Genomic DNA, 144,179 nt, shown 5'->3' on the forward strand with positions numbered 1-144,179 from the left:
ATTGCTAATGCTAGCTGCTGAACTCTGCACAATGTATCTGGGCTCTATTGTTGAGGTCAAGGTAAATGAGCAACCCCAGCAAGTAAAATCTGAGCTCCAAAGAACCTCTTTTTCTACATTGCATACCTGGACTTTTGTTGGGGATAAGAACTTGGATGGATGATGAAGACCAACAGATGAACCTCTCCCTTAATTCTTTGGGAAGTGAACCATGACAAATTAAAAATGGCCATGTAAAGTCTGGAGGAGAAGTCTTGCAGGACTAGGTCAGTGTCGAGAGTTTTCTACAGTGATAAACTATGTTTTTGAGCTGCTCTTTGGACAAGAGAAGTTGGCCATCATAAGATGCATCCCAAATGAGGAAATTGATTCCAGACAGATTCTTCCTCCTTCTGTTATGACTTTATAAGTCCAGGCCTGTATGAATTATTTAATGCAAATACCAGATCTAGGGTAGCACTGGCTCGGCTGAATTAGGTGTGGGCAAAAAGTGGGCAGAGTGGCACGAAAAGAAAAAAAGAAAAGAAAAAAAAAACACACACCAGCCACACACACTGAATTCCAGTTGCTGGAACACCAAGAGAAGATGCCACTGAGATGCAGAACTTGAAAGAGGATAAAAGAGCGTCTGTGTGCATAAATAAACCAACCCCCGGGGCAGAGTGACTCCACAGCTGAAACATAAAGCACATTAAAGCAGATTAAACACTCAGGCAGCTGCCTGGCATCTCACAGTGCAGACACTTTTAATAACCCTATCATGTCACAAGATCATTATCACAATCACTGCTTCCTGCTACAAAACACATTGCGTTATTGTGAGTCAAGAGGTTGTGTTCAGAAATGCTGATTCTACAGACTCTATCCCACACCTGCAGATTCAAAAAGAAGAGCTGCGTACACACACTTCACTATACCTTCTGAGATACCATGCTTTGGTCAAAATTTGAACATAGCACACCAGCAAAGAAATGTATCCAAGGGGTTGGGGATTTTGCCTCATCCATGCAGATTTGGCATCGGGTTCAGTTGGTCATGCAAATTCACTGCAATGTCCAACAGACGGCTGCTTGTTTGAGACTTCGGTGTGAGCTATAATATTGACAATGGGTATTGGACGATAGATAATTGACAGTAGATAATAATATTGCTAAATTGACTGCACCTTAAGAAAGTAAAATTATGTTACAATGGAAAAAGTGAATTCGGAATACCATACCAGCATACTACTATTACAGACTACTATCTTTATATAGCAGAAATAGCTAGATTAACATGCTAGTATGCTATTCCAAATTCAGCCTGTTTTTTTTAGACATGTACCATTGAAATACCATGATATTCTTTGAAGTACAGTGCCCTAATAATACCATAAAGTATGAATATGATAAACTTTCATTACCATAGTAATAACATGTATTTGCATTAGATCTCAAGAAAAAAAAAAACTGATCATGGTACTATCATTGAATTAGCAATGGCAGACAGAGCTCAAGGAAATATTATTTATGAGTTCCGCTGAGAGTTATAGGTTTAAGGGTGAACCTATACTTGCTTTTTTTCTAAAAACCATATGTTTCTATACGAATCACATCATAGGAATTAATAAGAAATCGCCATCTCACAAAATAATTGTTTTCTCATGAGATTTGTTGGTGAGGGCTTTTTGGATGAGTCTTTTGTTTGGATCACTCTTTCATGTCTCCGTGCAAATATTCAACACTGAATTTACTCGAAATCAGTTTTCACGAGGTTACATTTTGGTTGAGGCGCTGTTTATTGAGACCGCTGCATTAAGAGAGCCAGTGGACTAGGTTTTGAGACCATTAGCATTACAGCATTCGTAGTTTCACTGATGGTTGAAAACTTTGCTTCCCCTTCTCTTTCCCTCCTTTTGGCTTTGTGGTGGGGTTCAGCCGGACATTACACACATCTGTGAGAAGTTATTGTGTTTGGCTGTGCTGCGTGCGGCGGCCAAATCACTTTCACAACAGACAGCTAGACATGAAAGGACATGAAAAGCAAGAGCGCTACCAGACTCCCGCTTGCAGAGCGCGTGTCTCAAATGAGTCGCAGGTGAGTCACAGTCACACAGTTCAGGGGGTCTGTGGAGTTTACAGCTGGACCCTGTGTGTGTGTGTTCTATCCAAAAAAGCAGTCCTTTTATTTCTAGTGACCAACACCCAGAAGAAAGACTTGGCATCTAAACATTCTTGATTGTAGTGGGTTTTCATTAGAAATGACTACAGAACTGTTTACAGCACCTGGGATTCACATTCATCCTCTGCTGAGCATCTGTAACCGGCCAGCTTATCCGTGATTCTCACCAAATCTTGGACTTGCATCAACAAAGTTGGATGGATGGATGGATGGATATAGTGCTTTACTATGTACTACTGTACACCCAAAGCGCTTTACAATCATATCAGGGGTCTAAATATATATTTTTAGATTAACATTTTTAATTGATTTTCGCTGTTCCCTTTCAAGGGAACTTCGAGCTGCGTCAAACGCTGCGGGAACGCCCCTGCGTTGTGCGTCATGAAGCACGTATGGAATCAGCCCAATGGAGAGATGAAACGTCATAGGCGGGTGACGTCATCGACCAGGAAACTATAAAGCACCCCAAAAACACAAGCGCATTAGCTTCTGTGCTTTCAGTCACGCTACATGTGAATCTGTCCCTGTGTGATATTGTCTGTCTTTACATACCCTGCACCACACAAACAATTTATCCTTATATTGAGAGATATGGCGGACGAACAACAGTTTAGGAAGTGTGTTCCTCCCTGCTCGCGTTATTTAACGAGCGGGGATACACATGATCTTTGTGTTGTTTGTTTGGGAGTTCAGCATGCCCAGTCTGCTCTCGAGGGGGCAGACTGTGAGCATTGCGAGCGTCTGCCGTTAAGGACGCTCCGCTCCCGCCGAGCGCTCTTTGAGGAGAGCGGTTCGGTGCTCGCTCCCCGCGGTTCGGGTCCCGCTTCTGCCGAGGCAGAGCGGCGGCGCTTATCGTGGGGATCGCAGATGGATCTCACAGCGGGGTTTGAGACGGGCTCTGCCTTATCTCTCCCTTCACCTGTGAGATCCAGTGCCTCAGTCCCGGGTTCGGAAGCACGCGCTGCGGTTTCTTCCGCTCGGGCTGAGGCACCAATGCTGCAGCTATCCAGTTCTGAGGAGCTGGATGTTGTCAGTGTTGAGGGAGATGTGGAGGATTCGCCACCCCACACTCCCGAAAGTGATGAGCTTATGGAGGTTTTAACAAGAGCTGTTGAAAAACTCAATATTGAATGGCCAGTGACTAGACAGGAGTCTGTTTCTAAATCAAAGTTGGATGAGAGATTTTTGCCGTCACGTGTGCAGCCTCCACGCCGGTGCCTGCCGTTTTTCCATGATCTCCACACCGAGGTGTCGAAATCATGGAGAAAACCGGTGTCATATAGAGTGTTTAGTCCCCAGACTTCAACATATGCTAATATAATGGGAGCCAAGGCTCATGGTTATGGTGCTTTGCCTCGTGTGGAAGAGACGCTTGCGAGCCATCTCTCCCCCGAAGCAGCATCATCTTTTAAGGCACCGGCATTACCCACCAAGCCTTTAAGAAACACCTCGGCTTTGGTGGGTAAAGCATATTCGGCAGCAGGTCAGGCTGCGTCATGCCTGCATACTATGTCAATCTTGCAGGCATACCAGGCTGATCTGCTAAGGGACGTGAGTGAGAGTGAGGAGGTCAGTACTGACGTAGTTCGCGAACTGCGTCAGGCTGCTGATTTATCCCTGCGTGCCACCAGAGAATCGGCCAAGCTAGTGGGTCGTTCTATGGCAGCTCTGGTGGCCGCAGAAAGACATTTGTGGTTAAATCAAACCAATATTAAAGAGAAAGAAAAAGCTTTTCTTTTAGATGCTCCTCTCTCTCCCCTGGGTTTGTTTGGTGATGCTGTAAATTCAGTTATCGATAAATTCCAGGAAGAAAAGAAACAAACTGCAGCTTTTAAAAAGTTTCTTCCCCTGAAAGTTCACGTCCCTGGGGCTGCTGGGCGGTAGCAGCCCCGGCCGTCTATGAGCTCATCACATAGAGCGCAGCAGAGGCAGAGTGTCGCGTCTCGTGCTCCCCCTGCTGGACAGTGGGCTCAGCCGCGACACTCTCAGCCGAAGCCTTCTAGCAATAGAACTGATCTGAGGACAGTTATATTGGCTAAGAAGGCTTCGGCTAAGAAGAAGTCCTGACGCCAAGGCGTTCAGGATACTGAGGGTGGTCCCCACCGAGGCGGAAAGGTGTTCACCTCTTTTTACGGTGCCCATTCCTCCTCGGTGCCCTCAGGGGCTCGTTCTGCCAACCCCGCCTTTATGCCGGGGCACAGACGATCCCAGCGAGCGCTTTCCCGAGGGACGCTCGCTCCCTCTGAGGAGGGTCTCAGAGTGGTCAAACCAGTTGTTCCCTGCCGGTGCGCCGTTACAGGGCGCTGCGTTTGCTGCTCAAGTTACACCAGAGGCCAGTCTCGAGAGACTGGTACCCTTAGTAGAATTTCTGGCAGAGTGGAAAAGCCTTCCAAAAATATCTCATTGGGTCCTGCAGACAGTAAAAAAGGGTTATGCTATCCAGTTCAGGTGTCGTCCACCAAAATTCAGAGGGGTTCTGCACACAGTGGTGGGCCCCGAGCAGGCTCTGGTATTGGAACAAGAGGTGAAAACGCTCCTTCAAAAGGAGGCTATAGAACGGGTTCCTCCTCCCAGTTTGGAGTCAGGTTATTACAGCCGATATTTCATCGTTCCAAAGAAGGATAGGGGTTGCGTCCAATTTTAGACCTGCGCATATTGAATCGCTCGGTAGGGAAGCTAAAATTCAAGATGCTCACTATCAAGCAGATCATGTCTCAAATCAGATCCGAGGACTGGTTTGTCACGATAGATCTAAAGGACGCGTACTTCCACGTTTCCATCCTTCCACAACACAGGAAGTTCCTGAGGTTCGCCTTCGGGGGCGAGGCGTACCAGTACAGGGTTCTTCCGTTTGGCCTAGCTTTATCTCCCCGCACTTTCACGAAATGCATGGATGCAGCACTAGTGCCTCTGAGGCTTCAGGGCATTCGTATTCTCAATTACATCGACGATTGGTTGATTTTAGCTCAGACGGAGCAGATGGCGGTTCGGCATCGAGATGTCGTCCTCGCTCATATCAGAAAGTTGGGGTTGAGGCTGAACGCAAAGAAAAGTGTATTATCTCCTTCCCAGAAGACCACTTTTCTGGGTGTCGTTTGGGATTCGGTCTCGATGCGGGCGCGACTCTCTCCGACCCGCATCGCTTCGATTCTCTCAGCTGTGAAACAAGTGAAGCTAGGCCAGCTACTCACTGTGAAGCAGTTTCAGAGACTGTTGGGTCTGATGGCAGCAGCGTCCAACGTTATACCTTGCGGCCTGTTGTACATGAGACCGCTACAGTGGTGGCTCAGGACCAAGGGATTCTCCCCGAGGGGAAATCCGCTCCGCACGTTCAAAGTCACGCGGCGCTGCCTTCGTGCTCTGGTCATGTGGAGAGAAACTTGGTTCCTATCCAAAGGTCCTGTGCTGGGGGCTCTTTGTCGTCGCATAACGCTAACGACAGATGCTTCCCTCACAGGGTGGGGGGCGGTCATGAGTGGTCGCCCAGCCCAAGGTCTGTGGCAGGATCATCATCTATCGTGGCACATAAATTGTCTAGAGATGTTGGCTGTGTTTCAGGCTCTGAAATACTTCCTAACAGACCTGAGAGGCCATCATGTGTTAGTTCAATCAGACAACACGTCGGTGGTCTCTTATATAAATCATCAGGGGGGCCTGCGGTCTCGCCGGCTTTACAAGTTGGCCCGTCAGATCCTCCTGTGGTCCCAAGGGAAGCTACTATCTCTGAGAGCAATGTATCTTCCTGGGTATTTGAATGTGGTAGCAGACTCCCTGTCGAGGCAGGGGCCGAGGCCAGGGGAATGGAGACTCCACCCCGAGGTGGTGGAGCTCCTTTGGTTGAGTTTCGGTCGCGCCGAGGTGGACCTATTCGCTTCCAAGGAGACCCCGCATTGTCATCGGTGGTTCTCCATCACTCATCCAGCCCCCCTGGGGTTGGATGCTATGGTGCAGCCGTGGCCGAGGTCACGTCTGTACGCCTTTCCCCCGATTGCTCTGTTACCAGGAGTTCTGGAGAGGGTCCGCCGGGACGGGGTCAGTCTACTACTAGTAGCCCCGTTCTGGCCGGCCCGAGTATGGTTTGCGGACCTGATTTCTCTCCTGGACGGTTCTCCTTTGGAGCTCCCGGTCAGGAGGGATCTACTCTCCCAGGCGGGCGGCACGATACTTCACCCCCGCCCAGAATTGTGGAAACTGTGGGCTTGGCCTCTGAGGGGGCCCAGCTCATAGACTCCGGTCTCTCAACCGAGGTTGTTGAGACCATTCTTCACTCCAGAGCTCCATCCACGAGGAAGCTTTATGCCTTGAAGTGGAAACTTTTCACTTCTTGGTGTGGAGAACACCTGCAGGACCCAGTTAACAGCCCAGTGGGTGCAGTGCTGGAATTCCTGCAGGAGCGCTTCTCCACAGGGTTATCCCCCTCCACACTAAAGGTGTATGTGGCGGCACTAGCTGCTTACCACGTCCCTTTCAGTGGAGTTTCTCTTGGGAGACACCCGCTTATAACTCGTTTCCTCCGTGGCACTTTGAGGCTGAGGCCAGCAGTTCGTACGAGGGTGCCGACTTGGGATCTGGCCATTGTATTAGAAGGTCTTTCCCTAGCTCCTTTTGAACCTATCGAAGAAGTTCCCGAGAAGTTTCTCACTTTTAAGACTATCTTTAGAATGAGCAAGTGGGTGGTCGAGGCTATCTCACTTGCTTATGAGTCGGCTGGCCAGCCTTCACCTTTGGTTGTCCGAGCTCACTCTACCAGGAGTATGGCTGCTTCTAAAGCTCTTTTGTCGGGGGTTTCCCTGAGTGATGTTTGTGATGCGGCTGGATGGTCTTCACCGCATACTTTTATTAAGTTCTATGACCTAGACTTAAGCTCTACCCCTGGGGCACAGGTGCTCTCGTCCTCTGTGCGCTAGTCTCACATGACGGTCATTTGGTCCTATGGCGACGTGGGTATTCGCGTTCCCGCAGCGTTTGACGCAGCTCGAAGTTCCCTTGAAAGGGAACGTCTCGGTTACGTATGTAACCCTAGTTCCCTGATAGGGAACGAGACGCTGCGTCGCTCCGCCATACTCCCGGCACTCCCGTTAGCGCTTCCTTCAAGCCTATCAGAAGCTAATGCGCTTGTGTTTTTGGGGTGCTTTATAGTTTCCTGGTCGATGACGTCACCCGCCTATGACGTTTCATCTCTCCATTGGGCTGATTCCATACGTGCTTCATGACGCACAACGCAGGGGCGTTCCCGCAGCGTTTGACGCAGCGTCTCGTTCCCTATCAGGGAACTAGGGTTACATACGTAACCGAGACGATTTCTCTCATTACCGCAACACCTTCTGCAATTTGCAACCTAATATTTTTTTTTATATTTCATTGAAACTTGACATATTTTCAAAATGATGTGGCAAGCCTGAAAGAACATAAATGCATAGATTATGCACAGCATAGATAATGTATAGATTAAACGGACTATTATTTTTACATTTTATATTTACATTAAATGAACACCTGTTGCAATAATGATTCATGGTTATGGAAATGAGGTTGACGATTTCAGTAATGATAATAAGACTTAGGCATGGTTCAAAACATTATAACATTTAATGTAGAAAACTAGCACAGTAATGGATTCAAATTTTATTTTGCAGTGGCTTCGGGTTACAATAAAGAGTTACGCGTGACAAATACGACAGGATGCACACAACCTGAACCTGAAGTGCAAATAATGATAGAGATTCAATTTTGAATATTTTTTAACTTATATATACGGTATATATATATATATATATATATATATATATATATATATATATATATATATATATATATATATATATATATATTTATTTATTGTGCAGTGAAACAGACAGCTTTCTTGGGTATCTGGAATCTGTCTTGAGGCGTTCTGGAAAAATAGCAACCACTGCCATTTCATGAAGCATCAGTGAGCCTTTATAATGGAAATAAAGTGGTCTAATAACCAGATGAGATACAAACAGTGGGGTTTATTCAAAAATAATTGTTTAGCAATCAACATTAAACCCCAGCGAAATCCAACCACAAAGCTAGAAATACAGCTTGCAAAAATGAGACAACCTCATCTGATTCTTGAGGTTTGGTCCTTTGCTACTTCTTTAGTTGTAGTTGAGTCCCCACAAATACCAACAGACAAGAAAAGAAATTTCAGGCTAATATCACTTCTGGATTAAAGCCCTGCAGTCAGACATGTTGTTCTTGCATACTAGTCAGTCTGATTTGGTTTCGACCACTAAGATGTTTTGGACTCTGTAATGCATCCTTACTTAAAAACACACATGAAATGTCTAGAGAAAACATGCTGTTTTAATACAAACAACTAAACCATGTCGTTGTCAAAATCCCTGAAAGGAGATAGAGGAGGGCTGAAGATGGCACTTGTGAAATATGTCCGGTTGAAATATGTGCAGAGTGAGCTTGTTTAGTTTGTAGTGTGCACTGTCCACTTTTGTTTATGAGTTCAGGGTCGAAGCGGTGACAAGGGAGGAAAAACATAAGAACACGTTCCTTTCGAGAGCCACCACGTCTCCAGCGCATTGTGAAATAAGGCCTTGTAAAGAGTCTACAAGAATGCCTAAAATGTGTGAATTACTAATTATTCACAGCAACTTTTAACAACAGCAGATCCACACAGTCAATAAAATAATAATAATAAATAAATAACAGTACAAGGATGTTTACGATCCTATTCACACCAGTCACTTCATGCGTCATTATCAAACAGATTGCTATTTACGCACAATGGCCACATATAAATGTGACACTAGAAATCTGTTCTACTATTTCCATCCATGATTTGGCCAGACAGCAAATCAATATTTATTTGATGAATTTATAGATAAATGAAACATTCAATTTATGAATTAAATTAAATATTGAATTAAATTAAATGCCAAATTAAATACAATTTTGAATAAAATGTCATTTTGAATTAAATTAGAATTAAATCTATTTTTTAATTAAATTTAATATAAAATTAAGTCAAAAAATTTATTTAATTTTGAATTAAATCAAAAATTAAATTACATATTGAATTACATTAAAACATAATTTTTTAATTAAATTGAATATATAATGTAAATAATTACATAAAAATAAACAATAATAAATTTAAATAAATAAATGAAATACTGAATTAAACTAGATTAAATAAACTTTTAGGATTAAATTAAATTTGTGAGCTTTTCTGAGGAATCCCAATAGAAATGCATTTGCTGGAATTGCCATAACCTAACGTTAAATTGCTTGCCAAACTCTTGGCCAACTTTTAGAAAGGCAGCGTTACCCATAACAGTATAGCCAAAAACAAACCAAATATTGCTAATTGGCTATTGAATATAAAACAAACATTTGTTGAACGATCATACACTGATGAATCATTCACAATAAAGCAAGATACATGTATCAAGCAAGTAAATAATGTTGATTTCATGAAGTCATTCTCCATATCCAGCACTTCTTTCTGTTTTATACCCATTCAACAGCATCTTGCGAGAAATACTACGAACACGAATCACATGTGAGCAAAGTTGTGATTAAAATGAATTATGAGATGCAAAAGGACCAGGGACAGCGCTATGATTTCCTCCGTCTCACACCTGCTCAAGTAAACACTGCATTTTTCACATCGATTCCGAAGCACAATCAAATATTTACACTACTGCTTACAGTCCACAAAATATTTTACAGCATTATAAGACTGACAGCTTTAATAATGCCTCAGCCGTTAATATTACAGCTTATTTCCTCCCTCCAGTCTGTAAAATCTGTAATCTTATATCGTACGTGTCCTTTTAGGGCTTCCCCCGGCTGTTTCCCAAATATAAACGGGCCCTTCATTAAACAAAAACACTGTGCGGGGACTGTAATTGAACTTATTTGAAATGTCCCCGAGCACTGAAGTACCATACGCGAGCTTTAACGGTCTCGGAGTATATCACACATCGCAGAAGGAGACCGTTTAAGATCGGCAATAAACGCAGGAACGACCCTGTAAATCTGTATGCTGCTGGTTTCACATTCAAACTCAAGGTGAAACACTACAGAGGCCTTCAATGTCAAATCAGAGTAAAAAGCAAAGCAGAGCGAGCGAGTGCATGTGGCAATGGAGCAACAGAAAAGCGATGGCAGTCAGATAACATTGTGTGAAACTATCGATGGCTCTCAGTGATTCGAGGGCCGTGTTGTGGTTGGCTCGGTCCGAGTCCTCGCCGATGACAGAAGAATGTCACATGAGAGCAGAGAAACTGCAGACTTCAACTTCCCTCTGACATACATGGGGAAAAATGTTTTGGCCCCAGGACAAATACAAGTAGAAGTGATTTTGGAAAAGAAGAAAAACAGAAATCTGTCACGGTCAAAGCAGTCAAGGCAAAGGACACAGCACCTCTTCCATTGGTGGCAACGTTTTTATTCTGAGTATACTTGAACATGAGGGTTATAAACAGTGGGATTTTTGTTGTAGAGAATTGTATTTTTACTTTTTTTTATTCTTTTTTTTTTTTTTTACAAATATACACACTGGTTGACTCCGGTGAATCAAGATTCACAAGAGTGTTACGCATTAAATCAGTGGTTCTCAACTGACGGGCCGCAGGACACGGAATCAATTAATAAAATGCAATTAAGCATATAATAATGTACCAAACTTAGGATCAATGCCATATTCAATTCTATGCGAAGAAAAACAATGATGCGAGGGCATACCTGTATACCTTAGTGTCGATCGTTCATCCAAAAAGCATTGAAAATATGTCTATCCAAATATTTCCAGTGCGCGCACACAACAACTAAAACTTACAATGAAACATGCTGTCTAGCCCAACTAAGGTCTCAAATTAGTAGCAAAACAAATATAAACTTTTTAAAAGGAAGGAGAAAACGCTTCCTATATCTTTTTTTAGTTGACGTCAAAAGCCTTGGCGTAATTTCAGTTGTCTTTTGATAGAAACAATTTAGCCAAATCAGGCAGATGACAACATGGTTACTTGAAATCAGTCAAAATCCTCAATCACCATAAACGAAACTATATGCGTAGTAAAAGAAAATACAACCCAGATTGCATTAAATACAGGTTACGTTTGATATTGTTTGGGTCGGCACTTAAATTCTGGCTCCTGAAGCAAAACCAGATGGGAACCACTGGATGAAAGTACAATTGAGGGGGACTGAAAATAAGCCCACAGATAAGTCCTCCTAAACCCTGACTGAGGCAGACTGACGGTCAGCCAAGAGGCAAGTGGAGGCAGCAGGATCTGACTGACCACTCAAAACACGCTTCACACCAGCAGACTATTCCAGAGATCAAAACCCACACAGTCCAGATCCACAGAGAACCGAAACGCCAGCTTCAAAAAAGCCACATTTTGAAAATATTCTGTTCCTGAGGTGACAGCATCTGAACTGGACGTTAAACAGGGCGGCTTTTTTCATCCCAGTTTGACTGAAGAACAAAAGTTGCTATATCTAATTTTGTATTTTCGAAGGAATAATATGAATTGATCTCATATTTCCACTGAACATCTGTCTTTTTGATATCCTAGAAAACACTTTCACCTCTATTAAGGTATCCTGTAAACAATTTCTGTCAGAAGCTGGAGACCCTTAATTCTTTCAAATACTGGTCCCAAATCAGTTTTGACATTTCAGGTTAAGGTTAGCTTGGACCGTCAAGATTGGGATACGTCTCGGTTCAGCAGCTGTCGCCCCAAGAAAAAAGGCAGTGAAAGTTAAGGTGCGGTCACATTAGCAAAAAAAAAAAGGGCCCTTTGTCTATCTTCAATAGTGTAGCGATTTATGAAGCGCAGCTCACACAGACGTCACTTTCAAACCAAGCAGCTTTCCGTTGGTGAATGCGCTGAATTTGCGTGACTAACTTGAATAGGAGCGGAACCTGCACGGGGAACTTTTTCACCCTCATGTGAAATCTCCTATCGAAATGACTGGATTTTTCACTTCCAGTGCAATACATGCCAACTAAACAGAGGGCATAAATGAAGAGATATTCATATATTAAAGGTTTGAATACCCTCACTGGTTGCTTTCCTGTTTTTTTGAAGACAAATAGGTCGGGAAAAACAGAGTTCTATGGCACTTTTAAGTACGAGGAAGTGAAAAACATGTATTTTAGTAGGCCTACATTATACTTAGTATAGATAAACAGGATTACAGTAGTTTAGCTGGGTTGAGTTAATGGTCTGGAGCTGGAGATGTTTTCAATCATTTCTCATTTTGACAGCCAATTAACTTTGATGTTTATGGTATGGAATACATTGATTTAATACACTTCACTTCTAGAATGCTTGTCTGATTACAGTGAAGTGATGAATCACGGAAAGATTTTGAGAAGAATGGCTTTTCAACGCAAGCCAACTCCACAATCATGTTGTTTTCAGGTGCATTAACAAAGACGTTTCCCGTGTACAGAGGAAATTATGCGTAAAGTAACAGCTAGTGGCATTGCTCACTGGAATTCACTTTCCATCCCAGATTTGGATGTTCTGTGGCTCCGTGTCTTTTAATTTCCTGTTTTTCTAAGCTAAGATAGAACATAATGATGGTAATCTGCTGATTGAGACCTAAATAACTTTGTACATGTTTACACTAAGCCAAAAACAATGCAAATACGGTTCAGTGGCCATTAATAACTCTCAGAAATCACGTGTCCGCTCGTAATTGAGCATTTCTAATACATTTCATAATCAATACAATATTGAATAAATTGAATATTGGCTAAGCACCAGGCATCCCTCCTTTTCAAAAAATAAATTAATACCGGTAAATGCTTAAATAGAAAAAAAAAGAAAAAAATCATAATTCGACTTGCTTTTCTTTTCACAGGCTTCCATAATTATCCTTGTCTCTTCTCAAAATCTTAATTATTCCATACATTTTTTTGGATTCGTGACCAGATTTCATTGAGGCACAAAGATTCAGCCAGGATCTCTTAAAGGGACGGAAGTTTCATTTGTCAGATCAGAATGACGATATTATGCATTTCTCTGCAGAGCAACCAGGGTCAGATCGCACATGTGATATTCCTTCACTTATTTTTATATGTATCCATTTACATCAAGGCACGTTGACAGGAAAGAAAGGCTGACAGAGCTCTGCCTCTGACATTAAAGTGAAACATGACACATCAGAGACCCGAAAGACAGCTCAACCAGGGGCAACATTTCTCATAAAAACTCGAGTGTCTCAAAATAACTGTAAACATTAGATGATTTTCTTTCCACCTTTTCGAGTTCTCCAGATGATATTAAAGTGTGGGAAAGAGCAACTGCCATAAATGCCTTTTCACCCTTCTGCATATCCACACACATACATTAATTATAGAACAGAAAAATTAACATTAAACATACAGCAAATCTTTAAATAACTTAAAAGATCTAAAATAAACAGGTAATGCACCAAAAAACAAAACACACACATGCAACAGCATTTTTTTTCTTCTTCTTCATATTCACAACCAGGACACATAACTTTGCGAGCTAGCTTTTAGGTCGGTACGAATTGGCAGTTGTTTAAAAAGCCCTAAATAAAAATGACAGGGCAGTTTGGCCACACGACCTGCTTGGCATCAAGTGCAAAGTACAGCAAGACCACACACACCGGGTAAAATTTGGCAGCAGTGCACGTTTGAATGCACTATGGGCGGATAAAAATCACCCTGTGATATCGAATACGGGCAAATGGAGGGAGGGATTGTTCTCACACAGCGGTCGGAAATGAAATCGATATTCCCGAGGCACAGAGGTGGACACCACTGGGGAAAACAAGAGACTTTTGCTATTGGGTCACTTGCTCATTTGTCCTTTTTTCCAGTAATGGGCTGCAGACCACAAACAAGGTTGGATTCTGACCCGACCCTGAGGGGTCCATTAAATATCTCAGCAGGGCAAACGTGACGAGGCCATAAAAGTCACATATAAACGGTTTGTAATACTGAGGAACTAGTCGCTGTAAATATGTTGAAGGACAAATAGGTTAATAAAGGCATCACACTGGTAAAGGGTGAAACTTTGGTTGGCAGTGTTGTGATTGGATCATTTTTTCGTTATTACGCTGGGACGTAGTTCTTCTCCATGGGCAAAGTGAAGACGAAGTGTCAAGGTCTGCCCACCCCGTCGCTCATGTGGAGAGAGTCCGACCTCAGAGGTCAAATGTTAAAGGTCGTTGCTCATTTATCATCTCCGACCTACTTTGACCTCAAGGGCTGTGAATGATCATGGCTTCGGTTTTGTACTTCCTGGGTCAGAGCCTCTCCCTCCATGTGCTGGGCTGTGGCGTGGGAGTCCGGATGAACGTTCATATGTTATGTGGTATGTGTTTTGGCATCGTAGAGGGGTGTGGTGTCTCTGTGCTGAGGTCACGAGAGACACTGTCCTCGTCCAATAAGAAGCCAGAGCAGCAGCAACTGGAGGATGACCACGGACACGATAGATGGAGTCAGACCTGATGCCCCACATTCCTCATTCTGCTCCTGTTATCATGCCGACAAGAGAAAGCCAATAAGTCTGGTAGGGAATTAATGGGATGATTGTGTAGGAATTACCGTAATGAAGAGAAGAAAAACCTTTTTTATGTCAAACTTGTAATAAATTGGGGTTCCGAAAGTAAAAGTCCCATTGAATTAAGAATTATCTCCATAGAGAATATGCAATATATTAAAAGTTTATAGCAATATATACAGTATAAACATTAGTGCTGTCAAATCATCTAACATAAAAGTTTGTTTACATAATGTGTATATATATTATTATATTTAGGTATATTATAATTGTGTGTGTGCGTGTCTGTGTGTTTATATATATATATTAATCGATTTGACAGCACTAAAAATATTAATACAAATATGATTACTTTTAATTAAAAGAAGTCATCTCGTAATTACGGTAATTGTAACAGTCACAATTAATCTATACTTTCTGTCACAATTACCCTATACTTTCGGATAAGTACAATTATTAAATATGCTGTAATATGTTGATGATAATTTATTCCTACGAATGAAGAGGTGTTGAATTAGTCAAGAATGAGTTACATTAGCAGTTTAAGAAGATGCAAGAAGCAACAGCTAAGCTAATTAGTTTGACCCGTGCAAAAATAAATGCATGAAAGAAAGAGATATTAATCTGAATTAGTCTGAAAAATAATAATAATAATAATAACAATAATGAGCGAGGCAAGAAAGTGTCATAAAGATGAAAAGACAGAAGTGTGCCGGCTGATAGCCTTATTTATTCGACAAAATGCCTGATCTGTTTTAGCAGCGGATTCACGTAACGCATCAAATTTGCACAGAAAGATGTCTTTGTTCTGAAAAGAAAGATGAAATTAAATTTACTATTTAAGTACTCATGGTACTCAAGGTGCAGAGCTAAACCACTGCTGTTTGAAATAGATTGTGGAAACTTTGTGAGTAAAATGAGATACTGTACGATGCAAAACTGAATGTACTTCTCAGTTGGCAGAGAATAAATAAACAAATAAATAATGCAGGAGAGAGAGAGAGTGAGAGAGAAAGAGAGATAGAGAGATGGACTGACCCGAGACAGCACATGAACACTGGCAGCAGTAACATGAGCAGAGAGGAGAGCAGAGGAGAGCCTGCATTTCTCCTACACATGGCCTCATCCTAACATATATTATACAGCCAAATACACAGCAGGAGAGAGAGAAAGAGAGGAAGAGTCATGCAGAAAAAAGTTTGACAGTCAGAAGTTTAGGCAACACACGAAGAAGTGCTTGAAGCGTTAATACTGTAAGGACATAGACAGAATCCAGAGCAGGAAGTGTGTGTTTAGATAAAGATGCACTACTTGCTCAAAAGTATGTGGACACCTGAACACCCCACATGTACTTGCTAAACGTTTAGATTCAATATCATGGGATAAAGTGTTCGGTGGGGTTCATGTCTTGGTTTTGTGCAGGTCTTCCACACTAGACTCTTCGTTTCTTAAAAAAAAAGCATAACTATACGCTTGACCTGTTAGTCACCCATCTTAAACACCCAAACCAGAAAAGTGGGTGTCCACATTCTTTAGGCCATGAAATGTACGTTCTTGTGAGATTACAACATGTCAAACAAAGACAAGCTCTCCTAGATCTATCACACAGAGACTAATCAAAGTTGATTTACATTATATCTCAAAAATTATCATGCAGTGTCTCAGTGTGGTAGATATCAGGTAATGACTGAAATGAGAGCAGGTAAAACAAGCCATTTTAGAAGAATAGGGGACATGTGAGATCCAGACATAATGCACATCAAGTCGTGCTGAACGCTAGTTTGGTCTCAATCTGTTGTAGGATCTTGCCGGAAGAAGGTGTTTGGGTGACTTACATCAAAGTTGTTGTCAAAGCACTCTTTCGGACCTTTCCGATACCGTGGGTTCTGGGCTAACTTGCAGGGATCTGGACCCGGAGCTGTGAGCCCAAGTTCAGGAAAAATAACATGCTAATATTCTAAGTGAGATGAGATTCAACTCCACCCCTAAAACTAAATGTCAATGGGACATAAGCAGATCATACGAATTCATTCGAATAAGTCACCAATTCACCAAAATGGATTTAAGACACCCCTGCTGAAAATAAAAACAGTTTATAAAGGCTGGTCCATCCTGGTTTTTATGCAGGTCTGGTATTGGTGGTCTAGCTGGTTTTTTTTTTTACTGGTACAACTCTAAGTCTTGCTAGTTTAGCTAGCAATGTAGCCTGATGGAGACACCAGAATACAAGCGTCCCATTATTTAAACTCCAAATAAAACTTCACAAACCATTTGACCTTGATATAATAAGTATTTCCAAGTAAAATAAGGCATTTGATGAGATAAACATGTTGGGTAATGATTGGTCAACCATTTTCCCAGTTCACTGAAATCAGCTGTTGGGATGAAGCGATTAACTAAAATGAATTAGACACAAAGAGTTACTGGAAAAGCTACTTTCTAGTTAGTTTCTTAACTTCCTTCCCAACACTGACAGTGACCTAATGAGTTATCATCATCATTGTGTGTTTCAAAACCAAATGGTAAGTTTGTTTGTATGTGTATGAAGGATACAAGGCTTTTCTTCCTGGGAGAATGGATTTTCATCACATATCTGGCAACTCATCTGTGTGTCAGCAACAATAAGCACCAGATTTGTCTTCGGAAGCTTTTCAGCTATGAACTGCCTGAAAAAAAAAAAATATATATATAAACAACCTAATGGGCACAATTCACCTGTGATAAAAAACACTTTGATCATTAAGAATTGGGCCTCCAATCAATTAAAAACATGATATAATTACATAATAAAATATTCTATTGAATTTATTTATCGTTATACGATATGCCATCTACATAAATATTTCATTTATTTATTTAGTATTCAATCAATATTGTTTGAAAAATGCTCCCAAATGAAGATAATTTGCTTTGTTTGTAGGAGAATGCATGTACATGTCAGGAGGAATGAAAAAAATAAGAAAAAAAGGTTTTTGTTGCATAATATTATACTTATTAACATTTCATTGAATAATGAAATGCTTTTGTTCAATTTTCCCTCCATGATTAAGTTCAATTTTTCAAAATGGTCACCATTTCTTACCTAGAGCAGTTTAGACACTCAACAGTCCCCTTAAAAGTTGTCTCGTTGTTCTCAAAGAAATACTGCGTCTGCTCTTTAATGCAACTCTCTTTATGTGGTATTTCAGACAGGCCATCATCTTGTTCCACTGCGAACAAAACACAGTCGCAATTCAATTACAGTGAGCTACAATACTTTCAGTGTTCCTTTGAATTAATGTTGATTCAGTGCCTAAATAACCCCTGCTGAAGTGTCAGTGAGCCAATAAAAAAATAATAATACAAATTTCCCAAAGTACACAGAATGCAGTCAAAATTTACACCATGCTTCCCATTACATTTATTGTATTTTGACATTCTGAAACAGTCTAATAAATATGTGGTCACGCTTTGCACACAATTTCATCGTTAGCATTCATTAGCATTTGTAGTTTTGGCAGTAAACCAGAGGATAATACAAACAGGCCAACTGCCAAATTGCAATGGCTTAATCATTGTTTCACAGCATTTAATTACTAATGTCAGGCTCTTACCTGCCTCAAGGAAATTAGGAAATGTGATGCTGACAAACAACTGCTGCAATATTGACCTGAAAAAAAAAGAAAAAAAGAAATATTGATTCTGCTAAGAAATGTTTCAACTGCTTTTGTCTAAATAATAGCAAAGTCCCCTTAAGACAAGTCATTTCACTCGGCGGCCATCTTTGAAACGCCTCTCGGGCATGGAAGTGGAGCTACTAATTTGAATGGGGAAACATCAAATTCTCCAAAACTGTTCGCCAAGTTTACGATTAAATTTCATATTTGAAATCACCAATGAAATCTGACAACAACTATCTCATAAATTTTGTTTCTAAACGGTTGAAAAAGCAGTTGAAAAAGCTCTTGGATATTTCTAGGCAATTGGTTATTATGTGCTCTAAAAACATTTTCTAAACTTCGCAACACTACAAAACATAAAAGGAGAGATCTTCTTTTTCCACAAATGGAAGGTAATATGAGGGTTAGTAAATGATAACAGAATTTCGTTTTTGTATGAACTAAGAAAGTTAATTAGGGCAACATTTCAAAAACACTTCTTCACTCACCAGGCTGCTGCAGAAGCCCACCAACCAATGTTCAGGATGTCGGCTATGGTGGGCTAAAAGGGACAAACAACATGTTATTAAACCTACACAATAACTCCGGGGGCACCTAAAATGTCCTTGTGGCATACCATCCCGAATAAAATCAATAGATTAGCCGAGTCTCGCAGCATAAACTCTGGGATGTTGGCACCTTAAACTCTCATTCTCTCAGACATTCTTGTCTAACTTTGCAAGTTGCATATCCGGAGCTGAGAAGCACCAAAACATCCTGATTTTATTGGCAGGGGCCCCTATTACGACCCTGCCAGATAGAAAGGACCCCGTGCCAAACAATACGGGAGATATTAGACGAAAGCTCAGCAGATGCAAGCATAAATCCACAAACAAGGCTAAACGAATGTGCTCAGGGGACGATTAGCTGCCGCACACGCTGCTCTGATTAGCATGAGAGAGGAAGTGTCTCTTTGTGATGATTCATGGTTGACTCTGCGTGTTTTGAGAGACTTAGTCACCATGTAAGACAAGGTCGTAATCGTTCAAGTCACACAGATCAGAGAGAGTATCGTGAGGCTAACTTATCAGTGTGATATGGAACAATAACATGAAGTCCACTAACCTAACCGCATGACTAAACTTTATATTCAGAGGAAAATGTGCTACATAACCAAATCCTTATTTACAAGTGATAACTTGGCCAAAACCGTTTTAAGACAACACGCAAACCACTACGGGATAGACTTTCATTGTGAGTGAATTGCTGTAAACACATTTTTGTTTGGGTTTACAAACTGACTTTATTTTTGGTCATGAGGAACTGAAATGAATTCAAAGAAGAATGAAACTCACCACGTAGACTGATCTGAGACCAGCGGCAGCTTTAGATTCTCTGGTGGGTTCACAGAGGGCCTGGTAGTCATAGGTTTTGTTGAGTGAGTAGAGGGAGACATTCATCATATTTCTCATTAGGCTGGGGTCAATCATCCCGAAAAACGTTCCGATCTGAAAACACAGAAAATGCACAAATTTACTTAAAAATAGGGGTCATAACTGTACCATAGACTTCTGTGGGGTTTTTTTTTTCAGGGATAATTATAATTACTAAAGAGTAAAGCTGCGGCCACATTAACGACATTTCGGACAATTTTGCTGGCAAAAAGTTCCATTGTTTATTACCAAAAGTGTAGCATTGCCAAGCACACACTCACTTTCAAATCAAGCAGCCTTTTATTAGTCAACACTGCGTGACCACCTCGAACCTTTTGCAAAAATCGTGTGTGGGGAAATCTTTCGCCCTTACGCGGAATTCCCAATCGTGTGAATTCCTATTGAAATTACTGGATTTTGTCCACAAAATTTGCCGAACAGCGGCAAACGTGACCGCACATAACAAATCGTTGAATCCTTTTTCTAATTGGAGATATCTCCGGGACATCTCCAAAGGAAGGTTTTATCAGATTTATCTTATTTCTGGGGACAATTGCATGCCCCTCGTGAATCTTCATTTTAAAAAGAAACAGTCACAGACTTTGAAGATGTACCACTGATAAAGTATACAAAGCCTATTTTCGTTTTCAGTTAACATCATTTAAACCCACAATGAAATGTTTGTTTATTCGCCATTTGCTCTGCAGATGTCCTGAGATGAGCTACAAACAGTCCAAGGAATCAAGCTCTGAATACACACATACATCTGCTCCTGAAGAGTGAGTCGTCAACTATTAGCAGTTTTCTGCAGGACAAAGTGCGGCTTTCTGAATCTGATTCTTTGTCAGTGAAGCTTATTGTTTGGTTTGGTTTGGTAAGATAAGGCAATTTAAGGAAAGGTAAGGTAAGGTAAAATAAAATAAATCATGGAGGCAGATGGTATGTGTCCACTTTTTTCATGTTTTCCACACTGCTTGTTGGGAAAATTCTGCAGAATGTGTTCAATAGTGAATAATTCTGCCTTAGCAAAGTCATCATTTCACAACATTGTCCTATAGTTTAATAGATGGCATCAGGCATGTGTCACTATGGGGATGAAGATGTCTGTCTGTACTTATCTGTAGAATTAGTTCACGCTGTGAACTACATGCTGTGTGTTTAAAGAGTGTGTAGCCCACCGTACTCGTGGGGCCGATAGGATCTCTTCTAATCTTATTAGGAAAACCTACATCATTACCATCATTTAAACCATAGAAAGAGTTGTCTGAGAGCCCAGAAAATCTCTGAGGTGTGATAACGACCGCGAGTGTGTGAGGAATAAAAAAACAAAAAAACACGCCCCCGTTCTGGTTACTGTTACGAACACACACAGCTTAGCTTCCAGCTTCGTATTAGACGTAAAAATGTAAGAGCGCGTTCGTCCGAGACTATAAGTCAGTCCAAAGGTGATATAAATCCTAGAGTGTACAGAACGGCCGCCGCTCCCCGTGCAATAACAGCCGTAATGAATGTGCGGTCCTAGCCGACCCCTGGAGAGTCTGCCCACACGGAGGGGAGGAGACGGGATTTAGGGCACAATCGGTCCCCTTGGCTTCAGTCCTGCTGCCAAACACTCCGGCCGTGATTTATCCCGCACACACTTTGCTCTGATTGGTTTCCCTCACTGAGCCGAACTTTAAACATTTACTCTACTGCTGTTGCCGGCGGGGTGCAGGTGGGGTTGGGTGGGTGCTCTCCAGGGGTCAAAGAAGGGGAATGTGGAATGGAAGCAAAATTGGAGAAGTTCTGATTGGGTAAGAGAGAGAGGCCCACCATACTCATGTGCTCGTCCTGATTGGCCATGACAAGGAAGCCTCCATCGTCCAGAAGTACACAGTCCAGATACTTTGTGAGAAAAGAAAAACACAGTTTTAGAGTTATATACATTAATTTTCAAAAGATTGGAGTCAAGTTTCTTTTTTTTTTAAAGAAATTAATACTTTTATTGTGCAACAGTGTATTCACTTGATCAAAAGAGACATTTATATTATTACACAAAAATCACTAAAGAATCCTGAAAAAAGTTTCCACAAAAATATTAAGCTGCACAACACTGATAATAATAAGAAATGTTTCTTGAGCAGCAAATCAGCATATTAGAATGATTTCTGAAGGATCATGTGACACTGAAGACTGGAGTAAACGCACAGGAAATCACAGGAATAAACGACACTTTAAAACATATTAAAACAGAAAACAGTTGTTTTAAATTGTAACAATATCTCACATTACTGTTTTGCACTGTATTTTTGATCCAACCAATGTCAAACGGTATTGCATATAATATAGATAATATCATCTCTTCAGATCTAACAAATAAATATGATCTTACCGCATCATTTCTCCTGCACCCACAGATTTCACCAACACACTGTGCAGGAAGATTTACAAATAGACAAATTGAGTTGCACAAAAGTATAAATACAATATCGGTTATCAGTCAATATTCGAGATTTTATTTATTTATTGGTAGACATTGGACATAGTGGCTCATATTGGATATTTAATTGTGCATGTTCTTTTTCACATCTACGTTTAGATAAATAACACATAATAACACTGTTATTATCACTGTTAAATGTAAATGCAAATCTTAAAATTAATTTTACAATTTTACACTGAACATTTTATTGTTGTGATGTCTAAGTTCACCTATAGCATTTAGAAGGTTGATTTTAGTTTAAATGTTTGTCTAATTTATTTAGACAAAATAGCAAAAAAAATATAAAAAAATCTGCCATTTATGTACTTATCAGTATCAGAGAGAATTTTACTATCAGTGCATCCCTAATTTATGCAAATGCCAAACTGACACCAGGATAAATCAAAATGGCAATATTTCCAATCATCCTTCTAACTTGCACTACAGTTAACAGAAATACAGGTAGTTAACTCTTTGCACTCACTTTAGGCGTAATTGTAGTGTTCATGAAGCTTTCCATCCAGGTCTGTATATCCAGTTTTACACCGACAACTGAAACATATAACAAAAATTAGTTTACCGGTAGTTTTAAATTTTGCATCAGTTCACATTCTTAAATAAACAACAATTCAAACCATAAAGATTCATCCGATTATTACTAGTAATCAATTATTAATATATTATTAGCTCTACTGATAATGTTGATGCCAATATCTAGGGAGCAAGATGGCCAATGGCCAACGAGTTTTTATATATATTATATATATTTAAAATATTGTCAGATTACTTGACAAGGCTTTTATGTTGGTTTATCACTACATACTTTGTTGTATCTTTCTAAACCACTGGCTATCTACAGTATATCCCTATGGTAATTACTGAAAGTCAGACTCTCACCTGCTGGTTTCAGCATGAATTCATCAATTCTCAGGTCCATCGCTCTGCTTGCTAAAATTGAATCGTGAGTTTCTGATAAAGAGAGGACAGAAAATGTCCATTAATCCATAGGAAAAGTGGTATATGCCTGTATAATCATCACAAACACATACTTACTATTGATTGCGTATGATGTAAATATATAAACATCATTGTCTAGACTTCTCTTGTAGAAACTGGACTCATACGTTTCTGCCTCTTCTGTCCATTCTGGACCAGCACTGCGAAACACACACACACACACACACACACAGGGGCAATTTTAGTCCTATGGACCGGCCTGCTATTCTTAAACATAAAAAATATAACAGATATACCTCGCAGGATAGACTCTAGTGACACCGCCATCTGTCGCCACAAACTTAGCCTTGATTCTGTCATTCCTGACAATCACAAAAATAAATTAGACTGAAAGAAACGTACTCATGCCAATCAGTGTTTAAATATATGAACTTGACAGAAAAAATTAATTCTTCTCATGTGACTTTCTTTCTCTCTGTGGAACACAAACGGAGATGCTTAGCAGAATGTTCATGCTGCTCTTTTCCATACAGTAAATGCATACAGTGCACAAACTCCTAAAAGGACAAAATAGCACCAAAAAAGACTTTTTATGATGCTCTTTTGTCCATTTTGAAACTTGACAGCCCCTGATCACTATATGCTTTCACTGTATGAAAAAGAGCAGCGTGAACATAGTTCAAAACCTTTTGTTTTCCACAAAAAAAAAAAAACAATAGAAGGTCATACAGGTTTGGAACAACATCAGGAGAGTAAATGATGACGGAAATGTCTCTATCCTAAGTTTAGGTAAAATGAACGTGGCCTTGTTTTTTGCATTTTTTATAATTTGGTGCAACTCACAGTCCTTGTTCGCTCCAGTGTTTGGCCAGTTCAGCGGTGATGCCAGCGTCCAGCAGCATCCTATTTATTAGGTCCATATCACCTGAGGAACAGTACACAAATAAAAAGGCCTTAGTTGACATATCGCCATTCCTTCGCCCATCGTCCATCGCCCGAGTATCAAAATGACCCTCAAACTACAGGAGCAAAACCTAACGGAGGATCAATAGGCACAAAACAAAGCTTTACGTCATTATAAGCTTCACCTTTGACTTGATAAATGCATAAACACCTGTTGGTCATGAGTAAGAACAGGCTCCACATTCTGACCTTTGAGGCAACCGATGCCAAAGTCATAAAGAAGTAGAACTTCATAAAAAGAGAGCGAGACAGCGATGCAAAAACGAGGCGGTCAGACGCGTCGGGAAAGTAACACGCAGATTAATTTTCCGAGACGTGAAACACGATTGTATTCTTCGGCGGTATGAAACGGCAGTAAGTGTTCAAAGGTTTTTCAGTTTTTTTTGGTGTGGGTACCTTCAGAACATTAAAGTGTTTTATAACATCGCACTGCAGTTCATTACCGCAAAGTCTTTACGACAAAACACACACACACTTCAGAAAGAGCAGCTGGTGTACAACTTTATTCCGCCCCCCTTTGCACGCCGCATGCTTTTCATTAGGACCTGATTGAGAGCAGCGCAAGAACACAATTCAACTGATCCGCCTGTGTTTGACAGCGAGGAAATCGTGGACTTAAAATACCAGGCCTCTGTGACAAATAGCCCCAAAATTGAGCATTTACAGTGCTATGTTTTGCCGGTTACAACATTTTATTGTCTGTGCTCATGAGGAAGTTTCATTCTTTGACCGAAAAAAAAAGAAAGAAAACCAGACAACAACATTAAGTCAGAATCATTGTCTGTTGGTGAATGTGAGTGAATTTTTGTTCTGTTGTATTTCTTCATCTGAAATAGAGATCAACTTCTGGAGCACTAATAAACATTCATATATTATAAATCTAAATATTCAAGTTAGGTAGTTAAGTTAAGTTAATGTCCTTGACCCTACCAATGTACCAGCACACATCCTCTCTCTCTCTTTTTCTGTGACATGTCCTGCTTTTCCTCTTTCACACAGGGTAATTGGTGCCGAATTAGGGGGTGGGCTCGTAGGTATAAAGTATTACAGCCAAACCTACACATTCAACACATGTGCACCAAACCAAGTGATTACCGCAGCACCAACAGATCCTGGTGAGATCAAAGCGGCCTGTGGGGAGAAGGGTGAGGGGAGGAGGGTGTCTGTGTGTGGGGGCAAAGGGAGGAGGTTTACTTAGCATTAACACGGTCAACAAGAGAACAATACATATAATTAGACTGAAACTGAAACACACAAAACCTCGAATTTAATCAAGAAAAGGTGTATGAGAAGAGAACAGCTTTGGATGTCACGTTTTTAAACCAAAGTAGTTTGATTGTGAATAAAATATCTGTAATAAATAAAATGCGTAATTGAAAAATTAAGTAATAATATTTATAATACTGATAAAAACTATATCTACAAATAAATAAAAAAAGTATTAAATATGTAATGGTATTATTTAGTAATATAATATGATATTTTTTAATACTATAGTATTTTAAAAAATACTATTATAAAGTGCAACATGTTTGAATTATGAAACAAAATGAGTGAAATAAAAATAGTTGAAATATATACATTTATTAGCTAATAGCTAATAGTAGCTTTTAATTAAAGTTGGTCGTTCAAAAGACCTACATGTTTTAATGTAGATTATGACCCCTGAGCAGCCCCAATGAACTTTGAACTAGCGGTCTGAATCCCTGGCCTTCAAGCTATGGTACCACCACACTCCCCGTTACAGCTCAGTTCTGGATTTGAACCAGAAAGATACTCACACAGTGGGTTGTTGGGGGTCTTTGTGTCAATGTATTGATTGAAGTCGATGAGAAATTGTGTGTTGTTGTCACTCTGAGCTTTCAGATCTGTGCAGTAATCTCTAAAACACGAAGAGGAACATTTCTCAGAATCCTTTGGAGAATGACATGAAGGTAAGTAAACAGTCAGTCGCAGAACTATCCCTTTAAGAAACTTACCTGGGTGCTATTAAAGTATATCCATACTCTTCAAATTTGTCCACCTGCAGGCTTTCAGAAACTGAAAGAAAATATCAAAAATCTGTAAGAACAAAGATCATTTCGATGAGTTCTGTCATTGCAGCGCGGTAAAATAATACAATACAGATATACGGAATAAAAACAGACCCTTGAACTTACAGGTACATTCAAAATGACCTGACAGTGAAACACAACTCTACAGTCAGCTGGAAGCTGAACAACAGCTTGTAAAAATATGTCTCTGAGCTTCTGTCTAGTAAAGCAGTTATCTGCTGTGACACCCTGCTGTTCAGGCACACGACCTCGCATACGGGTGGTCCAGAGACAGAAAGTTAGCCTGTTACATTTGATCAAAATAAGCAGAAAATAATCAAATAAAATACAAGGAAATAAACAGAAATGGTGAAAGTCATCATAAAAGATCATCATTAAAACTGGTAAAAAATAGCTTTTTAATGTATAAAACTATGTTTCTGAGTATGTTTGTTTTTTTCTGAAACCAGATGATGGACTCAAACATGAGAGAGGTCAGACATTACATCCGGAGGGTTCAAACATGAAGGAAAAGACAAAAGGGAGAGAAAAACAGTACTTGCCAGTTTCTTCTGAAGGGTCAAATGCCGCAAAGAGGGAAAGGAGGGAGCGATTTACCGAGGAGAGGAGGAAAAGAGAGGCAGAGAAATAGGGTAAAACCACAGGGGTCAAAGGTCACCAATATTTTATTCACAGACCAAGCCTTGAATAAAAATATTGCATTCTGATCTAAGGCTTTCTGTTCATTGTAAAGGGAATGACAAGAAATGTTAATGAATTATGCATTCACATGAGCTAAGAGAGATGACAGATGGAGGGGGGTAAAATTTCACGCAGAAAATAATTACAAGTCACTTTAAAAGCTTGATTTATTTATTTTTTATATATATTTTGAGTGGCTAAACTGTCCAAATAATTATTGAGGCCACTGTATTTTCAATTGATTTGATAAAACTTTTCTTATTCAATCTCTCTGATGGTATCATGTATAAAAGGACAAAAAAGTGGTGAAATATGACAGTTTGTGCTGTCACAGGGAAAAGTCGAGGACGGCTGGCAGATGAGTTATTAGTACAGACTGTTATTGCGGAACAGTAACGTTAGAAGCCTTGAAGTTGCACAGTCCTGTTAAAGTTAAAAAGGGACACACACATACCACATCCGCACCTGGACATGAACACGTGGACCCAACACACATATACGGAGGAGAAGCTTCCTAAAGAGTGAGGCCTGTATTTTGTTAGACCGCCCCTTTATGAGGCTTTGAAAGCATCCAGATGATTCAGAGAGCGAAGGGGCGGAGATTAAAGTCCCGGTTCAGAGCACAAAGAGTCACACTCATGTCTTCTGCGGTTTCACCTTCTAAACCTCCAGGAAAACATCCACTAAACATCTCCTGATGCTCTCACACATACACATTGCACTTTATGACACTCACACTGTTGACAAACACAGTGAAGTTGCAAGGAGAGAACACATCTAAACTGCTTTACTCAGCTGGGAAACATTTACACATGCAAAGCAGACGTATGCGTGTTTGTGCATTATTTTCTATGGTGACTGTGATTTAGACACTGTAAGTGTAGAGCAGGTTAGAGATAGACCGATAAGGAAAAATAAAACAAAAATCTAGTTTAAAACATGTGCCAAATTCCCAGGAATGTACTCTTTATATATATATATATATATATATATATATATATATATATATATATATATATATATATTTAACTAAAGTGCACCACAGATTTTCTTAAAGAAATAATAATATTATCAGTAAAAAGTATTCCAAACCATTTAGTATATTTTTCTTTTAAAGAATTTCATCCCGTATTTTTTTCCTCATTTTAATATCAGGACAGTTGTATCACCCTGACTTTTTGTTTTTCACTTTAAAAAAGAATTTTAATGAAGAAAACGAAGACACTGTATGTATTTTTGAATACCCCCCAAAGCGTACTTGCATGTAAGGTCTTTCTGACCCCAATCTTAAAATTTGAAAAAGTTACATTAACTCGAGTGTCTTGGACTAAGTGCATACAATCAATAAAATGGGTTAAATTTGGATTCAAATCTTTATTGGCAATGAACAGCTCAGAAAATGTGAAAGGCGATTTCATCTGAGCCTGGATATCGTGACGAAAAACAATATCGGCCGATCTCTAGTGAGTATCACTGGACACAGTGAGAAGGAAATACAGAAGGAAAATACTTGCCGGAATTATTTGAGGGACTCCAAGCTATATACAGACAGGGAAAAGAGGAAAGGAGGAGAGATGGAGAGAAAAACACAGAGAGAGAGAGAATGAAAAGGGTTTGGGGAAGGCAAATTAAAGGAAAAAACATGAGGGGTTTCACAATATTTTATTCAACCCCAGAAGCTTTGAATAAGAATATTGCACAGGAACTGTGAGGGCTCTCCTCAATGGATGGGCCTTTGAGATTGGCTTTCCTCTCCCAAAAGCCACATGAGAGAGGACGAGAGGGTAAACACACGCACAGAGGTGCATCTGGAAGAAAAACAGTGTAATATGCTCAGGGTGAGTTGCTTTTGCCTTTAAGGGGGTCGTCGCCCCGCCAGGCGAAGCGCTCTCGAAGACAGACCACAACTGAGGAACCACGAGCTCTGAATATAAACCAGGAGCTCACACTACGGCTTCTCATCTCTGAGGCCGAGAGATTGGCATTCCACCGAGTTTGACAAAGGTGAGGTCCGGTGGGTACTTACATTTTGCTTGAGTGATGGTATCTCCAATAGTGGCCTTGATGTAGCTCACACTGTAATCGGGTAGAACTAAAGCAAGACTACAGAGAGAAGACACAGAAAATAAATGATGATGAAAAGCAGTAGTCTTCCTGACGTTGCAATTTATAGATTCAAACTCAAATGAAGGAGATTGTATCCTCATCCTATGCCTAAATTACTGTTTTCTCTCATCTGTGTCCTTCTGGAAGTAAAATGTCAAATATCTGTTGAATACAGTTCATTGTGACTTTGAACAGTGCCCTCTAGTGGCAATTCATATGTTCACAAACACACCTCCACAACACAAAAACATGTAACAAAGAACTTAGATTCTCAGACCTGTAGTCTGTCTCATTGACTGGAGCCCAAGTGTAGGTTCTGGTGCCCCTGTCTATGTAACGCTGCAATGAGAATAAAACAATGAACCGATGAAAGTGGTTCAATGAACCATTAATCCCTGTTTTATTACTAAATAACTAATGTTGTAGCCAATGGTTCTCAACTGGTCGGTAGCAAACCAAAAAAAACATTTTAAAGGGAGGAGAAAATGCTTTCCATATCTTTTTGTTGTTGAAAGGATGTGTGGCCAGTCAAACTCTGAACCATTTTAGTGCAATTTCATCTGTCATTTGTTAAAAGAAAAATATAATCTATTTAACATTAATACGACTAGGATAAACTTGGTTTTTACTGACAACAATGTGTTTTGTGCTGTGAATTACTACCAGAGATATTTTTTTAAACTAATAAAAAAATGTAATATTTGATTTTAAGGCCGTTTTTGTTTGCTTTTGTACAAGTGTTACAATTTGAAACCATTTTTATGTTGTTTCCATGTGTGTAAAATCTGGGTTCTGAAGAAAAAAAAACAGCTGAGAAGCACTGCTTGTTTAAAGTATGCACAATTACCTCATCTTGTGACTTTACAAGTGTGTGGAATCCCTTTTGACCCTTGAGACCATCTATCATGTTTCTTCTGATCTAAAGACAGACAGAAAGTCAGACAGACAGGTGTCACTGATTGCTGTAAATACGTCACTGCATCTTTAAAAGCCGACAACTAAAAAAAGGACATTGCTTTCATTTACTATTGTAATCTGTGGTCACTCTCAAGTGAGAAAATAAGTCATTTGGGCTGTGAAGTGAGAAAATGATATTTTTATATTCAACATATTGTTGTGAAATCACACAGGACTGAGAATTAACTTTGCAGTTTGTTGATGCTTCGACGATCACTTTGTTATGACTTCAACAGCTGTACAACAGAGCACAAGGGATGTTACAAAATCAAAATCACACCAGCTTTGAATCTGATTGTTGATATCAGATTTTTGAGCTTAAACTTTGGGACAGTTCACCCAAAAATTACAAGATTCTGTTATTATTTACTCATGTTAAGAAGATATTCCGAAAAAAAGAAGTTTTTTTGGTTGTTGTTGTTTTGTTCATGCAATTCAATTCAGTTGGGTCCACTGACTTTCAATGTATGGGCAAAAAATATCGTCTTTTCTGTCCTGCAGAAGAAAGAACGTCATACAGGTTTGCGCTCACCTCTACTTTCATTTCATCCTCTAGTTCAGCATCCAGGAAGTCCAACGTCACGGGTTCCTGAGACTTGAGATCCTGCAGACAAACAACAACAACTTTCAAAGTAATACCATAAATCAATACTGGTCAACACACCATATTTGTATGCAAAAATATTTACCAATGAGTCACTTTTTCCTCGGAGAAGTGCCTAATGAGGAACCGTTTCTCTCAACATTCCTACCTTGTTCCCAAGTGTTCACTAATCCCATGGATCACTGACTAAACATTTACTAATTGTCATGCACGTGTTTCGAATAAATGTCGTTTCATCTGTGAACTAAACAGAACGATTGTGTTTGGATTGCACAAATGATATTCATTACAAAGGGCAGCTCTGCGGATGTGGGTGGCCTGCATTATTTCAACATAACCTGTAGTGAAGGTTCTTCAGCCATGCACAACTGACCATACACATAATTATGGGCAGCAAGTTTGTCTAAGAAGAGAAAAATAAATATGAGTGAGAGCCGTACCTTTGGCCGAAGGTTGGGATGAAGTAGCACATAGCCGTTGGGGTCGATGGCGAAGTAATATCCATTTGGCCCGAGCTTTATAAAACAAAAGACAAGAGCGATGAAGCATTTGATAGGCTGTTTTTGTTATTGTGCCCAAGACTGCTAAATTACATTTGTTCTTATTGTATATTATTATTATTCATTATTATATATTATTGTACTTAAGCTATTTTAGTTTCATTAAAATAATTTTAAAAACATTAACATTTACATATTTCTTGAATATTAACAATGTGATAACTATTGGGTTATAAGTATTGACTAAAATTTAAAGTCATTGTTTCCATTTATTACATAAAAACAAATGTATTCACTAATTTCATTAACTGTTAACTCAAACAAAAGGTCAAATTCAGGCACAAAAGGTCTGATTTCCTTGCTTTCGTTGCGTATGTATGTCAATATTTAAGATTTATCCTTTATTTCAAAAGAGTTGGGAGAATTGTTTCACATGATATGACCTATTTAAATGTATTTGCCATTAAAAAAACCAACAAGATTTAGTAAACACAAGGAATGCAGCAGCACAGAGCATGACCCTGCTGCTACAGTTCAATGCAATGGTTGTGCAAGTTCTTCGATGTTGCAAACCATCAGTCGTAAATAAAGAAGTGCAGATTGCGCCCACACGCTCTCACGCCTTACAGTGAAACGAGGAGTCAGTCTCTTGATGTCGTCCAGAGACACGTCTATGGCCATCACCCCCAGAATCAACTGGCTCTGGCCCTGCAATTGATAACCAGGACTTTTGAAAACAGATGAATTAACAAAGACAAACATGAATTAAATGAGAACACGAATGTGCCACAAAATAGTACCTTAGTCTTGTCTCGACTGTTCCTGGTTTTATTGAACACTGGCAGAGTGCCTGTAATCACGAGGCCCAGTTCCTGCAACACAACCAAAAGTCATTTACCGGTAGTACTTGTGAATCAGTACCATTTAACAAATCAACTGATACAAATCTATAAGAGAGTTGACGTACCAGTGCATCCACGTAAACGTTGGTCCACTGCACGTTTTTTGCTTTCTTGTCTTCTTTCACCATGGGTCTGCCCAACACATCCAGGTACTCCTGTATGTAAAGTAGTCTGGTTACATTGAAATATGATGCTGGGTAGAAGTCACATTTATGCACTAGACAAGAGTGATGCTGTCATATACCTGGGTGTTAATCCTGATGGCTCCAATGGATGGAATCTCATAATAAAAACCTGCAGGAAATCTTAACATCTTAATACATGACTATATATATATATATATATATATATATATACACACACACACACACACATTTTAGGCAAAAAAAGTCTCTCAAATTTCATATTACATTTTTGTGTGTTTTACCTTTGTTATTGCAAGCCATCCATTGAATTGGTGTCTTATCATAGTTGTGCTGGCCCACAGAGAAGGTGAAGATTCGAACCTGAGAGAAGAGAGACACAAATGGTTATTGACATAATTATAGTGGAAAAGTAGGTGTATGCGTGTACATCTTAGCTGTACTTTGGGGACTATTAACAAAACCGTTTATTTTTCCTATGTTTTATGTCTCTTGATTTGTTTTATCTGTATTATATACTCTACATAAAGTATGTATTTTATGTTTTTTGATTATTTTATAAATAAACTCATAAATAAACTCATCCTGTACCGGGAAATCACTTTTTTCCATTCCACTGCGCTATTTTATTTTTCAATATATGACCGATCGTTTCGTGCATGAGTCATGACACGACGTTCTAAAAACACGGCACATTCAAGTTAAAATAAGTTCAACTTTTAAAAGACGCATCTCGAGACCTTGCGCTTTTTCCCCATTGTATCATTGTTCCACTACCCAGGTCTTTGTTTCCGTTTTTCAAAGCAAAACCGCTTTCTTTGTGAACCAGCACTAAGAAGCAGAAATGGGTAAATAAATTTACATTTATTCATTTAGCTGACGCTTTTATCCAAAGCGACTTACAATTGCTATATATGTCAGAGGTCGCACGCCTCTGGAGCAACAAGGGGTTAAGTGTCTTGCTCAGGGACACATTGGTGTCTCACAGTGGATTTGAACCCGGGTCTCTCACACCAAAGGCATGTGTCTTATCCACTGTGCCATCACCACCCCTATAAATAAATATGTCCGTCATGTCTAGACTTTATGCAAATATAGCTGTACCTTAATTCCAGGTAAGATAACCATCTCATGTGAAACTAAACAAGATACCACACATATTAGACAAGATAACACTCTGAGCAGAAAACAGAAACAACAAATAGCATTTCTAGCCCACAAATAGTTGTACATTTGTCAGAGTAGAAGTAAACTAAATGCCTGGTCTGAATAGAACATTTGAATATGAGTATAACTAAGTATATGATTTTAAAAGATGCAATAGACAAAAAAGCATTAATGGATCAATACAAGAATAATGTTTGAAAGGATTAACCATAAAAGAATAATCACAATAATCATACGCATATTTTTTATTTTTCTTATATGCCACATGTTTAACAAGATTTCATTTTAATATAAATGAGTAAGAATGAATACTTTTTAGTTCAATTTGTTTGGTTCTTTGTTCAATCTCAAACAATTATTTTATTTTTATTATTAAGAGGTTTTTCACAAAAGTTAACTGTAAACTGCAGTTAAAATGAAATGTCTTTAACTGGAAGTGTTCTGTTAACTCTGCTAAACTATAATTACTGAAGCTAAAACTGAAACTAAATATATAAAAACTAAATTCAAATGTGTTCACAAAATAAAAACTAAACTAAAACTAACAAAACCATTAATGAAACTAAACTGAAATTTATAGGAAATTTTTAAATGATATTAACATAAAAACTAATTTAAAAATGCAAAACTATAATAACCACGCTGTACACAAAACACTAGAAGTCTATGGAGTGCCCCAATTTATATAGCTGTGTGTGTGTGTGTGTGTGTGTGTGTGTGTGTGTGGATCCTCACCTTCTTGAGGGGGTTGTACTCTTCAAAGATCTCTGAAGCTCTGTCCTCCCCTCCGTCAGTGAATAGCATGATGATCTTATTACAGTTTGCTCTTGAAACATTCATCTATAAAAGGAACAAATCAATTTGCGAGTGCAAAGTTTCTGGACAGCATAACAATAACAGTCCAAGAAAAATGAGACAGTAAACCACTGTGAAGCCTCTAATATTCACAGCTGCTGTTAATAAAATCAAAATGTGAACATTTTATTAGTGGAGTTTTGTTGATTATAACTAGCACAGGCCACAAGATGGTGCAATAAACTAAAAACTTGTCTTTAAACATTGAACTTGTTATCTGGAAGGAAGTTCTGTAATGCAAAAAAAAAACTACGTAATCTTTGTATATCTCAAAATACACCATACATTATATTCAACTTGTGGGTCACACATATTTATTATTAAGATGATAAAAATCCACTTCAAAAGAAGAGTGATTGACAAAATAGTAGGCTATACGTTGTGGCGGTAAATATGTTACTTCTGAGGGGTAGAAACTGAGTAATATTTTGGCCCCATAATGTCTCTTGATTTACACATTTTAAGCTACATTATTCATTCTTACTGAGGAGAGCTGGTCAAACGCCTCCTTGAAGCCGATTTTATAGTCAGTGGTGCCGTTCGCAGTGATCTTCTGCACCGCCTCCTTCAGAATCTTCTTATTGCGGACGTTTGCTTGGACCAGGTTTTCAAAGCAGGCAACCGACTTGGCCGAATTGTTGAACTGAAACCATATGAAAGCATTGTGGTTAGTGGGCAAGTTATCAGTAAAAATCTAAGAAAACTGTGAGGTACAGTACATCTCACTCGCACACATGCAAGGACAGTTATGAAATCATTTTACATCATTCAGATTCCAGGCTTTGTTCAGTTCCTCTATACAAGTCCCATGGCTCAGTGCCAGCAATACACTTAGAGCACTGTTGCCTAATTTCATTAGCGTCAAGCTAACGTCACACAGCTGGAGTCAGGCCATAAAATACAAGCGCAAAGCTATTAAAGGAATAGAGGGAAAAAGTTAATTGAAAATATCCAAAACAACTCACTTACTTGAAAGCAGAACACAGAGTTTGTGATTTCTATTGCTGTCAGTAGTCTCACACCACAAAATAAAATAAACGATGCATTTCATAAATGAATTGCACAGCGTCTGAAGCAGGGGATGATGGGAAACATTAATAATTCTTTGGCGTGCCGCCTCAGCGGTGCCTAACTGAAATTAACTATGGCGTTATGGATGCTTGGCGGCTCGATGCCTCTGTTTCCCTCATATTTTCTATTCCTAGTCAGCAGGAATCTAGATTTTTTGGAGGAGCGTCAGAGGAGTTCATCATTCAAATAGACTCTCAGCAAAACACACACATCTCCTGTATACTCACAGAGACAATGTTGACGTAATCATCATCAGAGAGGGTTTCCAGCATCTCACTGACGGAAGTGCGAATGAGCTTCAACGTCAGGCCCGACACACTTCCACTCCTACAGAGAAGCACACCATAGTTAGAATACAGTTAGAACATGTTTATTACTATATAACACCTGAAAAAAAAGTGATAATGCAACCGAAATATCACATTTAGGCTTTTAACGGCTCCAGAACTGACATGCTGGATCAGGTTTTTATGGGTTAATAATCACTCTGTGATTCTAATGGGAGGTGTGTGGGCTTCAGTGTTTAGTCATTTAGCTAAACTACATTGACTGGCTAAAGCTGGTCTACACTAATGGGCTCAATGCCCGGACAGCACAACACCATCATCATTATAGCTGAGCAATAACAGAATAAACAACTCTACAAGGCCATATTTTCTAATACAACGAGGCTAATTACACTCTTAACCTAAAGACATTAAATGTGATAAAAAAAAAATAGCACATTAATCTCAAATGCTTGCTTATGATGAATTTGGAATATTTCTGGATCATATCCGTAACCTGACTTAATGCCAAGCATGAGTCTAATGTGCTTCTATATTTTGAATGCAAAAATTTAATGAATAAGTTGTGAATAACAGTTTGTTCCCATAATGCACCCATAGGTGCATTATGGGAACAAAAATGCATTTCTTTTTTTTTTTTTGCTTCAATGTTTGATATTCATAAACTGCTTAATTTAATAAAACAACTCTATTAAACAGCATGCCAAAGACCTCAATTTTTTTTTTCATGTTTATTACCCTCACTTTGCATTGGCTCAGCGCCACATTGTGTCATTCTTTAATCAGCCTCTCTCTCTAATGTTGATAAATGACTCTAATGCAGAACTAACATGAGCTCTTTAAGTGGATAGTGTGGAATCTGTCACACGCAATGAAAAATTACATTATGCTGATAAACCAATTACTCAAAGTGCACAACCGAATCAGGATTCAGCTCAGTGGCTTTGTGTCAGTGAGTGTATGAACTGTAACAGTAAATCACAGAGACTTCACTCACGCATCCACCAGGATCAACATGTCTTTAGGTGAAGCTGCACCCTGGATATACCTGCAAACACAAACAGGAGAAAAAACATCAGGCATAACAACTGAGAGAGAAAATGAACAAAATAGCACTTGTTATTGCAGACACATATGAAGATAAAAAAACCCCCACAGATTTACTCACCAGGGCCTTCGGCGTACATCATACAGGTCGATCTTGTTCGGTGTGTTCTTTGTGTCAACCCAAGGAGAAGCTATAGCAGAAGGGATACTGGGATTATTATCGTTTAGTCGTTCAATTAATCAATAATCAATTAACCAAACAATCAATGAGTGAGTGACTCAGTGAGTGAGTGAGTCAGTCAATCAGTGAATCAGTCAGTCCAATCAATCAATCAATCAATCAATCAATCAATCAATCAATCAATCAATCAATCAATCAATCAATCAATCAATCAATCAATCAATCAATCAATCAATCAATCCAATGATTTGAAAGAACAACCAAAGTATTTAATATTAACTATTTATTGTAATATACTTTACTTAACATTTAATTTAAATAATTCAAATTTAGGTTTAGTATTTATTAATAATTTAATAAAAAAAAAAAAAAATCGATAAATTAAAATGATTTTGATCCTAAAGAAAAAAGAAACGATAGCTAAGAGGTTAACAGAGGAACGGTTCATCACTATTTAACCTTCAAATTAAATAAATGTATTGTTCAGTGCACTTGTTTTTTATGTCCAGTTCGTGTATTCTTGCCCCGCTCATTGTTCACCGGCCCCTTAGCTCAATAGTCCATGGCTTTGTTCCAAATGCCTCCCTCACAAAGCACTATCAGCTATGAAATGTATTTGTTAACTGTAAATGCACCATACTGTATGGCTGCATATATAGTGTCAATGTGCTTTCCATAGTCTATGTGTTATGGTGAATGTCTGTAAATATTCGTATTCATTCCAGTGCTCTACCTGGGAAGTATCGAGCCAGGCCAGTTGCACTGCCAAACACCTGCCAGAGGAGGGACGGGTCATCTTCCTTGTTCTTCCTGAAGACCTCATCCAGAGCCGCAGTCCAGTTTAGCTCATTCAGGATTATATTGGCTGTTACAAACATAAATATACTGGATAAATCCCATTCGATGATTGTAACTTACAGATATGAAGCATCTCTAGGTCTCATGTGATTTAACTCAAGCTGGCATGTTTTCTGAGAGCTTTGTTCTAACAAACCCTCAAATGAATCCCAATTCAGCAATAAATCAATAAACTGGCTCTCAAAACTTCAGACACCATCATGTTAAGCTAAACTCGAAAGTGATAAACCACTTGGAGAAGCTGTGGTAGAGGAAACAACAAAGTGAACTATTAGCTAATGCAGTTCTAATGGAATTAGAGGAAAATTGGGCAGTTTTTCCAGAGAATGTCATAAATGGGCACTATGTCTGCTGTAAGTGAGAGTGATGTTAACATTTTAAAAATGAACATAAATGAGTGCTCTAGCAAAGATTATGACATCATTCCCCATGATGCCACATTGATGCCATGATACCATGATAACTCATTCTTTAAAAATAAAAGCCTTTGATATTTCTTCTGTTGGTTTAGTGATAATGATCCTAAATTATTATCATAATCATTACCGCTTTGGCTATCTAATTCTGAAGGAACTGGAGTGTTTGATCCCATGGGACATCTTTTATTAGCCCTAATGCCACCCACTTCCTCTTTCCATCAAGACTCCTCCCACTCTAGGTGTGTAAATCGATACAGGCTTCACTCGAAAGCAGTCCAGACCCTATCGATATTCTTTAAAAGGGTCCATCAGCAGCCAAATGCCACATTTCATCACCCTCTATTTCTATCACTCAGTCTTTCCTAGTACTCACTCTGGCTCTAAACAATTTGGAACCAGGTAAAAAAAATATTGTGGAAAAAAGTACGTACTCCGTTCATTGTACTCAGTTTATAGCCAAGCATCGTGTCCTCAGGCTCAAGTTATCTAAATCATTTTTTGTCCTAACCAGCCATTGGTTCAAAATCCTATTCCTCATAATTATACATTAAACATCAAATATCTTCTGATTGGCTGAGACCGTGTAGTGTTGTTCGGCATTTTTGCTTTCAGTGTGGACAGACAAATTATTTGTTGCTAGAAACTGACGTCATGCACGGTTAGGACACTTACGGTGAGAAAAACGGCACCACTTACACACGCACAGGGTTTTTGTCTGCTGGTCCAGATTTGGTGTTAGGGTTAGGCGCTATGGGGAGCGACATATTGTTGGCGGCATCTAGCTAGATGTGGTGGAAGTAGGACATGACAGTGAAATTACTGTGCCTACACCCTCCACCAGCCCTGTATACGGGAAGTTGCTTGATATAATGGCCCGCGCCACAGTCAGGTTGAATTTGAAGTGGTCGATTTGATAAGCTATTTCTGCGTTTACACATGCTCAGATACCAGTCACTCTGAAAGCGTTACCCATACTATATATATACATACATACATACATGGCAAGCCATTAACATACAAACTAGCGCCAAACTCTCTCACACTGGTCAAGGAAATAGCTCTGCACACACAATAAGCATTATAGTGGTGTTGTGGAGATGGTTGTGAGTGCTAATTTGCAGGATCAGTGCAGAATCAAAAAAGCCTGTAATCATCCCATGAAAGGATATCCCTTCTGCGCGCGCACACACACACACACACACACACACACACACACACACACACACACACAGAATAGTCCATGAAGGCCTCATAATTTACTGTTTCTAAAGGAAGTGCATTAGTGAATGAGAGTGTAGCTGATCACAAACATATATTTGTGTGTGTGTGTGTGGGATCAGATGTGGTTTCACACCCCTTCCTGTTGTTCATCCATCAGGCTGTCAGTCTTCAGGTTTAGACACAACACACATCCTTATTAGCTAACACCCATACAACCAGATCTCTATCTCTGTCTATCTCCATTTGGTTCTGTCTGGAAAGTAAGCACAAATAACTTTCCTCAAGATTAAACTCCCATTACAAAAATTTCATTTGAAATTGGAAGCGCTATGCTATGACTGTACAACTATACTTGGGCCCAAAATGAACACTGGCCCAGTAGCAAATGTGTGGTTAAAAATTGAAATAACATTTAGGCAGTGATTCTATTAGGAGCTGTGACCTAATAAATGGTTTAAATCAAAATACATGAATCCTGTAAGTAACTTGCATAAATCAAACCAAAACGAAAACATATGGCATGTCTTTTATAAAATAAAAGACAGATAATAAAATAAATAAAAAATAATAACTGGTTAAATAATAACACAAATGTATGTGACCAAAATGAAATTAGGTAAAAAAATCACAATGTGTCTAAAAAAATATAAAAAATTATAATAATTGGATTAAGAATAATAATTGTATTAGTAATATATATATATAGTTATATATATTGTATATAAGGTACTCATAACACTCCGAGGTATATACAACAGTAACAAACAATGGTATTGGTGGTCAGACTCAGGCCAGTATCACAATCTTATACCATCTCTGCCATGATAATTTTTTTAAATATTAGAATGTGAAACTGCAATAACAGACGCAGGTAGAAATTGTTTTTAAGAACAGCGGTCGACTATGCGCTAGTCTTTGTGTGTGTGAGAGAGAGAGAAAGAGAGAGAGAGAGAGAGAAATAGAGAGAGAGAGAGAGAGAGAGAGAGAGAGAGAGAGAGAGAGAGAGAGAGAGAGAGAGAGAGAGAGAGAGAGAGAGAGAGAGAGAGAGAGAGAGAGAGAGAGAGAGAGAGTGAATATGTGGAGGAAGATTTAACGACAACTTCCACTGGTTTAAATGAATCAGGGCAGATAGTCAACAGAAAAAACAATCTGAGCACTATGAGCACAGCCAGAGGGATCTGTGTGACATACACACGTCATCGTGCTCTCTCTCACACACACACTCTGAGCATGTCTATGTCCATCTTGAGATTGTGGTGACAGATGACACGCTGTGTTGAGGCAAAAAGTACAGATTCGTGTTTTAATAAGACACAAATACAGACAGCCCAGAGCCTCCAATAACACACACACACACATATAAAAATACACAAACACTTGAATAATCAGCCACATTATTACATAAACTATTATTAAAGGAGCTGTATGTAAGAAATGTATTTCAATTAATCATAAAATGGCCCTGATATATCACTAGACATTAAGAAATCATGTACATTTCAAATACTTATATCACTGACAACAGTTGTCCGGCCAGGATATTGTCATTTAAAAAGTGCAGTTGCAGCCCTCAACTGATGTTGATGTTGTCATGTTGTGTTTTGGTCTGATGCTCCACCCTCCACCTATCTACCAATCACGAAGTCAGTAGTGTTGCGGCATCCGGGTTGCCAGCTCTCCTCTAGTTACCACAGCTGCAGCTCGTCACGTTCCTGCTGGATCCTGCAGCCTATCTGGCAACCTTGAGTCAGGGGGGAGGGGGAGGGGATACACCACTCTACAGTAATTTGAAAGTGATTGCAGTACCAGTTTTGGCCACAATCTTACATACAGCTCCTTTAAATTTGATTTAATGATAAATAATGAATATTGCCTGAAAACTTCACCCAGTGGCTGTTGCTGGGAAGGGGGTTATGGGTAAGCACTAAGCAATGCTGCCGGACCAAGAAAATCAGGCGGAAAGCAAAAGGTACTGAGAGTAATTTGAAGTGAGTAAAAGTAGATAAAGAGAGACAGCGGGACAGAGCGAGATGAGTCATATGATGAACGCGGCTGCTTCAGTCCTCATCTAGAACACAAATATCACATCAAACTCATTTGCCTGTGAAACACTCACATGTTAACCCACAGTGAGTCGACCGCTGAGGACAACAGATTTCTGCCAACACAGAGAATATGATACATCTTGTGACTCTTAAGAAGGTGCTAGCCGTTTTACATTTAGTCATTTAGCATGTAAATGATATGTAATTGTAAATGTAATTTGTCATTTAAATGTAATTTAAATGTAATTTAGTGCTGCTGCTGTTTAGTGTGCTGTTTTGACCAATATAATAAAGTGTGGCAAATCACAGCCAACATACGCATTTGATGTTCAACATACAGCTATAAGGGACCAATGAGATGTATTGTGGGCGGGGTTAACTAGTGAAATGCAAAAAAATAAAAAGTATACTACACAAACTCCTGTGGACAAAATAACCTTTTTCTCTATGTATTGAATGTTTGACCTACTGTATTTGCCTAAATGTGCAGTATGTCTGCTCAAATGCCTAACCCTTTGTGGACCTCCTATAAGCCCACACTTTGGCTGATATAATAGTATACTAGTGTACTAAGCTTACTATTTCTTATGGAGCCCTTGAATGGACATGGTAATGAGAAAAAGTGAGATAGAAGAAAAATTGATATTTGAATGGTTTTGCATTCGCTTGCAAAAGTTTTGGGTTCCTCCTTGAAACTTTGAATTGTCTTGTGCTTTTAATTGTTCGAAAGTACAGTAAACCGTAATATTGTGAAATATTATTACAATTTAAAATAACTTTTTTCTATTTTAACATATTTTAAAATATAATTTATATCTGTGATTGCAAAGCTGAATTTTCAGCATCATTACAACAGTCTTCAGTGTCACGTGATCCTTCAGAAATCATTCTAATATGCTGATTTGCTGCTCAAGAAAAATTTCTTCTTATTATTATCAATGTTGAAAAAAGTTGTGCTGTGTGGAAACCGTGATCTTTTTTTCAAAAGAACAGCATTTATATGAAATAAAAATATTTTGAAACATTATAAATGTCTTCACTGCCACTTTTATTCAATATAAAGCGCGCTTGTTGAATAAAACTATTAGTAACACTTTAGTTTAGGGTCCAATTCTCACTATTAACTAGTTGCTTATTAGCGTGCATATTACTATATTGGCTGTTTATTAGTAGGCCTACTTATAAAGCACATATTAATGCCTTATTCTGAATGACCATATTCTACATCCTTAATCCTATACCCAATACCTAAACTTAACAACTACCTTACTGACTATTAATAAGCAGTAATTAGGAGTTTATTGAGGCAAAAGTCATAGGTAATAATTAATGAAATGTATAAAGTGTCAAAAACAGATCAAACTGACTAAAATGGACTATTATAATACATATCTTTGTGTGCATCTAATATCCATCCATCCATCTATCACAGGTTACAAGCTACTAATAATCTACTAGCTTTCTCAACACTGGTAGAAACCTGAAAACACTCATAATCAATAACCTTTTAAAGCAAAAGACAGAGAGTGAGAGTTATTCTCTTGCTGGAGGATATTAGGGGGTTGTGGGGTCACTCATGGGCCAGGCGTGCTAGAGCTGGACTGCTCTCTAAATTTAGTCTGTAGTTTTTCCCACAAGCCTCTGGCTGTCCACACCTGACACACAGCAATAAAGCTGAGCTGTCACTGAAATATTGATTTTATAAACAGATTTTAGTTACCGCGCAAAGATGTAAAAAAGAACATGTTTAGATGAGTGTGTGTGTGTGTGTGTGTTTGTGTATACTCACAGCCCTCATAAATATCTGTGGGAATGTGCACTGCTGTCGTATTGTATGAAACAAGGCGTTTGAAAGCAGGATCCTCTTTGAATTCTGGTCGGACCCGGTTTTGGTGCATTTCCGTGTCATTAATGTGAAACTAGGAACATAACAAAAAGCGAAATCTCTCAAATAAAAAAAACAATTCTTAAAAATTACATCTTAATATTTTTTAGCGCTTATCATAATATGTATTTTAAAAAATTAAATCTTACCTTGTCCTTGGCATTGTAGTAGATGGTCTCATTCACCTGTTTGATAAAAAGTGACAGAAGACAATGTAAGTGTTTTTATTTATCTTCTATATTTTTCAAAAGTTGAAATATTCATTAGAACAGTGTATCCTAAAATAAATGTATGCTTTACATATGTTTTTGTTCAGGTTCCCTTTCGAGGGAACTCTCGCTGCGTCCCACCTGACTCAGCGGGACTGCGCCTGAAGCACGTGTGCAACTAGTCCGTTTTTGATTGGTGCGGATCGGGTCCCGCTTCTGCCGAGGCAGAGCGGCGGCTTCATTCATTGGGTTCGCAAATGGAACTAGTGGAGGGGTTTGAGACGGCTGCGTCCCTTTCTCAGCCCTTACCCGCTGCTTCCTCTGCTCAATCTCGGGATACGGAAGTCCGCTCTGTGGCTTCTTCAGCCCCGAGTGAGAGTTTAATGTTGGGTTTGTCTAGTTAGACGTTCCTCAGCATTGATGCAGGAAATATTAATGATTAGCCAGTAGCATCCCCGCAGTACGAAGCGCTTATGGAGGTTGTGTCTCGGGCTGTGTCTATACTAAACATTGAAGCGATTAGAAAAAGCAAGTTAGATGAGCGCTTTTAGCAGTCACAGCCACAACCTCTACGTCGGGGCTTACCGTTCTTGTCACTTGTCACTGAGGTGACAAGATCGTGGAAAAAGCCATTCTCCTCCCGCATATCTAGTCCCACAGTCCATCATTATTCTTCGATTGTGGGGCTTAAAGGAGTGATTGATTATGATTTCACTTTTCTAACTTTAGTTAGTGTGTAATGTTGCTGTCTGAGCATAAACAACATCTGCAAAGTTACAACGCTCAAAGTTCAAAGGTATTTGAAGATATTTGCTTTCAAAGAAATTGTTTTTTAAGGATTACAACAAACGGCTGGTAGGGACTACACGACATTCCTCCCGGGATAGTGACATCACCAACCCTAAAATTTACATAAACCCGCCCCCGGGAACACGCAGTCCATGTTGAGAAGAGGAAGAGTTGTTGTAGTCGAGCACATTTGTGAGTCTGCTTAAGCTGTCGTATCCGTCTTTTCACATGCAATACAGTTCGTAACACAAATGCAATAGCATGTCACTCTGTATGCATCTTACAACAGTTCCCACACGAGCGATTTATAGATCATCAAGACAGAATACACTAATCAATGACTTGAAGATAGTTAACTCCACATCAGCTACATAAATTAACATACAACTAACCATTTAGAAACGTCATGTTGCATTCTACATCTTGTCACTTCTGCTTGAGTCTCTCCATCATTGTCCGACTCCAGTTAAAACATAAAAGGAAGAACGGTTCCTGACATTTTAGTGCTTTTAGTGCCCTGCGTGAGGTAACACGCACACACACACACACACACACACACAGGAGCTGTTGAAGCTCCGCCCTCTGTGCCTGGATCAACAGCTCATTTCCATTTAAAGGGACACACACGAAACGATGTGTTTTTACTGACCCTCAAAAAGGGACAAATTTAACATGCTGCACAAAATTATCTGTGGGGTATTTTAAGATAAAACTTAACTAAAACTAAAAATACACACTCTGGAGACAACAGAGACTTATTTTACATATTGTAAAAAGGGGCATTATTCCACCCCTTTAAGGAGAATGGCTATGGGACAATGCACAGGGTTGAAGAGACTTTGGCTGCTTATCTCTGCCCTGATGCTTCGTAGTCCCTGACCCACCAAGTCGTTCCGTACTACTTCTTCGCTGGTGGGCAAGGCATACATGACAGCGGGTCAGGCTTGTGCTTGTCTTCACACTGTGGGTATTTCACAAGCGTACCAGGTGGACCTGCTTAGTGACCTGGATGAGGCAGAAGAGGTGGGGTCCGATGCTATTAAAGAGCTGTGTCGGGCCACTGATTTACCTCTCCGTGCCATTAGGAAGACAACACGTGCCATCGCCCGCTCCATGGCAGCTAATGTGGCAACGCAGAGACAATTCTGGTTGAACCTCTCGGGTATCAAGGAGAGGTACAAGTCTTTCCTCCTTGATGCCCTGCTGGATCTGAGGAAAGTCCTTCTCGCTATGAAAGCTTTGGGAAAGAGGTCCTGAAGCAATGCGCAGGCCGCTGAGGGCGCCCCTTCCTGTGAGAGAGCGAATTACACCCGTTTCTTCGCGGAACCCTCAGGAAATTTGTTAACCCTGCCACCCACGACGCTTCAGGGCACGACGATTTCCAATGAACCCCGAAATTCATTGTCATGGGGGGGGGGGGGTTCATCCTCCCCGAGGAGGCCTGTAGAAATATCGGTTCGGTTTTTCCCTGCCGTACATTCGCTTCAGGGGACCGAAGTTATAGCCTACATATAAATACATCCGAGGTATACCTCGAGTAGACTTTCTGGCAGCTTGAAAAGCTATACCAAATGTGTTTCAGATGGTGCTGCGTCGATACAGAAATGATACAGAATCCAGTTTGGGCGTCAGCCACCCAGATTCAATGGGGTACAGACCACGATAGTGGGCTCAGAGCAGGCTCGGGTTATGGAACAGGAGGTGCTTTCTCTTCTGGCAAAGGGGGCCACAGAACGCATTCCTCCACCAGAGAGAAATACCGGGCTCTACAGCCGGTACTCTACGGGCTCTACGTCCCATTTTGGACCTGAGGCTTTTGAACCAGTCTCTGAGGAGATACAGGTTCAAGATGTTGACCATTTCTCTCATCGTGTCTCAAATCAGGTCTGCGGATTGGTTTGGCATGATCGATCTGAAATACGCATACTACCACATTTCCATCCTTCAACAACACAGGAAGTTCCTGAGGTTCACTTTCAGGGGCGAAGCATACCAATATCGTGTTCTTCCACTCTGCCTAGCATTATCCCCTCGCACATTCATGAAGTGTATGGATGGAGCTCTGGCTCCTCTGAGACTTCAGGGCATCCATACTTCATAGTCAACTTGTTAATATTAGCCCAGTCTCAGGAGATGGCGGACCAGCATCGAGATGTTCATCAATTGACTACATCAAGCGCTCGAGGTCGAGACTCCCTTACTTTGCCCCGTCACAGCTCTTAGAGTCTACATATGTAAGATTTATCAATGGAGAAATGCTGCTGGTATGCTTTGAGCCCCTTAATTATTACTATTATTAAATAAATAAAATTTTCCTTAAATGGTTCAAATTATTTTTTGAGACAGTTTCCATCTCTGTCAGTATGTTTTATCTGAATGTGTCTGACTGTGTATTTCCAAGTGTTTTTACATAGATCTATATTTGTGTTTTTCAGTACAGAGGTTTGCAAAGATAACAATATCCACAAAGATAGCAATATCCAAAACCCTTGTCGGGACATTTTTGGTTCCCATGAGGAAAACGGCTTATAAATCAATCAGAATATAGAATATAGAGTTTGTACAGTATAAAATTTAATATGTTTATGGAATGTTCTCATAAAACGTGTGTGTGTGTGGGCGCAATGGCACATAACAATGGTAAGTAAATTGTTAGGGACTGCATAACCAAGCATAGGAAGTGTCTATGAAGAGAGAGCGTTAAATAAGAAAAATAATATAACGAATGATAAGAGGCGTCTTCTCGTCTCTGCTTTTGAACTGTTGCCGCCGGGCCGCCGGTATTTTTTACCCAGTTGTATGAAAAACAGATTCAAATGGTCTTTCCTCAAGCAATTACATTTTTTTTTTACATTTTTTGGTAACTGATGGTTTGGTCATTCTTTTTTTAATTATATATTGTTTATGTTTATCTATACATATTGTGATCTCTGATGCCTGTGTGAACATATATATATAAAGTTACATAATGAAGACAGACTTCACTGCCAGTTCACTTCACTGTTCACACACACAGAGTTCCATTGCATGCTATGAAAGTCCCCTGTTGGAAAGTTATGGCTCGTTTCCACTGAGTGGTACGGTACGGTACAGTTCGGTTCGGTACGCAATTATTTGCGTTTCCACTGTCAAAAGTTGTGAATGGTACCAAAAAGCCGAACCGTACCGTACCACTTTTTGGGTACCCTTCCGTTGGGGTACCTAGCACAGTGGTACGGTACTAAAAGGTGGAGCTAGACTCACTGCAGAACGGTGATTGGTTGACAGAGTATCGTCACTTGCGCGTGCTACAAGGGCATTAGAAACATACAGTTGAAATATATACTACTGTTATTGTGTCACGAAATGTAGTTTTAAGAGTTTTTCAGGCGAGAAAGTAGTTTTTTAAAGCTCAAATCTGTGGTTTATTTATAAATTTATGATAATTTGAAGATCCATTACAAGCAACCGGACGCTCGGCGCTCGTGCACCCCGCCTGGAGCAGCCTTTCCCCGGCTAGTCATTCTGATGTTTTCCGCTGACTCTGACGTCTCTGTAGTGGTTAAACATGAGATATAATTCGTCTTGTACAGACCTAACAGGCGATCTTTGGTGTCGTGAATCTATAATTCGTTCCCTGGCCAATAGTTTTGGCAGAAGGCTAAGTGAAGTTTCATATAGCCTATTTGAGCGCTGAATTTGTATATTTGACTGAATTGTTTGCTTTATGTTATTAAAGCTTTACTGTATATCTTTTTGTACCTTTTACTTATACTTTTATAATGGCTTTTATTGATAAAACTGAAATTCAACAAAAATAGATAGTGTAACGATCGGAGAAAATGATAGACGCACTTAGCAGTTTCAATGCTCTATTTTATTCCCGAGCACCCGTGTGGCCGATGCTCTTGCCTCACAAAATCCAACAACAAAAACAACATTCTTCAGGGAAACCCCTTTCCCTTTTTTACCCCGCCCCCGCAAAACTGCGCAGGCTCGTTCTCCAGAAGAACAGCAGATGCCTTAAAGCCCCACACAACCAGAACACATAACACATGAAAGAAAATACATGCATCTACATATTGAACATAAACCGTCTTTAGACTTGCTACACTGCTCCCCCTTCACAAAGTTCCTCGACCTCGAGGGAACAAACAAAGTCCCTGAACCGTCTCGGCGGCCTTTTGACACGCTGAGGCCGCAGTTGCCCTTCCTGTGTAACTGAAACCGGGCTACCTGAATGTGAGGTTCGCAGCTCAAGAACTGGTGTGGCTGCATGTGGGTCTGCCATTGGAGAGCTGAATGATCAGTGCGTACAGTGAAAGGTAGCCCGCACAGGTAATACTTAAAGTGCCGGACTGCAAACAAACAGCATCGCAACAAGTTCCCTTCTGGTGACACAGTATCTGCGTTCGGCCTTGTTGAACACTTTACTGTAGTAAGCCACAACTCGCTCTCCCCCAACCCCCGCCTGAGAGAGAACCGCCCCCATACCCACATTGCTGGCGTCTGTGTCCAGAATGAAGGGCAGTGCGAGGTCAGGGGGAACCAATACAGGGGCTGTGACTAGAGCCTGTTTCAGGGCAGCAAAAGAGTTTTGACACTCCTCAGACCAAGCAAAGGACTTATCCTTCTTCAGCAGGCGGAAAAGTGGGTCCGCGATGCTGGAAAAACCCTGCACAAACCTCCTGTAATATGAGGCCAACCCTAAAAAAGCTGCCTTTGAGCTGCTGTGAAGTTGTAGGAGTGGGCCAGTTGCTTACCGCCTGCACCTTTTCTTCCATCGGGCCAATCCCCTGGCCCCCCAGCTTGTGCCCCAAAAACGTCACCTCCCTCCTAAACAAATTACATTTTTCTGGGTGCAGCTTCAAGCCAGACTCACTTATTCGAACAAGCACACGCCTGAGTGCCTCCAACGAGGTCTGAAATGATCGGCCATGGACCAGTATGTCATCCAGGTACACCAGACACTCTGACCGCGGAATACCCGATAACACCCTGTCCATTAACCTGGCAAAAGTGGCTGGTGCATTGCAGAGACCAAAGCAGAGCACCCTGAACTGCCATAGCCCCCTGCTCGTACAAAAAGCAGTTTTCGGTCTGGCATCGGGAGCAAGTGGTACCTGCCAATAACCAGTGCGCAGGTCCAGTGAAGTGAACCATGACGACCCGGTTCCGAGATCCAGTGACTCATCCACCCGAGGAATGGGGTAGGAGTCCTTCCTGGTGACCTCATTAAGGCGCCTATAGTCAACGCAAAACCTCCACTGCCCCCCCTTCTTAGGCACCATGACCACCGGTGCAGCCCATGCGCTTTCTGACGGCTCAATAATCCCCGCTTGCTGCATGTCTAACAAGGCCTTATCAGCAGCATCCTGACGGGCAAAAGGGAGCCTCCGGGGCCGCAGCCTAATGGGCATGGCATCCCCAGTCTCAATTTCGTGCTGCGCCAGGTGTGTTTGCCCCACATCTCCTTCCCCAAATGCAAAACAATGTTGGAAATCAATCAACAAATCCCAAAACTGCCCCCGCTGACTCTCATCCAAGCCCTCACAATTCTTCAGCCACAACTCCCTCAAAGCAACCAACCCCTCCCCCTCCTCGAGAGCAAGACATGGAATGCCGTTTTCCAGCCCATACCTGCTGGAGAGGCTCGAGGCTGGCTCTAAAGAGGACTGTGTGGCCACCCCGGGGAAGAGGTCAGCTGGGGTGTGGGATAAGGGGGTGGGGCAAACATCTACCTGTGGTGGCCTGGCGACAGCGCTGAGGTGGGTCCGCGAGTGTAGTGTGTGGTGCTCCAAACTAGGGTCCTCAGGTGCAGCTGCTGCATCCAGCAGACCTGTAAAAGACATATCAACATTCCTTTCAGTGGACATGGCAACCTCAGGACCCCCTTCAAAACGGAGCAGGCCATCTCTCAGGTCTAACTGGCAACCTGCACTTCTAAGGAAGTACAGACCAAGAATACAAGGGTCCTGGACTGCAGCCACCCACACTGAATGACGTAATGTCTTTCCCCCTACAGTCAGCCCCACCACACCCTTACCCTTCATTGGCGCCAGTTCACCTGTCACTGTGCGTAGTCGGACAGTGGTGGGTTCCAGACTGGCATTAGCAGGAACTACCTCTGGTCTTATAACTGTCACAGTTGATCCTGTATCCACCAATGCTAAACATGGAATCCCCTCCACCAAAATTGGCACATGACAAAAATCACTAACACATGTTCGTCCCACCACAATCACAGACTCCTTAGGGCCACATTCACCCTCCCCCAACAGTCCTTGATCATTTTCCCTCCGTCCATCCCTTGAGACTCCTGCTGGTGATGACTCATATTGGGGATGAGTGTTGGGGGTCCGCATGGCCCCGATCATGCGGACCCCGTCCCATTTCCCGGGTTACTGGCTAGCTTAGGACACTGACGAACTAAATGTCCCGTCTGCCCACAACCCCAACACATCCTTGGTCGTGTGCGAGGACGCTGATCAGGTTGCAGTGCCACTGCGCGAATTAATTCAGTAATCTCAGAAACCCAGGCTGGCCTTTCGCTTGTCCCCTCCCCCACGTCAGTAGACCTCACCGACACAGATTGGCGCTGGCTTTCATCCGGCATGCAAGTTACCCAAACAATCTCCCTCTCCAAAGCCATCTCCAAGGCATCCTGCAGGGTTTGAGGGTGGGCTAGTTGTGTCTGTCTACGGAGCTCCACAGGGGTAAGGGCCTGTATGAACTGGTCTCTCGCAAGCTCCCCTTAAACCGCCGGTGGCATGTGGGGATATGCTCGCCGAGTCAAATTTTCGATATCATTTGCCAGGACTCTCAGGTGCTCTCCTGACTGCCTGCGTCTATTACTCAGTTCAGAACGCAGGAGCCCTGGCTGCTCAAATTGCCCAAAACGCCGTCTCAGTGCCCCGACAAGCGCATTATAATTGTGTCTATCGTCAGGGTTCAGCAGTAACAAACAGTTAAGAGCATCATCTGTGAGACACATAGCCAATTCAAGAGCTTTGCGGTTCTCTGGCCAGTTTGCAGCACGAGCCAGCAGTTCGAACTGTGCATGAAAAGCTTCCCAATCAGCTTTACCTGAGAATTTGGTTTTTTTTACTGCCACCGTACTGTAGCCGCGGCAGCGTGGGCGCCGCCATATTCAGTCACGTCCGGAAGCAGCGCAGCTCCGTGGGCGCCGCCATGTTTGTTTACTTCGGCAACCAGCGCGGCTCCGTGGGCGCCACCATGTCTGTTCACGTCCGAAGACAGCGCGGTTCCGTGGGCGCCGCCATGTTTGTTTACATCGGCAACCAGCGTGGCTCCGTGGGCGCCCCCATGTCTGTTTACGTCCGAAGACAGCGCGGTTCCGTGGGCGCCACCATGTCTGTTTACGTCCGAAAGCAGCACGGTTCCGTGGGCGCCGCCATGTCTGTGTGCTGTACTCGTGAAACTTCGGCGGTGCTCGGCGGCACTCGGCTCCGGCAACGAAAAGCCAGCCTCTGCAGCCATCTTCCTAGTAGCCTCCCTCACACGAGCTTTGTGCGATTCCAGAAAGTCTTTCTCTGTTGCGAATTGATCGGAAGCCAACGCCGAAGCGCCTGACCATAGAGCCTCACGAAACATCCGGCTTGCTTCTGGCTCGGACTTAATCTTTTCTTTAGTCTGCTTCCGCATCGTGTTTCAGGGACGATACGAGAGCAATCTCATATACTAACTGGATTCAAACAGTTCACTTCTGACACCAGTGTAACGATCGGAGAAAATGATAGACGCACTTAGCAGTTTCAATGCTCTATTTTATTCCCGAGCACCCATGTGGCCGATGCTCTTGCCTCACAAAATCGTCTCTGGTTACTCACGTAACCGTAGTTCCCTGAGAGGAGGGAACGAGACATTACGTATGGGGAAATCCATTTTCCTCGAATCATGAAGTCTGATAGAATAACTCCTTTGCTTGCAAATAGCCAATGGCAGTCCCGCCATCACCTGATTGGCTGACACTGCTCAATATAGGTGACGGCGGGCGCCAAAAACCTCAGAATCTTAGCTGAACGAGAGTAAGGAACTGTAAGCCCTTCCCACACGGCAGGTTACGTAATGTCTCGTTCACTCCTCTCAGGGAACTACGGTTACGTGAGTAACCAGAGACGTTCCCTTATCGAGTCGGTCTCTCGACATTACGTATGGGGAACAATAAAACCCCCGCCGCGTGGGAAAAACCCCGCCCAGCTAGAACGAGCTGAGGATAGCACAAGCGCTAATCCCTATACAGCTCAGGAAACCGCCACCGGACCTGGTTGAAAACACCTCTTGGCACAGAGCCAAGTCGGCATCCGCACCAACGTGGCCCCTCCCACACAGTTAAGCAACGCTGAACTGAATGAATGGGGAATTGCAGCAAGGTGATTGGTGCTTAGGAATACACTGCCGGCTTATGAATGCGGGCATAATAATAAGGACACAATATAGAGAACAGATAGCTTTATATTGCTAATAACTCACGCTTAGTCGAAACCGCGGCTAGAGTGTGCGCCATTAGGGGCATGTCTAGCCTAGTCCAATGACAGCTCAGCTTTCTCTCCCTGTACTGACCGTACATGTGGTGTGAATGAAGGAATATTCAAGTTATAGAATCTCGCAAACGTATTACGAGAAGACCAGCCTGCCGCGAAACAAATGTCCTGGATATACATGCCTTTCGCCCACGCCCATGATGACGCCAAACTCCTAGTGGAGTGGGCGTGCACCCCTATAGGGCAAACGGCTCCCCGAGAAGTATAAGCCAGTCGCACAGCCTCCACTATCCAGTGTGATAGCCTCTGTTTCGACAACGCGCCGCCTTTCTTGGCACCCGCGTAGCAGACGAAGAGCTGCTCTGAAGTTCGAAAATGGCTAGTTCTGTTCACATAAGCACGCAGGGCACGCACGGGGCACAAAGCGTCCTTCTGAGACTGTGAAATACTGACCTCATCGGGGCAAAATGCTGGAATTGTAATCACCTGGGCTCTGAATGGTGTTATGGTGGTGAATGGTGTATCCGCGCTTGGGTAAAAGTCTGACCATGCAATCTTCCGGTCCAAACTGCATACATGCACTGTTCACTGACAGAGCCTGCAAGTCCCCCACCCGCTTACCGCAGGCTAGCGCGAGCAAAAGCGCCGTCTTGAATGAGAGAACTTTGATGTCACTAGACTCAGCTGGTTCGAAAGGCGGGTCAGACAGCGCACTAAGCACTAACGACAGGTCCCAAACCGGCATCTGACGAAGGCGGGGGGGGAAAAGCCGCCTCGCTCCCCGGAGGAAACCCGTTATCAAAGGGTGTTTCCCCACTGAATGGCCATCTACATTACGACAAGTAGCAATAGCGGCCACGTAAACTTTCAGTGTAGATGGCGAACTGCCAGCATCCAGACGTTCCTGTAGGAAGGTCAAAATAATGGAGATATCGCAATTCCTGGGGTCCTCCTTTTTGTCAACACACCAGTTAGCAAACACCCTCCACTTTAGAGCGTATAAGCGCCTCGTTGAAGGGGCTCTAGCCTCTGCTATTGTCTGTAGCACCCGCTGTGATACTCCGTGCTGATCTGCCACACGTGCAGGTCAGGCTTGATAACGGGAACACCCTTGATAACGGGAAATGGTTGGGCCATTTTGGCGCTACCAGAACCAACGCACATCTCTCCTCCCTGATCTTTTGCAGCACCAGCGGCATTAACTTGATCGGAGAAAAAGCATACTTCCGCCCCTTCGGCCAGCGGCTCGACAGTGCGTCTCCCTTTAGAGGGGCCGTCGTCAATGCAAAGAACAGCGGGCAGTGGGCGTTCTCCTGCGATGCAAAGAGATCGATCTCCGCTTTGCCAAACAGATTCCAGATCATGTTTACCATCTGCGGATGAAGCCTCCACTCTCCGTGCACAATGCCATCCCTGGACAGCATGTCCGCGCCGCAATTAAAACTGCCCGGCACATGCACTGCTCGAATCGACAGTAGTACTTTGTCCGTCCATAATAACAGCCGCCTCGCTAGCCCCTGCAGGGATCGCGAACGTAAACCTCCCTGGCGATTTATGTACGCCACCACCGCCGTGTTGTCCGTTCTGATGAGAACATGACGGTCTTTCACAAATGGGAGGAAACCACGCAGCGCTAGATGAACCGCTTCCATCTCCAAGCAGTTTATATGCCAGCGCGTCCGATCTCCTGTCCACGTACCGAATGCCGGTCTGCCATCGCAGAGGGCTCCCCAGCCTGACAGCGACGCATCCGTAGTGACCACTACGCGTCTGACCACTCTGCCCAAAGCAGCTCCCTGCTCGAACATGGTCGTGCCGAACCACGGTGCTAGAGTCTCCAGGCATGAACGCGTTATAACAAGGCGTTCCGTTCCCGCTCTCCATGCCCGCGTCTGTACGCGTCCCTGTAACCAGTGCTGAAGCGGTCTCATGTGTAATAAGCCCAGTCTGCAGACGGAGGCTGCAGCTGCCATTAGACCGAGTAGCCTCTGAAACGTTTTTAAGGGGATGGCTCTGCCTTGAACGAATAGGGCTAACGCACTCTGAATCGACTGGATTCTCGCCTCTGATAGCTTCGCGATCATAGTGCGTGAGTCCAGCACCATACCGAGGAATGTGATGGACTGGCACGGTTGAAGCGCGCTCTTCTGCATGTTCACAGACAGTCCCAAATCCGTCAGGTGGGCGAGGAGTCTGTGTCTGTGTTCCACAAGGACACTCTTCGAGCGCGCGATGACTAACCAGTCGTCGAGATAGTTCAGAATGCGCATTCCACTGAGCTTCAGGGGAGCAAGCGCTGCATTCATGCACATTGTAAATACACGGGGTGCCAGGGCCAGCCCGAACGGCAACACTTTGAACTGGTATGCCACACCCTCGAATGCAAACCGAAGGAAGCGCCTGTGATGCGGGGCTATCTGAATATGGAAGTATGCATCCTTTAGATCCACTGCAAGGAAGTAATCGTCGGGCTGAATGTGCGCGAGGATCTGCTTCACTGTTAACATTTTGACCGCGCGTTTCGCGAGCGCTTTGTTCAGTAATCTCAGATCCAAAATAGGGCGCATACCTCCGTCCTTCTTTGGTACAAGAAAATAACGGCTGTAGAAACCGGAGTTTTTCCGCTCTTCGGGAACTGTCTCTACTGCTTGTTTGGCCAGGAGAGAGGAGATTTCTTCCCGAAGTAACGGGGCGCTCTGTTCTGACACCTCTGTCAAAATCACACCGCCGAAGCGGGGTGGTCTGCGAGCGAATTGGAGCGTATAGCCGCGTTTTATCGTGTTTAACACCCACAGTGATGCCGTCGGTAGTGTCGACCACGCACCCAGGTGACTCGATAGGGGGGGCTTTAATGAATGCTGCGGCGGGGGCTGAGCGCCAGCCACCGGGGAAGCATTGGCCGCTACATGGAGGGCAGATGGCTCGTCCGCGGCTCTTTGCACGACAACATAAATAGCCACCTTCTCGGGTTTCCCCGAGCTTCCGCTCTGCGAAACGTCTCCCGGGGGAGAGGTTTCGCTTATGGCGCGGGTGTTGAGAGGAAGAAAGCTCTTTTGCTGAGACATGTAATGCACTTTGTTTATTGAAACAGAACACAGCGGTTTCAAAATCAACACATTCTCGTCGAACTCTGGGCGGGAACACACCCTCTTTGCAGCGGGTCCGACGAACACGTCCCGCGCTCTCTCCTCCCCGACACACGCATCAGGAATGCCGCTCTTTTTTGCCCGCCGGGCGTCCTTGGCTACTAGAGGCCGGCTTCGCACCGAAGCGGGGCTGCTTCCTGAACTGCCTCTGGCGGAAGGGGGGCTCTGGCTCGCGACGTTCTGCCGCGCTCGGGGGCGCGCGTCTGGTAGGTCCCGCAGGGCGCTGCGCAGAGGAAGATCTGGATCTCGCCGCCGGGGGGGCTTGAGACCGTTTCGGCAGCAGATGAGGCATCATTTTAGACTGCTTGACGGTCTCTGCGTACTTGTCGGATAACGACTCCACCGCAACACCGAAAAGGCCCGTGGGGCTTACCGGAGCGTCCAGGAACTGCCTTTTGTCAGTATCGCGCATCCCCGACAGCGTTAGCCACAGATGGCGATGCAGGGCCACAAGACTGCCCATATTGCGGCCGATTCCCTGAGCGACCTTCTTAGACGCTGACAGAGCGAGATATGCCGCCGTGCGCAGTTTCCTGAGCAACTCAGGGTCCGGGCTTCCCTCATCCAGGGACCCTAGGAGTCGCGTCTGGAAAACCTGCAGAATTGCCATCGTATGGAGGGCAGATGCTGCATGTCCAGCAGAAGTGTAAGCCTTCTCAGCCATGTGGGCAGTAGCGCGACATGGTCTGGAAGGCAGTTGGGCGGTCTTCCAGCCAGGAGAAGACGCCAGATGAGCCGCGATGGCATCCTCGACGGGAGGCAACCGAGCGTACCCTAATTTCTCAGCCCCTTCCACTGTAGTCAGCAGCTGGGTACCTTGTGCATGGGCTCGGGCTGAGTAAGGGGAGCGCCATGATCTGGTGAGCTCCTCGTGGACCTCAGAGAAAAAGGGGGCGGGTCTCCGCGGGGCTTCAGCTTGACGGCCCGCGCCGAGGAAGGAACCGTGCGCACTGTTGACGTTGACAGCAGCGCGGATTGATAGAAATGGATAGAAAATAGTGCCGATTAAAACTGAGGTATGAATTTTGACCGGCGTGTTTTTTGTGTGGTAAATTAATCAAGCTTTGAAACACAAATCATTTTTTCACGTAAAAACGCACAGTTTTGTGGCACCGGAAAATAACCGGGAGTACTTTATTGAAAAACTTCCAGCGGCCAGAACTCTGACCAGGGAGGTGACAACAGAGTGGGTCAGTGTGTATGCACTATAGTGCTGGTAAGGATTGCATACAACTTCATGTCTTAAATGGGCGAACTAACCCTTTAAAGCCCCACACAACCAGAACACATAACACATGAAAGAAAATACATGCATCTACATATTGAACATAAACCGTCTTTAGACTTGCTACAATAGTTTTGTCTTTTTTTTATTTATTACAAGATCATGTGTAATGTTGTTTATTGCAACATTTTGTACCGATGCAATATGCAATACATTGCCTGGAATATGTTTTTTTTTTTTTAATTTAAACGAAAAGAGGCAGGGTTGTGTTTTATATTTAGTTTTGTTATAAATATAACGTTACATACATGCAGTGAATATAATCAATAGGCTATGCGTTGCCCGAACCACATTTGTGTCCTTATAATGTTTAAAATGTATTTAAATTAAATCGAAAAGAAGCAGAGTGGTATTTTGTAACATATTTCGTTTTATTGTTGCCTAAAATGTACATAACCGGAGTAGCAGAGCGAGCTGAGTGGCGCTTTCAAGAACGCGCTGTTCCATCAGCAGAATTACTGGACACGCGTCCTCGGGAGTCATTCTCCTGAGTCGGACTTTGCGTGGCTACTTGGTATTGAGAAACGCGTAATGCCAGCGCTTGTTACTTGTGACAAACATGCCGAGAAGCAAGAACAAGATCTGCTGTCTGTCATCCATTGTTGTTTACTATGTCGCTTTCTGACGTCGATCGCTTCTTTCCGGCAAACACCACGCCTATCAAGTAAGGGTAGCCTACTCCTGGCAGTGGAAACGCTAGCCGGATCATGCTGTACCGACCCGACCCGTACTGTACTGTACCGTACCGTACCGTATGCCTCAGTGGAAACGAGCCATTAGTCATCGGTCAGAGATGCAGGTCCCCTCTTGGCATGTTTTTTTTTTTTTTTTTTTTTATAAAAAAATGCATATTTAAAGTTATATTATGAAAAAAGACCTTAAAAGAAAATTTTTCTTCAAAATGACCAGAAACACTAGTCCCCTCTTGGCCAGTGTAGAGCGATAGTCCCCTGTTAATATAGATGTGTGTGTGTGTGTGTGTCTTCTCCAAGGGTTGTTCTCCTCACAGTGTGAGGGCGCTGTCAGGACTAGCATTAGTGGGGCGTTAACAAGCGAGCTCACTATCTGACATACAGTTGCCTTGGAGACATAGAAGTGGATCATCACCGGCTGCCGCCACCTGTCCTACTTGCTTGTTAATCATGTGGCAGACACTCTTTTTAGGTTATAGTACACTGATTGCTGAGACATGCACGTACAGGTCACCTCTACATGGGATCAAACGCTTGACCTTGTAGGTTGTGTCTTTAACACGGTTGGCACCAGCATCCCATCAATAATTCAAAAGAAAAACTCTCTGTCTGTCAGCAGTAACACAGCAATTGTGTCCATAACAAACGCTTGAAGAGAAGCACCTGTCGTGACAGCTGCAGGCAGGATGGACTTTTGAACACAAAGGCGCACACATGTGTTTTGCCTAGAAATGGCCCCGAGTGTAACATCTTATGTATAATATGTTGGAAGTAATGTAAATTAGAAATGTGCAATATTAAAATTACTACAAAATTAATATTAAAATTAAAATACTATTGCGTGTAAATAAATAAAAAGGACAACATTAAAAACAAATAATTAATTTTAAGTGCTGCTTAGTATTACTTATGTACTATTATAGCATTAATATTTTTTAGTAAAATTAATATCGTATGTCCTTACAAAATAAAAACATGCAATCTCAAAATAAATAATTTATCTCAGATTCTTTTACTTTATTATTCAGGCTGGAGCGCAAATTTAAAATAATCAAGAGAGGTTTTATTCAATATAAACAGTATCTCACAAAAGTGAGTACACCCCTCACATTTTAGCAAACATTTTAGTATATCTACTCAAGGGACAATACTATAGAAATGAAACTTGTATATATTTTGAAGTAGTCAATGTGCTGCTTGTATAGCAGTACATATTTACTGTCCTCTGAAAATAACTCAACATACAGCCATTAATGTTAAAATAGCTTTAATTTTAACGTTTAATTAGCAGCCAGATACAATATATATATATATATATATATATATATATATGACTTTTTATGGCCTTAAATTTGATCTTATCTTTTTTAATACTTAAGGACCCACAGAAACCCTGATGAAAAAAAAAGTGTAAGTAAAAAAAAAAGCATTGTCCTAATGTGTGTGTGTGTGTGTGTGTGTGTGTGTGTGTGTGTGTGTGTGTGTGTGTGTGTGTAAATCCTAATCATTCAGTATCATATACTGTATATTACTGTACTATGTCGTACTGCCAAAATATTTTATGTATTAAGGTAATATATGCCTGGGACATGTCCACAAATCGGCTGTTAGTGGACTGAGACTGGCAGGGCTACCAAAAGGAAAGTCTAAACAGCTGGCAAAATTTTGCTCTATATCTGCTGTGATAGGCAGCCTCGCTGTGTGGCGTAAGAGATGCTTTATGTACCCTTGAATGTCAAAGCTGTGTTATCTCTGAGAATATTTGAACCCTTTCTGTAAGAAATTTGATTGGCGGATTCAAATAAAGAAATCAAATGTGTGTAAATCCTAATCATTCAGTATCATATACTGTATATTACTGTACTATGTGGTACTGCCAAAATATTTTATGCAGTATTAAGGTAATATATGGAGGTGATCGAATCAAAAGGCTCCACCAATAACACACTTTTCCTCACTATCTCTCAAAACGGACTGACGTCATAGGCAGGTCTTCTATAATCAGGATGCTGTTAGTTTACATTCAGATTAAAACCACTGCATAAACAAAATTTGGGGTTAAAACTGAGCTTTTTGTATGTTAAAAGTACGTCAAATAGTGAATCTCCCTCAGTCTGATTTAGAAATTAAATATTGCTGCGATACAAATCTGGATGACTCATTTGACCAGTAAATGACTGACAAATCTATAACAGACAACTAGACATCACATCCATTCCTCTGCAAATTAGAATTGATATTTCAGTCCGTGGGAACCTGAAATGCATCAATACAACAGACGCAAGGTCTGAGATCAGGATGCCAACTTTTAACAGCCCTATTGATTATCTCTTAATTGAGGTGATGGCATGTGTAAATATGTCAGGTAGGCCTATCTGTTGTTCTCTAATAAAGAACTGAATGAAAACATTCCCGGGCAAAAGTTTTGCAGCTTTATTTTTTTCCACCTGTGTGTATGTGTATGAGTGTTTATAAAATGTGTATGTGTGAAGCATTACGTCAAGGTCATCCTTCCACTGGTGTTCCATCTGCAGTTTCTCCGCAGCAGTCGCCAGCGCCTACAAACATAAGGAACAAGATGAAAGTTTCAAAGAATGGTATATGTACGTATATGCCCAAACATACACATATAACATATAAAATGTATAAACGTGATAGAGCATTAGCATATTAGAATGATTTCTGAAGTGGCAATGAAGACTGGAGTAATGGCTGCTGAAAGTTCAGCTCTGCATCACAGAAATAAATTACATTTTAAAATATATTACAATAGAAAACATGTATTTTTTATCAAATAAATGCAGCCTTGGTGAGCATAAGAGACAAACTTTTTAAAAAAATCTTATCGACTCTTTTGGTATATCGTATATATATAAAACACCATGACACCAAAACCTCATCGGTTCAAACATTATAATCATCTAGAATATATAGTTTCGCTTTATTGATTTTCTCAAATCTAATAAAAGAGCCTGACACTTTAGAACAATGCATTAACATGACAGAGTTCCAATATAAACGTGTAATGTATTTATCATTCAATCAACAATCAGAGTTAATTTGGGAAATGTAGCTCAGATTATCAAAGTGAGAAGACACATGACCTGCATCCAGCCTTTACTCCAGATTCTCTGCTTCTGAGAAAACCCCTCAGTGATGGCACACTAAATTTAGGCAGCATCTTAGGTCCAGTCAGGTCTCCTCAACTGATTAGGTTAATAACAGTATAACCTGGTCTGTACTAGAAACTCACGGTATGCCTAATTTCCCCTGGGAACTTTCACAACTCATTCCTGAAACTTGTCCTGGAGCCCTTTTCTTTATGTTTCCTTTTCTTTCTTTCTGTTTTACTTTTTATTGGCCTTGAAATTAGATTGAAGATTAGGGGTTCATAATGTCAAATCAATCTCGAAAACCAGGGGACCGAAAAACAAATTAAGAAATTCTCACTTGATCTGCCACAGATCACACTAGATGAGATGGAGAGATTTTGATCAAAGAAACAGGGGTGGGATTGTCATTTTGTGGCAGTTTATAATAAAGGCTAAAGCTTCAACTTCACTTCTTGGAACATGTCATGTGGTGCAACAACCACGCAGAAACATAAAACAGGAAAAATAACATAAAAGCCTCATGACTGTTTGTCAAGGTCAATAAATATTTTGAAATTATCAGATAATTTGACCTTTTTTATGACAGGCAATGCTACTTCAGGTTGCAAAAAATGTCATGTGGTGTGACTTCCCAGATACAATGATATTTATTGATTGATTCATGATATTTTGTAAAAAAAAAAAATAATAATAACAAAGTTATGTAACAGTTTAAATAGTTAAGAAGTGTGGGTTATAATATCTGTATATACTTAAATCTTGATAAGATAAATTAAAATAAGAAACATGATGTCGGTTAACAGTTTTAATTTGAACTTTTCTTTTCTTTCATTTTTTAAAGATTTTTCCTTGAATGCCACTAAAGCAGACAGCCAACATACTCAAATTTTGCATTATCTTAACAGACCTTTGAAGGCTTTTTATGCTGTAAGCACAAAATGTAGTGGATTTTCAAGGTCTCGTGATGTTAATCCAAACAAAAGATCCACCGGAGTATCGCCATTATAATAAGACTAAAAATAAACACTTTTTTTAATCACTTGATCCTCCAGGGGAAAAGAATGAAGAAATGTAACGCATGGCTAGATGATGAAACCTCTCCTCCCGCTTCAGACATCCCATAATAACCCATTGACCCCGGGGTCTACGCTCTCTGATGAGCTGTTGCCATAACAACCCCAGCAGTGTGGGTCTCAGTCTCATTAGGACTAGGGTGTGTGTTTGTATTAGTGCACACTATCCAGGGAGGATGGGTAGTCCGTGGTTCTCAAGTGAGACCACAATCTGCATGGCAAGAGCCTTGATTTTCAGCACACAGATCCTGCATCAGCATTCAAACACGTCTCATCTCAGATTGACCAGGGTTGTTGCCAAATTTCACTGGGTCTGGAGACTGGAACTATGTGGGTGTCTTCCCTGTAAGTAGGCTATAATATAAAGCCATGTACAGTAGTTGTCAATCCAATTCCCACTAGGAGGCTTTGGACTGATGGACAGACTGTTTTTTCCCCCTTCACCTTACTGGGCTATCCATCCCTAAGGTCTCTCTCTTTTGGAATAATTATAAAAAATAAAGTTTTATTTTTAATAAAACCTAATAAAACTTAAACTTAATATGTTAGACTATATTATGTTTTTTTTTGCCGCCCCCGAATTGCCGGTAATTCGAAGTGAAAGTAAAATGAGCACAGCCATATGGGCATTCATAAGAATTTTAAAAGCGAGTTGGAGAAGATGGGAAAACCCCAACATCCACTAACTACATTTTACTTTCGCTTCGAATTAGCGGCAATTCGGGGGCGGCAAAAATCCTTAATATAGCCTAACATATTAAGTTTAAGTTTTATTGGGTTTTATTAAAAAACTAAAATAAATCAACAAAGGATGAATGCACACACATTCATACATAAACAAAACTGGGGTATATGTGCCCTCTGGCTAACCTAATTACATGACTAATTAAAGCAATAATTAAATAATATATATGTGCATTCTCCTTTGATGAGGGCATTTTAACATTAAAGTAGTAAAACTCTACTATACCCAGCTTGTGTCTCTGTATGACAGCACTACATTCAGCATTTTAAAAAAGCATTGACAAGCTCTTGAAAAGTCGGCCAATTACCCTTGAATCCTGCCAGAGTGTTGAGGAATGATGGAAGAAATGGTGTGAAATGCTGCAGGCTGGATTTGTCAAGTCTCCCTGCTGTTCTGAATGCGTGTCACTTAGCTCAGTTAGTGTAACAGGATCTCTATTTTGTCTCATTTTTGTTTTTTTGTTTTCTTGTTTCAACAGCTGCTGATTATAATGTATACAGTATTCACTGCATATTCATCAAAGCATGAAAGGTAAATCATAAAAGACATTTCATTTTAATTTAATGCATGCATGTGTGTGTCTATCCTACTCTATTCATCACAACAAAGAAACAAAGATAGGGTGCGATAGCTTTATGAAACACAATGAAGCCGTGAATCCCATAAACACAACATCTGCATAATAAAAAACAATACATGCAGTATGTCCCTTACTAAATAATTACTGACCCTAAAATTTTGAACTGTACTGTTTACTAAACAGTACACTGCAGTTCAAAATTTTAGGGTCAGTAATTATTTTCTGTTTTAAAGAATTTAATATGTTTATTCAGTAGGATGCCTTTAATTGATCAAAAGTGGCAGTAAAGACATGTATAATGTTACATTAGATTTCTATTTCAAATAAATGGTGTTATTTTGAACATTTCATTTATATATATATATATTTTTTTTAAGTGTACTTTGTGGTACAGTCAATATTAAATGGTAATGCCATGTTACTTTGATAGCCTAAATGGGATACTGTGGATAGTTTTTTTCATTTTTTATTACAGTATAGACACTATTCTAGGCTTTTCAGAATTTGAACTGTAAACACAATGAAACAGCAAACATGTAAAAGTTAACACAAAAGTGGCCAGCACAAATTAATTAATTAATAAATTAATTAATAAACTGTACAGCTTGCCCCGGCTTAAAAAAAAATACCCTTGACCTGAGAACACAGTTCACCCTTTCAGTTAAAATCTTATATTTGACCTCCCAGGGACTGCCCCCAGAAATAATTACCATAGTCAATAAATAGTTACCATATTCACATACTAGGCACTTGGTAGTACCATGCCATGGTAGTACAATACTTGACAAAAGTGTTTAAATGTACAAAGTTTGGGGCAACAGAGCCACAATGAATAAGTGAAGGTAAAATATTATTTTAAAGGCTCAAGAAATTAAAGGAAACAGTGGCTAGATGTGTCTTTCCTTAAAGAAATATATACATTTTATCCTAAAATCCATGCCTTCCCTGCTTGGATCTGTGACATGGCCGCCAGCCAAATCAAAATGAGATGAATAGGGTCCACTTATTCATTTAATAAATATAAATCTGAAGCTGAAGTCTTTATTACAGTTGCTGGAAAGTGTCCATATTGTGAGCGGCACTCTTAACCTTTCAATGTGACTCAACAACATGGAAACAATGAACTTCTGAACTTCTCTCAAGATATCAATACTCTGGCTACAACAGCACGTGAAAATACGGTTGTGGAAATCGAGCAGTTTTCACGCCTCTCAGCAGAGTGTAAACACAGACTATAAAAAAAGAAGACTGTGATCCCAGTAACGCTCATCATGTTCAGCCTGGCAAAGGCTGATGGAAGCTGGAGCTTGAGGCAGGGTAAACTGTACTGTCTTTCCAGAGTTCAACGGGAGCCATTTTGGCTCAAGGTGGGTATGAGATGCTTATTGGGATCCACCACCTGTCACTGTTCCAAGCCAAACGTGAGGAAACTGGCATCCAGCACTACTATTCAACATACTGAAGACCAGCCTGAGGCCAAGGAATATGATCCACAACACCACAACATGCTTTGAAACAACTGGCTTCATATATATGTGTGTGTAGAGATACAGTTCTTATTTCAAATTGCCTCCACTTGTTAGGACATTTGATTGTGTGAAAAACCCCCCCGCAAAACTTTCAGTAAACATCAAAATAAAACAGAAACTATTAGAAAATAAATGTCTAAATAAATTAGTGTGATGGTTAGATTTAAGGATAGAAAATCAAATCCATTTTTTTAAATTCAATTTTAAATGTTTAATCATATTGACTATATAATAGTATTTTGTACAGAGAGAGAAACACAAATGAAAACTATGTTTTGGACCGCAATAAGATTAAATGGAGCATTTGTTCTTCTGCTTCTGGTGTAGAATTATTTGGTGTATACAGGTGTATCTAGAAAGAGATTTCAGAAGAGATCTTAATGTTGCAAACTTTGCTCAGATTTGCCAATTTTCATCATTTTGTTCCAACACCAAATTATCTGGGTGAAAAGTTCCATATTAACTTTATAGCTCTATACTCATAATCTCTCATTTATGTGTAGAGTATATCTAGCCAAACAACAACACTTGGAGACCCATCAGCCTCTCCAGTCTCAGTCTCACTAAAAAAGATCAGTGATCAACTGTAAGATTACCCATCCTCGTACCATCCCATTAAAGTTCCCAGCACAGGGTGTTTAAGCAGAAGTGAAAATATCTCCCAGTACAGTCACACTGTGGGTGGACAGGACAGCACTGTAATTATGCAGCTCTGCATTGCTTGAGATGAGAGTTTAACTACTGCCAGCTCTCACACTGCTTCATTATGTCTCATATTAGGTTGGTGGAGTTTGCAGAAAGTTAGTGTGAGCCTTCTATCATTCGTTTCCAACACTTGTTTGGAGACAGGCGGTACAGCTAAGTTTAGCAGTGTCTGTGTATGGAGCCAAGGTACTGCAGAAACCAACAGCCACTAGGATCTGGTGATGATGCTTCTGGTAGTACAACTGTCTGTTACAAAGCACAGTCAGATGTCTTACTATGAATGTTTTGCCAGTAACCGATATATTTTAGATCCCCGGACAGTTCCAACAGGTAGAACATAGGCTATTAAGTACATCAAGACAAAAAAGGTCTCTTCCCATTTCCTGAGTTGTTATGGAAGTCACAGTCATTTACGCTGCTCAATTAGTTCAGTTATTTGACATGTGGTACCTTTGACAGCCGTTTGTCCTCTGAGAAGCACTGGATGCTTATGGGTATTCTACTCTGACGTCATACCCTTTGTCCGTCCTTCAAGTCCTTACTCTACCCCATTACAATGAGGGACTAATTCAGTACATTTCCCAAGATGCAGTTCTCCTTCCTAAAATCTAATCAGTCAGTCTAGACTTTCACAGAAATTGAGTAAGACTACAACCAGTGTTTGGGATGGAAGAATATGGAGGGACATATACTGTATATATATATATATATATATAGCCCTCCGTCAACAGAAAGCAACAATCTGAATAATTAATACTTAAACAACAAGAAAGAGTTGGAAGGGGGTAGTGCTATAAAGAAAGACACCATCCTCTCATCGCTTAAAAATTTAGCACACCTTTCCTCAACAAGCTAACTGTACTGGAGTGAACTGTACATCATTGAAACCGGAAAAAACAACCCAGTGCCGTTTACTGATGTTATCCTGCAGCTCTCTAGCCCTTCACTGCACATCATCGAAAGAAAGACTGATAGAATAAGAAACGAGTGCAGACAGGAGAGGGAAAGGGCTTCTGGAGATTAATTTAGTGTGTACAGTATTGGCCCATGAGAGTCTAGTTTCCAGAAGCTCTATAATGATATTTAGCTGTCTAAGAATCAGCGCATACGTAGAACGACTGAACTGCTGGTGCTGTTTTATCTGCAACATCAAACAGAGAGCAAACAAACACCCTTCCTTTCCATCTGTTGTGTCCTTTTGATGGATGCAAGCGGCTCTTTCCTCAGTGTGTGTCTCTCTCTCTGTCATGCTTTTCATTTTTCTTCCTTTTGATGCAGCATTTAGCAGTTGGGCTCTCAGATCACTGTGAAAGAACATTTTTTCTTTCTAAAAACAGAAGCAAATACGTTGAATTACCATACGTACACACTCTGGATCTGTTTCAAAATTTTGGCACCACCTAGACAGAACTTTAAGGCTTCACAGACACAATCATGACACAAATGAGATGTAGTATATTTATGAAAATAATTAAAATATAAAGTGTCAAAAACAGATCAAACTAACAAAAATGGACTATTATAATATATTTTTGTGTGTATTCATCCATCCATCCATCCATCTATCCATCTGTCTACCTGTCCATCTATTGCTAGTTGGTTTAATTGGCATTGAAAGAAGTTACTTAACTTTCAAAAATGTTGATTGTCAACCCTCAAGAGTGCAAAATAAATATTTTATTAGCGAAAAATTGAGACATGTCCAATTTGTGTGATTTTGTAATTGTCTAGCAATAAAGATCAAAATAAAAATCACAGAAGTTTTAGAGATTATATCAATAAAATAAATAAATCCATAATTTAGCAAATTTTGTGCTATATATAAGGCTAAATGCTTATTTGCATATACTGAGAACTTCCTATAAATTTAAGGGGGAAAGAATTATAATTTTTTCTTATAACACATTGGGTAACAGGGTTCAATGCTTGAATTTAACGGATGTCCATTGATGACCATTTCAAGGCCAAAAATGTACAGACATTTCAGATCAATTTTTGTGTTGTATAATATGTTGTAGGCCTACTCTTTAAAATTGTTAATACGAAAAAGTGTTGGAACGATGTCCAGAGAGAGTGAGATAGATAGAGATATATATATATATATATATATATATATATATATATATATATATATATATATATATATATAGAGAGAGAGAGAGAGAGAGAGAGAGAGAGAGAGAGAGAGAGAGAGAGAGAGAGAGAGAGAGAGAGAGAGAGAGAGAGAGAGAGAGAGGAGAGAGAGAGAGAGAGAGAGAGAGAGAGAGAGAGAGAGAGAGAGAGAGAGAGAGAGGAGAGAGAGAGAGAGAGAGAGAGAGAAACAAGTGATTGACAAGGAAAGGTTCAATTCAGTAGGTTGAATTGCTGTAATTGGAATAAAGTCGAGAGAGAGAGAGAGGCAAGAGTGAGACATTTTAACTGTTTATGTGATTTGATTGACATTAAAGAAAACACTGTCTCCATCAGCAGCCAGCACCTTCAGTTTCCTGTTGGACAACACAGCATCCCGACCGCACGTCAAGCATTCTCCGTTAACTTGCATCGACTGCGCAGACAGCTGCTGATGGATGCCTCCAAATTAAAGACACCCACTGATCAACTTAACTGAGCTGCCAATCAATCAATCAATCAATCAATCAGTCTAATCCAACCCCAGCATCCACAGTCGAGCTCAGTCAGGTCTGATCCAGCAGATAGCTATTGATTAGAACAAGACCCCGAGGGGTCACTCAGGAAAGAACAACAGGAACGTGAACAGCACCACATGATCGGCAAGATATGCTCATCGTCACAGTGAGAGCTGACTTCCTGCGGTGGAATAAGAGGCCAATCCATGATTCTCAAGGAAAAGCACTTCCTTAGAAGAAAGTTTCTCAGAGGCAACAGTTGAGCGATGAGTTGGACAGGAAGAAACCATCGGACTGATGTAAAACGCAACCAATTAGAGTGTGTCTTGTTTTACGTGCCATTTAAAAGCAGGTTAATCCTAATGGTGCCACAATAACAAACGGATTCATTTACAGTAGATAAAGCACAGCAGATAAAAACCCTTTTTACTGTATGTTTTATCAAATAAATGCAGCCTTGTAGAGTGGAAGGAAGGAAGGAAGGAAGGAAGGAAGGAAGGAAGGAAGGAAGGAAGGAAGGAAGGAAGGAAGGAAGGAAGGAAGGAAGGAAGGAAGGAAGGAAGGAAGGAAGGAAGGAAGGAAGGAAGGAAGGAAGGAAGGAAGGAAGGAAGGAAGGAAGGAAGGAAGGGAGGAAGGGAGGAAGGAAGGAAGGACAAACGAAAAAGTTAGTGCACAAATATAAAATCAATATACTCTACAGAAAATCTGAAACATTTTAAACAGATGTGCTTAATTGTTCTAGCTGCATTTAATGATTAATTAAATGTAATATTTTTGGTTCTTTTGTAATTTAAAAAATAAATAAAAAAAATAGTTAATTAATTTATATAGGCAGGATGCAAAATTAAGAAAAAACATATACATATATAAATAAACAGAACAACTCTGACTCAATTAAATCTTTTCGTCTGAATGTGACTATAAAAGTTGAGGACAGAAAAGCAAGAAAACAGGCAAGAGATGGTCACGCTTGTGTTTGTGCCGGTGGAGGGCGGAGGGAGAACACTAGATAAAGACTATTTTAAATGAGGTGACATGAGGATAGTGTCCAGCCTGGGCATTGTGACTGGAGGTAGAAACAATCTGCCAAAAATACACACACACACAAATAAACAGAGAAGCAAACAGCCAAAGTGTCCTCGCACCAAAACCAGCTATTACAGATTCAATGACCTAAGAGCAGTTATTTCCATCATGTGACCCACACTTATGCTTTCGTATCCATTAAAACAAGAGCACTTATTTCAGACCAATTAAGCATGACAGAAAAAAGCCAGCAGGCGAAAAAAGGAAAGGGACAGTGAGAAAGAGAGAGAGGGAGTGAAAGGTCAATACTTTCATTTAGTCATCAGGGTGAGCTGTCAGCGATGTGTTTAATGCTCACCAATAAAAGCAGTTCGACAGTCTGCCATATACATCACATGCACTTCAGGAGGAAGAGTTAAACATTTATAACATTGACTGACCCTGCTCTAGCACACACAACATATGGTATTTCTCCACTGTCTGGGAAAATGAGCCAGCATAATCATATCTAATGATTTCTAGTCATACAATAATGGAAAATGCTCTTGAAACACAGTTTTCAGGGCATACAGCGTACAGTTTAACAAGAAAGAAAATCAAAAGGACAGAGCGTATCGACAAACTAATTAACTTTCAGCTTGAAGCAGCCCTGCCAACATTCTGGACTCAGTTTTATCAGAGCTAGATCAATGCAGATCGATCCAAGCTGGATCTTTCTGCCAGATCTAATTTACTTTGGACTGAGAAAGAAAAAACAATGGCTATTTTTGAAACACTAGCTTAGTACATACTACACACTCTTTAAAAAAAAAAGAGAGAGAGAGGTTCATACATGGAACTCTAGGGTTCTTGACTCAATCTTTAAAAACCCTTAATGCCAAAAAGGTTCTGTGGAGAAATATATTAAATATCCAATCATTTAATATATTTCTCCTTACATAGAACCTTTTTATACCTTAATTTTGTCTAGTGATTGGTTTGTATACTGTTCATTTCAGCAAATTTAGTAGGTCATCTGGGTATTTTACGCATTCACAAAATTTATAAAGAAAATATACTGCTGAAATAGCAAGAACATTATGCAAGTATGACACCTGGAATACACCTCAACAGGTGGAAATCCACATGACTAAATATGGTTGCATCAAATAAAACATATACATTCAGTTGCAATGTATAACAGGGTTTTTTCTGCACTGAAAATATTTTGGCGGCCAAAGAGCATCAAAGGTTTCCATTTACGTGTTTTTGCTGCATTGAGCTGTTATCACATTATCACATAGACATATCTGTTTACCGAATGAACGCAATGGGCAAATGTAACCGTAACTTTCATCATAACCAAAGTATATACACGATGTCAATAAGAGATTCATTGCAGAGCGCATACAGCTTCATTGATTATAACGGAAAATTTGTGTACCTTTGCAAGAGTGAATCTTTGTGTACCTCGTGTTGAACTCAAGTAATTGACAGCTTCAGTATTTATAATGGTGATCTTTGCTCGTTTTCTGTATATATATTTTTCATGCTGCTAACTACACATTGCAAAGTTTCTGGATTGACAACCATTTCATTTAAATGCGCCATTGAATCCGATTGACAGTGATAATAACCATAATAATGGACGGAACAAAACTATCTGAATACTGTATGTCAAAAGATCTCATTAAGTCTTGGAGTGTAAATGCAAAATAATAGACCTGCCACTTTTTCTATGTAATGTGTTACTTGGTTGTTCATTGTATTACTATATTTTCAAATCAGTCACTCAGTGACTTTTTAAATAAATGTACACATTTTTAAATGATTCACAGATTTTTAAAACACGGATGGACGTGTCCGTCCCTGGGTAACATCTCAAAAAATGCCTTAAAATAGATACACGTTTTGAATATTAGGTTGATAACGTGTAATAATACTCGATACTTACTTCTAGAGCTTTGGAGCGGTTGGCAAGAAGTTTGTCGATTTCACGCGCAGCTTTTGCCACCAGCTGTTGAGCGTTGTTTTGCTTCACAGTATAGTGTTTGTGCAAATCCTTGAAAATCTGAGAAAGAGAGAGGTTTAAGGTTTCAGGTTTACTTGCTGAAATTTGTCTAAAAAGCCATTACTTATGAGCAGAGAGAAAGAAAAGGCAGAAAACTCTTGTGGTGTCATAGCCTTGACAGACAGCATAGCATTCATTACAAATGTACCTGCAAATCTAATTAGTCGAATAAAAAAAAAGGCTGTGACAGATAATCAATGCATAAAACAAAACAGATTTAATATTCAACCTTTTTGCAATTAAACCAAGACACAACTATGTAAAAAGAGTAAAGCTGGTAAGAACGTATATGAATTATGGAATATTCTCAGACTCTGCTAAACCAAACAGGCAATTATTTAGTGGTTAGAAGGTCTCCTGTAAAACGTCAATAGTTATGATGGGTTAAGAATAGAATAGAATTTAAATAATAAATAAAATGAATACAAAATATAATAAGTTATATTAATATTAACTGCAAGGCCAAAATAAGAATGATTGGTTCCTGTCTTTTATCTGACTGTTGCTATCAATACTGTGGCAAAGTGTATATATATATTTAACAAAGAAATAGGTAATATATATACAGGTCCTTCTCACTTCTCAAAAACTTAGCATATTGTGATAAAGTTCATTATTTTCCATAATGTAATGATACAAATTTAACTTTCATATATTTTAGATTCATTGCACACCAACTGAAATATTCAGGTTATTTATTGTTTTAATACTGATGATTTTGGCATACAGCTCATGAAAACCCAAAATTCCTGTCTCAAAAAAATAGCATATTTCATCCGACCAATAAAAGAAGTGTTTTTAATACAAAAAAAAAAGTCAACCTTCAAATAATTATGTTCAGTTATGCACTCAATAGTCAATACTTGGTCGGAAAACCTTTTGCAGAAATGACTGCTTCAATGCGGCGTGGCATGGAGGCAATCAGCCTGTGGCACTGCTGAGGTGTTATGGAGGCCCAGGATGCTTCGATAGCGGCCTTAAGCTCATCCAGAGTGTTGGGTCTTGCGTCTCTCAACTTTCTCTTCACAATATCCCACAGATTCTCTATGGGGTTCAGGTCAGGAGAGTTGGCAGGCCAATTGAGCACAGTAATACCATGGTCAGTAAACCATTTACCAGTGGTTTTGGCACTGTGAGCAGGTGCCAGGTCGTGCTGAAAAATGAAATCTTCATCTCCATAAAGCTTTTCAGCAGATGGAAGCATGAAGTGCTCCAAAATCTCCTGATAGCTAGCTGCATTGACCCTGCCCTTGATAAAACACAGTGGACCAACATCAGCAGCTGACATGGCACCCCAGACCATCACTGACTGTGGGTACTTGACACTGGACTTCAGGCATTTTGGCATTTCCTTCTCCCCAGTCTTCCTCCAGACTCTGGCACCTTGACTCAGTCCACTGCTTCCGCAGGTCCCCCAAGGTCTGGAATCGGTCCTTCTCCACAATCTTCCTCAGGGTCCGGTCACCTCTTCTCGTTGTGCAGCGTTTTTTGCCACACTTTTTCCTTCCCACAGACTTCCCACTGAGGTGCCTTGATACAGCACTCTGGGAACAGCCTATTTGTTCAGAAATTTCTTTCTGTCTTACCCTCTTGCTTGAGGGTGTCAATGATGGCCTTCTGGACAGCAGTCAGGTCGGCAGTCTTACCCATGATTGCGGTTTTGAGTAATGAAACAGGCTGGGAGTTTTTAAAAGCCTCAGGAATCTTTTGCAGGTGTTTAGAGTTAATTAGTTGATTCAGATGATTAGGTTAATAGCTCGTTTAGAGACCCTTTTCATGATATGCTAATTTTTTGAGACAGGAATTTTGGGTTTTCATGAGCTGTATGCCAAAATCATCAGTATTAAAACAATAAAAGACCTGAAATATTTCAGTTGGTGTGCAATGAATCTAAAATATATGAAAGTTTAATTTTTATCATTACATTATGGAAAATAATGAACTTTATCACAATATGCTAATTTTTTGAGAAGGACCTGTATATACTTTGAACTCTGCTTTCCAGAACATCCCATGTAGGTTGAGGATGTTAGTGTCTGATCATTTAGGATATTCACTCTTAAATTAGTTTAGAAGTAAAAAATACACCATAAAGAATTGTGATTGGACATGCACAGGTGTGTACCTGGTCCTGTAAAAAAATGGGCATATTCCATGACCCTCGTAGTCACATGACCACATGTACCACTGCAGATAGCCACCCAGTTTAACAGCAGGCAGCATGCATTGTGGGTTGATGGAATTCTTTGGCTTTAAACCTATCTGAACACATTAAATATTCTTTGCACATCGGCCTTTCAGAATGGCAAAGGCTTTCAGAATGGCAAACTGCCTGACAAACACTAAAAGGTTTTGATGAGACTGGGTCACAGAGCTCCTTTTGAAGCAGTACAGTAGGCCTATATGAAAAATTTCAGCCAAAATGAAAATTCAGTAATCATTTGGTCACCTTCATGTCGTTCTAAACCTGTATGACTTTTCTTTGCCCATAGAAAGAAAACTTTAGAACCACTGCCCTTGCAATTTGAGCATTGATATCAGCTCAAACCCAGTCCCATTCATTTTCTTCGTAGGGACATTTATTTTTAATAAATGAAAACTTATAAACCTTTAAAGACAGGACCTGCCATGATGTTGTTAATTGATAGTATACATTTATGTTGAAGCCATCAGTATGCATCTATCCTGTATATATTTTCTATACTGCCACAAGAACTTCTTGATTTTATACAGACAAGCACAAATGTGTGTCTGTGTAAAATCAGAAAGTTTTTGTGGCAGCATAGAAAATATGTATGTGCATGTTTAGCGTGCTGAAAGACAGTCGTGTGGTCTTACTTCTTTGAGCTTTTGTATGCCGCTCTCAGCATCGATCAACTGCACAAGCTCCTCTTGCATCTGTTCTGCCCATTTGCGGGTCCTGCCGACACAAAGAACTCAGATTTAGTTGTTTTTTAAACAATGATCTGTGATGATTAACATATAAGCACATTTCCCAGTTCTTTTTGTTTATTGGTTGCATTTACAGTAAAAATCTATTTAGCACAAAAATTTGAGAAAATAATCATTGTACATCCTGCCTTTTCATTGCAACATGACTCATGGTGATGATATTGAAAAGCAACATATAAAAAAAAAAGTTATTATTATAAATCATTTATTCTCAATTGACAAAATCAAGTCCCGTCCTACATTTTTTTCAATTTCGACAAGTTTTTCTCTTAGATATACGTCACAATAGGAAAGAAAAGATGGTCTCATTTTTTACCTCCATGAAACTTGTGCGCTATATTCCAACTTCACGTTCCAAAATTTGTTAGAAACATTCAATTTAAATAAAAAAAATTCAAATAGTTATTTCACTGAAAATCATGCTCTTCGCTGTACCTCTAAAATCTCATTTGCACTTGCGCATATTCAAACTTGTGATCTAAATGACATAAAATAGCATTGGTTCTCATTAGGCCTGTCTCAACATAACTAATTGTGAGGCACGGTTATTTTCAGTGAGTGACAACTTTCAGACTATTTCAGTAACACTTTACAATATCCCATTGGTTTACATTAGTTAATCTATTAACAAACATGAACTAATAAGCAATACATTTATTACAGTATTTATTCATCTTTTTAAAGGTTAATCAAATTAAAGTCATTCATGTTAGTTCACAGTGCATTAATTAAAGTTAACAAATACAACTATTGATTTTAATAATGTATTAGTAAATGATCAAATTAACATTAACTATAGTTAATAAGACCTAAGAATGAACAATACTTCTACAGCATTTATTAATCAAAGTAGTTAACTAATGTTAAATAATGAGACCTTATTGTAAAGCATTGCCTCTATTTCTCATCCAAAACGATTAAGTCATAATAACTGCATTTATGGTATTTTAAAAGGTGCTTTTTTTTTTGGTCCATTCTGAAGGATTTTATATGGGTTATATGAATTATGGAAAATTATATGGGTTTGGAACATCATGATGGTGAGTCAAAAATCAATAAAGTTTGTCATTCTTAATTCATTATGATATTAAAGGGGTCCTATTATATATATTTTTAATTTTCAACTTTCTTTAGTGTGTTTTGCTGTTTGAGCATTAAAAAGGTCCAAAGTCCCACATTTCAAAGGGAGTTATTCTCTATATCAGTAAGCATTGCTTATGAACTCCCTGAAATGCCTCAATTGTTGTATTTTTGTCAATTTTCTACTACACCGGTGATGTACACATCACAATATCTAAATAATTCCCGCCCAAGGCATGTGCATAAAAAGTTGGGCGAGGCCTTATGCCATTAAATGATGTAAACGTATTCTAGTAGACCCCACAAACATAACTGTGAACTTGTAAATGAGCATAATAGGACCCCTTTAACAAAGACAGACGAAGGGGGCTCATATTATGATTATACATGTTTAACCTCGCCTACAGTCTCAGATTATCCCCCTGCTGACCAGCCACCTTCTGTTTTAAATACTCGACATAAATCTAAAACTGTTGAGCAGACAGCACGCATGAAGCCTCCATCTATAAGGGGACTATAGCTGTATTGGAGCCCTCTAAAGCAAAGCAGAACAAGTGCTGTAGAGGTAGAGGGAGATAAAAAAGAGGTGTGAAGGGTGGGATATGGGCGTCATGTAAGTGAATCCATATCAAGGTTCTTATCTTGTCACCACCACTTTGAATCTCATCAGTGTGACTCAAAGCTACGACAGCAGAGCGCGTTGAATGTATGCGAGACGTCCCGCGGCATTAAACAGACACCACCACACACACACAAAATAAGGGCTGCAGAAAATTCCCGATAGCTGGAGGGTGATGAGTTTGGCTGGTTCTAATGGGAACACTTTCTTATAAAAAAAAAAACGGTAATCTGAGAAGAGAAACCACATGTGGAGCAGAAGTATATTTAGCCATGAGAGACAACCACCAGAGGCCTCAGCTTCAGGCAAGACTGGTGTGAGCATATTTATGCCATATGAAGATATCAAAGAATAGCCCTGCCTGGATATATCTCACTTACATGCTGATACACTATTGGGTTCATATTTAGACTACCAGTCACATGTTACTGAATTTGTGCTTCTTATGATCTTTAAATTTGTTTTTTACAATTTACTAGCTTGTGCTTAAGAAAATCTTGTACAGTTTAAAAGCATCCCAAGAAGAAATACATAAATCACATACCTCCATTTGTGTTTTTTTATAGTTATGACTTTATTTTTAAAATAAAATGCAGATAACCCTGTTGGTTGAAACAATTTTAGAGTGTAAATTGTAAATTCATTATAATTAATTATAAAAAAAAAATATATATTATATAACTAAATTAAATATACCAATGATATGATTAGTTATACATTTATATCAATTCAAAAGTTTGAATGAATAAATGATAAATAACAACAGAAATATAATAATTTGCAGCTAAATTATTACCTAAAATATCTTTCAAAATCTCAAAAAAAAAAGTTCCTTAACCGTATGAGGTATCGGATTGGAAAAGAGACTGTATTGTCCACATCAATTCTTGACAATAAAATATCACATCTACTGTATTTTACTGAACTGTCCTACTACTGTATGTACTACTGTACTAAAATGCTGTCCAATTAAAAAGAAAACAAAAACAATACCAGCTCAAACCCAAACAAGCCTTATGCCAAATCAATTCCTCTCTCCGATCCCTTCTGATGAGATGAATCATTGCAGCTAATTATTGTTATGGATCACGAATGTCAGAATATGGCTCATTCAACAACGCAAGAAGAGGGGAAAAGGCTGCCAGCCCCGTTTAGTTTAGCTGATGAAATTCAATTGAAACTCTCTTGATGAAATTAGCCTATAACAGCAGTATGATCATAACCACCACAGTAGCCATAAAAACAGAGCACATACACGCTAAGTAGTGCTAAGGCTTGGGGGGGAAATGGATGTGGTGAAAAAAAAAGGAATGGAAACTTGGAGCAGTGAATGGAAAATTGAGATAAGATCTCCTTTGGTCCCTCCCCTTCCAAGTCCTCTGGAGAGGGAAGCAGGGGGCAGGGGCGACCCAGCAGGCTGTAAAACATTACATACTGTAAATGGTTTATGGAAACAATTTTGTTTCATCAAACTTCATTTCTTTGTGAAATTGCGTACTCAAGATATATAAATTACATTAGGAATCAGGTTTTTAAAAAATCAGTTCCTGTGATCTCTGCTCAGCGGGAACTTACTTTAGTAGGGAAAACACTATATTTAAAATAACTGTTTTCTGTTTTAATGTCCTAAGATGGCAAAACTGAATGGTCAGCATCATTACTCCAGTCTTCAGTGTCACATGATCCTTCGAATTCATTCTAATACGCTGATTTGGAGCTCAATAAACATTCCAGAGTATATTTTTATGTAAATATATGAATTTCTTTGCAATCAGTGCATAAAATAATTTTATAATTGACATACAGGGAAAATAAAGTGTCTTGAACAGCTAATATAGTACTGGATGTCTGTCAACTGAAAGTAAGCTTAGACTGTACCACACAAAACAAGAAGCTTTCTCTTGCCCTCTTAACTACTCCCTGAGGAAGTCAGGGCTGTTTCTGTGTTCAGAGCCACATTAGACCTACATGTCCCCAATATTTTAGAAATATAATCACTTTATATGACTGAAATATAAACATTTAGAGCACTAAATGGTGACAAAATTGTTCCCTGTAAAAAATAGTATTTACAGTTCTGACCTTTACAGAGTGCTGCAACTATAAACTGTAAACTAATTTAGAGTAAAAATAGTTTGTTTAACAGCAAAGTCAGGAAAGAACGAACATCATTCCATGTTATATCACAATGTCATCGCTTGACCAGCTGTCTAGAACCATGTGGGTTGTTTAAATCTGAGCCAAATGGCCTCTTGATGGATCCCTCAAGCATCATATGTGTCCACAACTTAAGGCCACAGATCAGGGGTCAGAGCAACAGGTGCTGTTGGTTCAAATCAAAGCACAGAATAAACATTATCAGGTGGGACAAAAATACATTTAGTGACAAAAGGCAATCACAGCGAATTGCGCATTGGGAACAAATATGCAAAGTAAACATCCTATGAGATAAGACACATGAACAACCAATAGTCAGGTTCAACACACAACACATACTGTATCCATCCAATCAGAATAAGTGACACATCAAGCAGCCCTTGAATAGAGTACATGAGTCAGGTTTACAGGGCTGGATCTTGACTTCTGGCTGCAGTTCCCCTCCCTCCTACACAAACACACATGGACAAACACACACAAACACACTGACATGTTGGGTTTCCATGTTATGGGGACTTTCCATAGACAATGGTTTTGTACAAACTGTATATTCTATCTCATAACCCTAAACCTACCCATCACAGAAAACATTCTACATTTGCAAAAAACATCACTTAGTCTAATTTATAAGCTGTTTTTCTCATGGGGACATTTTATCCCCATAACTATACTTTCAGATAGGCTATGTGAATATTCCCCTCTGCTACAGTGCAAACAATGACTCTGCGGTCCCGTTTACACCTCTATTAAGATGCGGATCACAAGTGGACGACGATAAATACAGGTGCAAAGGGGGTCTAAAACTTGAGCTTGTCCACTTACTTCCAGAGGTAGTCAAAAACGCATTCGGCCAGAGACAAAAGACAACTCTCCACCTATGACCTAACACGTGATTGTTATAGGACATTTGTGAGAAAGCGCACCAAAACAAGGTATACAAACCTCGCAGATTACGTTCGAAATCGCAGTTTCCATCCACATTGATTCGTTCATTCAATAGTATTCGTGCGGTGACCTTGGAGGGAAGGGTCTCAACGATATCCGAACACAAGTGGTCACAAGAGGCTCATTTGAAAGCATGTTAATACCAGGTGGAAACGGTAATGTGTCATGGCTGATCACTTATGATCAGATCACCGAAAATGTATCTTAATACCAGATGGAAACAGAGCCTGTGTTGCTATGGGGATCTACACACGTCAAAACAGACCAAACAAACACGTTTCTATGCAGTCTTTAAACCCACAAACAGATGCTCCTGGGATACTAGTGAAAACACCATCAACACAACTGACAACAGGTGTACTGTGTGTGAATTGAGCTTAGTGACATACTGTACAATCGCAGCACAGCTTTCGGGGTTTCAGGTGTATAAGTGAGATGTTCCACCTCTCAAAAAGGGAGCACGCAACAAATGCACTGCATAGGTTGTAACTGAAAGGGGGGGAAAGGCTTTTAAAAAGAGTCCATAGGTTTCATCAGGCTGTCCGGATAACTGACATTTATAAATGAATTGCTCCTTCAATCTCTGCTTATCTGTCAAACCTCTTCAATCAGATGTCATTCAGGCCTCTAATACATTCTGCCAGTATTTAAGTACCGCACAGAGCAATAGGGTGGGATTTAATTATGTTTCTAGGGGACAACTAGTAGTAAACCTGACACAAGAGAGCAGAAATAAACAAGCCCCCTCCCTCTGCTGTTTCTCTCTCACATCATCGGTTTAACGCTTTCTCAGCTCCATTTCTGCCACTCTCACTCTCCTGTCTGTCAGTATCTATCTGGCTCTCTCTGAGGGTGATATTTATAATTTGGATAAGGAAAAACAAGGCGGATGACTACATAGTACACTGTTATTTGGTGAGATCATGTAGGAAAATGATCAAAAGACATAAGCTTTACTGTCGAGTTGAGTTATGTTTATATATATATATATATATATACACATACATACACACACACACACAGTATATATATTATGTATAAAGAGACATTTATAGACCATTTATACAGTGAAGAATAAATTTCACTTGTAAAATTTTATGCTCAAAATATTTTGAATACTATCTATCTATCTATCTATCTATCTATCTATCTATCTATCTATCTATCTATCTATCTATCTAAATTAAATATAAAATAACTGATTAATTGATTTCTGGAGTTAATAAAATAGTAATAACAAATCTCTTAACTAATTTGTTTAATTTTTATTTAGGCTATCGATTTCATTTATGTATTGGCTATCAATCGACAACATTTATTTATTTGCTATCAATAGACAAATTAAACATGAATTAGTTGTTATTAATCTTATATTATTTACTGAATTTGCTGAATTTAAATACTGAATTTAATGAAACATTATTAATAAAAAAAACATTTGTTAGGAACTAAAATACTGCAGGGAGCAAGTGCAAAATAAGCTGCTGCTGTTATAGAATATTCTTTCATTTTCTGCCTTAAACTGTCAGTGGCGGAGATTCTTAAACAGAAGATCTTTGATTCAATCACACTCAGTAAGATACAAGAGCTGTAAATCATGTTCTCTCTCGGTGTCTATGTGAGATACTGTGTGTGAAAGCGGGAGAGAGGGAGAGACGTGAAGCCTCTGAAAATTTGCAATGACAAAAGGGAATCATTTTGTATTTTCACAACTTTATAAAATTTAATTAACACTGCATATGAATACTTAATATTAACTCGTTCATTACCAGTAACTGATCTGAGCAGGACTATTTCTGGACTTCCAAAGGAACTTACATTAATCTGAGCTGAGGTAACCCAGTATGTGTTGTATTTGCATGCGATGACACCCAAGATAAGAGAACACTGGAGAATGTTCGGAGGGGCGCTGTGACCCACCTGCAACCCAAATTCTGTTCACCCGCTATATTCAGCACAGTACCGTCAGCACGACTTACGCAGCTCGCGTTCCCGCTGTGCCAAGGTGGGAGGGGCAAGAGCCAGACAAAGTCGCAGTGACATTGTGAACGACCAGGGATGTTCTTCTAATACAGACTGTTGTATTATTAGAAACTGTTGAAATGGAGCCAGTACGCATAGCCATGCCTTTAGGCACTCATTTCAAGCACACAAAGAGATATGTTTGTTAAGAGTTAAAGGGCAGTTAAAGGAAGTTCACCAGAAAAAAAAAAAAAAATAAACCTTCATTGAAACACAAAAAGAAGATTTTATTCAATTTGTCAATTTCCCATATAAAGTGGATGGTGATTTTAATGCAAAGCTCCAAAAAAAGAAGAAAATGAACCCTAAAAGTAATAGGAGTGGTCCATATGATCCATTCACAGTATTCCATGTATTTTGAAGCCATCCAATAGATTTGTGTAAGGAAAAGACAGATTTAAGTTGCTGAAGTTCAACTTTCTCTATCATTTGCATGGAAAACAGCAGCTTGGGTTCAGAAACAACATGAGTAAAACACTGTAAAAAATGCTGCCTTAAATTAAGCAAAATCAACTTGGATGTTAAAGTCATTTCAACTTAAATGACATTAAATTTGGCTTAAATGAGTTGAATCTTGCATAACTCATAAAGAAAGTTTTAAAAAAATAAGAATTAAAGCAATGCAAAAAGTAAAACATATGTTGTTGTCATAACTTATTGATCATATATTTTTTTTACAGTGTACATGGTGACAAAACTATCCCTTTAAAGTGGGATTCCAACTAAATTCAAATTATTTCATCATCTTTGAAACACAAATATTGAAACATGAGAGACCTGAGAAAGTATTTTCAACCAAAACGTTCAAAGTTCAAAAAGTTTATATACAGACAATGTTGATCAATGTTTATAAAAGCTTAAAATAAATCTGTTCATCAGTTAAAATGATTGTGTCTTTTTAGAAGACTTGGATAAAACAGTTACATTTATATGGATTCATTTTACAATGTTTTTATGAAATTTGATGAAATAGATCTTTAATGGAAGGGCAGAAATCTCTCTGGTTACGTTGGTTCAGAACAAAAGTCTAACAAAACAAAAGTTTGAAATGAATCCTAGGGTGTGATTTATTTTTTTATTAACTATCCCTTTAAAATCAGACTATGTGGATTTTCCAACAAAGCAAATGGGAAGGAATGAATAAATAAAATATATTCTAATACTTATTTGGATGTGATATGTTTATCTACGCCTGTCTTGTTGAGCTCGTGAAATCTGCATCTTTCTCCCCCGGGACTGAGATTCCCTTAGGTGCTGATAATGAAATTTCTGATTAAAACTGATTTATGTCAGAATGAATTGCAAAATGTGAGTCTGAAATCCAAATATGCTCTTTGTGCATCTTGGGGGAGCGGCGCAGGAGTGTGTATGTGCGTGAGTGAGTCCATCAAGGAGAGTGTAGGGTTTCTTTACATATTAGTAATCTCCTCTGGCAACCATGGCTGTCTCTACAAATATATCTCTTCTCCTTTCTGTCCCTCTTGTTCTCCTTCCTTCACTCATGGTCAGGACATCTGTCTGTCTCACTAGCACATTTTTGAAAAACAGACATCACATGTATGTTGAGTCCAGAGAATCTCAAGTTAACATACAGTATTATATTTTAACCTTAACTGAACTTTACCTCAACCATGGCAACACACACTGACATGTACATTTACTCCTTCTTTAGTAAAACACTATATCAACCTGACAGCCAGAAAATGCTTTTGGGAATTCCTTATTACCATTGCCCCACAAGGACAAGGATTTCGAATATTGCCAGAAAGAGAGAGAGAGAAAGAGATCTTTCCTTCACTCTTCATTACGGATGTTGCACATCTTTTCTATTGTACTATTTCATTCAGAAATCATTCTTATATGCTGAAGAAACATTTTAGAGCTTAATAAACATTACTTATTATTATAGGAAATTCTTTTGTGAAACATTTATACTTTTTTTAGGATTCTTTGATTAAAAACAACAACATTTGTTTGAAATAAATGCTTGCATACACAAAAAATCAAGTCTTTACTTTCACTTTTGATCAATTTAATGCATCCTTGCTGAATAAAACTATTCATTTCTTTAAAAAAATGAATAGAGGGATAGAATAAACATAATTTCTGATGCAAAAGGCCTACTAACTAGCTGCAGGACATCAACACAGAATCTAACTGCCTGTTTTTTAAAGCCACAAGCTCTCCCAAAAAGCCTGCAGAAACCACTGATCAGTTATTTAGAGTAGCTATAATGGATTCACTCATCAGCACACAGGAGGAAGGATTCTGGGATATGAGCCCACAGACAAGTTTCCATTAACACTCTTAGAAACAGCACACTAAATGCATATGCACTGTCGGCATTCTCCACCTGTGGCGTTCAGCACTGTACGTTCATAATAATATTAAGAATGGAAAGCAGATGTGCTTCCTCTACAGATGGGGGTGAGCATTCAACCAGCTGTAAGCAATCTACAGTTTCCAGTTAGATCATTGGGGAAGTCAGAGAAGTTTGGGAGGGGGGGAAAAAAGTGTTCCACGTGGTCTAATGCCTCAGGGTTGAACAAAGAACCGTCCTCAAGTTTTACATTTGCAACTTTTTTAAAACATCAAATTATTTAATAGATTCTGCGTTTTATGGTACAAATTAAATCTTCTAAAACCCTGCAAGAAAACAAGTCAAATGACCAAGAAAACAAAATTAGACTTAGTATATGTGGGCATGGGAATGGGAAGACTGTCCCTGCATGTGTGGGTTTACTTTAGCTGTACTCTGGGGACAAATTTGTCAGTCTAATTCTGTCAAAACTCCATCGTCAATTATAAAAATTATTCTTAGCATAGCATAGCATAGCATAGCATATCATGTTTCATTACATTCAGAAATCTTGAGATTAATCACAATAATTGTATATATAATTCATACCTATTGACAGCCATATTTATATATATATATATATATATATATATATATATATATATCTCAATTGGACACGGGGAGAGACACAGGGAGAGATTCTGGTCCACTACCATTCAGCCTGAATCTGACTGAGCTTTAACTTTGCATGAGTTTTTGAGTGACAGAAATAGCTCCCAGCTGTTTTCAAAGGGCTCAGCAAATACCTACAAAATGGCTCCCTGCTGACCTACAATGTTAAAATAATCTGCCCCCAAACACATAAGCACAGCACAAAAACATAATATAGCAACACCTTTCTTTCTGGGAAGATCTAAAACTCTGGAGCCGTAGTTCAAAGTTAAACCCACACCATAAAGACTATGAGCTGGCTGCTTTCCAAAGGGCAAATAATGCTCATTCTGCGCTCTGTGGCTGGAGGAATAAAGCTAGTAATGGGAAAGGTCCCATGTATTAAACTGCTTAAGCATGAAATTTGATTATGCTTGTAGTCAAAGTGCAACATGGCGAAGACACTGACACAAATGTTGTAGATGTGCGATTCAAAACTGAGGAGAGGCTAACTGTTCCAGTGGCCCAGAAATGTGAGACATGTAGACGTGACGATATCCGGTAATGCGATATATCGCCATAATGAACAAGCACGGTATTGTTATACAGTGGGCACTTTAAAATACCATGAATAATTATTTATTATGAATTATTATTCAAATCAAAACCTGAGCTAACATGAACTAACAATGATCAGTTGTATTTTTTTAACTAACGTTATCAACGAATAATTGCTCATTGTTAATGTTAGTTAATGCATTAACATAATGAGATCTTATTGTAAAGTGTTACCTATTGTTCAATAAATTTTTTTGTGCATTGTTTATTGTATTTAATTGTTCAGTTTTTTTTGTTATAATAAAAAAAAGTTGTTAAACCTGTTATAGGGCCATTTACTAACCGCTTGCGCCAGCGCAAACCCTCTTTTGCCGTTAAAAATTACTGTCAGGATTTACTAAAGACACGCAGTGAAAAATTCACGCTTAAAAGGCGTGGACAGTTATTTTTGAGGCTGACCTTATTGCATCCATTTGAAGGAAGTTTCCTTTCAGGTGCAAAATTTATGGGAGGAGAGTAAATGAATCACGCAAGGTGATTTACAAAGGTTTGCGCTCGTCAATGTACTGGTGTTCGCGCCATTATTTACCGTCCAAAAAATGCACTTCTTAAACCAGACACTAACTTTGTAGATTGCGTTGGTCATTATGGAAACGATCTGTGTTCTTTAATTTGCGTGTCGTCAGAAGATCACGCGCAGAACTTTCACTCCCATCGCCGCTGTTTTGGAATTGCACTCACGCTAATTGCCCTGTTTAGTAAATCTGCCCCATAGTATGACAAAAAATGAAACTTATTTCGATATGGTGATAATACGGTATACCGTGATAAAAGCTTCAGGAATTATCGCAACATGAAAAAATCTGTGTGTAAAAATACGAAAGAATCCACGCAGTTGTTAGTGAATGAGACCCACTATTATTAGATCTAATACATATTGCTGAAAAAAATAACAATTAATGCATCTAATTGAAATGTTTCTATTATGATATGCTCCAGTTTCTAAGTCGAACAAACAACCATAGCATAGATATGCATCAAATAAGCCACAGAGAAAATGGTTTTGCACAGTCCCAATCGCCCTCTTCCCAGCATACACTGGGGCATGAATAAGGTTGCATTCTTTGACCATTTGTCAGTTTGAATTGCACAGTTATTGCTGATTTTGTCACTTTTGTTGTCCTCTACTCAAAATGATCACTTTTTATAAGCACTTATAACAAAATTCTCTTTTCTTTTTTATTTATTTAACATTTTTATTTAGCTAAATGATTTAATTAATCATTCAATTAATCAAAAATGGCAGTAAAGACATTTATGTTACAAAAGACTTGTGTCAAATAAATGCTGTTCTTTTTAACTTTCTATTCAACAAAGAATCTGGGAAAAAAATGATCACGGTTTCCCACAAAAATGTTAATCAGCATAAAAAGTGGTTTTCAACATTGATAATAATAAGAAATTATTTTATTAAATCTGCATTTTAGAATGATTTCCACAGGATCATGTGCCTCTGAAAACTGGAGTAATAATGCTAAAAATTCGTCTTTGCCGTCACAGAAATAAATTACAGTTTAAAATATATTCAAATAGAAAACAATTATTTTAAAGTGTAATAATACTGTAACAATACTTCATAATGATGCTGTTTTTACTGTATATTAATCAAATAAATGCAGCCTTCGTGAGCAGAAGACTTCTTTCAAAAGCATTAAAAAAAATCTTACCGACAAACTTTTGAACAGTAGTCTTATGTTGAACAGTATGATGTGAATTTTTAAGTTATTGGATGCATGAAAATATGAAGGAGATTAATTCAATTCAAAATAAACAGTTTACTTAAGTTCTACAACCACTTATTTTCACAGCTAAAAGTCTGTTTATTAACATAAAATGCACGAAGTTGAAATACAAAGAGGAGGACAGGTCCCAAACTTTCACAGAAGTGAAGATGACATTTCATAACATAACATTTCATAAATAATGGTAAAAAAGTGCACAGGTGCGCTAACTGCTTTGTGCTTCTCTCAAGAAGCGGTCATGGGCGGACCGGGTGACATCAGACTCAGATCTGAGGACATTAATCATCTGCCTCACAGCACAGCAAAAGCCACAAGACACTAAGAAGGGGTGGGGGAGATTAGGGAGGAGAGCGCAGTCATAGAGCATCTGAAGCAGACAGGCTCTGGCATTAGGAGGTTAGGGTTTGGGCTCAAAGATGCAGTCACGCAGATCAGGAGGAAGAGGGCCTCAGAACGACAACAAAGAACAGCAGTGAAGAAAAAACTCCCTGACAGAAATTTATTTTCTTGTTCTAAAGCCATTTTACTTCCGCAAAGTGAAATATTTATCATGATACAAGTAGGAATTAGAGATGCCCGATATATCGGCATCGGACAAAATATGTTCATTTTTAATGTTTTCATTATCGGCCCAATAAGAAAATTGAGCCAATATATTAAATCCGGTAAATAATGGATTATTTCCTTCAGCTGAGACACTTCAGATGTGCACTGTTGGCCATGATGGTTTTGAATTGCTTGAAATATGATTGGAATCACTTCAAAAAACGAAATACAGTTAAGTGCAACATGCAGCGCAAGTCATATAGGCTACATAAAATTATAATGAGAAGATCATTATAATTGTGTGTTTGGGACATGGATTTAATTATGAGACTTTTGTTTTGTAATCAGGCTCCCAAAAAATAAATAAATTTGGATTTAGATTATCGGCCAATATATCGGTTATCGGCTTTCAAATATAGAATTATCGGTTATCGGACACATTTTTTCAAATCGGTGCATCCCTAGTATATGTGAGGCAGGATGTCAGTTTATTCATTGGGTCTAGATTTGTTGATGGGAAAATGGATGTTTAATATAAGAATGAACCATAATTCATGATGTAAGCTGAAAGTGATTTTACAAGCAAAAGTTATTCGATTTTTTTTTTTTTATAATTTAGAATAACAAACCATTCCTAATAAGACTAGAACATGCATAAAGAACGTAAATTGACTAATTTTTGAAGCTCATGTCAACTTTAACTTGTTAGATCAGGTACAAGTTCACAACGCAGATCAGACACAGGCCTGAGGACATCAGACTCTGATTTACATATTACCAAATTCTGTCTAAACCCGAAACAATCTCAAGCAAAGAGTGGAATCAGATTGGTTGCATTTGACAGAAGATTGCTTCTATGCCTTGAGCTGTTCTTGTGTCCAATCTGTCATAGAGAGGGATATATATCAGTTTGAAGATGTTGTGAAACACACCACACCTGACAACTGTAGTTTAAGGCCAGCAAATGAGACTATATTTACTCGATGGAGAACATGATCTTTGAGCAGCTCTCATGCACTTGCAAGAGAGCGGATAGTAGGCTGCTACTGTCAGCATCTGAGGTAAGTTTCATTACATAATATTACGATAAAAAGGCCAGGGGGCTGTTCCATAAATGAAGCTTAGAAAAGCGGGGATTAAACTCCAACACCGGACTTGAATGAGCCTAACAAATAAGTTGGGGCTAAAGTGGTTCCATAAAAGGTAATTGAAGTTCACACAATCTCACTAATTTGATCCAGGTTTATCTAGTCTAGATAATTGCGTGTGCACGCGTTTCTGAAGCAGCCCTAGAGGTCGATCGTGGATCAAATCGATCCATCATCAAACAGCGTAGTTTTTGTGCTGTTTTATGCATTTGTGACATGTTTTTTTTTTTTCCCCTCAGTGCAAAAATTACATTTTACAGTTATATTCTCCATCTGTAAATGTTAGAAAGTCGTGCAAATGTATCCATTTTGCTGCTAATCTTCATATTGAACGAGCGCTGCTGCGCGCATGCGCGCCAAATAGGAGCGCAATAATTCTGATTAAAAAATATACATTTTGCTTGGAAAATTAAAATGCGATATTTTAGAACACTAGAAATATCTTCTAATTATAATAATTTCTCTTTAGGATGTTGGATAAGTTGCAGTGAACTTCTAGCTCATTACACTCATTTTATACTTCTAATAGGGCTAAATAAAAAAAATTGAACAGAAGTAGCCTAATTCAGGGAAGATTTTTTTTAAGAAACTAAATATATAAAGATACAAAATATAGTTTTGGGTATAGGACCTATGCTAATAAAGATATAGGCCTATACTTATTTAGAATGCTGAGAATTACAGCTTTTAATGCAATGATTTTTTTTTTGAGAAAGCAAGAATCCCCAGTTTTAAATGAGTGGTTAGATTTAGTTTCTAAAGTACATTATGGAGAGGATAACATTAAATTAAGAACAAATGTATACATTTTGAAAAGATATGTGCAACTCTAAAATCAAAGAATATTCCATAAAATAAAGGAATATATATTGGCCTACATTTACTACATTTTTATGTAACCTTCCCTTTTATTTCTAGTTATTTGTAATTTTATTTATCTACTTATTTAATATTGAATATTTGATATTTAAATAATATTACTTGAATAACTATTAGGAATTATGTGTCATTCATTATAAGAGTTTGATATATGTGAATGTTATATTTTTATTAATATTTATTTATTGTTTTATTTATATGTATGTGTTGGTATTATCACAAAAGAAAAAAAAGTAGAAGGAAAAATAAGGAATATTTATTGGGGGAAAATAATGTCTTTAAAGGAACTGTCCATTTGTATAATTGTGTTAAATGTGTTTGAATTGAAAGACATAATAAAGTACATAATATATATAAATATATATATATATATATATATATATATATTTATATATATTATGTACTTTATTATGTCTTTCAATTTTTTGTAATTTTATTTATCTACTTATTTAATATTGAATATTTGGCTAATATAATGACATGTCCTAAACGGACAACTTTAAAACGCCTTATATATGTGTCTATATTGTAGCCTTATATTGTGTAGAAAAAAGAATTCTCTGATAACCGAGGCATTCCTTAATTAAAATGTCTTTATTACAAAAATGACATGTCCTAAACGGACAACTTTAAAACGCCTTATATATGTGTCTATATTGTAGCCTTATTTAAGTTGATTTTCTGTATACTGTGTATTTATAAAGTCCAATAATGGTATTAGAGACTGTCAGTGGTAATATCATTGTGTTCTTGTCGGTCAGTGTTGAGGATCTGTGTAACAACTGAGGCTTAGCCTGACAGTTAGCCTGCCCTGGACCAGGCTAGTTTCCCAGCATAAGTTGCCAGGGTAACTGAGTTTGAACTTTTTTAAGTTTGATTTATGAAACCGAATCTACCAAAAATAAGCCTGACTAACCGAAATAAGCCTGGCTTATACTCTAATCTTGGTTTATGGAACAGCCCCCAGGTTTCACATGTTTGAGTTTTAAATTAGGCTATATGGACAGTTGACAGGCTCTGGTCAACTAAAAATAACTCACAGGAGGACACAGGTGGCGCGTTCGTGCTTTACAACACACACACAAAAAGCAGTAACTTGATTTGTTAAAGAATTACACTTAAATTTTATCATTTATGATTTAAAATTAAACATTTAAAGGGACAGTTCACTATTTTTTTTTTTTTTTAAATCACCCTGTCTGTCCAAACATGACTTCTGCAGTACTTTTACTTAAAAAGAAGATATTTTGAAGGTTACTTACCATTGACTTCCATTATATGGACTGAGACATTTTCTCAAAATAGGCCTACTTTATTTAATGTTCCACAGCAGAAACAAAGTCATACCGTTTTGGAACGAAATGACAGAATTTAAATTTTTGGGTGCACTATCCCTTTAAGGGATTTACATTGAGCTTTTTAAAATTAGTAGGCCTTATGCATAGAGAAACAAGCGCACAGCCATCTTTAGAATTTTGTCTTTGAACTTCCGTTTTTTCGGTAGCCCTGTATATTTCTATTGTATCGCTGTCGAAGAGTATTTAGCAGGTGAAGTGGATTTACTTATTATAGAGTTAACGAAAGTTGTCATGTGCATTGTGATGTTTAAAGGTCCCGTTCTTCAAGTTTTTTTGAAGCTTTGATTGTGTTTACAGTGTGCAATATAACATGTGTTCATGTTTCGTGTGTAAAAAAACAGTATTTTTCACACAATTGACTTATCTGTATACCGCTGTTTTCACTGTCCAAAAAACGGCCTGATGACTTCCTTGTTCTATGAAGTCCCTCCTTCAGAAATACGTAACGAGTTCTGATTGTGCCAGCGGTTCCTGTGTTGTGATTCGACAGCAGCTTATCGCACGTTGCCCGGAAAGGTCACGCCTCTTACCATAAATTGGAGATGCATGCGCAGCTGAAGTGCTTCTTCTCCGTGGGAGCGCAACAAGACCACGCCCCTTTTTTTTGTGTATTCCCATGGGCGGAGATTAGTCAAAAAACTGTTCTAGTTACGTCATTAAAAAAGGATGTAGAGGGATGTAGTCCAAACCGCCGTTCGCTGTATGATTTGAAAGGGCCGGACTTCTGTTAAATAAAATATCTCGCTAGGCATTGAACTTTGAGCTTTATAATTTTACAGGTATTATTATGCTCTAACAGCAACATTACACACTAATTAAAGTTTGAAAAATGGAATCGCGAAGAACAGGACCTTTAAAGTGGAAGTCATAACAAAATGTCAGTAGACAACAGTTCATTCATAAATTGTAAGATCTTACCTTCATGCTGTGGAAATACAAACCGGAAGACAGAAAAGGGGCGTGGCTACATAAGGTATATTAAGCTACAATATGATCTCATCCATTTAGCTACTTTTAACGAGTGTTCCCCTCCTGAGTATGGAGTCAGTAGCCTAAGTTGAACTTGAGAACCGATTTGGTCAGAAATAGCCTACATTTTTGTGAATTGGATCAACGTGATTCATTGAAAAGATCCGACTCAAATGAATCATTCATTCACAAACACAAACATTGCTGTCATGCGCCTTGAAATGTAGTGATCGAGTCGTGTGAACCACTTTTATGATAGGCTACTTCTATGGTAATTTTATGTTATTTGAGGCTTGACATCTTCAGTCATTAAATGTCATTGCATAGTAAAGACATTTTCCAAAATGTCTTTTTTTCAGAAGAAATAAAATAGGCTACCGACATTAGTGTGAGTAGCCTAAATAAATAGGACATACGGAATTCTTTTTTTTTTTTTGATGAACTATCCCTTTAAACTGTCTTCGCACACCGCCGTAGAAACACGACGAATCGAGCAAAGACATCAGTCTCACGACAAAATACTCCTGTGATAAAAATAGCGCAGACGGAACGCGACCCATGTGAACGCGTTTTAACTGTTTTAAATGCAACTTGTGGTTGGAAGAGTACCAGTCTCTATACCTCTCTTAAATACAAAAACTTCAAAGTCTTTTGCTTTCAAACCCAACAATAATTGTTGATATCAACAACTGCAACGACTCAGTTTAGCAAGTTTTGTTTTGTGTAACGGTAACGTTAGCCTACTTACAGTTGGGAGTCGGGAAACTGTATAGCGCTTCCACAGCTGAATAAAGACAGAAGTAGAAGAAGAGCAGCAGACAATCTGAGTGTATCCATTATTCTGTCTGACATCATTTAGTTTCTCCCACTAAAATCCACTGAAGTAACCCTCCTAAAGCAGCCGAGCTGCCGCCATGAGCGCGCGCTATACTTCCACAAACAAATCACAGATGCTTTTGGTCCCTCCAGCTACTTCTGCCTTTGCTCTGTTGAATTAGTTCAGATGTTTCTCCAGAGGTGTGGTGACAGTTAGGGGGAGTCAGGTGTGGGGCGTTTCCGTGTCTCTCCGGTTTGCCAGTAGGTTAAAGAGTCTGTTTTAGACCGTGCGCGCCGTGGCGGATCAGTTTCCACACGCCCCCCACCCATCTGCGCGCGATCATCATCACTCGTGTCGCTCCATACAAGGAGTCCGAGCCCGCACAGTGGATACGAGCTGAGAGGCATCAATGAGTGACAAGAAAGTTACAGTTTCATGAGATAGATAGATAGATAGATAGATAGATAGATAGATAGATAGATAGATAGATAGATAGATAGATAGATAGATAGATAGATAGATAGATAGATAGATAGATAGATAGATAGATAGATAGATAGATAGATAGATAGATAGATAGATAGATAGATAGATGATGTCTTAAATGTAAACATTTAAAGATTGACACTATTAGGTCAATATCTCAGTTCTTAAAAAGGGTTCTCCCATCATCATCAAATGGCAAAGAGGAAATAAAGCTTCTGACAATATAAATAGAATTTTAATAACTTTTTGCAGGTTAGATTACTCCCGGCCTAAGGTTATGATTTCTATGTTATAAAAAGATATGCAGTGTTTGCTGTCTGGATGCAGCGGAGGGGAGGTGAGCTCACTGAGCAAAAGAGCAGCTAACTCTGATCTCAGCAAATATGAGGATTTACACTAAAGAACTGTAAACGTATTGAAGAACTGTGTGTGTGTGTGTGTTAGTACCTTGGTTAGTATGTGAGGTGATTTGTTCATTCTGAACCAAAGCAGGAGATATGGAGCGACCACATATTGCAGCTGTATAAATAAAAAAATTAATATGAGTATAAGGCCAGATGGCAGATATGACTTTCAATCGAATTAATTATATCAAAAGCATGGAGAGTTTTTTTGCAAAGAGTTTTGCATTCACCTTTTAAAGTGTTTTTGTTTCCTCAATGTAAGACGCCGGGTCGCAGCAGTACATGAAGACCACTCATTCTCATAAAAGCATCCTCACGGATCCAGCAGCACCCTCATAACCTCATTTTAAGTGGATTACAGGGCTTTAGTTAGATTAGGTGGTATTAGCAAGAAGCAACATCGAACACAAACACAACCAAAACAGCAGAATGACATTGAGAGCAGCATCAAGAACCACTGCTTGCACTTTAGCTGAATACATCAATGACAACTGACATTGAACATGAATAAATAAATACATAAAGAAGTAAAACACAAAACAGAAACAGAAAATAGATGTAATGAAGACCAAGTTCAAGTGAAATATATTCATAGACTGTAAAAAATTCTGCTGTGATTTTACAGTAAAATACTGGCTACTAATTAAAATTAACTAAGTAAAATGACAGTTGTGTTTAATGATATCACATAATTACTGTAATTTCACAGTGCATAACTGTATAAATACAGATATCAGCTGTAACTTGTACAGTAATTTATTGTTTCAGCTGTAAAAGTAATGCAATTAGTAGCAATTAACTGTAAACTTACAATTAAATACAGTAATGCAATTTGATGACAGAAAAGTAGTAAAAAAAAGATTAAATTATACTTTCCTCAATTGTTTTATTTTTACAATGGAATATACAATTGAATATAAGTGTAAGAGCGGGCAGGAGTTGGCAACGAGATATCAGTCCAATAAACACAGTCAGAGGGAAAATCCAAAACAATAGCCAGGTAGAAGTGAAGGTCTCAACCAGAAGGGCAGTCCAACATATTCAGTGGCAATATGGCAGGTGAAAATGAAGAGAGCCAACAATGACCAGAGCAAATGGGGAAAAAAACAGAGCAAGGCAGGACAGGAACAAATAAAACAGCAACTCGAGCCCCAACACACAGGTTTCATGCGAGAAAGACACAACACAAAATCTGCTTATGTTGCCATCCATTCAAAATCCACATGTTTTTGCAGCGGAGAACAAACTTGCTGATTGATGCCACCCTGCTTCTTGTTGGATTTAGGGTTGATGCCCAGGAAGCACCTAAGATGACAAGAAAAAAAGTTACATTTCAAAGTCTGAGAGATTCCCCATTTTTGTTATAAATTTGAAAAAGCAGTCTAACATCAGAATATATTTTACAGTGATTATTTTTCAAAAATCCATTAAGTTTTCCACATTTTCTGACCACAACAGCACATGCAAAATACCTTAGGAGGTGCTCATTCCTGTAGCTGGATATCTACATTTTGTTGCATCAGGGTTGGAACTGAACTCTGCAGGAAGGTATATCCAGGAAAAGGAATGAGCACCCTTCACCCTAAGGCGTTTAAAAAAAAAAAATTGTCTTAATTTTATGGACAGAAAGACAAGAGTCATGATATAGAGTGAAATAGGATTATTAAAATTCAAAAAGTGACAGTTTAAACTTGTATTCTTTCATTTTTACTTAGTGGAGAGTATCCTTAAGTATCCTTAACTGAACAGAGCTGGTCACACATGTTCTGTTAAACTAAAAAGAGAAAAAGACATTGAAAAAGATTGGTATGAAACCAGTTACAATTTGAAAGTTAAAATTTATAGACATTTGGAGAAAGAAATGTACCTGTTGAGAGTGTGTTGACAGTCTGTGTAGTTGGATGAGTTCCAGAAAATCAGTAGGTCTAATGAGGTGGCTTTGATATTCAGATTTGAAAAATAAAAAGGCGGGAATAATACAGAACCCCACTCAAAGAAATTATTTGTCAATGCTTTTGTGTTCTCCTGAGGAACTTTTTTCATTTCCTCGCAAAAACTTTTGCGCTGCCCCAAAAAACGTTGCATTCTCTCACAAAAACGTTTGCGTTCCCCAGATAAACTTTGCATTCCCTCGCAAAAACTTTTGCGTTCCCAGAAAAATGTTGCATTTCCCTCGCAAAAACTTTTGCGTTTCCCAGAGAAACTTTGCATTCCCTCGCAAAAACTTTTGCGTTTCCACAAGAAACTGTGCTTTCGCTCGTAAAGAGCTCAAAAGGTTTTGTGAGCGAACGCAGAGGGAACGCAAAGTTTCTGGGGGGACTGCAAAAGTTTTTATCTAAAAGTTTTAAAAGTTTTATCTAAGGAACGTAAAAGCATTGACTTATTATGTTGCCATTTTTAAGTTTCTATTTTTTCAGTGCAACTGACAAATAGTCATTATTAAAATTCTATACCATTTTGTCTAAATACATTTTAAATAAAATGCTAAAACCAAAAATAAAAAAATATAAATTAAGGCATCACAACATTATAATGTACAATATGAATTATGAATATTCATTTAGAGATTTGGTAAAGATTTAACAGTGTTATTAAATTATTGTCTTTAATTATGATGAAAAAAGTAATCAAAATGAGAAGAAGAAAAAAAAACAGGAAAATATGCAGGATGCACAATATTAAATATTGGCTGATATAGCCAACTAGCTAATCAGCCAGTAGCTGTCATGCATCTGACAGCATGTTTTTTTGCGTGTTTCGTGCATGGGGTCATCAGCAGTTCATGGTTCACCCCCCAGGATGTGAGCTAGAGAGCGGGCAGGTAGGGTAAATGCTGTACACACTATCCACAGATTAACTGATCTCAGACGTCGCCTAGCAACACAACACTATCTTTTCACAGCCACGGGAGTTGCCAGAGTTAGCCCAACTCTGAAGCTGAAGAGGACACGCTCTTTAAAAGGTAGAAGATGAATGAGTAAGTCAGCAAAAGAGAGAAAGAGCAAGGGAAGCAGAGTGTCAAAGGGAGGATAAGGATTGCCTTTTTTTGTGTGCGGGGAAAAGATATGAAAAAGGCAACATGCCATGTCAGTGAGGTTAGTCTACACAACTTGCACTAAATGACCTCATACAACCTAGCAGGCGATGCCAAAGAGAGCTCTGTTGTGCATTTACTGAAATCAGGGTGTGCGGTGCTGTTATGGATCCCTCTGTTGGGATTACACTGAGTGATGCTGGTGGGTTTTATTGCCACTTGGGAATGGTACAATTGTTGGTGGAGGTATAGAGATTAAGGGGTAAAATATGAGTGAGAGTTTAGTTTTTTTTTCTCTGTGGTTTCCCTTAATGTTCTGTCCCTTCCATGCAAGATGTCTGTTAGATGGATGAGTATGATGAGAAAGTATTGTAATTCATAAGCTTTATAATACTATATGTAACGGACGTAGGCCAGTAAGAGCTGTGCGTGTAAACCTCACTCCCCTGGCCTCAAGAGGAGTGCTAGCGGCTGCGGTCTTTAGTGTACTTATTAGTGTGCCTTCCTCCCACGCCAGAGATGCCGGTTCGAGTCCCACTCGGATCGGGTGGAGTCTGGTTACATTTGGTGCCGTGACCTGGATGGGAGTGAGGTTTAGAGGGTTGAGTGTAACTGTGCGTGTAAATCTCACTAGATAGTGCGCACGTGCCTAATGTGTCTTTCCGCGCTCATGCCCAAAGTAGTTTCATTTGATATGGCTTGCACAGTTGAGTGGAACGTGGACAATAAAGTATACCCGGGCCTTTAGCATCCTTGTTAGCGCGCCAACCGGAGACCCTGGTTCAAATCCCGCTCGGAGCGGGTCGAGTAGGACCGGTTAAATTTGGTGCCGTGACCCGGATGGAGTGAGGTTTAGGGGGGTGAGTGTAACGGATGTAGGCCAGTAAGAGCTGTGCATGTAAACCTCACTCCCCTGGCTTCAAGAGGTGCGCTAGCGACTGGCGTTAGTGGCTGCGGTCCTTAGTGTCCTTATTAGGGCGCCCGCCTCCCACGCTTATTAGACCCCGGTTATTAGACCCCTAACTTCACACAAGGAATTTCATGAAATTACTATTCAAAAACTTATTTTCCAAGGAAGATTTTGAGTGTCATATCAATAAATAAATATTTTTAAAAAAGCATGAATAAATACATAAGTAAATAAATGCATTAATGTCAAATGAAAGATTTGTTTATCAATATGGATCTCACTGTCCTCTAAATTCTTCCACCATAGGGTTCAAATGTTATTTCTATTTCATTTAATCTATAGCTGTCCCTGTCTGTAAGGCAGATGACATTTAAATATTAAATTTCATACTTACAAATTGAGCCTTTATCGTGCAAAATTACATTATTTTAATTGAATATCTTTACATTCAGAATCAAACTTGGAATCCATTTGCTTCTGTTTGCTACCTCAATTCAAATTCAGAAACTGAACTGCAGTTTAAAAGGCATTCTCTATTCAGATCTCTGCTGTCCTGTAGCCTCCATCTGATACAAGTCAGTGTTATAAAAATCTCCTCAGGGGATATAGTAGCTGCAGTACATTTCGGTTCATTATTCAGATTGTTGATATACTATCAACATCATAAATTATAAATGCAGACATGGACAGAATAAACAGGACTTTGAGCTGACATTGTTCGTAATAACCTGAATAGTGATTCTGATGATAATAATAGGTACAGTATATATTTAGACCTGGAGTGTGGCTTTAATTTTTAACACAGGCCAGATCAGCCTTATGCTCTGTCTTTGTCCTAGTAACTAATGATTGTGTGTTAATATTTAATATCGGGCCTAATCATTTCCTTTATTAGCTCTTTAGGTGTGGGTAGATCCATCCGGGAATAGTTTCGAAGGAAGAATATCGACTTTATAAGATAAAACGACGCAGTTTTGTTTTAGGTCTCTCCTATATAGTCTCCGCCTCAGACGCCAGGCCCACAGATCGCTGGTTGATTGTCTGATGCATAAGCCACACAAAATGTGATTGGTTGATTGGTCATTTGATTGGTTGAATTCTACAGGATTTACGGGAGACGCGTGTACTTATTAGCCTGGAAACAAAGCTGTCTTGATGCCAAACCCCCTCATGGAAGAAGAAAGACATCATTTTTACAACTGTGACAGTGAGCACTTTCAGGATCAGGATCAACCAAATGCTGGATTTTCAAAAGTATGTGAAGTTTGCGGCGCCATTGTTGCAGTAAATTTGCACAACGTTCTTGAATGAATAATTTTTTACATGCACATCTGCCTGTTATCGTAGGGACATCGACTTTACATTTTCACATCCCCAAACATGACACAGAACCAGACAAACTGTTATTGGTTGCTTTACAGGTCAGTCAGACGTTCTCTTGGGCGGTCCTTGGCCAATGAAAGCTGCCCTAGCCTAGATCTTTCCCCAAAATAATATCAATTGTGGCCATCTATGTGGGGCACCATGTGTCACCGCAAATAACTTTTATCCCCCTCTGAATCAAGACCCCAATCAGATTCTGTAACCAGGTCTACACTAACTGGGTTGCTCTCCAACACTTAACAAGTATTTTGTTGTTAAACTGTTAAATATCAGAAGAAATTAAAACTGCTTCTTGGTGCTTCATATTTTCACTTTATATGACAGAAAACAGAAAATCAGAGGCGGACAGAGTACAGAGCTTTGTTACTTGAGTAAAAGTACAGATACCCCTTGCTAAATTTTACTCAAGTACAAGTAAAAGTACTACATTCAGATGTCTACTTAAGTAAAAGTATTAAAGTACTTGTTTTTAAAAGTACTTGAGTATCAAGAGTACAAGAGTAGATTTTCTAAATATTGCATTACTAATCTACTGCCACAGTGCTTACATTTATGCACAGAAACGTCCTACATGGAGTTATGAAAAATGTTAATGTTAATACCTTGGAGAATGTAAAAGGAATTGAAAGTAAAATCAAGTCATTTTCATCTTTTTACCATGTAAAAATACCTTTATTTAATTTAATTTAATTTTTGGGGGTCCCATCTTTAAATGCGGGGACAACACACACACACACACACACACACACACACACCACATGTAAGGGTGGCGCTGCCAATAAAGCACCTAAAAGCTGTCACATAGAACCGGCAAAAGGAATGATTATGAATATGTAAAATATAGCAAGGAGATATTTTAATTGTTTATTAATAAACACTTGTTAATAAACAAGTGTTTTCTTTGTCAGTGTCGGCTAGATGAAGTTGACGATGCTGACTCGCGATCTTCAGCAGTGAACGAGCCAGAGAGAAATGCACATTTCATACGGATTACATAAGCAGAGAGCAGTCTGTAGTCTGTTTTCTTTCGTTTTGATTTTTTTCTGTTTAAAAGTAGACATGTCTGTGAGAGGCAAGTAGGCTACCTTATACACTGAGTTTCGGTTCATTTATGAGACGAGATCCAGTTCACGCGCCGGCGCCTCCATTTCTTATCTATCGTCTGCTATTTACTTCTTATTTATTAAACCCAGGCAATTGGTTGATGAAACATTGATTAAAATTAAGATACAATTAATGCAAAACGACATTCAGGTTAAAGAAAGGTTTTGTGTTTTCTGTTTGATGTCGCCGTGAAAGTTTTAAAGCATTTTTTATGCCGCTTTCAGAGCGCTCACGTCCGTAACGGAGAACACGACGTCCATAACATTGTTTTTTCCTCATAAATGCAAACCGGAAAAATAAAATAAAACAAAATTAATATTTTATGTACTGTGGAGACTAAGCGCCAACCCTTCTTCATTCGCTGGGTAGTAGCCTACTTTGGTTTGCGCAGTGTAATTCACATAATCAGTAAAAATATATTTTGCCTCCTAAAGTTTTTTTTTTAAGAAATCAGAAATCCCTCGTGGCTACGCCACTGCCACATTTGAACCTGACTGTGTTAAACACACCACATACTCAAGAACATCAAACCAAATGCTTGGCTTACATTAATGTGTAATATAAAATCTGACCATGGAGTTGACTTTGGCGGAAAGCTGAAAGTGATTGCTCATAGGCTGTCCCAATCAGTGGCGCCTGCACAATCCAATCACGTTTGAGAGGGAAACAACAAATTGAGGGTTTCCGAGATTTTGCTTTTTTTTTTACCTTTTTTTTTTTTTTTTTACTCGGGTACTCACGGTTATGGATAGAAATGTATTGGAGTAAAGAGTACAATATTTGCCTCTCAAATGTACTTGAGTAAAGTCATGAGTACTCCCCAAAAATGATACTCGAGTAAAGTACAGATCCCTCAAAATTGTACTTAAGTACTGTACTCAAGTAAATGTAATCCGTTACTGTCCGGCTCTGCAGAAAATCAGAAAATGCATGAAAACATTTTTGTCCAAAGGGAATGTCAATGTTTGGACATGAACTGACTTGCGTGCCAGAAACACATGAGTTGGGTACGACGACGGGCATCTCTGTCCTTTTACTTGGCCACCCTTTTTGCAGTTTAGGCCTCAGGATTATAGTTTAATCTGTCAAATATGTCCTTGTTAAAAAATAATATGTTTGCACTTCACAATATTTATATTCACATGGTACTGTGTTTATGCAGTAACACATTTTCTCTTAATTCAATTTAAAATGAAAAGAACCTTAAAGGGATGATGTGCAAAAATCACGCCTTTCCTCCACTCATGGTTTGCCAAGTGTAATTTATTAATTAATCTGTCCCATGGTGATTGTTTCCAAGGCAACTGAGGACATCTACTGTACATTTTAATGGAGTCCCATAAGTTACATAAGAGTTTGGGAGTGTTAACTAACAGGTTATTTGAGATTTGGCAGCACAGCCATCCATAGTTTCCATTGTTAGGCCGGATAATTTTTCTGAGAATACAGATGGAGCCACATAATGAAGAAGATCTAGCAGAAATGAAGCTGACCACCCTGACGTGACCTGGTTGCAGTCACACAGCTCTAACTGCAACCAGGACACCAGAAAAAGAGATGAGAAAGAATATCAAATCTTCCTGGCTAATGTGGTTCTGATTCCCTGCTGCTTTCAAAATAGATGGTTAATGCTGGGGAAACAATATTCATACTGAAGAAAAAGGCACTTATTAATACGTTATGTAAAGTAAGTACATAACACAGTATGATTTAACTTGTCACTAAAATGCTTCTCTCATTAAAAGAAAGAAGAAAAAAACATGATAACAAGCTTCTTGTACTGCAAAAGCTGTCACCTGAATCATACAGCTATTCTAAAGCACTGACTTTCCAACTCATGACAGGTGCCATTTTTGCCACTTCATCACCATGCAACATTTTGGTTTCAGAAGATCTTAGTAACAAGAATCACACATTTTAAAGATTCAGACTGAGGTCCTGGAGAAAGTGATTTGTTAGCATTGCCATTCTAATCCTACTAAATTGTACTTTGTGCATGATAGACATCACAGACCTGTTCTGTTTGTATTCGCCATATTTCAACATCGACAAAACAGCTTTAAACATCACTCAAGTCAATCGGAGTGAAACCTATTTTGAGATTTGATTTGCAATGTCTGACATTTCACAAACTTAGTTTTAAAAAGCATAGATCTCACTGTATCTGACTACTGCTCATGTAAGACTGACTTCATCTGTAAACATCCATAAAGATCTGCTTATTCAATAAGAGTCCAGATTGGGCGGCTGTTTATCCAAGCAGCTGAGGTGTAATTGTGTTATATGTCTAATGGCTAACTTCATACAGAGCGTCACATGCCGAGGAAGAAGGAGAGCAGCTGGACAGGCAAGGAAGTGGCAAGCCAGACAAACTCAGGTTTAAAGTCAGATCCAGCCAGCCTGGATCTTCATACTGGTCTAAACTTTTTGTTTAAGCAGAAATAACCTCAATCACCTCTATTTGAACGTTCCTCAGCTAATGAGACTCAGGGCTGTTGACCGTGGAGAAACATATTGGCCATAAACAAAGGAACAACACGCCTTTAATTGTCAGCAGACTGAGGTTTGTGTGTGTGACTCATCAAAGCCAAAGTGAAGAGCATCAATGCAGATCTTTGATAAGCAAACAGCTCTTCAGATGTCCACATCTGAACCTTTAAAGAGAGACACACAACGCTAATGAAAGAAAGAGAGACAGACAGGTGTCCCCTGATCAAAGTGGACAACCATAAAATCTCCTTTGTCCTCTGTTGTCTCTCTCGCCGTCACTGACAAATCTGTTAGGTTATGTAACCGAAATGGGGAAGAAAATGAGGAGGCTTCTGTCCTTCATTGAGTCACAGCCCTGAATCTGCCCCCCGAGAACACTCAAGATAAACACAAGATAAAAGAGTTAAATAGCAGTATAATACAAAACATACCGTGTCAAGTCAAGCATCCTGTAAGTCTTTAACCATTAAGCTATCAAAACAAAAAGGATTCTCATCAACGGTAAGTAACTAAGAAGGGTCCAATTAAATTACAACAAATAATAACACCAAGAACATCAATTCAAAATACACCCTTTCCAGAATAGCCTACATCCGAAACATTTGCAATAAACAAATAACTACTAACGAGAATTAAAAGCTAAAATTGTAGTGCATCGTGGGAAATCGGTTGCCTCATCTGATGCCACAATACTTGCTAAATTCAGAACCACTAGCATATACATAGCCTACCATATTTACCATATCGTTATATAGCAGAAAAAGTATGAATATTAAGCTAGTATGCGCATAAATCCAGTATACCCGACTATATAGTAGGCGAAAAAAGAGCATGAAATGAATAGTATTGAATGAATTCATAAAACAGTAGAGGAAAAGTACCAGGATGTTCTATTAAGTGTGCATCTGATGGTCACTTTCCTATCCCATGAGGCCACATGAGAGAAGTTGTGAATGGCAGTGAAGCTTTGCAACTGACTCTGTTGTAGCTACACACATTCATACTATATAGAATTTTTATTTTTAACGTTTGTGAAGTTCATTTTGCATCAAATGTAGTACCTACTCAGATTTCTGACGCACCTTATGTACATAAATGCTAATGCTATAGCTACATGGTCATGTAGTTGCGTTCAGAAATGTATCAGAACTCAACAATAAAAATACTCTCACCATTGCCATAACTGACATTTGCATAAAATGTCTTTTTCTAAGGTCAGTTCAACTGCTTTCATAGCGGAGCAGCAGTTTAAAGAAATCCTTGCTGGTAAATGAATCTAATCTATAAACAGGTTTAGTAGCACAGACATTTGAAGCAAACTCTATCGCCCCCTTTAGTACTGGAGTAATGACAGTAGAACAGGCATTTGCAATGAGTTTCTACTTTAGTAGTTTTTACGGCCTAACATAAAGGAAAAACGTCAGACATGTAACTGCACCGAGTTAAACAAACACTTTGACATTTGATGACATTCATAAAATACAGTTTGAAGACTCCAGCTCTGCTCTTCCAGTCAGGACACACACGATACGGCTGACTGTTTCAGCTCTTGATTGTAGACAGATGTCTTTCTCTCGCAGCTCTCAACAGCAGATGTGCCTCGTCTGGCAGACACCAGCAGTGGAAGCTCAGGATCACCGAACTTACGCTATAAAGATCACAGCATCTCATTGCAAGATAAATGTCCCATATGACGAGGGACTTCTCAATACAGCACTAACCATTTTTTTTCCATGACAATGGATGAATATAACATGGAATAAGACGAGATTCGTTTGAGACTGAATCACTGTCTTGCATAAGCAGCGATCTCCCTCTGGCTCTCTCGGGTATGTGTCATACAACATCTCTCTCGATCTTTCCCGTAAGATTTAAAGTGCTCTGGGCAAAAAATAGGGCTGAATAGTTTTTTTTATTTCTATTCAGAAACGAGCCTCATCTGAGGTTAAGGGACACTTATTAAGTGTTACTTTCGATTAAACGCTCTCAAACGTCATTCCTCATCATTTGATGGTGACAGATGGCGTGGCACTCCAGCTGCAGATGCAGCATATAAACAAGAGGAGCTCACTGGGCCGCAGCAGGTGGAGAGAGAGGTGTGATCCATCAGTCCGATGCCCCGCCGAGGTACTCACAGTCACACACTGCACATCTGTCACAGTTTGGGAACACCGCGGCAGCTCTTGGACCCGGTAGACCCAGAGTGCCAACCAACACCTGTCTGCTGGAGGAAACCTCTGTCACCTGTCCTCAGACCTGTGAAACTTTGGCCCGAGGTGGGAATAGCAGGCCAAATAACCAATGAATTGTCTGGTTTACAGCTAGTTTACAGGGGATCGAATACGATGACAAACTTTAGTGAATATACAATAAAACTCTTGTTTCTAGAAATGATTGTGCAATAAAGTAATATTCCAGGTTCAGTACGACTTGATTGCTACATAAATAAGCCATTTAGTTTTACTTAAATTGATTATAATCTAGGTTGATGATGTTGTTTGAGATTTATAGGTGCTTCATAATGTTTTATTAGTTACATTACATTTTACAGCACTTTGGTACAACAGTTGTAGTTCTTATATGTGGTTTATATTATAAAGAAATTAAACCAGCTAGTGGCTGTGGTCTTTAGCGTCCTTGATAGCGCGCCCGCCTCCCACGCTGGGAATCCCGCTCGGAGCGGGTCGAGTAGGACCGGTCACATTTGGTGCCGTGACCCGGATGGAGTGAGGTTTAGGGGGGAGAGTGTAACGGATGTAGGCCAGTAAGAGCTGTGCATGTAAACCTCACTCCCCTGGCTCCAAGAGGCATGCTAGCGGCTGCGGTCTTTAACGTCCTTGTTGACGTGCCCGCCTCCCACGCTGGAGACCCCGGTTCCAATCCCGCTCGGAGCTGGTCGAGCAGCACCGGCTACACTTGCCTGTGCAAGTTATATCTAATCAAACTCCTGTCATGACTAACAAAAATTACATCAGTAATGTATAACCAGCAAACTTAAAGAACAGTTTAGACAACTTTACAATTCAAATAACACAATTTTGTATGGAAGAACTAATTTAAGTGTTTCAAAAAAAATACATGCTGCTTTAAATACATTTCTGTTTTAAACCTTCTCTTTCCCCATTGACTTCCATTCCTTTAAGTTGTGTTGTATTGTGATGGTATTGTGTTTTTGTCAAATGCATTGTTTATGTGGTTATGTAGCTGTGTGTATTTAAAGGTTGAGTCATGATGGTGTCTACAACCAAGAGCGATCCGCTTCACTGAAAATGACCAAAAGATCTCGTCTCAGCTGTGAAAATGTTGAAATTTATTCAGCAACGCAAGCATGATACATTCCCACTCACCACTATTAGCTGATTAGGCCATGGCAGTCGTGGTGTGTGTGTGTGTGTGTGTCTGATTCACAGCCTGTTCCGTCCTCCCTCACATTAGGCAGCATTTCTCTTCAGTCTGTCAAAATCCATGTGCATGAGAAAATTAGAGACATACAGAATTACTCAAGCAAAAAATATCTCCATAGCTTCATGCTATCGTGCACATCACACATATTCATTTATAATCTCAATACTTCTGATTTCTGATATTTCTACTGTAATTTAGAGTACCTTTTTACAAATTGCCGTGCCTTAGATTGACAAAGGGTATATTGGGAGCTTTTTTTAATCGCCTATACCACAAGGAAAGTGTGTGGGCAGAGAAGTGACCGTATGTTAGCGTATGACTGTATCAGGTCAAACAATCATGGTCAGCTGAGCAGAACAAACTGGCAATTCAACCTCGAGGAACTGCCTCAGCATACAACAACAAACACAAACACGCGTACACACATTTGCTTAATGCATCTTATAGGGCTGAATTAATTTAGTTCTAATTTAAAACTGAACTGTGAACCACACTTTTCCAAGACGTAATCAAAACAAGTGGTGCTCACTGCTCACTGCAGAGCCAAATGACGTCCAGCTTCCCCCTCTCTGAATGTCATGGGTTGAGCATGACTTCAGCTCCACTTCTTGGATCTAATGGGTGGAAGGATGGAGTTATGGGTAGGGTTAGGGTGTGGTTGGACCTTTTAGCTCCACCCATTACACCCAAATTACAGGGGAAGCTGGACGTCCAGTCTCTCAATCAAAATTTAAAATGCCTCCCTCTAGTGCTCACAGCGGTCATATCAGCAAGCATCACACTATGTAAATACACACATTCAAACATTTGTCGGAAAATGTACTAAGCACAAAGTTGACTTTTGTATGCATTTTGTGCTTATCAATTGTCAACACATTAATATGAAACCTAGCACATTATGAAATCAAATGTGTGGGCTTTCGTCCATGTGTATCACTTTCATCATAGGGTTGGACAATGAAATTGTAACACCTGATTTTAGACAACAATATTTTTTTATTATGGTGTATAGGGCCTCCTTTTGTGGCCTATACAGCATCAATTCGTCTTGGGAATGACAGACACAGGTCCTGCCGAGTGGGATTTTGAGCCATTCCTCTTCCAGATCAGTGTCCAGGTCACTATGTGATGCTGGTGGAGGAAAATGATTTCTGACTTGCTCCTCCAAACTACTCCAAAGTGGCTCAAAAATATTAAGATCTGGTGACTGTGCAGGCCATGGGAGATTCAGCTTCACTTTCATGTTCATAAAACCACTGTCACAAGTCTTGCTGTGTGTTTTGGTGCATTATCATGCTGATACATGGCACCCCCTTCAGGGAACAATGTTTGAACCATTAGGTGCACATGGTCTTACAGAATGGTTCGGTAGTCCTTGGCAGTGACGCACACATCAAGCACAGTAGGGCATGCCATGATATTTCAGCCCAAACCATAACTAATCCACCCCCGTGCTTCACTCTGGGCAGAAACAGTCCGGGTGCTACGCCTCTTTGGGGTTTCTACACACCGTAACTCCCACGGATGTGAGAAAGACGGTGAAGGTCCACAGCCCAAGATTTGAACTGTTGAAACCAATGAAACTGCTCCAATGAAACCAACATTTGGCATTGGCACGAGTGCCCAAAGTTTTGACTATAGCAGCCCGACCATGAATATTGACTCTGTGGAGCTCCTGACAAACAGTTTTGGTGGAAACAGGAAAGTCGAGGTAATTCTGCAGTGAGTTGGGCAGTTGTGGTTTTATATTTTTTGGATACAATCTGGGTTAGTACCAGGACATCCCTTTCAGACAGCTTCCTCTTGCGTCAACAGTTACTCCTGTTGGATGTGGTCCGTCCTACATGGTGGTTTGCCGACGTTACCCTGGACACCATTTAGCACTCGATACACCACAAAGACTTGCTGTCCTGGTCACAGATGAGCCAGCGAGACACACACCAACAATTTGTCCTCTTTCGAACTCTCTCTTATTATGTTGTGTGGATTGCAATATTTTATGTGCAGCTGTGCCATTGCTCTGCTAATTCAACATTCACACTCTGCTCTTACTGATGGAGTGTAAAATCAGTGAAGAATGAAGATTGGCCACTTGGCTGCACATAAATAGACATTAAATCTCCAACAATATATGTGTTTCATTGTCCAACCCATGTATGCTACATCTATGTGTGTGCTTCTATGTATATTTTACAGTAATACTGTAATTTCTCTGGATGTTTACAGTACTCTTTTACATTTACAGTACTTGGGTGTTGTTAAACAAGTGCTTTTTGACAGAAATGTCTTGAATGTTGAAACCGGTGTAAGTCAATGTTTTATTCAACAGAGGGCAAAAACAAGATTGTTGCATGATAAAATAGGCAAAAAGTGTACATCTTCGTCACCCCAGACTGACAGCCCCACCTATTGGTCGAAAGTCATAAGCAATTAAATCTTATTACAAGAGATTGTATCTATGATTTTTTAAAAACCATTTTACCTGAAATAATCTACAAATGTATTTAATCACAAATGTTGCAGTTAGTGTGCCTGGCTGGCCCCGATAAGTGCGGCTATATTTCTTTTGGCTTTTTGGCTCCTGCGGCATTATTGGATTATAAGCTTTTATTTCTAAGTTGCAACAGAAGGGAAATGATCTAATGGCGACATCTTGTGGTCACTCTTCACAGGACAGCGCAAAGTCCAGGTCTAAAATGTATACTGCTGTTGAAATTTTTGATGATTTTATCATATTAAGATATATAGATTAGAAGAGAGTATACAACATTCCCCAGAAGAAAATAATGAGTTTGTTAATGATGACAGTGGGTAAATAAAGACAGAATGCTCTTTTTTAAAATGAATTTAATTCACAGGTTATAATGAATTTCTGCTGTGTTATGTATAAACCGTTTTCTGTTGCTTTACAGAACCTCTTTATGACAAACAACATGACACTTTCTGTATCTTGCCTCCATTAAAGAGTATTCTGATTTATGCTGTATTTACAGAAGAAAAATGCAATAAACTCATCAAAAATGACAGTAAAGGCATTTATAATCTAGAATATATTTCAAATGATTTATATTCATCAAAGATTCATCTAAAAATTTCACAAAAAGACATGTTTCTTGAGCACCAAATCAGTTTATTAAAATAATTTCCGAAGGATCATGTGACACTGAAGACTGGAGTAATTATGGAGGAAATATGGCTTTGCCAATACAATAATAAATTACATTTTAAATATAAAAAGTTTTTTTTGAATTGTAATAATATTTCACAGTTTGACTGTTTTTACTTTGTTTTTGATCAAATTAATGCAGCCTTGGTGAGTATTAGATACTTATTTCAAAAACATAAATAATAATAATATTTTACCAACCTGTGTCCAGCATATTCATAGTGACTTTTGAACTGAAGGACATGCTTTAAAAATTACATAAATAATTTAAGTTGAACTTAACTGAGTTCCAAAAGTTCCTTCAAAAGACGGACAACATAAGCTGCCATGCACTATTCCACTGTATCCTTCCACACAAATCTGAAACATTCCCAAAATGCCACAAAAACAGGTTCTTCAAAAGATTTGCGTAGGCAAACTATATGTTCACCTCCATGTGTTCTTTTATTCAGTCTCTCATGATGTTCTTGCTCCTGGCACAGAAATTGCTGATGTCTCAAATACAACTTTCTCAAATATGATTGGGATGTTTAAGTCCTACAAAACTTGGGGAGGAGAGATGGGTGGTGATGCCTCCTGTGGACAAACAGAGAAAAGACACATGAGAAGTTTACAGAGCAGCTATAAGATTATGTTCAAATAAAAGATGAACCTCGCACCCTTGTCAAAACCATTTAAGCAATTTTACCTCAACAAAGACTTCGCTGTGTAGAATCCAAGATCTTTTCCAAAAGTAAAATATTTTTGTACCATTTGCCAGATCTCCAATAGTCCTGAAGCACCCATGTCATCTCCATCATATATCATACTTCCAACAGCAATTGCAACATGTTGCAGCAGAATATTTAACAAGATTTAACTTTGGGCTAAGTCAAACATGGCAGTGCATCAGTTTTGGCACAGAAAATCCTGTTCTTCACCTTGTTTTTATTAATTAAATACTAAACACTGTAAAAAAAATATTGTTGTGATTACCAAAACTTAAAATTCAACATTAGAATAAGAAATAATGTGTTGTTTCAACTTAAAAAAGTATGTTCATGCTTGACTTAAAATATTAAGTTAAGTTTAGTTAAGTAGGATATTTAAGTTATCTCAACCAATTTTAAGTTGTTATAACTAACTGTAGCAAAATTTTTTACAGCGAGTTCAACCTTTTGTATTTAAATGTGTTTAACATAACCGTTGACAGCAGACATGAGTAATCATAAAATTCTACTACATTTATTCATAACACATCATTTTCATCTAGTTTCAGGGGTTGAAACCATTCAGAATCTTAATTTAAAATACATTAGAGGTGGACGAAAATACTTATTTTCTTAAAGACACAGTCATCAAAACTTAATTTTAACTTATTCTTAAAGCTGCAGTCCGTAGTTTTTTTCTCTTTGTCACCATCTCTGTTCAAAATCTGCAATTGCAGTTATTCGCGGAATGATCAACTTTACGTGGGTTGTGTCTCGGCACGGCACAGCGCGGATGAATCCAATGTTTTGAGGAGAATGTGTGACTGTCAGTCACCGCGCCGGTGTGGATACTGTCATTCAGAATCACAGGTTCTACTTTTTGGAAGTATGACCAACATAATAATTTTGCCCGGAAAATGTCATCTGAACAAGTAAGTAACATCCACTTTTTTTCTGACCAACTAAGGGAAAAAAAAGGATTGCAGTAAAACGCGCTGATCAAATCTAACGATCGCTTATCATATCACGTCAAACCATGCAAATTATACTTTGTTCTCAAATTGTTAATGTTAACAACATCAGCATTGCGTGACTACATTTAAAGCCCTTCATATGTATCCTTGTTTTCGCATGGGTCCAGTCTCTTTTTTTCTGTAGCCACTCCGAAGTTCGAAGTCTTTTGCATTTTACAACAGTTGTCACTGGGTGATTGTCGTTTGAACCTTTCTGGATCCGCCATCAAATTAATAATTTTAATTATATCGAGTGCTGTGAGAAAAGGCTATAAATCTCCACCTCCAACATCCTCACACGCAATATAATCCTTCTAGCCGAGACACCTTTATGTGTTTTGGGTAATTTTTAACCCAAAAAAGTTACGTACTGGAGCTTTAACTAAGGCTGAACATATGCACAATATTTCTTTACCACTCCATCATTTTGTCATTAAGTAAAAACAAAAATTGTGCTCAACCAACTTAAAAAGTAAACCCTTTAAAACAATGACATTTCAGTCAACTTCAAAGCCTTCATCAGACATGCTTGTTTTCTAGAGTTTGAACACAAATATGTATGTCCTTCTTAATGCTGTTTCTTGATATATTCCCCTTGGAACCTTTTCCATAGGTTTAAATTTGTTTGGCTTTTTTAAATGAAAGCAACTTGTTCAAATAGTTTAAATAAAATGAGTCAGGCATGTGATTCATCCGAGTCCTCCGTTTGCAAACCGATGGTCTTCATGTGGTCTATTGTAAACGGGTTTTGCCCATGTTTGTAACAGTGCCTTAAATCATTTGGCTCTTCGTCTGGCGTGTCTTCATCATTGCTGCTGTAAATAACAGAGGCCATGTTTTTGTATGGATCATTGTCATCTTCATCATCCTCATTAGTATTGCCATGAGTGATGATGCATTCCTCTCTAGGTTCTACAGAAGGATTTGGACAACAAACATCCTCCTTTTCTGCAGGATTCTCCACTAAAGTGAAAGTTTCCAGCTGTACAACAGGCATCAAAATATCCGCTCTGGTCTCTATTTGATTACATACAACCGCAATTTGTCCTTCTTCGTTTTTTGGCAAACTGTCCTCCGCCATTCCTTCTCCGTCTTTAAAAGAGACTGATTTTGCAAATGCTTTCCCATTGGTCAGAGCTGAAGATTTGATGTTTACGGGTGTTTTTTCTGGAAGCACCCGGATTGGCGGCATGTCTTGCAGTGGCACAGGTCTGTCAGACTCAAACGTCCTGGTCGCCGGAGGGAGCGAGTCATCTATTTTGGTGTACAAACCACTGGAGTATTCATAGTCAATGAACGCCTCGTTGTGGTAGGAGGCATCCTCTATAAGCGATATGGGACGTCCTGAATTGACCTGTTGACCACGGAGAAAGGGCATTTAGGGTCTCCTCGAACAACCTTAACATATCCACAGGTCAAATCCACTGCTGAGGTCCAGCGCTGATTACAGAGCAGGTATGTGTGTCACTGATTCTTGAAGACATGGGACAATATTGAAATATTTTTAATCTACAAAAAAATTCTACAAGTGCTTTAGGGGTAGATCAGTGATAATATAAGCTTAATGTTGATCAAGTAAACAGTAAATGAAGATGAAATGCTATAGGACATTGTAGAGATCATCTTTGATATCAACTAAAGTGTGGGTTTTGTAGTCTCATCTCCCAAGAATCAGAATCAGTCTAAATCAATAAACATAATTAACAATTACTACAACATTTTCAACAGTGTTTATCCAACTTGAAGATGTAATACAAATTCACAAACACAAATACGAAACGCCTATCTACGTGATATCAGACCTATTACACAGTGAAATATACCAAACCATCAGACACAGGGGGCTGTGCTTCGTATACCGACCAGCTTAAATGGTGCACCATTTATGAGAAATTGTAACACTGTCAATCCCATTTAAACCAGCCTATCAGGAGTATACGGCTTTCAGTTTCTCAGAAAACACATCTCACCTTCACAAGGGACAGTGACACTGCAGAACACGTCTAGCTACTTAATGTCAGGTACTTACCTGCTGAAACCATCTTAAGCTCTACATAAGAGGAATTAAAGAGGAACGTGAGGCAAAGACGACAAGGGCAGGAGATGTTTCTTAATGTTTGACTGTGTGAATGATCATCATTGAAATCATTTCTGAAGTGTTTCATCTCTTTTTTTCTACCTCCAACTAAAACCCAATATATTTTTACTCAAAGCTATGTTATTGTTTGAAATGGAGTTGATTTAATATGAGGCATTTACTTGTTTAGTGCAAAAGTCTGGCTTGAACTGTAGCAGGTCAAGTAAGGTCGAGTACAGTTTGTAAGTCTATGTACATAGGCAGAGGGTGAACCAACTCCAGGGTAAGGCTAATGAGATTTAGAACACATTTACATAGATTTCCAGGAAATAGTTTCAAGTTACGTGTCGCCGCACAACACATCCCAGCATAAATGCTCACGCTAAGTTATTTTGTTATTAAAGCTTCTACTTTCACAAACCACTGTTCATTTTAACAGAACAGCAAGCATACTGTATGTGGGATTTGGCATCTAAACACTAAAAAACTGTCTCTCAGTTTAGTTAATCGTGATCTCACAAAGTTCCGTTATAATCAATGAAACCGACTGCACAGCTAATCTCTTATGTATATAATGTCTTCACTTTGTTTGTTATAATGAGAGGATTCACTAGCGTGCAGAACTCAGCACTGGACAAAAACTCCAGCGTTTTGAGTGGTGAGTGGATTTTAACTGAAACGCGTCTGATTGGCCATTGCGTTCAAGAAATCAACAGATATGTTTTTGATTGGCTACATTGCTCAACGCTGCAAAAACACGTTGTAAATAGAAACCTTTGATGTTCTCCAGAGGGCAAACACAAACACACTGGATCGTTAGCCAAATCTGTTTCACCAATATGCTGCTAAAACTGATCCTAGACCAGCAGTTAAGAGCAACCAGCAGTTAAATGAATGGGATAAATCACAGTGCTCAGTTCAGTTAAAACAGCCAATTGTCTTATTGTTAAATGTAGCATCTCGTCTTAGTCGTTGGGCTTCCATCAATGTACTTTCATTCGCATACTGAATACAAAATACTGGTTTGAAACATCAGTATGTGGGGGAAAAAAATCGTATACATTCGCTTGAGGTGGATACATTTATAATTAAAAGCGCAACCTATATGTAGCTCAAAGATAAAGGCATCACAAACATAAGGCATCTGTTGTTTTGTCTGCATGCTAAAATGTCTTCTGTTGTAATATTTCAGTTGATGTTTTGTGCCAAATTCTCCATAAACTACTTTTTTGTGAACACATTGGGTGGAATCACTGATTGAAACCGTTTTAGAGGTTTCACTTTTTACCCTTTCAAGCAAGGAGCAGAACTTATTGCCTAGATACTGTAGAAAATTGCTATGATGGTGTAGCAAAGATGGCCGCCAAATGGACTGACGTGCCTCAAAGGGGCTAAACTAAAGTGTGCATGGTATGTAAAAAAAAATAAAGTGTTTGATATATAATGTCATGTTTGATATAACAAATTAACTCTTACCACATTTGGGTGCTTCCCTAGGGCTACTGAGCCCCTGTCTTCCGGATCCCGTCTCTCTCTTCGTCTCTTGACCAGCCAGAGGCAAATAAATAGTGTTGTCACAGCCACTATGAGAACAAAAGCAGCAATGCCGCCGGCCATCCCTGCGTTCATATCTGCAAACAGCCGTTCTTCTCCAAATGGACTTCTAGGAACTGTCCGGGAGAGGGGGAAGATCTATGATTACTCACAAAACCTTGTTCTTCTGTGTAAAACAGTTCTGTGTCTTTACACCTCTAAGTGATTTATCATTTAGTTTGAACGACTGCCAAAAGTAGGGCAGTGATCTAATAAATCGAATTTAACACCTTATTCATCCCTCTTAAAAATCAACCATGAATAATCAAATTAACCAGATTAATGATCTATGTGAATTATCATTCATACGGTTTAACCCTCTTTGGTATGGTCGCATTTTAAAGACACATGCTGAACAATTGCATCCCAAATTAAACACATTTCTTCTACATCTGGATTTTTTTTTTCTTTGATAAGTTCATTCAATGTTTTTAGTTTTATTTGACATAGTTTAGAGGCACATTTTATGTTTCTGCAGTTATTATTAGAAAATGTCCATAGTAAAGCAATTGTGTTAATGAAAAAACAACACTGTTATGGTTTTCTGAAAATATGAACACAAATAGCAAAGAAGAATGCATGAAGGACTTTAAAAATTAGCATGAATTCAACTTTAGAGCAATTTAAAAGATCAATTATAATGATTCATGCTATTTCAATTTATAGGAGTTGTATCGGTAACGCTTCCTTTTACAGTCCTATTACCCATGTACTTACTACTTATTATAGTAACTATAATTACTGGGTAATAACTAGGTACTAACCCTGAACCTACCCCTAAACCTACCCCTAACCCATGTACTTACCTTATATTAGCCAGTACTTTAGGTAAGTACACTGTAAGTACACGTAAGTACTGTACTGTAAAAGGAAGCGTTACAACAACAAGGAAGACCTTGTTGTTGTGTTCTTGTTCTTGTTGTTTTCATATCACAATATTTGATTATTTTATTTTTTATTTTGTTAAACATAAATTATACAGATGGTTAAGGGAATTTACCTGGAAGTCCCCTCTGTAAAACCTCAATGTCCACTGAAGTGTGCGCAGCCTCACCTGACTCTTCGTCTGTTGCGATCACCTGTGAAAAAATTCATGACAAATGTAATCCTGTCAGAGTCCATGTGTTATTGCTGTTTTGCACACATTTGTAGCTATTTCTATGCAAAATCTAGCAGCTTTGTACATGGTTAAGGCACAAGTAAGTCATTAAGTCACAGTCAAGTTGTATCGGTCACAGTCACAGTCAAGACTGTCACCTCTAGGATGTGTCGGTCGAACGCTCTGAGCCGGTCCGTCTTTGCGATCACAATGCCATCCTGAGTTATGTGATACAGTTTAATGCTACCCAAGGGTTGCATTGTGTAACGGATTTTGGGGTTTATTCCCTGCAAGACAGAAAATTCTCTAAATAAGGGTTTGCAGACCATTTTTCTAAAGTTTTTTCTATGAAGGAAATGTTTTCAGTCTACATCTCTGAAGTCCCTGTCGATGGTCTGGACCACTAGGACTTGGTTCCCATAAGTAGTGACCAGAGTAGCAGGGCTGGAGCTCTCGATGAGGAACCCTTTGTAGACGGTCTTGTTGAAGATCGGAGGAAACTGGTTCTCCGACACCACGTGCACCAGTGCCGTCGCCATCGAATATTTCTTTGGGTCATTCACCTGGGCAGCCTGTTGGAGTTTGCAAAGGGCAATTATGATGTCATCATTGTGTCACATAACCCACACATTTATGTTGAATGCAATGTTATTGCATTTCTTCATATGAAGAATCCCCGTTATGGTTTGCCATATGGCAGTTGAAGCTCTTCCATCAGACCAGAGTGTTAAACCAGCCATCACTTTGTTGTTCATAAACATTATTACGTACCATTATGCGGAGCCTGAATGAAGGGGTAAGGAGTCTGTTTTCCACACGTTGCCTGAGAGAGATCTCTCCTGTTTTCGGGTCGATTGTAAATCTGCCATTATCATCACCTATAAAGTCATTTTGAGTAACGTTTAAAAGCTATAATATAGATTTAAAGGGTTAAACAGTTAATAAACCAATGCAACACAAAGTAAACTCGCCTGACAGAATAGTGTAGACCAGAGGGGTAAGTATGTCTTTGTCTCCATCTTCAGCATGAATGGGACCCGGAGAAAAATAAAGCACAGCATCCTAGATCATAAAGAGCATAAAAATTAGGCTCAGCTCAGTTCTGTTTTCTAATATTATAGGGATCTGAAAAACCTCTAATCTGTACACTGCCACCACACACACACCTCATCTGTTTCTGTGATGTTGACGCTGTACACAGGGTTGGTGCAGATATTATGATCTCCATCTTCATAAACAGGTGCGCACGGCTGAAACTGTGGATACTGGTCATCACCGTCTAGAACATTCACGGTGACCGTAGCCGTTGTGCTGTACTTTTCTTTTGTGGTCATTTCCTGTTGATTTCAACAGCAACAGCAAGACACCGTTCTTCCTTCATTCTGATTCCATTTGAGCACATCATATGTGAACTGTTAAGTGTTTCACATACCACAGCATATATGACCACATGCAGTTGGGTTTTAGTCTCATAGTCCAAAGGTTTATCCAGGATCACCATCCCGCTGTTGGGCAGATCGATCCTAAAATAGCTGGCATCAGCCTGAATGAGAGAGACACACAGTGCTGGTAATGTTTTCTTAGATTGTGGAAAGGAAGAAGGTGGTTTTCTCTCTGTATAGAGCAGGTTACATAATAAAGAGCCATGAGGGGTAGTCAATGCAGACAGAATGAGGCTTCTCCTTTAATTCAGCCTTTCATATGTGATTTTGTTCCTATCGAATGTGCCACTCACTGTAGATTTGTCGGTCATATAAGTGATCGTGTCTCCATCGCCGTCTCTGGCTTTCACTGTGAACACCATCGAGTTCACAGTCAGCAACTGTGGGAAGAGAGTCAGAATTCTAAGATTTAATGACTGAAAAAGTTAATTTAATCGCAAAAATAATTCAAGTAAAATCGGGAGCAAAACATTAGTTTACCTCACTTATATATCGTGGTTGAATAGTGTCTTCAAGGAAATATGGCATGTTGTCATTTTCATTCAATATCTCCACCATGATTCGATACCGACTCTGAAATAAGAACATCTGGGTTAATTGCTCTCCAGTATCATTAATCATTATCATTATTTTTGCAGTGTAACATACCCTTATTATTCCATCTTCATAACATGTCAAAGCAGCTATCAGCACTGATCCCAGCACCTGTAAATTACCACAAAAGAATTAGGTCACACAGGGAGGTTAGTATTTATATAGTCATATAAGTAATATTAATAATAAATTATAGACTTCTAAACTATGGCTTCAAACGCCTCCAATGTGTTGGCTGGCTGTTTTAAAGTCCTAAAGCTTCATTGTTATTCTGGCTTTCCTCCTATTCATGTTAATCACCTCTCGATCCAAGGTCTTGGAAAACGAAGTGTTGAGTCGGATTGTTCGGCCTTCAAGATAAAACCAGTCGGAGTTTTCTCCAGTGAGACACAGACGGATGCTGCTGGCTCCAGGGTCTCCGTTGATATTGAGGTTGGATATGAACTCTCCAGTGGGACTGTTCTCTTGAACCGTGGCAAATATATCTTGACCACCAAGGCATAAACTGGCTGCAGTTCAGATGAGAGATTGATTAGATTATGAGGACAACATAAATCATCCATAAAATCACTGATTGCACAGCTAATTTATAACACAACATCTTTATAATAGGGAGAGCAGGGATAATTGTAACAAGTATTGGATTTTTCCCAAATATTCATGCATCACGGTTGTTCTCAAGCGCAAACACTAGGGACGGGATGTACTATACATCAATAAAACACATTTTACTTCACTTTTCAGTCACTTTTATTTCAATGCCATGTGGATATATTATCTTTAATTCAAGCTTTAAGGGGAGGAAAACTGGAAACCTGTTTTAAACTTCAATTTTAACTTTATTTTAACTCGCAATTTATACTTTTTTCCTCAGAACTACGAGTTTGTAGCACACAATTATGTATTTATTTCTCGCAAGTTTAGCTTATATACAAAATTTGAGTTAACAGACTTTTTTTCTCAAAATTGCGAGTTTGTAACAAATTTTTACTTATTACAATTCCAAGTTTAGCCTTAATTTGCATTTTTTAGTTAACATCTCACAGTTCCGAGCTTTTTCATAGAATTGCAAGTTTATAACAAATTTCTGGCTTTATTTGTTGCAATTCCAAGTTTAGCCTTTATATCGCAATTTTGAGTTTCGCAATTCAGACAGGCAAGGTAACATCGCATTTTTGACTTTTTGTGAGTTTGCATATTTTGTTCAAGAAATGTTTTGGTGCATTTCATTTAATATTCATATTAATGCATTACTCAACATTACTCGTTACACTCATGTGACATTCTAATGAATAGTAGCAAATGAAACAATCGTTTATACTGTAGAAAACAGAGCTATAGACTGTCCAGATCATTTGGTCATAGAATAATTTAATAAGAAATGTTTGAGTTCATAATAAAATCTTTTGATTGCAAACTTTGGCATCTTAGCGAATTTGCAAAGTCAGTGTGGCATAGAAATGGACCATATTTACTTTCTTAATACATGTGAATGATTCATTTATGCATAATATTTGAAAGAAAATTTGTTGATCAAAATATAATTAACAACTTGTTCCACTTCTGAAATGTCTTACTTTTTACAGGTAATGACCCTAAGCCCTATTATTTTTTTACCTCTCACCTTCCGAAACATAAAATAACGAATGGAACACTCTACGATCTTTTAAACTTCACACATGCACACATGAGAAGGCCATGAAATTGATTGGGGTTCTTGCACGACAATGGGGAAACAATCAATTCTAATGAATAAAATCATATCCCGTCCTACATTTTTTTGTTGTCAAATAACCTATCCTGAAATTTGCCATGTTAAATAAGTAAAATGGGTATCAAACACAGTTTCAATTTTACTTAAAGCAAGAGACTCTTTCTTAAATCTAATTTCTGTCAAGAAAAAAAAACTATTCAGATATTAAAATGAATCTCACTTGTGACTTTTCATTTCGACAGGTTGAGAGAATCAGAACTCTCAATACTAGAAATGAGTCATTCAGAGACTCATTATCATTTCCATTGGCCTCATAACCATTTCTGGCACATATGTTAACATTCACTGTATCACAGAGCAGGGATTGGTGAAAATTAGCCTCCGTCGTTGCAGATCCTGATTTCAGAGAGGTGTTTACCTTTTGCGATGTGATAGAAAATGTTCAGTGCCATCTGGCAGAGGAACAATCTCCATGGCGTCAACATAGTTGATATTCCCCTGGGCTCACGTCTCCTTCTCCCAGCTGTAAAAGAAATGCCAATCCCTGACAGTCAATTGCTCTGAAGGATTTGGATTGCTCATGTTACCTGTCACAAAGAGCAGACTTTCTTATTCAAACCAAAGGTCAATTAAATCAGAAGATTAACAAAGCATATTTATACTGTCGCGCCACCATCTGAAATTCATCAGTCGAGTTACTCAAGTGAGTCAAATCAAACTGCTAAATGAATTAGTGGAACCTCATCAGTCTCTCACCAATAGAGTGTTTGTTTACTTCTGTTTGGGCTTTAGTCGTGTTTAGGCTTCACCTCAGCATACTTGAAACCTCTTATGAAGTCTTTAGCCAGTGTCAAGCCACCAGCCTGCCAGTGATGTCGGTTACCTGACCTCCAGGCCGCTCTACTGATCCTCCACCTTCCACCTCGACGCACCTCCGTATGAGAGCTTTTTTCCAAATCCTCACATAATACCTGCAAAGCTGCCTAAGAACTGTTGTTTCCCATTTAAGTTTTGCTGCCTGGTCATGCAGGACGAAACCAATCCAAACATTTATTTGTTGTTTTTCCATGCATAAGGATTACATTATTTCCGTCCGGTCGCATTTTGTACACCACAATACATAATTACAATTTATTAATTAATTTATATTACAATAAATAATTTCCTGTTCAATTACAGATAATTTTGTTGGATTTATTAGGATAGTTCATGCCTCATATTTGTTAATATTTAACTTACAATTTTAAAACTTGTATGCTGTATTTATTTATTTTTATTTTTTTTTGCACAAAAACAGATTTAGCTGTTTTCTATACAAGAAAATAAATAACAGCATGAGGGTTAGTGAATAATTACAATTGGGTGATTTTTGGGTGAATTATTCCTTTACAGTTTATTCATCACATGACCACTAGGGGACACCATCACTATCACTTGCCTTAAATCAGTAAGATTGTAATGGCGGTCCTTTAGACTGTGTATTGTAATGTAAAAAAAAAAAAAAAAAAAACCTTAGCATGAGGTAATCTTATTCTGATCTTTCCTAAGGTGAGGTTCACAGTTGAGCAGGCTTATTGTGGTTGAACTGGCTGTGGCTGTGGATAATACCACTGGGAAATAAGTAATGATGTCATTCAGTATGTAGGCTACATACCGTTCAGTTGTGGTAAGTTTTAAAGTCCTGGTACTGGTTGGTTGTGGTAAGAATTGGTTTGGGTTTTTCAAAGACATCTCTTATGCTCTCCAAGGCTGATCAAAAATATAGTAAAACAGTTAAATTGTGAAATATTATAAGTTTAAAATAACTGTTTTCAGCATCATTACTCCAGTCTTCAGTGTCACATGCTCCTTCTGAATTCATGATACTGATGCGCTGCTTAAGAAACATTTATTATTATTATCAATGTAGAAATCTGTTGGGCTGCTTAATACTTTTATTGAACCTTGAAACTTTTTTTCAGGATTCCTTAATGAATAGGAAGTTCAAAAATGTCTTTACTGTCACATTTGATCAATTTAAAGGGATAGTTCACCCAAACAAGAAAATGATGTCATCATTTACACACCCTCAAGTTGTTCCAAACCTGAATGAATTTCTTTCTTAGATATTTTGAAGAATGTTTTAGTAAATGATGACAGAATTTAACTTTTTGGGTGAACTATGCCTTTAATACATCCTTTAAATTAATTCTTTAAAAAAAAAAAATCCCAAACTTTCCGATGGTATCATAATCATTAGATTATTATTTTTTCAAGGACCCATTGGTGGACAGTGTCGGCCCAGAGACCCCTTGTTACATTACATTAACAGACCCTTTTATCCAATTTCAAATTTCAATAGACTCTGATAGCCTATAAATACTGTATATTAACCTATAATAACATGCACATTATATCATAACAATGTATTTACTGTACATTCTTTATTATGCTATTATTCTTTATATATTGCAAAGCCATTAAAATAATTAGTGATGTACAGAATCATATACTTGCACATTACATTTTAATTTTACTTTAATGTGGGAAGTTTAACGTCTTAATATTGGCATTGGTTGAATTTCTTCATTAGAATTGATCAGAGATATACAATAATTGGCAATTATCCACTGCTTATCATATCTCCAGCCAAGTCCTTAATAAGACTAAGAGCACATTTAAGCAAAATGTAATTTATAATTTAGTAGTTTAAATGCGACCGGGCTTGTTTAAAGAGTCTATTAATTAATACATCATGTTTCAGGGGAACAAACTGATTAAAATATGTCATAAATTAATCCTGAATCAACAAGTCTTGCTAGACATGTTAACTCCTGTGAACTCCTCCTTATTGTGCAGCCAAGCCAGATGTTATAAATGATTGTTTGGATACAGGATGACTGTGTGGATTGCATGTGATTAGGGATTAAATCGAGTAATTAATGCGAAACAGGAAGTAGGTCTCTGCCACAACCAAGATTATGGGATTACAGCACAATATGGTTTAATATTCTTGCTGTACACGGCGGCTTGCTATTTATTATGCATGTTTCTGTGCGTCTGAGTTTGTCTGCAAGTGTTGCTGGAGACCACTTGCCAAATGGGTTTTAGCAGAAGTATATGCAAAATTAGCGAAGCCGCTGTATTGTGTGTTTTTGATTTGATTAGTCTAATCTTACATTTGAGAGTACTCATCTGCAGAGATGATAGTGCACTCAACAGGGATTGTGAAAGTGTTATTATTCTTAAATATTATTTATAGGAACAGTTCACCCAATAATTCAAATTAACCAAAGAGTTGATGGGCCCCATTGACTTCCATCATATAAATAAATACTATGGAAATCAGTGGGGTCCATCAACTTTTTGGTTACTGACATTCTTCAAAATATCTTCTTTTGTGTTCAGCAGAAGAACAAAATTCATACAGGTTTGGAACAACTTGAGGGTGAGTAAATGATGACAGAATTTTTGGGTGAACTAACCCTTTAAGAATGTACAATATGTATATGTATGTACTATTACTGTTTTAACTGTTTTTTTTATCAAATAAATGCAGCCTTGGTTTGCAGAAGAGACTTTGCCAGAGAGTAAACATTTATTAAGCAAGACTATAGTCTATAGTATATCACCATATAATTTTGGATGAAAAATGTAAAAAATATTAAAGTAAAGTATTGTAAAGTAAAATTGATTTAAATAGTAGAAATAAATAATACCATTTAACAATGTAGGGTGCAAATAGCAATGTAGTGTAAAAAGTACATTTTAGAAGTTCAAGTAAGCTGGTGTCTATCTTTTTGTTACTGTAAAAAAGTATTTTTTTGTAAATAAAACAACTTGCGAAAACTGTTTCAAAGTAAATCCAACACCATTTTTTCAATGCTTAACATTGTTTTGTAGGTAAATCTGTGGAAACACACCAATAAAGACTACAGAGAGAGACCGGCGACTTCTAAATATGCCGGTTCAGCTACCAGCATGTTTAGAAGCATAATGATTCATGCGGTCTCCTTAGATGAGACCATCAGACTCATTAGAGTAGCGTTGGAAATGGACTCAAGCATAGCGAGACGATTAGCATGAAGCATGGCCAGTCGGTAAACCTGACTTTCTGATACAGATCACTTAATAAAATTTAAAACATAAAGGGCGAAGACAAATGCAATGTTCTCGTCAAAGTCACAAAGTCACAAAACCATTTATCTGTATTCCTGTCATGTTTATAAGATCAGGCCCAAGCTATGCTGACTGGATGCTTCGGTAATCAGATTGCTTTGAGGCTGATCTAGAGGTCACTGAACATCTATACAGCTGTCTATCACTACAGCTGGAATAAAGTACGCTTTTCTTTGCATCAAACATTCACTTAATCACAAAAACTGGTATAAACGGGACAGTTTACAAAACCCAGGCATCTACGGCAAGCTGGTAAAGTGCTTTCACTGCAGTCATAACAAGAAAGCAACAGTTGTCAATGTCCTGTGAAGTGTAAACAATACAATCACACACTAAACCAAACACACACACTTAGACTCCCTGAGTATTTCCTCACCGTTGTTTGGAGGTGGTTATCCTTTGTTTTCGAGCTCAGGGGATCCTGCTGTCACTTCCTGCGGTGGCTGGTCCTGTCCTTCGCCACATGACTGTCCCGTGCGGGGGTCTGAAACCTGCACCACAGGGAACAGCAGGTAGCAGTGCAAAACACAACAGATTTCTCTGGCTAGTTAAGTCAGGGCTGCTCAGATAGAGAGAGAGAGAGAGAGAGAGAGAGAGAGAGAGAGAGAGAGAGAGAGAGAGAGAGAGAGAGAGAGAGAGAGAGAGAGAGAGAGAGAGGGGGGGGGGGGGGTCACAATGTGTTTAGCTTGAGGGAATTAAGAGCTCTCGCACACAGCAGAGCGAGGGCTTAGACAGCATTTCCAGGACAGGATAACTCTGGCTGCTGAGAGAGAGGTTAAACTGAGAACATTAGCTTGGGCGCCGATGCTAATGCAGTCCAAGGTGTGCAAACCCTGCTAGCATGTCATTACACATGATCTGCTGCTTCATGATGTAGAATTCAACTTGAGAACTCATCGGCCTGCATGCTTGCTGTCAGTTTGAGTATCTGTGGGGTCAAAAGGGTCACAAGTGCTGTAGAGCAGGTGTATGTGTGGTGGGTGAATCTCATGAAAATTTCTCTAGTTCTCTAGTTTGTCATTTTCATTAAGCACGTTTTTACCCTGAATTCTCATTTTCCCCCATCTTTTTATTGATTCTCAGACACTTCTCAGAAAACAACACAATAAATCTGTACAGAATTAACATTTTTACACCATTAGCAATTAATTAGGTTACACTTTATTTTAAAGTGTCAGTGTAAGTGTCATTCTGCATTTAATTACTGTGTAATAATAATTAACTACATGTTCTTACTATTGTAAAACATTATATGATCAATAATTTATGACAACATGTTTTTATATTGCTTAAACTCATCAAAATAAGTTAAGCAATTTTCAACTTTTTGTCATAAGTTATACAATATTCAACTCAATTTAAGTTGAAATGACTTAAACATCCAAGTTGATTGGACAGCACCTTTTTTTTTTAAGTGTTGGGTTATGGTTAGGATTGGGGTTAGTTGCATGTAATTATGGATAATTGATAGTTATTACTATAGTAACTACATGTAACGTGTAACAAGGATACTGTGAAATAAAGTGTTACCATTAATGAATTTCTCCTCTGAGTTCTAGCTCCTAAGAAGGATTTGTCTGCCAATCATTAAACTGGTTTGGACCCAGTACCTTACAGTATGTGCTTGTGTTTTATTTCATTGTCTGCCAACCCATCTAATATAAACAGTCAGACATAATGAAACATGAATATCCAAAACTGTGCAGATGTTTATGCACTCTTTTCCAGAAATCCTGAATTTTTTTGTACAAAACCAAAGAGCAGGAGCTAAATCTCCATCCTCAGCCTGACATCTCCAGCCATATGGTGTATATTTTAACCCAAGCCTAAACAGTTTGGAAGGAGTTCAGCATCATCTTAAACTGTAAAAGGCGTACTCTTGTTTCCCACATTTCTTAAGAGCTAATAAAGCTCCATCACTTTGAATTAACCAGGAGTAAGTGCACTGATGCTTCATGACCCTTCCCATATACCAGAATTACCAAACAATGCGTCTACTGACCCAGGAAGCTAAGGTAGTGCAAAGTAAATATCGTAACTGTAAATCCCTAAAAAACTGAGATGCAGATATACCATACTGCTGTCAAAAGTGTTCGAATGACTTCAGACTACCATTTTCATAAAGGTCGCTTAATATAATGATGCCTGTCTTTACCCATTCTTTCCATAGAAAGGGGACTTTATTAATAGGCTTACACAATTTAAGGTTCAACCATATTGAACAAGCATTTAAAGGAACACTCCGACTTTTTGGGACTTTAGCCTATTCACCTTATCCCCCAGAGTTAGAAAAGTCCATACATACCTTTTTCATCTCCGTGCGTGCTATAAGTCTGTTTGACGCACCCACCGCTAGCCTAGCTTAGCACAAAGACTGGATGTAAATGGTTGCAGCTAGCATACTAATCCAAATAAGTGACAAAATAACGCAAACATGTTTCTATTTACATGTTGTGATTTGTATAGTCACAGAGTGTACAAAAAAACAAAGTCACATGAGACACAGACATATTTTAACCGTATAAATACTGGGAACTCTATTCTCTGAAGGCGACTATATTCTCTGAAGGCGAAGCACTGCTACTTGGGCGGAGTGATAACCGCAGCACCTGAGACGCGCTCTCTGCTCCTCACCACGGCGCGTCTCAGGTGCTGCGGTTATCACTCCGCCCAAGTAGCAGTGCTTCGCCTTCAGAGAATATAGTTCCCAATATTTGATACGGTTAAAATATGTCTGTGTCTCATGTGACTTTGTTTTTTGTACACTCTGTGACTATACAAATCACAACATGTAAATAGGAAAATGTTTGCGCTATTTTGTCACTTATTTGGATTAGTATGCTAGCTGCAACCATTTACATCCAGTCTTTGTACTAAGCTAGGCTAGCGGTGGGTGCATCAGATAGAGTTACAGCACGCACGGAGATGAAAAAGGTATGGACCTATCTAACTCTGGGGGATAAGGTGAATAGGCTAAAGTTTCAAAAAGTCGGAGTGTTCCTTTAAGTAAGCTACACAGATGAGAAATCTTTAACCATACTGCATGTCTCCCTGTCTCCAGCGTCTTTCTTCCCTTTGTGTTTCCACCAAGATCACCCTTTGGACTCCACCCTGCTCACCTCATCCCTCATCACCATTCACCAGCCATCTTCCTCTCCTGTGTCTGCATTACCGTAACAGAAGACAGGACCGCCCAAATGGATGAACGGGCAAAGTTCATCTCCTTGGCTCAGGAGAGCTGCGATCTTGCAGGGTTCTCAAGGGAGTTCTTCCGGCTCGCTGTCACCAGCTCCCTCGATTGCAACACCCTTAAGACCCTGTTCTGGATCGGTTCAACTTTTAACCACCCTATTGACCTCCCAGACACCACAGGGCTGGACTGGAAAGAACCCTTAGTTCGGTGTCTGGTGAGTGTCGCATCCCGGAACCAACCCCATCTCCAAGCCCGTTCCAGAGCCTCATCCCAAGATGGCCGCCACCATTCCAGAGCCTCGTCCCAAGATCTGTCACAGATCACCCTAGTCACCATCCTCTTCACTACACTTCCCAGCATCCATCCTGGTCCCCAGCTGCACGTCATTTCCAATCACACCTGCACCTTATCATCACCCTCATCACTGCCTCTACTTAAAGTCCCACTCCGATCATATTTTTAGCTATTTTAAAACATTCCCAGTGGTCTTTAAATTATGATTATGCCATTTTTAGCCAAAATCACAAAACCTGTGCCGTTTTCTGGGACTTCGCTTCAGCAGAGCGGCAGTAGCTCATTAGCAATTCGCCTCTGCGTTGTGGGCGGAGCCGTTGGCACGGAGACGACCCTCCCCCTGCCCGTTGCTGAGAGCTCTGTCTCTCCCGCTAGCTTACACCCCCAATACCGGTGGGGCAACAGTATTATATACACGTTAATTATTATTATCCGAAGTTAATCAAAGTTATCACCGATCACCGATCATTATTTCACTCCAAGACGTAGCGTGTGGAGACGCCCAGTGGAGTTACTACGTCACAACTCCAGTCGATTATAGCCTGCATTTTAGCGTCTGCTACTGATTCACAGCCATTTGAATGTAGAAATACTCAGAAATACAACTTTGAGCTTATTTTTCTCAAGATATGTCCTCTAACATCAGAAAAATGCCACAAGAACATGTTAACACCTAGAAAAACATTATTTTCATCAGATTGGGTCTTTAAGCACACACTTCACCACAGCTGTCTCGTTAATGCCATGTGGATTATTCCCCCTGTCTCCAGCGATCTCTCTTGTCTCCATCATCTTCCATTCCTCGGTGTCTCCCCGAAGATCACCCTTTGGACTCCAACTTACCTGTTCACCTCATCACTGTCCCTCAATTGTTCAATAAACTCACTATTCAGTGTATGCATTCCGTAACAGCATGCAAGTGTGAAATAACAGGACGTTTTCACCTCTCCAAGTTTAATGGACAGACTCTGCAAAATTGAAATCGCATACCAAGGGAGAGCTCACTCAGGAGGAAGAGACAAATGAGACTGGTGTCTAAGATCGAAAGCATAATAAAACAACAAAACATTAGGCAGGCCTAGACTACCTTTCTCAACAGGTGTCTGTAACTTATTAGAAAGCATCCGAAGTCGCTTGCCATTCCAAATAAAAGCCTTACATATTCTGTCAAACTGTTTCAAATAGGAAAGTGGTATTTGAATTGGGGGAGACTGTAATAAATAATTCAGTTTGGGCAGACAACTCACTTTAATTACATTGACTTTTCCATTGACATTAGAAGTGGAGCCCATCTATCCATATCACAGGAAATCTTTTTCATTAAGGGGTCAAAATTCAAATTCAAATTCAAATTTGGGGGAAATGCCTAAATAATCGAATGCCTGACTTGGGCCATTGATGAAACGTGCCAGGAATGTAAAGCTGCGACAGGGCAAAAAGTACAAGAGCTTTTGATTTATTTTAGACCAATTTACTCTAAGCTAAAAATGAGAAAACGTCAATTGTTCTAAGGAGGCAAGGTATAGACCTGCCAGGGTCAGAAACATATAGCTTATGTATTTCTCCCCGACTACGATAGCAGGAAAAACATCATCTTTTCTATACAGTGACCTGTACATGTTTTTGACAGGTTTCATAAGATTCACCCGCATGTATTGATGCTGTGTAAGGAGTCAATGTAGCACTATAACTGCTGGGATTGATCACTGAAATCAACTTAAGTGCCATCTGCCAAGCTTTTATCTCTGAGCTTAAGTGAGAGAACGTCCAGTCCTGTCGATCTACACTGCCGAGGGTGACTAGTAACACACGTCTTTAATTCCCTTTGACAAGGGATTATGATACCATTACCAAGACTCTTTCTTGCTCTATTTTTTCCTGTCTGAATAGTACACAATTGACTCTTCACTAAACCCCATTTAAAAATATATATATTCATCAGTCTTACTTAAAGGCACACTGTGGAACTTTTCAACCTTTATAATATATTACCAAAACCCATTGAGATGGTACATCGACTTACAATAGGTTGAATGACACGTCTGCCGTAGCCTGAAGGTGTCTGTATCGCTTTTCCTAGCACTATGTAACTTCGGGTTTCGGGTAGGAACCCGAGCACAAAAAGAACTACAAAATTCAACCGCTTTACGGCATACGTCACTTCCCCCACCACCCACAACTTCCTCAGATTCTGACGTGAGTGCTCAACTCGCGTTTGATTGCCGTCTGTATGTTTTCGTCATGGCCGAACCAACAGCTACAAGGAAGAAGGCAAAGGTTTTGTCAGAGGACACTAAAAAAAGAAAGAAAAATGCATAGTGACAAATGAAAAGCCAGGACGAGGATCACCATTGGTCCAGCGTTCGCTCGCTGGCGTGAGCTACAGGAGGAGGAGGGGTGCCCGACCGATGCTGACGCTTGCCTGCACACAAATGCCGTTTCCAAGGTGACCCAGATAAATCATATAAGTAGTGTAGTATTTTCTGGTATTCCGGCCACAGCCGATGGTGTTATGTGTGTAATAAAATGCCCACAGCCCATTGTTCATTTCTACACACAAGCACAGCCCGCCACAGTGCAGGGCTCGCACAAATAAAGTCGACTCATGTCAAATGTACATTAAATGTAGTGAACGTGCCCACGACTCAGTGCCCACAAACACTACACACAACATGTCCCACGGTTTCTGTAAAACGAAACCAACACACATAAGTTACAGTCAGCTCAGGCCGACGGTGTTTTTAGTGCAGTAAATGTGCCCGCCGTCCCGCGCCCACATTCACTCAGACATGTTAGCACTAAGCCCCACGGGGCTCGCCCCGCTCGCTCTCTCTCAGCAGACTGCTATAAGGGAATCGAGCGCGGCAAGGCTGCCCGCCTTAAACACTGCAAGCACACACAATCTAAAGACATGGGAGGCTGACCCACTGTCTATGGTCTGACCGGTTGACTGTTTGTTGACTTTTGCGACAGTGCTGCGGAGCTTGTGGCCTCTAGGGACGCTAGATGTGAAAGTTACAGGTCGAGCGCCACTAGTGGCCAAAAGTTCCGCGGTGTGCCTTTAAGCAACTGTTTCCACATGCCTATAGAAGTCCAAATGTCTTTTCATTTGGGAGTCACTGCATAATTGAATAGTCTCTTAAAAAAACAGCAAAATTATTTGCAATGTCATACTTCATTCCAACTTGTCAACAAATTATTTCCATACAAATGAAACACTTTATCAGCACATTTGACTGAAAATCAAAAAAATTCCTATAGGATGTTCTGTAAAACTTGTCTCAGTAAGCCTATGGAAGACCATTTCCACTACATAAGAAGAGAAATCATGCATTGGCAAATCATTATTATGACTTCAAAAAAAGTCGAAATCATGAGAAGTCATAATTATATAAAAAAAAAAAAATTTTTTATCTATTAGTATGTCATAATCTCATAATTTTGACTTTTTGTCATTATTTAAAGAAAATTCTCAATTGTGACTTGTCCTAATTTCGACTTTTTAAACTCTTAATTATTACTTTTTATCTCATAATTTTGACTTTTCGCATCAATTTCACAATTGTATCTCAATTATAACTTAGTGTGTCATACTTTCAACTCCTTAATTATTACTTATCTCATAATTTTGTATTTTTATGTGACGATGACAACTTTGTATCTCATAATTTTGACTTTTTGTTCATTTTAAATGTTTGTCTCAATTTAAACTTAGTATGTCATAATTACAATTTATTAATCTCATAGTTATCACTTATTATCTCATAATGTTGCCTCTTGTGATATGACTTATCTCATTTGAACTTGTCAATTTTAACATCTCATTATACATTTTTATCTCAATTATGACTTAGTGTCATACATCCTATTTTTATCTCATAATTATTACTTATTATCTCATAATTGTGCCTTTTATGTGATATTATGATTTTTAAATCTCAATTTGCCTTTTATGTGATATTATGAATTCTAATTCTCAATTTTGACTTGTTTGTGTAAAAGTCAACTTTCATCTCATATGTATGACTGAGTATCTCATAATTTTGATTATCACATTTTTTTTCTTATTTGGTGAAAATGGGCTGCTATAGTAACCAAAGGGAAAAGAGCTTAAGAAAGAGTCAACTGACCTACAATCTCCCACCCTTCCCCTCTCTATGAGATACCAGGCTGCTAGGCTGATCTGCTTCCAATGGGACCACTCCTTAACGCCACGTATGAGGGGAAATAATTGGCTTAAACCTCTTGTCATGATTACGCACCACTGTGGATTAAACACTTTGACATACATTTCTCATAGACAGACGGGCGCAGGTAGCACACCTGTGGGTGCTCAAGGAATGTAGCAAATTCTAACAACACCCCTTCAGTTTCTGCTCTCGCAGTCTCAAGATCATTCAGAGGCATGTTTGCATCGATCGCTCAAGGAGAAGTTAATTATCCTCCAGCACTGCTTTCTGATCCATGTCCTTCCCCGTCAGCTTCAGCACCTCTTAGGCACATTATCCAGTGATGCTTTGCAGGGCGGCAGGGGCCACTGGAGATTTCCATGTTTGTTTGGGAATTGACATCTCTTAGACTGAGTTCACCTCTAGAGCTCCTTCTGGGGTTGACAGATGTACATGTCTTGATAAGAAGAGCTCAGCGTGCACATGTATCCAGCTCACACGCTTTCCAATATATACTCTTAAAAAAGTATGTGTGCAAGCACTTTTAATTCATTTTCAATCAAATATGCATTGAAATATTAAACAATAAGCACACTATTGCAATTTACATGCATATAGGCCTGCTGTATACTAATGTTATTTTTGATCAGCATAAACTCACAGACAAATCAAGGATGTATATGAGTAACACTTTCTTAAGGTGATTTGCAGATCTAAGCTGGACCTGCCAAGATGGTGTTCAGCTGGTTTAGCTGGTTAGCCAGCTGGTCTCCCAGTCTGACCATTACATCAGCTTAACCAGCCCAGCCTGGGAGACAACAACCCCTAAAAGGCTGGTTTAAGATTTTTGTTTTCAATAGGGTCATAAATAAAATTTAAATCTGACATTGTTAGGAGGAAAACTATTGTGATTTTTACAGCATTATTTATATACTATTTGAGTATTTATTGATTTTTTTATTTTGATTTTATATTTTAATTTTAGTTTAAGTTGTGATTTGTCATTTTTGTATTTTGTATATTTCTTTACATGTTTAATTACATTTTTAGTAATTTTAGTACTTCAACTTACATTTGTATTTCATATTATTTCAGCTTTGTGTCAATTATGGAAAACAATTTTTAATACTATTGGTAGAAACTATGGTTACATACTATTTTATGTAATTTATTTTAATTAAAGTATATTTTTCTAGGCAACTACAGTATCACCAGTTCCTGTCTCTCATTGGTTGGACAAACCGATATCCCCGCCCAAACAGACACAGGCTGCATCCGAAATAGCATACTGCCCTACTACAGTAGGCGAAAAACAGCAAAAGAAGTGTGTCTGAATTCACAGTACTCATAAAAGAGTCGGCAAAAAAAGTCTTCGGATGACCTACTTCCGGCGAGATTCTGAAGTGTCCATTTAATGGACACTTTACTATCCCATGAGGCCACAGGAGAGGATTTGTGAATGGAGGTGAAGCGACACAACTGACGCTGCAGGTCACATGACCATGACAACATGGCGGATGTAGTACTAAACACGAACACACTTTTTTTAGAAGTCGTGAAGTAATTACTTATTCAAAACAAGTACCTTCTCGAGAGAGTATGCGATTTCGGAAGTAGCCACAGTCTCTGCATATTAATCTGGGATAGAAAAAACATTTTAACATTAAAACATGACACACTTCACCTTCAAGTCTGCATTTGTTTTCCCTTGGGAACTCTATTCTACCTCTTAAAAAGAGTCTTACATAATGTAAATGAGTTTTAATTTATTCCCGTGTCATGAATTTGATCAGACCTCTGAATGAAAGCGCTTTGCTCTGTGATTCAGCATTGGATTAGCTGTACTATGCTGCTGATCCTCTGTTTATACAGTTCATTGTGCATGCAGTGCTGCTTTTATTCCTTTCCAAGTTTTGTTGTGCCATATAGAACCTGTTGCCATGCAACTAGACCGTGATCACTGCGCAGAGAACTGAATGTAACATTTTAGTGTTCTCTTGAGTGGGAATTTCCTGTGGTCTTACAGCTTGAACTCGAAACTAAATCCACCTGGAATCCAGGTTTATTTGAGATTATTTTTATAGATGTGCTAGGGACCATGGGAGTTGGTGTGGAGAAGGAAGGATTATTATATGACTGAGGTGAGACACGTTTTATCTTTGTTATTGCCAGATTTATGCTGCATGAACTTGCTCCCATAAGAAGTGCACTAATATTTTCACCACCAGGGGGCACTAGGCATAAAATACGAGTAAAGGTCAAGTCAGTAACTTTTTATTCATAAAAAAAAGATTTTAAGACTTAAAATTATTTTAAATCATATACAATCGCATGAGATAACACAGTCATGTCAGTGGTTTACACATTGTAAATCATATGGTCAATAAGTTATGACAACATATGTTTTTATATTGCTTTAACTTAATAATTTAAGCAATTTTCAACTTTTTTTATAAGTTATACAAGATTCAACTCATTTTTAAGTAGTTTTAATGTAATTTAAATTGAAATGAATTAAACATCCAAGTTGATAGTGCTTATTTTAAGGCAGCAACTTTTTTTTAAATCTCTACAATGGTTATCTTCTCATTTTAGTATTTCCTGTTCTGTTCTATTTATTTGTCTTTTCTTCTTACACTCTCTTCTGTCTGCGGCTATCTCCTGTCTTTTGTCTCCGTAAAGGCCAATTTCCTCACTTGGTTTGATTTGGTTTAGTGGGCTCTCAGCTATTGTTCTGATCCACTGACCTTTCCTTCAGTGGAAGCACAATTAAATAAGACTGTGGGCACACATGTCAGGAATATCTCTCTCTGAACGGCAGTTATTTTGATGAAATATGCCCTCCATCAGAATTTAAGGGCATTAGTACTTACCCCAGTGTGACAGGACCACCTCAAAACCCTCGGCGATTTCAGGCACTTTCCTAATAGCAGAACCTCTGAAGCGGGTAATATTATTCTGGATCTGGCCACTGCAAAATTGCCCTTTACTGCTTTTCTTGCGGAGGGAAATAAACCGTTTAATTTGACTTCAACCAGACTCAACTTTACATATTTAGAATAGCTTTGATTGTGTGACTGACATGATTTGTGCTTAGACTGGGGTGAGATATTTATATGCTAAAATGTCTAATAAAACACACCTGCACCTGAAGCATAACATTCCTGGATTAATTTCTGTTTTGCTCCCTTATCGAGGACTACATTGTATCGCTTTTAAGCCTCAGTGAAGCCAGAGTTTGAATTGTGTCAAATAAAAAAATCTATTTTGCTTTAGTGTTGCATATCACAAACCATAAAATCAGAACTTAATTAACAGACAATCCTGCTAAATGATTATTACATTTGCGCATCATAAGAAATATCCAAATTGCCAGATGAGGTTTAACTGACCAAATCCATATTTTACAATACATTTGGTAACTTTAAAGTTACCTAAAAAAAATAAAAAAATACCTGCAAGTATATTATATATAAAAAAAACATGACTATTTCATTTGCGAACTTAGAGATGTTAGATAGAAAATCTATTTGAGATCACTGATTAAAAGCTATACATATTTCTCCAAACTTACTTAATTTATTTAATTCATGATGTTCTTATAGGGGGTCCCCTACGGGAGACTGTCAGTTCCAAACACTTTCAGTCTAGAAGATCATGCTTTAAAACAAATCTTTTGAGCTGTGCTGCAAGTCGTACTTGTGCAATCTTTGCATGTCTGTGTGGAGGATTTGTTTATGCCATCATGAATAAAGTAATAGGTAAAATGTGGGTAACGTTTTGTTTATGTGCTCGGCTTGTGTGATTGGCATGTGACTGCATAGTGGTTGCATGTCATTGTTGAACGACTTCGCCTTCGATTAAATAAAAAATGCAAACAACAACATTAAGGGAAATACAATGATGTGCTTGATATTTACAAAATATTCATGGTCAGCACAGCAGGGTGAGCACAAAATGATTTTAAGACCAGCAATTACTATTATTATGATGTTTTGAAGTTGTCAAGTGCTTCTGTGTGAGTGTTAGAGTTTGTGTGTGAGAGACAGCTTGCGGAGGAGTATAATTATGTATTGATTACATTGTGATCTATTCTTGTCTTATTTGACTTCAAAATTGCCTACAATCATGCACTCCCTCACAATAACCTCTCTCTCTCTCTCTCTCTCTCTCTCTCTCTCTCTCTCTCTCTCTCTCTCTCTCTCTCTCTCTCTCTCTCTCTCTCTCTCTCTCTCTCTCTCTCTCTCTCTCTCTCTCTCTCTATTCCCACTCTTTGACAATTCTTCCTGTTTTCTCCCTTATACATCCTAACATTCGCTATTTGTCTTTTTCAAATAAACATCATGATTAGCAAACAAATAAGATGAGAAATCCTCAAATATGATCCTCAAATTAGGACTATGACAAGACATTATAACCCTGCTTTTTTTTTAAACTCATGCCAGTTTACTGACTCTTTCAGGTGTCAGGGCAATATGTCTTTAATCAGATGCTGTGTCTAGTAAATCTACTAAACATTTTTAGAGCACATAGAATTTATAGCCATTATGATTAATTAATTGCATTACATTTTATAAAAGGTAAATAATATGCCTGTGTAATTGTTAAATTCAGCACTTTATGGACTTACTCTCGCATGTGTAAATATGTTTCCATTTAATGTTTCATTATGTTGATCTTCCAGTTCCATGATGAGAATATTTCATCAAACAACGAATGCAAATGGCTTTTGTTAAACATCTTGCCAGGGTTTAATTTATAAATAAATAATTTTTGAAGAGGAATTTATGTAATTCTCCAACATTTACTTAAGAATGAATGCTCCACTAGCAACCTTTTTTTAAATGTTCCAAACAGTTTTTATTACAGAATGAAACATCATAATATCAACTGTAGCGTAAATGCATTAATGGCGTTAGAAAAGTTCATAACATTAAACATATTTAATTAATCACAACACATTACCTTTTTGTAGACTTTGCGATAGGTGCCTGTTGCCTGAATAACATTGAGGAATAATTTTCACTTGGTTTTCTATATATATGTGTCTAAATGTGCACAATAAATGATATCTGAGAACTAGGCCTGTTGAACAGACATGGTGTTAATTACAAAGTATATATTTAAAAAGAGAGGGTGTGAAATGCTGGTAGAAATTCCTTCCAGTGATGGCACGAGTAAACAAATTATTTATTTTACTATACTGTAGAAAACTGGAAAGTAGTAATTAAAAGTTATTGGCTTAAAAAAGGATCAGATGATTAAATTTATGACAATGACAGCAATATCACACACTTCTGTGCCCACACCCAGAGAGCACGAAGAAATGAATGACATAAAACTAATTAAGATATTTAGATATTTTTGGAATGGGAAAAAAAAGTGTCATTACATCAGAAGCATTTACTCTCAAAATTGAGATTTTAACTGGTCTGATGTCATTCAGAAAAGACTGTGCCAGACTTTTTCTCATGTTATTATTTCTCCCTCAGTTTCTGCATCCATTATGATGTCTTTTCTTTTCTCCTCTTGTACTTCCCGTGCCGTAGAATGAAAACAGAAGCATTTACTTACCTTATTTAATTACTTATTTTTGTATTTATTATTTATTTTATGTTTGTTTCCCTTTTTAATGTATTTTAACATTGCCATCTAACCAATAAGAGCAGAGAAAGCTTTTGGAAAGGAGGGGTTTAGAGTGACTGAAACTTTGAATGAACCAGTTTCAGACACTGAGAAAAGAGGTGATGTGCAGTGTATATTATGAGAAAATGAAAGTGTTTTTTGACCTTGGATGCATGTAAAGAGACCTCCAAAACAAAATTAGGATCTTTACTGGCTAGTATTAGTATACTACAAATCCTCCAAACATTATTTGTCTCTAATTGCTGTGTCAGCCATGTTTCATATAGTCTAAATCAGGACACAATTGCAGAGATGAAGTCTTGTGTGCTCGGAGAAACAGGTTGTTTAAGTAAAAAGGAGATATCTTACACCCTCTATAGTAAAACAGAGAGGATATCCACTAACAGATACAAAACAGCAAATCGTCTAACATACCTAGTCTTGGTCATCTGTTCCAGTAAAACTTCTGATATATTAAATAAACACCATGATGAAAAATTAGACACAAACCTAAACCTAACAAAGAATTAACACCTTTTTTTGTAATTGCCACTATGATTAGCATGTGGCATGCTAACACTTCTGTAAATAGCATTGGCTAGCAAACTTTTCTTACTATTACAGAATATAGAAATATTTCTATATGTATATAATACTTGAATGACCCACTCTTACCTTCTACACAAGAGTTGAGTTCACACCATGTCAGAATTACCATTTGAGATTGTGACTTGAAAAGGGAGTCCTCGCAGAAATAAAAAATGTTCTGACAGCTCTGACTTGTACCACTGCAACATCATGCAGAAACACTCAAAATGGCATTTCAGCAGTAAACTGTAATTAAGCCGTTATATTTTGTAATATTCCTATAATTGACTATTGTTAATGTCTTAGTAATGCAAGAATAATCTGACACAAAAACTAAACTCATGCAATACAGTTTAATGTAGCTAACTAGCTATAACAAAGCTGTCCCACTAAATATAGTATAGGCTAAGTTTATCAAAGTCAGCATGAAACAGAAATTGCAATCATATTTTCTTCCCTATTTCAAGTAAACATCAGAGCCACTCAAAAAAGGGAGATCTGATACAATCAAAGTACCACAGTACCACCACAGGGGAGAGAAAAAGAAAGGGAAACAGGAGAGACTAAGATGATTATTTTATATCATCTAACATTAAATGGAACCGAATCACAAAAGCCCTGACAGGAAAAACACGTCCTAGTGGGAAGAATCTTGTTCGGTTGCTTTTATATAATGTTGCTGTCAGACAACATTGTAAGTTATTAGTTGTGTAGGCCTGATGCATGCTTGCTATAGGCCTAATGTTATATCTTGTACACAGTTGAGTGGTCCAGTATTATAAAGTCAGATGCATTTGGTGCATGTTTACTTCTTTTTTGTACTCACTTTATATTTTATTCAAATGTGGGAATCTTCTGAACTCCTCTCATGTCCGTTGTTGTTTAAACTGGCATTTTTGAACTTCTTTGAGTAGTTCTTGCGAGCAATGGCATAAATATAAGTGCTGCCACCTAATGGAACCACTAATTAGTGCAATCAATTTCAGGCACATGCAAGGATAAAAAAAAAAAATCTAGTTTAAAGTGAAAGTACGGAGCCTTGGCACATGACGTCATGAAATATCGATGATAATGTGACCACGAATCAAGAAGGGGATGGAGGTAAATCTGTATTGTTGTACCAATATTTTAATTAAATAAATTGTTTTATTTTTGTTGCATTTGTGACTATTTATTTATGTAGCCATGCAATAAGACCCCATACATCACTTTACAAGTGCAGTTTTCTTGTTTGATGTATAGGAAGTTTGAACTGGCTGTATTAAAAGTGTTTTCCCCTTTTTTAAAGTTGGAATTAAATGTAAATTCACCCTTTTTCTAAATGCATGTTATTGATCTTATTGTGATGCATGATATTGATCTTATTGTTGATCCACTTAAACCCCGTCCCTTTCTTACAATATTTCTTTTTCTTTATTGATAATCCATTTCACTCGCATGTACACAATACAGAAAAAAAAATGTCACTCCTTCTGTTTCACCACAACATCAAACCTAGCAAGGTTTAAATTTGTAACATAAGTCAGCCACAATTTCCTACTGCTACTGGCAGCAGGTGTAACGGTGTATTCACACCGGGTTTTCACACTGCGTTAATGCTTCTCATTTACTTTTAAAGGCTGACGCCATGCATTGCCGAACTGAATTGTAGGTTCCATTGTGTACTGATGTTGCTTGTGGCAAAAGTTGAAAATGTTCAACTTTTCTAGCACCAACTTAGGTGTCAGCCAATCAGATTGCCTTTATACAAACACCCTAGCACATTGCAGTCCAAGCTGGAAGTAATGTGATTGGCAGTTGTCACTATATGACGGTTGCATCAGCACCAAGCTTTGGACACGGCTCGCCCTCCGTCAAGCGAATGGAAAAACGCGTTCTGTGTGAGGGTATAGGGGGAGGGGCATTTGATTGGACAACAATTTGTGTAGTGCAGGATGAGTCATCAATACTTTGCCTAGCTTTTCCTGAAGAAAAGAATGCAAAAAAAGCTACTATTTCTGTTAAAAGTGATTTTTTAGAAGTACACTACCTTACAGCTAATAAACATGAACAAAAAATCATAGAACTCCAATGTGGTTTTTAACTGGCACAGTCACTGGTTGTCAAATTACACCCACCTCTGGAGTTTGACTCTCTTGCACATATTAAATTCGGTTCTCTGTCTAGTGACCCCACACATCCATAATGCCCATAATCCAGCACAGTTCTGTCACTTGTAAACTTCGGGCTCATTAACCAATTCTCATTAACGGATTATTTGACATTTAATTCGGGCACGGCATGGCACTAAGACTCCCAACCTGCCCTTCAGGATGGCCTCTGCTCCACCTTGCTGTGCCTTGTTTCCGTGGTTACTTCTGGGTCTGCACGGCGCTTACACAATCCTTTTAATCTATTTTTGTGTACCACTGAGAGTGTGGACACCCACCTTCCGCATGAAGCATGGAAGAGTCATCCGCCCTGGTTAAACAGACCAGCATGGGGCTTATTCCCACCACGGGGTTTTAAAAAACAATGAATGCCTGCAGCTGAATGTTTATATCACGCGGAACTCATCATATCAGCTGGAGATATTTTCAGAACATCCTTTTTCACAGCCCAAGGTTATGAAGACTTCTTGATCTGAATTTCCTGTCAAGTGATGCTATATAGAACACAAATTACCCTCATTTCCTCTGTCACTTTTTGTTGTTCTCATTTGGGCTTTGACAGCTGTGTTTATATGGTGCAGAAAGAGACAGTTGTCTAATGGAGGGTTAGAGCGGGGAATTGTATGATTTGATGGTATATCTGCTTGTGGATGGTGCCATATTCATTCCTGCTGACAAACGAGACAACTATAAAGGAACAGTTCACCCAAAATTAAAGTTCTGTAATCATTTACTCATCCTTAAAATCATCATTTTGTGCTATTTGGGGCCCCTGGTCTCTATGAACTGACATTGTATGATATGGGTTTGGAACGACATCAGGGTGAGTTAATAATAACAAATTTTCATTTTGAGGAGCTATTTATTTGATGAATACAGATATAGTTCACCACTTGTAGCTCCTTGGGGCACAGGTTTGTACATCACAGGATACATGGTGTCTCGAGTCTATTTATGATTCATAGATATGAATCAGTGTTCAGCTCAAAAGGGTGTGAAAATTATGGAGGGCTTTTCAGAATGTCATCCTGTGATTGTTATCGTTATCGTAAACATGCTGTTTCCATGGATTGTGGAGACTTATGGGAACGCTGCAAAAAAAAACCTGGTCTGTGATTGCAATTTAAATTCCTGCCTAATGAAATTCACATTTATTATGGAGAAATTTCAATGATTATATATATATATATATATATATATATATATACACTATCATTCAAAATGTTGGGGTCGGAATGATTTTTGAAAGTCTCATGCTCTGAAGGGCTGAGTTTATTTGATCAAAAATAGTAAAAACTAAAAACAGCATTTTGCAGCAATTTTAAAAAGTGCTTCATATATTAGTTTATTGTGAAATGTAATTTATTCCTGAGATGGCAAAGCTGAATTTTCAGCATCATTACTCCAGTCTTAAGTGTCACATGATCTTTCATGTTCAAATAAATTTTTCCTCAGGGTTCTTTGCTGAAAATGTATTGATGAGCATTTATTTGAAATAGAAATATAATTATTTTGTAACTTTATAAATGACTTTACTATCACTTTTGATCAATGTAATGTCATTGCTGAATAAAAGTATTCATTTAATTAAAAAAAAATCTTATTGACCCCAAACTTTTATACAGTAGTATATATATCAATAGTATTTGTACAATTTAAGCAGGAATACACATACAATGTGACAGATGCACTGATGATCCTGTACAACAACAGCAATACTCATTCCACAAGTCTCTTTACACTGATTCTTTGAAGCACATTTACTATAATCCACCGCAGATAATACCCACAATCCCCCCATGCTATGCAGTTTTATTATCAGTCACTGCTGAGCACATGAACACATTTTGTAAATCACACTTTCAACAAAACTAAATTGGCAGACCGTGTGCACTAAGGCAAAGAAATGCATCCACTGATTTTGGCAAATGTATATACACCCCCAACAACTGGCGCATTTTCCTCTTTGTATGAAGCCACATGATTAACTCCTTAACGTCATTTGTTCTACCTAACAGAGTTTAAAGGTGATTTAGGTAAGAAAATGAGATTTCTGATTAACAGGACACTCTTTCCCTTGTTATGTTTGCATGGTTTTACAGGGCTTAAAAATTTGTAATAAACAATCTCACCATGTGCACTTTTAAGAGTCAAGGGCTGTGTTCAGAATAGCATAAGCATACTACCATACTTCTAGTAGACAACATATTTCTAGTTTATAGTATAGTAGTATTATATAATATAATATGCATACTGTGTGCTTTGAATACATTAACATTTACTTGAAATATATGTGCACAATAAATGTATATGATAAGTGAATTGTACTTCTATAGTAAACTGTGTCAAAGTCAACAATGTAGAATGCAACTTAAAAAAAAAAAGTGGTAACACTTTATTTTGATGGTCCATGTTGGACATTCTATTGACTATGTAATGTTGCACCTACATTAGAATATTTGAAGATTGTCTGCTTAACTTTATTTTGATGTTCCTCCAACATTTTACTCACTATAAGTAACTTTGCAAGTATGTCAACTTATTCTATAACCCCTTATTCTACTAACCCTACCAGTCTACTAATACTCTAATGAGAGTTAGTTGACATATAGGTGCAACTTTACTAATAGTCAACAGAGTGTCTAAAGGGGATCCTCAAAACAACAAAGTGTTCCATAATGCATTCGATTTTTAAGAATAGGCAATACAATGCTCAGTATGCAGTATGCTAGTATGTCATTCCAAACATAGCTTGTGAACACATTTGAATGTGTCAACTTTCTCTTAAATTATGAAAAATGCTGCCTGTTCAATCTGCATATATTTTCAAAACAAACAAAACCTTAGAAAATCCATTTAAATCAACACAGATACCAATCACTTAAACACTTAAACACGACCGCTATCTTCAGTGTGGACGTTTTCACATATTTTATGCCTCTGGGCTATGAAATCAACAGTATTCTGTTATCTACTGTAGTGTTCAAGCAATCATTTTACAAGAACAAAAATGTTCGGTTAACTAAGGCATCAGAAGTTTTCCTCATTCCAGTCACATTCCAGTCTATGTCCATTCGTTCCTTTCGGTAATCCATTGTAATGTTCAAATCCCTTTTAGCATTCATTCGCTTGTCCTCAGATCATCCTGGTGTTTTTTTAATCATCATTGTTTGAGTGATTTAATATCATCATGAATTTAGCCTTGCACTACAAAATGCGTTCGGGCTCATGAGCGACAGAAGAGCAGTTTTTGAAAGACCTTCCTGAACTCCACGTTGAAGGCAGTGTAGATGATGGGGTTGACGGCACTGTTCACATAACCAAGCCATGTGACTACACTGATCAGCGTTGGCCCAATGTCACATGACTCGCACAGCGCCTTAGTCACATGGACCACAAAGAAAGGAGTCCAGCAGGCCAGAAAAACACCTGGGGAGGAGGAGATCAGTTCGAAATTTGGAGTTTATGAATATTCTAACATTGGTACATGATTGAACAGGCTTCAGACAGCAAAAAGAGCGACCGAAGCCTAATGTGCCTGCTTTGTTCTCTCTGGGCACCTTGGTGTGTCAGTTACCTTTTTATTCTGCTTTTGTATTTTTTTCATTTATATTGCTGCAAGCTGACCTAACACCACGTTTTCAGTCTGTATTAGTTGTGAGGAGAACAACAATGGTGAACATATGGTCACAATCAGAAGCTGCTTTCACACTGCTTTCATTGCCTTGAAAACAGCCTTATATATTTTATATTTTACAGGACTGTTAGAAAAGCAATTGTCATGTTAATAATCCAAGAGCAGCAGGTGTCACGTTAAGCAGAAAGTTTTTATACATTGTCGAGCTTGTCATTCTAGCAGTGTTCTCATCATACTTGGCCACCCCATGGGTTTCGTTTCTGCTCATGCATTTATTCACGACTTCATTAAATATTTTTCACATAAATGAACATTCAAACACACATTGTGTTCATTGATGTATACCTGCATAGTTTTGGTTTCAAAAACCTCAGATCATGGCAAGCCACTTTGAGTGTTTGAAAAGACCAGCAGCATTTGTTTTGGAAGGTGGAGTTCCCTAAAGGTACCCCAATCCTGCTCCTGGAGGGCCACTGTCCTGCAAAGTTCAGCTCCAACCCCAATTAAACACACCTGAACCAGCTAATCATGGTCTCACATGGTAGAAATTTCCAGGCAGGTTTGTTAAGGCAAGTTGGAACTTGATAGTGGACCTCCAGGGCCGAGTTTGGACACCCCTGCCTAAAGGTGTCTTAAAGGGATAATTCACTAAAAAATAAAATGTATGTCATAATTTACTCTGTCTAATTTCAAATCATATGAACTTGTGGAACACAAGTGGAGACGTTTAGGAGAATGTTCATGATGCCCCCAATCCAAAATATGCTAATCTTTTTGGGTGTAGAACAACAGTAAATGTTTAAATGGTGAGTAAATGATTACATTACAGTATATTATAATTGTTTATATTATATAATTTGTATTTTAAGCTGCATATTAAAATGATTTTAGTGTGTTGTGTTTATTTGAAAGCTAGACTATACAGTACCATTGTGCATGAGACAAATAAAAAAAAAGTCATGAAAATCTAATAAAGTATACAAACCTATGACATAGGTTAGGCTACAAAATCTGCATTAAACCTGAGCAATTATATTTTGAGAATTAATATTACATTTAAATAAATATATTTTTAATAATATGCTTTATATATTATTAATATATAAAAGAGATCATCATTTAAATATATATATTTAAATGATCTCTTGGTCTATTGAGGAGAAGTTGTTTACAAAAGTTTGATCTGAATTGATACTCACCCACAACCACGGGCAGCACCTTCATTGCCTTCCGCTCCCGTCCGCTCACCCTGTTGCTCTTGCTGTGGCGGCGTCCCGCATGAGACCGATGGTTCTTCCCCACACCGTTCTCCCGGCCGCTCTCATCCTCTGTGGCCCGCTCAGGGTTCTCTGCATCCGAAACACTGTCCATCTGAGTGGTCATGGGGTCACTCTCTGCTGCCGGCATCTGACCTTCTGCCTGCTCGTCTGTGGTAATGGTAACCGGACTGGCTGAGGAGGCAGGAGTAGTCGGGGTAGCGGTGAGAGACGTCGGACTGAGACCTGCAGGCATGAGGTACACCACCTTCTCCCTCGCCCGTCCCTTCTCCTTCTGTAGAGCTGCTCCCAGACGCAAAGACAGGCTCCTACGCCCTCTGGGCGCCCGGCGGAGGTGCGAGCGGCTACGACCAGAGCTCCATCGCTTTAGTCCCCTGAACATCCAATAGTACAAGAGGAGCATGACAGGGCAGGGGACGAAGAAGGAGCAGATGGAGGAGTAGACCACAAACTGGTTGTCCTCCAGCTTACACACTTGAGGGTTCCTGTTGGGAACCTGG

General features: G+C 39.0%; 3 protein-coding genes across 3 annotated transcripts in view; all 3 read right to left on the reverse strand.

Moving 5' to 3' along the window:
- Window positions 1-14,304: 14,304 nt before the first annotated feature.
- Window positions 14,305-92,262, reverse strand: cacna2d1a (calcium channel, voltage-dependent, alpha 2/delta subunit 1a). Its single transcript, XM_056237234.1, has 38 exons — window positions 91,917-92,262; window positions 74,022-74,103; window positions 71,067-71,183; window positions 60,234-60,293; window positions 43,281-43,316; window positions 43,036-43,165; window positions 37,437-37,568; window positions 36,644-36,713; window positions 36,473-36,523; window positions 35,416-35,515; window positions 34,602-34,760; window positions 33,998-34,102; window positions 32,380-32,458; window positions 32,197-32,246; window positions 32,018-32,107; window positions 31,851-31,922; window positions 31,678-31,758; window positions 30,991-31,065; window positions 30,479-30,550; window positions 29,837-29,908; window positions 29,267-29,328; window positions 28,910-28,986; window positions 26,128-26,188; window positions 25,930-26,030; window positions 24,029-24,110; window positions 23,482-23,547; window positions 23,282-23,385; window positions 23,126-23,197; window positions 22,713-22,780; window positions 22,139-22,177; window positions 21,580-21,651; window positions 19,690-19,842; window positions 18,844-18,896; window positions 18,290-18,345; window positions 17,779-17,905; window positions 17,250-17,362; window positions 16,532-16,614; window positions 14,305-14,668 (listed from the first exon to the last, which is right to left on the reverse strand). Exons 1-38 carry the CDS (start codon window positions 92,021-92,023, stop codon window positions 14,555-14,557), a joined length of 3,243 nt encoding a protein of 1,080 aa, XP_056093209.1. The 5' UTR covers window positions 92,024-92,262; the 3' UTR covers window positions 14,305-14,554.
- An 18,483-nt stretch (window positions 92,263-110,745) lies between these two features.
- cdhr5-rs (cadherin-related family member 5, related sequence) lies at window positions 110,746-123,330 on the reverse strand. Its single transcript, XM_056237300.1, has 16 exons — window positions 123,123-123,330; window positions 119,007-119,111; window positions 117,175-117,383; window positions 116,929-116,985; window positions 116,761-116,853; window positions 116,574-116,660; window positions 116,271-116,381; window positions 116,005-116,175; window positions 115,810-115,900; window positions 115,610-115,716; window positions 115,210-115,410; window positions 114,997-115,125; window positions 114,740-114,818; window positions 113,623-113,816; window positions 112,099-112,119; window positions 110,746-111,423 (listed from the first exon to the last, which is right to left on the reverse strand). Exons 2-16 carry the CDS (start codon window positions 119,071-119,073, stop codon window positions 110,746-110,748), a joined length of 2,295 nt encoding a protein of 764 aa, XP_056093275.1. The 5' UTR covers window positions 119,074-119,111; window positions 123,123-123,330.
- An 18,148-nt stretch (window positions 123,331-141,478) lies between these two features.
- The window catches only part of drd4-rs (dopamine receptor D4 related sequence), a 22,359-nt gene continuing 19,658 nt past the window's right edge, over window positions 141,479-144,179 (reverse strand). Inside the window, exons 5-6 of the mRNA XM_056237359.1 lie at window positions 143,602-144,179; window positions 141,479-142,194 (exon numbers count right to left, since the gene is read on the reverse strand). The exon at window positions 143,602-144,179 is cut by the window's right edge and continues 126 nt beyond it. Of these exons, the coding sequence (XP_056093334.1) occupies window positions 141,992-142,194; window positions 143,602-144,179 (781 nt within the window). The 3' untranslated portion in view covers window positions 141,479-141,991. The remainder of the gene's footprint in view (window positions 142,195-143,601) is intronic.

Source organism: Rhinichthys klamathensis, unplaced genomic scaffold (genome assembly GCF_029890125.1).
Source record: "Rhinichthys klamathensis goyatoka isolate OS25496 unplaced genomic scaffold, OSU_Roscu_1.1 h1tg000485l_1, whole genome shotgun sequence".
In the NCBI taxonomy this organism is placed as follows: domain Eukaryota; kingdom Metazoa; phylum Chordata; class Actinopteri; order Cypriniformes; family Leuciscidae; genus Rhinichthys; species Rhinichthys klamathensis.

Coding starts and splice junctions, on each gene's coding strand:
- cdhr5-rs (XM_056237300.1), bottom strand. CDS start 119,073: ATGTTGACGCCATGGAGATTGTTCCTCTGCCAGATGGCACTGAACATT. Junction 116,382..116,573: donor ATATGACCGACAAATCTACA/GTGAGTGGCACA, acceptor TCTCTCATTCAG/GCTGATGCCAGCTATTTTAG. Junction 115,126..115,209: donor TCGACAGGGACTTCAGAGAT/GTAGACTGAAAA, acceptor TCTGTCTTGCAG/GGAATAAACCCCAAAATCCG.
- cacna2d1a (XM_056237234.1), bottom strand. CDS start 92,023: ATGATGTCAGACAGAATAATGGATACACTCAGATTGTCTGCTGCTCTT. Junction 23,386..23,481: donor ACTAGAGTCTATCCTGCGAG/GTATATCTGTTA, acceptor TGTGTTTCGCAG/TGCTGGTCCAGAATGGACAG. Junction 21,652..22,138: donor GGTGCAGGAGAAATGATGCG/GTAAGATCATAT, acceptor TTTCTCACAAAG/TATCTGGACTGTGTACTTCT.